This window comes from Lytechinus variegatus, chromosome 3, assembly GCF_018143015.1.
Source record: "Lytechinus variegatus isolate NC3 chromosome 3, Lvar_3.0, whole genome shotgun sequence".
In the NCBI taxonomy this organism is placed as follows: domain Eukaryota; kingdom Metazoa; phylum Echinodermata; class Echinoidea; order Temnopleuroida; family Toxopneustidae; genus Lytechinus; species Lytechinus variegatus.
In genome coordinates this window covers 9,230,559-9,374,737 of record NC_054742.1, presented here as the reverse complement: position 1 = coordinate 9,374,737, position 144,179 = coordinate 9,230,559, and the positions used below count along the sequence as shown (strand labels likewise).

Genomic DNA, 144,179 nt, shown 5'->3' with positions numbered 1-144,179 from the left:
CTTCTATTACCCCCATCCTCTCTCTTCTATTACCCCATCTTCTCTTCTATTACCCCATCCTCTCTCTTCTATTACCCCATCCTCTCTTCTATTACACCACCCTCTCTCTCTTCTATAACCCCATCCTCTCTCTCTTCTATTACCCCATCCTCTCTCTTCCATACCCCATCCTCTCTCTTCTATTACTGCATCCTTTCTCTTCTATAACCCCATCCTCTCTCTTCTATTACCCCATCCTCTCTCTTCTATTACCCTCATCCTCTCTCTTCTATTACCCCATCTTCTCTTCTATTACACCACCCTCTCTCTTTTATTACCCCATCCTTTCTCTCTTCTATTACCCCCATCCTCTCTCTTCTATTACCCCATCCTCTCTTCTATTAAACCATCCTCTATCTTCTGTTACACCATCATCTCTCTTCGATTACACCACCCTCTCTCTTCTATTACCCCATCCTCTCTCTTCCATTACCCCACCCTCTCTTTTCGATTACTCCATCCTCTCTCTTCTTTTACCCCATCCTCTCTTCTATTACCCCATCCTCTCTTCTATTACCCCATCCTCTCTCTTCTATTACCCCATCCTCTCTCTTCTATTATCCCCTTCCTCTCTCTTCTATTACCCCATCCTTTCTCTTCTATTACCCCTTCCTCTCTCTTCTATTACCCCATCCTTTCTCTTCTATTACCCCATCCTCTCTCTTCTATTGCCCCCATCCTCTCTCTTCTATTACCCCATCCTCTCTTCTATTACACCACTCTCTCTCTTCTATTACCCCATCCTCTCTCTTCTATTGCCCCCATCCTCTCTCTTCTATTACCCCATCCTCTCTTCTATTACACCACTCTCTCTCTTCTATTACCCCATCCTCTCTCTTCTATTGCCCCCACCCTCTCTCTTCTATTACCCCATCCTCTCTCTTCTATTACCCCATCCTCTCTCTATTACCCCATCCTCTCTCTTCTATTACCCCATCCTCTCTCTTCTATTACCCCATCCTCTCTCTTCTATTACCCCATCCTCTCTTTTCTATTACCCCATCATCTCTCTTCGATTACACCACCCTCTCTTCTATTACCTTATCCACTCTCTCATATTGCCCCATCCTCTCTTCTATAACCACTTTTGGTGGTTTAAAATATATTAGGCATTGTAATATGGTCGTGATTATTCTCTTTCATCAGCTACATCATCATCTTAACAAGACTCATCTTATTATTTGTTTCCACCCGTTTCATTATGCCATTCACATTATCCCCGGCATTATCCACCATCTATCTCCTTCACCACACCTTCCATCAGTTCTGTTAAACTCTGCTTTATTTCTGCAGCAGTTGTTCCATATAATAGTTTCCTTTCACTATTCACACTATTATTTAATATCATCTTTAAAAACCCCCACCCTTTTCCAGCCATTGACGACTTCTTCTATTTTGAAACATCCCATTCTATATCAAACTGCTACCCCCTTGTTCTACCACCCCTCACTTTGTGTCTGTCTGTCTCTCTCTCTACTTAAAAAGTTCATTATCATTTCTCTTGTAGGTAGAACAAAGATATAGTAAACCTGCACTACTCAAATATCAAAATCACTTTTTTTTCACCATGCACATTTCAAATCAGAAACATTACAAGATCTAATATCATTAATAACGAAGCCATATAAAGCTTTCGAATGATCAATATCAGAGATCCAATCAACTTTAATTTGATAAAATCATTACAACTATATTCATCCGATTATCTCTCCAAGAAAAAAGAGGGTTTTAATTGTAAGAAATAGTTTTAACCAAAGTGATATCATTATACAAATGTACTATAGAATAATAGAATGAAAGTCATGCATTCTTCAGTTTGCTAATCAGTGCTTTAAGACAGGTTCCCTGAATGAGCTGACTACATCCCCTCATTAACTACTATGTATCCTAAAACCAGAAATACATGCAAATCGGAAAACGCTGCTCTTCATTGGTCATGTCATGATACCTACATAGAAAGAAGGGTTCATGAAAATCATGAAATTCAACATGAAAAAATCTTACACTGGAAATTCAAATCATGCAAGCAAACCAACCAAACCAAGTATGCATCTGTGAAGAGATCTACACTTAAACAACAAATACGTAGGATTATTGGTATTGGTAGAGACGAAACAATATGATCCATACAATTTCACAATAGCTATCTATACAAAAAGGCCTACTCACAAAGGATATTCAAGCATAGCATAATAATAGTGAAAGCATTATTTATAAATACATGTACACAATGTTCATACTCTTTGAGACAAGACGAGGCTAAAGTGAAGATGATCACGTGATTATTAGTCTACATAAAACATTTTCTAAATTGTAACATATGACCTCATTCTCTTGATATTTAAACACACAAAGAACTATACAAAATATCTCTTATCTTCTTATCTATTTACAAATGTTTGTTAAATGATTCCAAAAAAAAAGGAAATGTAAATTTACACCTTGATATAAAGATAATAAAAGACAATTCATTAAGACATATATGTCAATGTCGTATCTTGGGGGCGAGTGGGCGATTTCCCCTGGTGCCATCAAAAAATAACAATAAATACTTGTAAGTTTAATTACTTAAACAAGCAAAAAACCACTTTATCCTAACACCAGAATTTAAGAGATATGATATCAGTGCTTGCCCTGACATTTTTTTTTCTCCAAGATACGCCACTGAGTAGAATGCTCAATGAAAGTATAAATACCAAGAATCATTTGTCCTAAACATCTATATCAAATGAAGAGTAACTATATAATGTATGTCTTCATGCAGTATATCTTCCATCAGATGTGCTATTACATATAATATCACATACTGTACATAACAGCCAGCAAGTTCACAGAACTTTATGATTCACCACATACATGTAAACACACATTTGACATTAAAGACAAACAAAACTTCCTACTACAAAATTAAACAATATTGCCCAATCTGACAAACATTCAAAGTTTTAGTTCACTATACAGCTTGTATATGCCTTTGTTTAAATTCAATTAGTAATAATGAGGAAAAGATATTTTTTTGTTGCATACGGACTCCAAAATTTGCTTTCATACATGTTACGTGTAATATGATTCTGCTTTTGGAAAAAATAGAAATCAATCTTTCTGTAATGCCTGGTCCGAGGAGGATGAGGAGATTTGACATTTCATTGTCAGCTGGTACATGTATGTACTACTAGTATTTGTTTAGAAAGAAAAATAATGAAACAATACTAAACCAAAGCAATGATCGTAATACTGGGAACGGCACACAAAATTATCAATAAATCACCTTTCCTTTAATTAGACTAACCTGTATACCTTGCAATAAATGGCATGGAACTATGTATTTTAAACAGAATTAATACCCATTTAAACTTATTATTTCTTCTGAATACATTGGACTACATCAAAATAACAATTCATGTGAAACAAACCTTTTTTTTTTAAAGGAAACCTATATGCATCAAGATAATTAATATGGTAGAAGTGGACAATTAATAAGATATTTTCTTTGTAACTTATATAATTACATTCATAAAATGTAAACAATATAGGTACATCAAAATAACTGAAATGGTGCTGAACAATTCTCATATATCAAGATACTGTAATTATGTGAATATGCATTAATCAGCAAGATTTTTAAAAGTGAACCAAGGCCTTTTAAAGATATATTTGAGTATTACCCAAGGAAACAGGAGAAGCTAAGTTAATTGGGTTGGGTAAAAGCAGTCATCAAAATTGTCATATCAGTCCATTTCGGTCAAAAATCAATTTTGAGATTTTTGCAGAAAGTCCTACTCTATTCATAACGTAATTTTTAGGCAGCAATTTATTTTATTTTCCAAGATATGAGAGGATTTCCAGGGTGATGCCAAACAAATATTCAATAAAATGCGCAAATACCATTGGAAACGTGTACTGTAACAGCGCGATACGACGTTTTGACTGACCATGATTTCAATGCGCGCGGTCAACCAAACCGTTGTACATGTACCAGCACTGGGCACTGCATAGACTTTGCATGTGAAAAGCAATACGTTTTCACCGATTGGGAGCATTGAAATCGCAGTCAGTCAAAACATTGTATCGCTCTTTCCCTATGGTGTTTTTGTACAGGGAAAATCTAAGTCACTCAAACCAAAATTAAAAGCATGTAGCTCTTAAATTTTCTGCTCTTTTGCAAAATTTTCTTGGATCCTTACTTTTGTGTGAAAATAAAGATACCAATGTCAAGCAATTTTCTTGGTCTTTCCAACCATGTATTTTTAGAGCAATGAATATGTTTTATGGCTGGGAAACTAGATGTAAAAATTATAGTAAACTTTGAAGTTGATTTTCTCTGAAATGGGCTTGCACCGTCGTATGTGTGATACAACAGTTTGGATGACCGCCGACGATATATCACTGGCAATAAATTGACAGGTCTTAAGTTGCACAACATCATGTTTAATAAGAAAACCTTTGTGGGACACCAATATTTGCTGAACTTATCATTGGAAGATATTTGCCTAGTTTCAAAGATACACTTTTTTTTGGTATGTCACAAAAATCCACCCAACTAGATAGACTTACCCAGCTACATAATATTTCCACCTTATATGTTTGTCATTTTGCCTCTGAAGAAGATTCTGCTAGGATCGAAAGCTTAGGCCCCTTTTGACTCTCTTACATAATATTTCCAAAGAAATTGGTCTGATCTATTTTAAAACTTCATCCCCTATGCAAATTTGCATTTTTTTTTCTTTAAAAAATGAACTACTTTGGTCAGATTGTCCTTTAAAGAAAAGTGGACAAGGTTAATGCTACAAAATAACAAGTGATTAAATGGCGAAAAAATGTGACAGAAAGTTTACAGGAAACCTATTTCTATTATTAACCTGGATTTCTTGCATAAATAATCTGAAAGTCAAATTAGGAAAGCAGTAGAAAAGGCTGTTGCAACTTTTATGAACTTTCCTTAATTCTATGAATAAAATGTAATTGAATTAACATTCCATATTGGTTATGTCAATTATATATTTACCGTAAAATAACTTGGGTATGGACTTTTAATTCTCAACAACAAACCACCACAAAATTTCATTAATTTCAAAGCAAACAATAAACAAAAACAGGGACAAGAACATCTCAAAAATATATTCAACCTAGAACTAAACAGTGAAAAATATAATAACTATGCTCTGCCAGTTTTGTTTTTTCTGTCTGTGAAAAAACTACGAAGAACAATAACTTGACCTATACCAATAATAAGAATTAAGATAAATTCTCCTAAAGACCAAAGATGGACTCTCTGATTAAGACGCTCTGCCTGAGCTCTCCCCTTTGCTTCTCGTAACCTGTAATGTGTCTGGAAGTTGACTACAGCTTTAAGAGCTTCATGGATTGTCACACAAGATGTCTCCAACTGAAAAAAGAACAAGAGGTACAGATTTTAACAAACTGTATGATCGACTTCTTCAGAATTTGAAGAAATGAATAATACATGTACATTTTGTATAATCTGGAATTAAATACTTCTTTGACTGTTAGGTGATTATTTGACTAATGGAGAGATATCTACATGAAGAAATATTTACATCATAACTACTACCACAAACCAAAAAATGAAATTGACAAATCATACAATCCAAATCTTACTAAACACAGCAATTCAAGCTTCATCCATTTTCACTGCTTGCCAGCCGTGTGTACTTCTTAATATAACTCGCATTATCGGACTTTAAATATTAGCGTTCTTGTTCTTTTCACCAGATTCAGGACTATGACATCAGGTTGTGTTAGGAGCGTTGTGATTCCATAGGTTTGCACACAGAAAAACTGGGTGATTTTTCTGCTTTCCAGATTATTTTTTTCTTCTTCTCTTCTACCACATAGAGATATCTTTTCCTGCAAGCATGAATTAAATAACTCTACAGATTTCCTGCTTAAGGAGCAAGTTTCCATTCTATATGCATTCAAATTGTGTGCAACAACTTTTCCTGTCATAGAATAATACTCAAAATTAGTCCGTACAAATATGTGTCTAACCATACTGTTCATCAACTCTTAAACTGGGAATCACTAAAATCAAGGCATACACATGTAAAACATACTCTTTCAAAGGTTTATAAGAGTTTGAATGGTCTTAGTGTGCTTTACTTACATAATATATTTTAGTTTTCATCTCATAAATATTCTCTCTGTTCTGATAAAAATCTGTCTCTGCCGAAACAACAAGACTAAATACTGCAGAAGAGTGTTTTCATACAGGGGTACGTCATATTTTAATGAATAGCCAAATGTTTTGTTTCTTTAGTACTTTTAATAACGCAGTTAATAACCACATCTTAAATTGGGCCCGACTGTACATTATTCTCAGTTGTTCAATCAATAGCTATATACACTGAAGTGTAGGGTGTGTTAATATAGGGGAGGGCATAGGCTGGGTGCTATGACAGATTAGTTTGATTTCTTATTGTTTTGGTATGTTATTATTATATTATGTATGAACCATATTTGTGTAATTTTCTTTTAATAATAATAATAATAATGTGACTTATAAAGTGCAAAATCCAAATTGTAGAGTGCTCAAGGAACACGAAGAGCTAAGAGTTAAATATAAAAAGTTTTTAGAAGATTATTGAAAGTCTTAACAGAGGTAACGTACATTTTTTAATGTCTTCAAGAAGGCTATTCCACAAAGTTGGACATGCAAAAGAAAATGATCTGTCCCCCCAAGTTTTTGGAACTTTTGGAATAACAAGGCAGCCAGAAGTGGATGAGAGCAAAGACCTACTTGGTCTGTAGAAATTGATAAATGAAAAGCTGTATTGTGGTGCTGATCCAAGAATACTATGAAAAGCAAGCAACAGAATCTTAATAATGATCAAATTTTTGATAGGGAGCCAGTGCAGCAAAGTCAACATACATGTATAGAGATATGAGAGCGTTTATTTGACTAAGTGATGATGCGAGCAGCTGCATTTCTGAAGCTTATATAAATGAGCCAGCAATAAATTGAACAAAAGGCCATTACAGAAATCAGAAATGCTATATGAGGATCCCTTGACCAGCAGTACCATGACTCATGCTGCTGAGTAGGACCATCCTCCTGTTGTTTCATTTATCAATTTACATGTATCATTTTATATCTATTGTTATTTGTTTTTAACGCCGGAAATAAATTCAATCAATCAATTAGAAGCTCAAAAAAGCCTTAAATCGTCAAAACGTGTTAAATTTGAGTTTTTCTTTTGATAATGGAAATGACTTACTTTTTTTAAATAAGAGTAGCGAAAAACTGCATTTGATTGTCTTTGGAACGCAGCCTGTTTTACTCACCTGTGTTAATGCTGTAGCATGAGCTCCAATATCTCTAATAAGAGGATCTTCATCTCCTGCCATGAAGTCAAAGTAGACAACCTTATGTGCAAATGTTGAGAACTCATTGCTGAAGCAGAATTCTATAGTCCCAGCTTGATCTGTAGTCCAAGTAAATGTGTCATATTGTTTTCTCTTCTCCTTGTAGACCACAGTGCCACTGGGAGATTTTACCAGAACATCCACATCATACTGTCCACCTGTTACAACCTAAACACACACAAATCACTTGTTAAACTATGTTAATCAACCTGAGTCTTTTATTAGTGCATGGAGCTATTACAGTATTAGTGCCTGGATAAACAATTGTATGTCAGTTTCAGCCCCCAAAAGCAACATATGAAGAGCTCACTTGCAAAAGGGGTTAGGTCCATTTTCCATCAAATTTGATATTTTTTTTTGTCTCAATGTAATTGTAAAGATTTTTTGTAGCTCTATATTAGATGATACCAAATAAAAGCTGAATTCCCATTAAAAAGAGAACTAAAATGGCAAAGAAAAATCAACTTTTTTCAAAAGGGGTTAGGTCCAATTCAGTTTGGTTGCAAAAGGGGTTAGGTCCACACAGAATTATATTGGAAAAAAATATTTCAAAAAATATGAAGACAGGTAGATTTCTTTTTTCATGGTAGGGTATCATGAAAATTTAGTTGCGCATAGGAATATGGCAATATGGGAGAATTAAACAAATGATTTTCTTGGATTGGACCTAACCCCTTTTGCAAACAAACTCTTCATATATGGCTATGTGTCTTAAACTCGCACCACAAAACGGTAGTTTTACTATTCTTTTTCAATTTTCAATCAGTTTAACATACGATATCTTGGTTGAATGGAGAGATATTGTCCTAAAATTGGTATCATTTCAAAGCTAAATATTTACTCTATCATGTCTGAAAAATTGAGCGCAATAGCACATACATGTAAATTAGCGACACCCCAATTGATAATAGAGCAACAAGTGGATTGCCTCTGGCCGTCTCACCTGCATCACGCGGTTCAATATAGCAGCAGTGCTGACTTTGAATACTAGTCTTGCACAAGATGTTCAGTGATACATGGTTACTCTTATATCCACTTTTTATGAACTAGACCAATAAACTTACAGAGATATGATGGTTATTCAACAAAAAACCCAACATGGCCAAAGTTCATTGACCTTACATGACCTTTGACCTTGATCATGTGACCTGAAACTCGAACAGGATGTTCAGTGATACTTGATTACTCTTATGTACAAGTTTCATGAATCAGATCCATAAACTTTCAAAGTTATGATGGTAATTCAACAGATACACCCAATTCGGCCAAAGTTCATTGACCTTTGACCTTGGTCATGTGACCTGAAACGCGCACAGGATGTTCAGTGATACTTGATTACTCTAATGTCCAAGTTTAATAAACTAGACCAATAAACTTTCAAAGTTATGATGGTATGTAATTCAACAGATACCCCTGATGCGGCCAAAGTTCATTGACCCAAAATGACCTTTGACCTTAATCACGAGACCTGAAACTTGCCCTTTAGTGATGCTTGATTACTATTATGTCCAAGTTTCATGAATCAGATCCATAAACTTTCAAAGTTATGATGGGAATTAAACAGATATCCCCATTTCGGCCAAAGTTCATTGACCCTAAATGACCTTTGACCTTGGTCATGTGACGTGAAACTCATGCAGGATGTTCAGTGATACTTGATAAACCTTATGTCCAAGTTTCATGAACTAGGTCCATATATTTTCTAAGTTATGATGACATTTCAAAAACTTAACCTCAGGTAAAGATTTCGATGTTGATTCCTCCAACATGGTCTAAGTTCATTGACCCTAAATGACCTTTGACCTTGGTCATGTGACATGAAACTCTAATAGGATGTTCAGCAATACTTGATTAACCTTATGGCCAAGTTTTATTAACTAGGTCCATATACTTTCTAAGTTATGACGTCATTTCAAAAACTTAACCTCAGGTTAAGATTTGATGTTGACGCCGCCGCCGCCGTCGGAAAAGCGGCGCCTATAGTCTCACTTTGCTTCGCAGGTGAGACAAAAGGGGGCGCGGGTAGTTGGGGGTGGGGTAGGTACACACAGAGTCTATGGAAACTCACATTTCATATTCTAAACATGAATTATTTTGGAATGTACACAGGGGGCTACTATGTAGATACCTCATTTTGCTCTCATTTGAGAGCTTGAAGTGAGTAGTTTAATCCAACAATCTTCGACAAAAGAACAATTAATTTGAACTAGCAATAATTAACCTAAAAAAACCTAAAATTCAACATAACACCAAACATTCTCACATAAGAAAAATTCATGACATGATTTTTTAGCTTAATGGAGACCTATGAATTATTATGAAATTGGTGTCCTTTGAAAGCTGATTATTTATAAGCTTTATATTGCGTCTGTGTGCCAACTGTTATGACAAACTGGAAAAGCCGAAGTTACAGGTTTTACCAAATTTTCCACAAAAATATGGTTACCATGTTTCCACCCACTCCAAATCATTAGGTGGCTTTGCTATGTCATAATGGACCTCCATGACAAATTTGAAGATGATCGGAGAAGAAACACAGCCAGTAGAGCACTCACAAGAAATCTCTATTTCCACAACAAGGCAAAAGCAATTTTGTGTCTCACCCACTTATGAAAATAACCAGAAATATCGTGATTTGCGAGGGCACGCAAGAGAATTATATCGAAACTTCATTGTGAAATGACTGGGATGGAATAACACTTGTCATAAGAGCCTTGCACATAAACTTGAATAATGACCTGAAAATGACCTTTGACCTTACCATGTGACTTCCGACTGCAGCATAACATGCAGGTCGCCTAAGTAAATCTACCATCCAAGTTTTGTTGAAGAGTGACTTGCGGTTGCAGAGTTAGGTGTCATAAGAGAGTCTTGCATGTAAACTTTAACGTTGACCTGAAAATGACCTTTGACCTTACCATGTGACCTCCGACTGCAGCAGAACATGCAGGTCCCCCAAGTCCATCTACCATCCAAGTTTGGTTGAAAAGCGACTTACGGTTGTGGAGTTACGTGTCATTACAGGTTTGTGACGGACGACATTCGGATCCCTAAGTCTCGCCTTCACCTCTGGTGGGCGAGACAAAAACACTTGCTACCATGGCAACAATGTCTACGCCCACACCCAAATCAAAAGGTGGCTTTGCTTTACCATAATGGACCTTCATGCCACATTTGAAGGTAGTCTTGGTATATAAGCCTAGGTTAGTTAAACTGAAGTTATTTGTGTTAACAAGGACTGCAGAAGGGTAAGATGAAAATATGTCACTGTGACATTGACCTTTGACCTTTTCACCAAAAAATCAATAGGCTTCCTGGGATTCATGTTCGATACATAAACAACAAATAATACGAGTCTAGGTTAAGTTAAACTGAAGTTATCGCGTTCACAAGGAAAAGTTAATAGACGGACGGACACTGAGCGTGATACCATAAGTCCCCTGAGACGGGCGTATAAAAACAATTGAATGATACAATTGTTCGTCAGGAATCATGTCTTTTAATTTAAGTCATAATAGTTGACCTACTTTATGGTGACCTCCCGAATGAAGAAATCTCCATCAAACTCACATGTTTATCATAAAAGAAAGTAGGCCCTTCCCCCCTTATGAATTTATTTTTTATATTTCTTTTTTTATATCAAAAGAAACTAAAAAATGAGATTAAATCTTTTAGTTTATTGTTCCAATGAAAATCTTTCCTAAATCAATGCTGGTACCCTGGTATTATGCATGCATCCCTCAAAATGCCACCCACAACCCTGCATATGAATGAATTATCCCGGATGATTAGAATTCAAAGTCCTAAGACGTAAACTACTCATTCATGAAGAATTCTTTGAGACTGACACACAGGTGCTGCATTTCACTTCTTGAAAAAATTCATCACTTGCCCGCACCATGTCCCCACCCCCACTTGTGGCACTGCCCACGATGATACACATATATTTTTTTAAAAATACATTTTGGTGAAAGTTTTATGAACTAGACCAATTTCAAAGTACATGTAATGATGGTAATTCAATGAATACCCCCAATTTGGCAAAAGTTCATTGACCCTAAATGACATTTGACCTAAATCATGTGACCTGAAACTTGCACCTGTTCAGTGATACTTGATTACTATTATGTTTAAGTTTCATGAATCAGATCCATAAACTTTCAAAGTTATGATGGTAATTCAACAGATACCACTAATTTGGCCAAAGTTCATTGACCCTAAATGACCTTTGAACTTGGTCATGTGACGTGAAAATCATGCAGGATGTTCAGTTATAATTTATTAAACTTATGTTCAAGTTTCATGAACTAGGTCCATATATTTTCTAAGTTATGATGACATTTCAAAAACTTAACCTTAGAGGTCAAGTCCACCTCAGAAAAATGTTGATTTGAATCAATAGAGAAAAATCATACAAGCACAATGCTGAAAACTTCATCAAAATCGGATGTAAAATAAGAAAGTTATGACATTTCAAAGTTTCGCTTATTTTTAACAAAATAGTTATATGAACGAGCCAGTTACATCCAAATGAGAGAGTCGATGATGTCACTCACTCACTATTTCTTTTGTTTTTTATTGTTTGAATTATATAATATTTCATTTTTTACAAATTTGACGATTAGGACCTCCTTGCCTTAAGCACACAATGTTCAAATAATGAAATTCCACGTGCTCAGAAAGAAATGAAACTTCATTTCACATGACAATTACGAGAAAATGAAAATATTTCATATAATAAAATACAAAAGAAATAGTGAGTGATGTCATCAGTTCCTCATTTGCATACCGACCGAGCTGCGCATATACCCGGGGTAACTGTTTTGTAAAATTAAGCGAAACTTCAAAATCTTATTTTACATCCGATTTTGATGAAATTTTCAGTGTTATGCTTATCGATTTTTTTTCTTTTTATTCAAATCAAGTTGTTGTAAGGGTGGACTTGTCCTTTAAGTTAAGATTTTGATGTTGATTCCCCCAACATGGTCTAAGTTTATTGACCCTAAATGACCTTTGACCTTGGTCATGTGACATGAAACTCAGGCAGGATATTCAGTAATACTTGATTAATCTTATGGCCAAGTTTCATACACTATGTCCACATACTTTCTAAGTTACAATGTACATGTATGCTGTCATTTCAAAAACTTAACCTTCGGTTAAGATTTGGTGTTGACGCCGCCGCAGTCGGAAAAGCGGCGCCTATAGTTTCACTCTGCTATGCAGGTGAGACAAAAACTATCTTATAACATGTAAATCGATGCAAAGCGTTACGCGAAGTCGGCAAAGTGTCCAATCTTTTACTGTAAAGACTTTGGTGGAAAGTTAATTGACAAACGAACGGCAGCACTTGCGGGGCTTTTTTTCTAGGTACGTAGAATTTTCTATATTTTTGGTTTTCATTTGTCATCGTTTTGAATATTTTCCAAAAAGTATTATCGTCAGCAAAAATAATAAAAAAGTATGTTTTTTAGGTTATTACATTTATTGGTGTCTCAATTTTATTAAAAAATCATTGGAATTGCCCATACAATGAATCATGAATCTAGTTTCAAAAATACTGACAAGCTGAATTAAGGTTGTGAACTGTATTAGCGCCACCAAAGACCATCCTTTTATTTCCGTGGAAGAGACGTGCGAAGCCACTTTCCAGGCAGAGGCAAGCAATTTGCTCTTTTTTGTGTCTTTTTTAAATTAAAAAATTATGTTAAAAATTGAAAATGGAATGCTTTTCACCAGAAAAAGCCCTGGTGAGTAACGGAATGGGTTTCGGCAAACATCATTCATGTTATGAAGCGATGTTAACGACAAATCTAAAATCCATCGCGTAAACACGTTGGTTGTGCGAGGTTCATGTAACGAACATTGCAATAGTGTGAGTGCATGTACCCTGGCTTTTTAATCTTAAAGGAGAATGAAACCTTTGGAACAAGTAGGCTTGTGTGGAAAGAGAAAAATCAAAGAATAATAACGAAGAAAGTTTGAGAAAAATCAGACATATAATGAGAAAGTTATGAGCATTTGAATATTGCAATCACTAACGCTATGGAGATCCTCCTATTGGCAATGCGACAAGGATATATGATGTCACATCACTCACATGTGAACTTTCCCTTTGATGGACTATGAAATACCCTCAAAATGTCGCTTTTTGCTTTTTCTTATGGTGAAATAATCAGGCGCGTAGCTAGGGGGGGCGGTGGGGGCAGTCGCCCCCCAAAAAAACATCCCCAAAAAGAAAAAAAAGAAGGGAAAAAAGAGAGGAGAAAAGCAAAAGGGAAGGGAGGAAAGGGAAGAAATACAGCTTTGTGTTTTTTTTTCTTTTCATTCTTCATTTTTTTTCTCAAAAAGAGAAACTCCTTCACTCTTGCTTTAAATTCATATAATTATGAATTTTGCTTCCGCGCTGTGCGCGGCTAAATGACAATATTGAAGTTCTCCATTGTTTCCCCCACCCTTTTTCTAACCCTGTTTTTGCACCTCAGCTATATGTGTTTCTTGGCAGTTTTAAAAGTTCAAATGTATACATTAGGGCATGGAATTAGAGTAAGGTTAGGCCGAAGTATATGAAGTTATCTTTTTTTCTAATTGATCGCCCAATTTCTGGTCGGGTTGGCTCTGAGCGGGTAAAATCTTTATATCAATTTCTGGCGTCACCTCCAAGGCAACTTCTCCCGCTTTTCAGCTCAATAATAAACCATGATTTTAGGACAAACAGGTTGCTAATTTAAAATAAAGAGGAAGGTATAAAATTTGTGTCGTATTAAATAAAAAAGTACAATATTTTATTATCAAATTCTATTAAACTTCATGTCATTTCCCTGGACATTCATCTCCTGTCCTGTTTTGCGCCCTCAGTTTGAAATTTTGAATGACACTTAAGTTTCTTTATTATTCAAAATGAAGCGCTTCAGGATAAGTAAAATGAGGCACTCTTTATTATATAACTTAAATGAATTACAGAAGTTTCAACTTTTGCGCACTATTTTCCTTGTAGTGAAGTTCAACAATCTTAGAAAATCTATTGAATTAGAGCCAATGGGGTATTAGAGATATGTGCATTTGATGAAACGTCCGCCCTTTAAAATTTCAGAGTTTCATTGCTCTGCGCGGGGAGGAATATCTTCCTCCTGGCATATACACTTCTCCTCTGTTTTGCGAGTTAAAGATATGCACTGTGTCGCTAAATTTTTTGTAATCAAATCTGATCTTTCCAAAGGAAGTATTTAATATATTTTAGATAAATTTTTCTCGGGACCCTTTTCATGGCAAAAAAATGATAAAATGCTTTAGCTTCCGAGCTTCGCGCGGGGTTATTATTATTTTAATTTCCTCCATTGTATTCCTTTTTTGTGCGTTCACAATCACTTTTGAAAACAAGGTTCAAAATCACAATATAGGCAACTTAATTGGAGCTAATATAGGTACTAGAGACAAGGGAGACGGCTCCTTTTCATTTTAATTTATGAAACACCAAAAGCTTCGCGCAGGAGGGGGAAACTCCCCCTCCCTGCACTCACCCCCTAGGGAGCGCGCTTCGCATGCTCTGTAAGTGTTGGCACGCTTTGCGTGCATTTACCGCCCCCTCCAACATGAAATCCTGGCTACGCAGTTTGATATTAACTCTTTATCCATGACTTATTCTTTAAAAATCTGTATTACATGTCCTCCTATAGAAAGAACACATGGTCTACTGATAGATGTGATAAAAGAGGCAATTTAACTAAAGTGAAATATGTACTAAAGTAATGGGGAGAGTTGTTCACAAGTGACATCACACATCTTTGTCGCATTACCAAATTGAGGATTTCCATAGCATTAGACAGTGATCACAATATTCAAATGCTTGTAACCATGGTAACTTTCTCATTATTTGTCTGATTTTTATCAAACTTTCATTGATCTGTTTCTTTGATTTTCCTGTTTTCACACAAGCTATCTTGTTTCAAAGGTTTCATTCTCCTTTAATGGATCTTACTCAAAACTCAAACTTTTTTTTCTTCATTTAGTCTTCAAATTTCAATAATCTTTTCTGCTTTACACAAAGAAATTTTTCGTCAGGGTGAACTTCCCACTCCCAGCATGCAATGCATGCATATTATGGAGGAGTGGAGGACACACATTAATTTTCAACACACTGCCATGCCACAGCCTAGAAATTTTTACTGGAGCTGTTACTTGTTTGTTGTTGTCTGTCGGGGCTGAACGAGTAAAGTTAGCTCTAGATCTAATGCAAATTTACACTACACTACAGGAAGAATACCGTACACACTCCAATCTCAGTACACGGGACTGAACTAAAAAGATTTCCTACTTTTTTAAAATATAAATCTATAGTATGAAGCGACAACTGGATTGCAAGAATATATAAAAATGATAATATAGCTTACGACAAGGAGAAAATTACCTGATATTCAAGAATGATTTTCACATCTTTTTCCACATCCTCATGAAAGCACTGGTTGGCGTTATCTGGCAACTCAAAAGTCAATTCAACAGCTTGCGAAACGGCAAGCAAACAAAACGTCACCAAAATACTAAGAAATAGTGTGATTTCACACATTTTCAAGCTATGATGTTATGTTGACGATAAAAGTTCAATACAAGAGTGGTTGAAATGAGAAAAATTTATTTCAAGTCCTGCTAAAATCATCTAATTCTCTCCCGAAGTAGCCTCATTTCTCTGCAAAAGCTCAACCTCTGTTCAGCGAAAACCACGTAGGCCTACGGTAAGTACCGGTACACCGTATGCATTTGGGCAACGTGGCACACGTACTACATTTGCACATATCACATGCACGGAAAGTAGCTTAGAGCTTCAGGTCAGAGTCAGAGACTCTTGTTATTACGCGATACTTTACTCTCATCTGCTTTAGTAGTAGTAAACGTGTCTTCTATCTCATATTGTAGCTGTTCTGTATGCATACCAACCCGGATATTTGTTCAGCCACATTTTCCCGTTCGACCGCTCGATTTTTTTTTTTTAATTATGTGTTTTATTGGTATTCAAAATCACATATAATCACAATATTTACAGGTAATGGGAAATGATTTGAAACAGTTCAAAAGCAGTAAAATCACAAAACAGAGATAAAATAAAAAATAAATGAAAAGAAAAAAAATTTAAAAAGGGTGACATAAATCAAAATAAAACATTGGACGATACAGGTTACTCTATACGGAATACACATCGCGTGTATTTTAGTTTTGTCAGACGTGTATCAGTCAGATATGATTATTTACGTCTGGGACCGACCTTTAACGTCACCATCCGAAAGACGTGACCAGGGGGGTGTTTCATCAATATTTTCGTCCGACAAGTTGTCAGATCTGACAACTTTCCTGGATTCTGATTGGTTGAGAAGCACTGTTACTACAGTAACTGTCGGATAAAACACTAGTTGTCGGATAAAACGTCTGACAAGTCCTTTCATGAAACGCTCCCCAGGGCTCGAACCTCTGCATCTTGTAACTTCCCCACAGCTTGGATTACAGGCGCACGCCACAACGCCCATCGAGATGAATTTACATGTATAATCATTTGTAGCATATTACTCTGTGCATCGACCGCTCGAAGATGATTTTTGTTTGTTTCTTTGAAGGCCGTAATCCTAGTCACTAAGCTTATATTATTATATAATAATCTCACAAGCCTTACCGTATTTAAATAGTGCGAGCGCGAAGGGCGAGCTTTATTTCAAGTATTTTGTCTAAAAATTTAAACATTCTGAGAAATGTTTGTGATCGATCCTAAACCAGATGAAATAATTCGTTTAAACTGATTTGAAAACAGACATCAAAGATAAAAGAGTTCTCTGGAACTACATCAAAATGAAGATAAGAAATTGTACACAGGTCTTTTCAAAGAACTTAGCTGTAGAAAGAAGAAAGAAAAGAGAAATTCTTGAAAAAAGAAGTCGAGGTTTTAGAACTTAGTCTTTTCGAATTAAGCAATGAAGAAAAATTGAAAAGAATGAAAAAGAAAAAAGAAGATCTAGCAGCTACTTTTAATTAATAAAGGAATAAAAATACGCCGATCCAGGGCAACTTGGTATGAAAGTGGAAAAGGGATACTAGATATTTTAGTCAACTGTTACATGCAAATAAGAAAAAAGTGTATTATAATGAAGACTTTGGTAAATTCGGATGGGAATATAATAGATAAAGAAACAGAAATTCTAAAGATGATTAAATCATTTTATTCAAAATTGTATTCCAAGGAGGTTTTAGAAGATAGTGTATCTGATATGGATTTAAAAAAAAAACTTACCGTCATTGTCAAATAACAAAACAAATTGTGAAGGAAAGGTTTAGGAAGGATGTTTTGCAGTCCTTAAAGGAATGAAACAAAATACATCACCAGGGAATGACGGACTGACCGTAGAGTTTTTTTTTTACTACATTCTGGACAGAAATAAAAGGGGCCTTTAACGAGGCTTTTGAAACAGGAGAACTAACTGCATCACAAAAACAAGCTGTGGTCATTCTGATTGCCAACGGATGGATAGGATCCCCATTTACGTAAGAATTACAGGCCAATATCTTTATTAAATATTGATTATAAAATATCTAAAGTCTTGGCAACAAGATTAAAAGATGTTTTAGAAGTCATTATTTCAGTAGATCAATAATTTTCATGAACGGGAAAACTATTGGAGAAGCAATCCGACTAATAGACGACGTAATATTCCATGCGACACTAATTGATTTACCAGGGTATATGATAGTTATTGACTTTCAAAAGGCTTTTTGATTCGGTGTCCCACGATTTTCTTAATAAAATATTATATATTTATAACTTCGGTCCACAGTTTTGCAGATGGGTGGAAATTTTGTACAAAAACTCATTAAGTTGTATTTTTAATGGAGGAATGTCAACGGGATATTGTGATGTACGTAGAGGTGTAAGGCAGGGGGTCCCCTCTCCCCATACCTGTTTATTATATGTTTAGAAATACTGACACATAATATAAGATACAATAGGGAGGTTAAAGGTATTTGGTTTGGAAAGGAGGAAATAACACAAATCATGTATACAGATGATATGACCCTTTTTGGTCAAGATGAAGATTCAATTAGAAAAGTCAAAGGTTTATTAGAGAATTTTGGAAATATTTCAGGATTTGGTGACAATAAGGATAAAACAAGTTCTCTTGATTGGGTCTTTACAAGGAAAATCTTATGAAATATACCCTTCGGACAGAGAGTGGATTTTGTTAAGATATTAGGGATGTTTTTTTTCTTCGAACAATGAAGCAAAAAAATTGAATTATAAAGAAATATTAAGTAAAAAAAAAAAACTTTTAGGTTGGTGGAAACAGAGGGATTTGACGTTAATGGTTGAAATACAGTTACTGAAGTTATTTATATATTAAAAATTCATATACACAGCATCCCTCATGCCAGTTCCAAAACGGGTTTATGAGGATTTTTGAGTTCCTGTGGGGTGGAAGAAATAAAATTATTAAAAATACCATGTATCTGGATTACCATTTGGGAGGTCTGAAATGATGAATTTTGTACTGTTAATAAAAGCACAGGGAGTTATGTGGGTAAAAAAACTTATGGCAAATAACGAAATGAAATGGAAATTTTATTTTAATCACGCTACATTGTAGGCGGAAGTTTCATTTTTTCTTGTGACTATTTACTCTGCCAAAATTCTATACAGATCTTTTGGAAGTGTGGTTAGAAACGAGGAATTTCCAGCAGAAATATGAACCTTACAAAGGAAATGAAATAATGTTTAATAATATATTCATACGAGTTAACGGAAAGTGTATATTTGACAGAAAGCTTTTTGACAAAAAAATATATAGATTGAACCATGTAGTGATAGTGATGGAAATTTAAGATCCCATGGATACTTTCAACGACGAGGATTAGAATCCAATGACGTCGAATTGATTGGCAAGATCCATGATACACTTCCGGTCAGCTGGAAGAGATAGATAGAAACACAATTCCTGATGATCCTGACATAACAATTTTTTATTAGGTAAAAATGTTGTAGCAATAAATAATATTTCATCAAAAAACTTTATACAACATTTCTTTACCAGAAAACAATTACACCTGGAGTATTCACAAGACTAAAGTGTAACTACCGTCTTTCAGATGAAGACATAGAAAATATTTTTAAAAGACCAAGGCAATGTACATTAAACAGCCGACTTAGAGAGTTCCAATTTAAATTTATACACGGAATCATTTATACAAATCATCATTTGCATTTATTTGGGAAAGTTGATTCTAATCTGTGTAGCTACTGTAAAAAGGAAGAAGAGACTTATCGTCATTTATTTTTTTCAATGCAAAAAAGCAAAATTAATATGGAGAGACTGCGAGAATATTTTTGACTTTGTTTCTTTCACCAATCTTACTTGGGAAGACATATTTTTGGGGATAGAATTAGCAAAAATCTTTCTTAATGCCTTCAGTTCGACTAGGTTGTATTAATGATTGGTTTTATGTATTTGGAAAATCTGTTATGTTATAAATATTTTGACATTAGAAAAGAATTGAGTACGTTGAGTGTTATTTGGTTATATTGTAACATTAAAGAAAAAAGAGAATATGTAAAGTGTTAACTATATGAGTTTACAATGTATTCATGTCTTAATTTGCAAAGATATATGGTATTTGATGTCTGTATTTTATTTGTATATGACATGTATGAATTGAAGTTGTTGACAATTAAAACTTCTTAATACAAAAAAATGTGTATCCAGCTTAATAATTACTGCGAGCGCACAGTGCAAGCAGACATTTTTGATATACGCTTTGATCTGATGAAAAAGGGATCTGTTAACGGCTGCTTGCAGTTATCTATGAATAACTTTTCAACAATCAAATAATGCGAGCGCGAAGCGTGAGCTGAAAATTTTGACATTTCTACCTGTAGGGTTGAAATTCTGAGCACTTTTTTGTAATCGTGATAAGGCTAAGGGCTAAGTATATAACTAAAGAATAATATGCGAGCGCGGAAGCACGAGCGTAAAAATTCGAGAAGTAATTTACACCTAAAAATGGGACACTATTCATGTTTTGTAAATCATGAACATGATTAGTAATTCTTCATTAATAATGCGAGCGCAAAGAGCGAGCAGAATTTTTTTTGATATGTTATGGATATTGATATAATAGAGAACAAGCTGCGTATCTGAATAACCATGCGCTATCTAGAATCTTGGCATTCTAAATACCTTTTATATCATGAAAATCAATAAAGCGAGCGCGAAGCACGAGCTTAAAATATTTGAAATTTCGATCTAAAAAGGGGTAAATTTATATTCTGTATTTCAAGCACTTTGTAGGAAAATTTTGAGGTGGATATGAATCACAGTTAAAAAGGGCTGATATGTTTCAATATCACTACTTCCAGTTTTGAAATAGGACCGGGGGGGTATTCTGAAAAGTCTCGTAAGTTTCCACTTAAATATCCTTTTAAGTTACCCATTTAATTGAGCGCTAATGTACCTCCAAATTCGTATTCTGAAAACTCTATTACCGCTCAATTAAGTCCCTTTAGGCCACTCCCTTACTGAGCCGAATTAGCCAATCAAATGCGCTCTTACAACATAAATTTTTCTCCTAGCGCGCAGTGTCTCTTCACTTTGGTGCCTTGCAGCGCAGCGCCCGGCTGCTGAGGTGCACTGCACCATAGACTGCACCACGATCTTTATACAAAGAATTTTTGCTGAAAAATAATGCTTAGCATATCTGCATCGGAGATTAGAGGTTCGTTATGTTGTTGAAATTAACTGTTGTCTTTTCCCTTTCTCTGTCATTTATTGTACCTTTGTGCTTTTCTCTTTTTTTCGAACGCGTTCTGATTTTCACAACCCCCTATCCATTGAATCCATTTCTTTTTTCTTTTTTTTACAATATTTTATTTGCCTCCGTATCGGGGCTATGATAGAGGGGGGGGGGGTCTTCTTTAGCTTAATTCCTACTTATTTTAAAAACTACATACATTTCATTTATATAAGAAATCTTCTCCAACAAAATTTGAATAAATATATTTTAAAAATCAAGCATAATTTAAAAAAAAAAAGCCGAAATTTTATTAAAATTTGATGTACAAACGTTATGACATAGGTTTTTATAGGTGGGGAAAACGATGGCATCACTCACTATTTTTTTCTTTTGTATTTTATTCTGTATTCGTTTAAATACTAAAGGGGTCTATGCTTATTTTTTCATTGTCAGAAACAATTAGGTTTAATTCACCCCTGCGCATTGCTGCATCTACCGTGATTTGGCAATTTCATTATTGTCAAAAAAAGTGTGCAAAAACAAAATAGTTTATGATGCTAATAATAAAAGAAAATATAGAAAGATAATAGTCATGTTTTCCCTACAAGTACACAAATATTTCTGTCTCCCTTTTCCCCCTTTTCTAATTTATTTATTACCAAATATAGTCCCTAGGCCCTATTCCTTATTTTACTTGTTTCTATACACCACCTTTTCTCCCTTTATTTTATTCCCTTTTTAGCTCTCTCCTTTATTCTCTACCTTCCTCCTACTAGTAAACCGATTTGATGATATTTATACGAAATGAAAGCCACATTTAGCAAGATATGATGAGACTTAATGGACCTCTTATCACCATTATCTTTCTCCACTGGAAAGTCCGCTAATTGAGCGCTATGAGACTTTTCAGAATACCAAAAGTCTCGTAACTACTCAATTAAGTCTTCGCGCGGACATAACGCGTACTATTGCAAGTGCGCGCAACGCAACCCTGCCAAATAAGGAAAGGGTCACTTATACCGTGTTTACACATGACTCGGCTCGAGTGTTGAATCCTCAAGCAGGGTCGAACGCTGCGAAGAGGGCATGCTGTGATCGCGTTTATACGTACATATAAAAAGGCGAGTTCAACACGGCTCGCGGATCTCGAACGGAAGAAGAATTATGACGTCGCAAATTAAAGGCGGGAAATTCACCGCCGGAATCGAATCTTGTCCGTGCGAACAACAACAATGCCAAAAGTGAAAGCGCGCGCAGTGACCTAGGTCAAGAGGGTTCGACACGGCTTTCTGTTTACACACGAAAAAATTGCCGAGTCTGACTCGGCTCGCGGGTTGAAACCTACGATTTTGGCGGATCAAAAAAGCCGTGTTCGACACGGCTCGCGGATCACAGTGATCGCGTTTACACAGCATAAAATTGCCGTGTTCGACACGGCTCGCGTGTCGAACCCCCGAGCCGTGTCCCTGTGTAAACACGGTATTAAGTGACTTTTCAGAATACCAAAATGCTAATTGAGCGCTAATTGACCGCTAATTGAGCTTTCATTATAAGAACATTATGTCATCATAATGAAAATGATGACTATCTTCCTATTTCTGTTCCTAAGGGCGAGATGGAACTTGTCGATAATCCATTCTGAAAAAAGGACAGTATAATTATTAAAGTAATATCTTTCCTATTAATCTAAGAAGCCTAATGAGAAATCTGTTATTATTATTGCTTGAAAACGACATTTAAAGCACTTTTGTAATTAATTGTGAATAAGATGCATTAATACATTTTAACAAATCAATGCGAGCGCAAATCGCAAGCCGTACTTAAAACTGTCATGAAATGGGGATTTTAAGAAGTTTGTTTTAGAATTAATATTGAGATTTAAAACCCCTCAAAAAAAGTTTGGAAATCTGTGTTTGGCCATTAATTTCTCCCAACTCCCAATTTTACACAATGCATATTTGATATCATTCAAAATACAATTTAATTCCCTTTAAGATGATACCATGCTTGTTATGATCATGCGATCACGAAAAGAGCAGGATTGAAAGTGTTGGATGAGGTCTGAATTGAAAAGCTGCAAAACGAGCGCTATAGTCAGGAAGGCTCAATACAAAACATGATTCTTTGCCTGTGTCAATAGATGGTATTAGAGATGAAAATCCATTCAAGTCAAGCCCTTACTTCTGTAGTGATGGTTCTGTGAGGTCCCGGGTGTGAGATAGCATGGTTTGAGTCGTAGTTTGAAATACCCATGCATGTTTTTTTATGTGTTTGCTTGTGCAGAGGTATGTTTGATTCCATATTAATGTTGTTGTTAATGTACAAACAATTAAAACAAAAGAATCTGCTAAGAAACTCACTCATCACCACGGAAAAAAGGGAACAGTGCCAATATTGTGTAATTTTGCAACATTTGGAATTTGACATTGCCCCACATTTAAAGGCACTGCACCTCCATGTGATCCATAATCATATCATGTAGGGTATCATTTTAGAGAAAATTAAATGATATATTCTTTGGTATTAATTACACATTGATATTTACTAAAGCCAATGAGGAATTATCGATCAAAATCAATAGAAACTGCACAGAAACTCATCACCACGGAAAAAAGAACAGTGACTTTCAATATTGTGTCGTTTTGCAACTTTTGATTTTTGACCTTGCCCCACATTTCAAGGTATATACTGCACCTCCATGTGAACCAAATTATATCATGCAGGGTATCATTTTAGAGAAAATTAAATGTTCTATTCATTGATCTTAATTACACATTGAAATTTAATAAAAATGAGGAGGGATTATCGATCAAAGTCAGATTTCCAAACTTTTTGAGGAGTTTATATACATAACTCGCCAATCAAAATGCGAGCGTGCAGCGCCAGCCGATACGTTTTGAAATCATGACACTCAGACCTGAATAGGGATATTTTGAGAACTTTATCGAATACAGGAAAATAATAGGTACCTAACAAATCAAATTTTGCGAGCGCTCAGCGCAAGCAGAATATTTTAATATTCAGACCATTAAACAGACAATTTTACAGAGCACTTAAAAAAAAATAATTTGTAAATCAAACAAAATAATTAAGGTTTGATTTCCGAGCTGTTATACGTTTGTATATTGACTTCAAAATTTGATTTTAAGTTTCATATTGAGCAAAATATATGTAAATCACCTAAAAGGCAATGCGAGTGCGAAGCGCGAGCGAAAATCAGATTTTCGACACGATACCAATTATAATTTCCTTTGTCGGGTGAAGGTGGGTTTTAAACAATGACAAGCCGCCAAGCCTCAGCTGGATCAAAGGTATTGACGAGCCTACAAAAAGGGAAAAAGGGAGAAAGAAGAAATGAAAAGAGGAAAAGAAGGAGAAAGACAAGAAAAAAAAGAAGAGGAAAATAAGAGGAGGAAGACGACTGAATAAAATAATGTGAGGGGAAGACTTGCAAAAAAAAACTTTCATGTTACTATATAAAATTTTTGCTTGCGCTTCGCGCCAGAATTGCCTGTTCGATGAGATTCATATCTTGCTCAATCGGCTAATCATGGAGCAAGTTTTGAAGTCAATATACAAAACATATTTTAGCTCGGACATCGAACTTTCATTATTTTTCCCCCATTTACAAATTAAGTGCCTGTAAAAAGTCCGTTTTATGGTCTACATATCCGTTGCTCACGCTGCGTGGTCACATTATTTGATTTGCCAAGTTCCTATTGTCTTCGTGTATTCCATAAAGTTCTATTAAACAAATGTATTCAAAATGCTCAGATTATAGGTTATACATTCTTTAATAAAAATGTACTTAAATCATCCAGTTTCACATCAGAATATCAATAATTGTCTGCTCACGCTTCACGATCGCATTATTAATGATACCCAATTAACTGACTATATCCTATTTGTGATTTACAAAATATGAATAGAGTGTCCCGCTTTTAGGTCTAAAATCTAAATATTCTTCCTCTGGCGCTTCGCACTCGCATCAATAATATTGTTTAGTTACATACCTATCCCATTTATTAATACAAAAAGTGCTTAGAATGACCTCTTTTTAGGTCGGAATGTCAAAAAAATTTGCTCGCGCTTCGCGCTCCCATTATTGAAATATATACCGTCTTCGTGAGTAACTGTAAGCAGTCCTTAACAGGTCCCTTTTCGATAATGCTAGAGCAGTTAATAAAAATTTCTGCTCGCCCTTGGCGTTCGAAGTAATCATCTAGTTACATACGAATCTTATTCAGGATCACACATAACATTGCCCAGAATATTAAATTTTCAGGACAAAATACATGAGAGTAAAAAAAAAAATGCTCGCGCTCCGCGCTCGCACTTTTTATAAGGCTTATGAGTCTATTTCGTGTTTATATTGTTTTATAAGAATAAAAATAAGAAGTGACTGATTGGGAAAATATAGGTGAAGATAATTTCGGGCCCCGTCCCCTATTGGCGAAAGTCGGATCTGCCCTTGTGACACATACACACACCGGAAAAAAATTGTGCCCCCAAGAAAGAGCAAAGACCCCCAGTGCCCCCCATGGAAAAAATCCTAGCTACGCCACTGTTCTCGGGGTAAGCAGAATGTTTTTTTTTTTTTTATAAAACTGGAAAATTAAAATAATAGGCTGGGAGATAGTTGAGGAACTTCAGATATTTAGAACTTCAGGGCCCAGAATTGACCTCCTGGCAGATCGAGTGTACCCTTTATTTATCATTAACTTCTGTGGAACTATTCTCATTCCATTAACGAACGATTTGCAACTATTTTAAAGATAAATTCACAGCATTGTCATGATTGTGAACTTTCATTTAAGTACTCTGCACCAACCCATTTGGAATAATACGAATATATATTTAAGCATATTTTTGTTTACCTTTGTTTTATTAGTAGGAATAAAAAAAAAGAGAAAATAGTAATTTATTTAATTGTTATTTGTTACGCAGATTTCATATTGTAACATCTTATATTTTTTTTATTAATATTGTTATTTTCCAAGTTTGCAAAATTTCTCCGAGATCATCCGCGGAGCTCATGTGCAGACCACCACTCCATGTACATCAGAGAGGTGATGTATGATTTTACGACAAATTCCAGAAAGATTCAAAAGATACGTTATGTATAAAATCGTTTCGCCTCCAGGTGGCGTGCTAGTCAAATATTGAAATGACCTCGTAATTTAAGCCTTTGACGTTTACTGAGCAGTTTTCAAAACCACTTGAGCAAACACTAGGTCAGTACTGAGAGGTTTACTCCTTGGACGTGTTTTACTCCCAACATTATGCCTGGCATTTCATCCACCTCTACCCTTTGCCTAAACCTTGTTTCACTGTATCACCTTTTAGGTCGGATTTGGCATTCTATCACAAAGAGGGGTTAAGAGAAATAATAGATTAGGACGGCGCTTGAGCAATGCCCCCCCCCAAAAAAAACAGATTTCACGGCAAAGAAAATAAACTTGAGAGAAAAGCAAAAGGGTGAAATAATATGGCACAAATTTCTTAATAGTATCATTGACCTATTACATCTATCACAAAACGGGTTTTGTGTATTACAAGGTCAAAGAAATTTTGATCGCTCTTTTCGATCACTCGCAGCTTTATCAAAAAATATAAATTTTGCCCCTACGCCTTTTCTTTCTTTCTTTTTTTTTTGGGGGGGCTCACTGAGCCTCTTTATTATCTTATCCAAATCCTCAAGACAGGCTAACTTGGGATGGCAGAACAACTTGAAACAGAAATGCCATATGCCTATTTTTAGTTTTGATATTTATTGGATGTTTCATCACAAACTACGCAGCTGCATGTGGAATATTCTTCATTTGCGATTATTGCTTACCAAAAATACACTTAATAGATCCGGTGTAACCATTACGGCAACCATTCTAAAAGAAAATCATAACGAGGAACCCAAGATGTTTATACGATTATAATTGTGTCTGAATGCTAAAATAGACTGCTGGAGTCTTTTTTAAGGCAGTTTGTAAATCACGTGCAAAAATGAAACCTCTTCAAGGATTTGTCCCTCATTATCTGCAGCAATTAGCAAAGACTGAACAAAGATCTCCCAAATGATTCACACTTAATCTGGAGAGAAGACGGAATATACACAAAACTTCAAAAATGTGAAATTTTTCTTAAAAATGTGCAGAAAAATAGATTTTAAAATTCTCACATCACATGTCTTTTTGTTACCAGCAAAAGATAATACTCGATTCAACGCTTTTAGTTTTTGTCAGTAAAAGAGTATGTGCCACAAGTGAAACATTATTATTTCGATAATTGAATGATAATTTGCGCCATTATGAACGAGATAAAGTCATGTCAAAAATGAAATTCGATTTATTTGTATTACCCGGAGAACTGTCACCTTGGACATTATTTTTTTTAGGACTAGTGGAGACATTTATCCAGCTGCATACATTCCTCAGGCCAGGTGCTGTAGAGCTTAAAGCTTGCACATTATTCTTTTTTCTTTCTTTTGCTTAACCCTTCTCTTTTCTGCTACACCGCACAGAGCTGACACAAATGAGATCCCTGCATTTTTAGGAAATTGTTCATAGTAATTTCATGCCCCCCCCCAAAAAAAAAGAAGAGAACGCAATTAAATTTATTACTGTTGCTTGGCGATAGGGACGGGCAGTGAAATTATTGGTAGAAATTGAGGTGTGAGTTGGAATGTGTGCAAGATTCCCTGGAAGATCATATTTCAACATTGGTTGGGTTATGTTCACCTGAGAGATGTTGCTAGTGTGTCTTGAATGTTGAGACCGGTGTGAAGAGGGGCTTTAAGAGATTCAGCACTATTAATTCCACACTGGCATATCCTTAACTCCCTCATGACTGACACACACGCCATGATTTAGCAACAGGGACCGGAATCACCAAGATATCACAGTTTTTGTCCCCCGCTGACAGGGGCGGATCCAGCTTCCGCCAATAGGGGGGTGGGGGGGGGGGGTTCTCCCATATTTCAGTCCCCAATCGGCCGCTCGAAGTTGATTTTTGTTTGTTTCTTTGAAGGGGTTGTTCCAGTGGCGTAATGAGCCAAAAATTTTGAGGGGCTCGATACGGCGTATCGAGTACATAATAACAAGTTACGAGCAAGCAAAAGTTTTAACATTTTTGTTACAAAAATCAAAGTTTGAGATAGATTTTGACATAACATTTGGAAGTTACTAGGCCTATACTTCACCCTTATCCCTTTCCGTTTCTCTTTTTTTTCTCGGTAATGAAAAAATGGGGGGGGGGGGCAAAACACCGATGTCCAAACAGTAATTTATTCTTATAAAACAATATGAAAGTGTAATAATCTCATAAGCTCTATTTAAACAGTGCGAGCGCGAAGCGCGAGCTAAAGATTTTGGGGATTTCATATATTTTGTCCTGAAAATTGAACATCCTGGGCAATGTTGATTTAAATCACTTCAATTGAAAAATGTTCAATGTACAACTCCAGGTTTGTTGTACTAGAAAAATAATTAAAATAAACTTGCAACTTTTTCCATTAACCCAAAGCTTTGCAAATCAATGCTTTAAACAATAAAAAAGCTCCAACTATGGCTCAAATGTATTTTTCTTTATGAAACACATGATTTTCAGTCCTTGGCTTGAAAATCAAGATTGTTTCTCTTTGGAGAATGTGAGTCTCTGAGTTGTAGAATTCTTCCAAAGAAACTGATCCTCAGTTTATATTAAAATAAGAACACTAACTTTGCAGTATTAGCTGTACCAAGGCAGTTCCTCAACTTGGACCAAACCAGTAAGTAGGAGGTAAATACCATACACGAGAGGATGTAGAAACAGCATCTTCGTCATGACTTACTTCTATTTTGACTGGATTTTGATTATGAAATAGAATAGAAGTTAATAATAATTTTAGTTGTGAAATGTATGATTTAAAAAAATGATTTCAATGTAAGGGCTATATTTTTGGTGTTTCCACTTTGTTTTAGAATGTATTGTTTAAAATCGCCAAATGTTTTGTTTAATCCGATTTAAATTTAAAAAAAGGTCTGATTTAAATCAAATAAGTCCGATTATTTTTTTAAATAAAAAATATCGTCAACCCAACTTGACTGAATCATATAGTATCAAACAATGCTTATGCATTCCACATGTTCCGGGAGGAATTAATTGTTGTTTCACTTGACAATGAGGAGAAAAATAGAATATTTCCTATTTCACATGATAAAAATTCTATATGTATCCATATTGAATAAACATTAAAAAGTTTAGAACCCAGTGAGCTATACCAATCACTAGGTTAGGCTTTGCATGATGGCATCGATGATGCGTGGCCTTCAGTCCATATACAAATTATATACGCGACGAAATTCATTGTGCTCGACAATGGTTTTTAAAAAGCTCTCTACATATTACAAGAATACTTGCCATCACTCGCGGATCCGGGGGGGGGGGGCAAAGCCGGCCCGTGCCACCCCCCCCCTTTGAGAGGCACAATTAAAATTTGTAATGTAAAAATGCCGTTAAAACAAAAGAGTGTTCCCCCTTTTGAAAGTGAAGAAACAACTGGAATTTGTTTAAGCAGTCACTATACAAGGGAGAGGGTTTGATATCATTTTTTTTATTATTAAGAATGAACCGTATATCAAAAACAATCATGACAGTGTTGGCGTTTTCGCGCCATTGAACACATAAGAGTCTTGAGTGGAAGGCGCTCTCGGTCTCGGAGGAGATAACGAATAAGTTGGGCTCAGGCACTCAGCTATTTCCAGTAACTCCCAATAGGATTCGTAATAAAAGCTTTTTAGCCAAAGCTAATGTATACTGTGGCGTGACACTAAGTGGGGAAAGTCAAGTCGTAGATAAACATACAAATGAAGTAGAATTAAGTAAGCAATTCCCTTTTTAGGTAAAAATTGTATTAGTGCAGTAATCCATTCAATCACATTCCGGAATAACAATGATGTGACGCTGTTTTGTACCATACTCTTCTGGTGAGAGAGAGAGTGGAAGAGAAAGAACGAATGAAAGAAAATGAGAGAGAGAGGGAGTGCATGTAGAGGGGGGGGGGGGGGAGAGAGGTGGGCAAGGGCGCCGGAAGCGCGGGGGGGGGGGCAGGGGGGCACTTGCCCCCCCAAAGAAAATTTTTGGGGGGCAAAACGAGATTTTGCCCCCCCAAATGTGCCCCCCTAAAAGTAGAAAAATGATATTATTTAAGGACAAAAGTAAACGATGAAGGCACTTTTCTACCTAAGAATTGTCATTTATTTTGTCAAAAATGAAAAAATTTCGCCCCTGACGGGGCAATTACACATCTTAGTAAGCCTTGCGTCTTTTGACGAACATGTCCCTCTGTGAAACATACCTTTGATAAGCCCCTTTTTCATCTTATTACAGTGTGATAACGTTTAACCTTTTAAGCACCCCATTCCACAGAGAACAAGACCGCTGAAAGACCTTTGAAAGACCATGAATTTTAGTTGATCTTTCAGAGGTCTCTCAATGAACCTACAATGGTCTTTGAGGTCTTACACGAGTCCTGACCAATCTTTCATTGGTCTTCTTGGTCTTCATGGGCTCCAAGACTTTTTGAAACGGTTGAAAACAGTCTTACAACGGTCTTACAGGAATATTGTCTTTCAGTGGTCTTTCAGCAGTCTTTCAGCGGTCTTTCGATGAACTTTTAAAGGTCTTCATAGTCTTTCATTGATCTTTCGGCAGTCTCTCAAGATTTTTGCGGAGATCATTGTAAGGCTCATGAGAGATTATTGAAAGATCATTGAAAGACCATTGAAAGTCCATGGAAAGAATTAAGAAAGATCGCTTATTGCATAAAATATCTCTGAAAGACCATTGAAAGATCTCGAGAGGACTAGTCTAAGTACGACAAGAAATATCCATCAGTCTTTCAGAGTTCTTTGAGGGGTCTTTCTGAGCCATTCCACAGAGATGACAAATTTCATTGATCTTGAAAACCGCTGTAAGACCTCACCAATTTTAAGTCTTTCAGTGGTTTTTCAATGGTCTCCGTTCTGTGGAATGGGGGCCTATTAATGAATACATTTCAGAGACCAATTTGCATACTGGCTGTGTCGGCTAACAAACGCGCGGTCGCCCAGAAACGCTCAGACCGGGGGACCGTTTCATCAACATTTTTGTCTGACAAGTTGTCAGATCTGACATCTTTTCGTGATTCTGATTGCCTGAGAGGCACTGTTACTATAGTAACTGTCGGATAAAACGGGACTTGTCAGATAAAACGTAAGACAAGTCCTTTCATGAAACGCTCCCCAGACCCGATATCACCAACGCGCGTGAACGCTAGTTACTCGAGCAACATATGGAATCTGGAAATAGCTGTAAAACCGAAAAGTTTAAAGAGTTATAGAGGATTGAGTAGTTACTTATTGGATAAATGAGAAGATGCTAGCTTGAGTCGGCGAATGGATTGCAGAGCAGGAGTACTCATCTATCAACTAATCAAGCCTCTTCTTCAACCTTTTCTGGTTTACTGTCTTTATCAGGACTACGCTCGTTTGAACAAAAAATTATACTCGACTATCAACAGTCTACTTCCTCCTATCAATTTCACTTCTTCCTTTATCCACTTTTTTCTAAAACTCCACATGGTGTACCGTCAACCACATCCGCTGTTGGAATGTAATTGTTTTCTTCTAAATAATGTTACATAATGTACATTATGAACTGCCGTAGTTTGTTAGTTCATGATTATTTACATATGAATATTTCCTGGAATTTGATATTCATCATTTCCTAGTTATGGTCACATTTCCCCCAGAAAATATGTAAAGCTGAGGTCAGAAATGATTTAAATAGAATGGGGATTTAAGCGCTTATCGACGTCTGCCACGTCAAAACAGTATGACATTTTGAATTTAAAAAGACATTCATTAGAATGTATTTTGTTTCTGTTGTTACGCTTCTTCTGCTTAATACACTCCTTGAAACTTATGATAATGGTGCTCTCTCGTGTCGTCCGTGTATGTAAATGTACATAAATAAATATTTCTGAAAGGATATTGCATGAAAAATGTAATTTCTGGTATTTTGAGTCAATATAAGCGTATTACGTAATTTAATTGATCAGACACGAAAACCACATTCCGAATTAAGCGATCGCTTTGCGCGTAGATTTCATAGGTTCTCATAAACTCTGAGTATAGTCTTTCGTAGTGAATTCTATGTTTAATTCTCAAGAAATTTATTTTTGAATTCTCTTAAGCCCCTTTTACACCTTCACGGAAGCGACACGGATCATCCCGGATTGTCAATCCGGGGTCATCCGTGTACAGTCCGGGACTACCGTGCACACTCCGGCTACTCATCCGGCGCCATCCTTGATGTACCGGCATGTCCGGGAGAAAAATTGAACATGTTCAATTTTTCATCCCGGAGTACACGGACTGATAATCATCCGTGTTCATCCTTGTAGCCTCCTTGTACATCCGTGTAGCTACCGAATGCATCCGGGAGGCTCCTTGTGAGAACCGGGTGATCCTTGTTGATACCGGCTTTATCCGGGGTCAAATGTTTGTATTGTTTGCGTACATGAACAATAGTCCGTATTCATAACCAAGCACGAGCATGCTCCAGATGCTGCAAAAAGGGACGAAACTTCATTCTAGCAAGATATATCCCAGTACAGAATGTGAGCAACCGTGAAGGTCCGTGTAAAGACCCAGTAACATCCGTGATCATCCGGGTATTCCGTGTTGGCTCCGGGAGCATATCAAACAGGATCCCTATTGCTACCTTGCCTATTCTTGTAGACTCCGTACTTTTCCGTACATATCCGTGTTAATAACCAGTTAACTCCGTACTTACTCCGGGAATGCTAGGAAAATACAAATTTGGCACCCCGGATCATCACGGACTGAGATCCGTGATGATCCGTGTTGCATCCGTGAAGGTGTAAAAGGGGCTTTAGAAACGTAACTTTTAAACTCCATTTTTACACAAAATCCTTACCGGGGGGGTCCCACGCCCTCTCCCCCTCGATCGCTTCGGTATCTCACGCTGTCAAAAATATTGTGCCCCCTTCGGGATTTTGCCCCCCCCCCCAAAACTGAAAGTGTTCCGGCGCGCCTGGAGGTGGGGGAGAGACTAACAGACAATTAGGGGGAGGGAGAAACGAATGAAGAAACAGCGTTTATGGATGCGTGTTTGTATGCGGTATGCGGGTGGGTGTGCGCATGGGTGTCTGTGTGTATATTTATAACAACTCACAATAATATCTGTTATCTGATTGGTCCAACGCGGATCCCAGGATATTCAGCGAATTGCAATATGGCATCCAAAACGCACTACCCTCTACTCTGACGTCATACCAAATGTACTATCCTGCACTCTGACGTCATACTAAATGCACTATGCAGGATATTGAGAGGTCTGGAATTATCTAGAATTTAAGTCAAATATAGATTTCGGGGCAGCTCAGTAACATGGGGGAGAGAGGGGTTGTATAAAACAAACGCATTCTTGTGCATTATTTGTTTTATACATTGTTGCAATGTTTGTTTTATTGTTTGTGCTCGACTCGACAAATGGATATACCGCACTTGGTCCTGCGATCCATTGGTTCTTCTCGCACATCGTTCATTATTTGGACCTGCAAGCACATACGTGCACTTATGTATACTATCCCGTGTGTGGAAAACGAGGTTGCACGCAAACTTTACATCCATTGCGAACGATCTCAAATAGCTCTTGTTTGTCCTCGGTTGTAAAGTAAAAATTCATAATGACCATCAGTGTACAAATTTAAAGGAGTACTCAAAGCTAAAAACAGGGGCGGCGTATTTTTTTTGAGGGGGGGGGGGCATCCGGGGCAAAGCAAAAAAGGGCACTGATATTGTACATGCCAAAAAGGCCATTTTGATGCTAGCGGATATCTTTTCGCCGTGAGATTATCATCTGTGTGCAGAAGTTGTGTGTTTTGTAGTAATTAAGTAAAGCAAAGTTTTCTTTTTAGTGATTTCTGATTGATAAGATACATATTTTGGTTTTATTTCTCGTGAGCGAGCGGTTTGGAAAAAATCAAATAAGCAATAAAACTCGCTTTTCGGTCGATGGACCTAATAACTGTTAAAATGGCATCCTTGCTGGAATCATGAGCTCAAACTTTGAGAAATTTCATGTAATAAGACATGAAAAGTAAACATTCCGAGTTTTGCAATCATAAAAAAATATGTGAATGTAACTTAAGGTCAAGTACACCCCAGAAAATCGTTGATTTGAATCGATAGAAAAAAATCAAACAATTAAGAATAACGCTGAAAATTTCATCAAAAATTTGATGTAATATAAGAAAGTTACGCTTATTTTTCACATAACAGTTATATATGCACTACTCAATGTTATGCGAATGAGAGAGTCGATGATGTCTCTCACTCACTATTTCTTTTGATTTTAGTGTTTGAAAGATAATATTTCAATTGTTACAGATATGACAATAAGGACCATCTTGACTTAATCATAAACTTTACAAATAACGGCAATCCCACATATTCAGGGAGGAATAAGATTTTGTTTCACATGACAATGAGGAAAAAAAATGAATTTTTCATATTTCATATAATAAATACAAAACGTAGTGAGTGAATGACGTCATCAGTCTGCTCATTTGCATATGGACCAGGAAGTGCAATTGTTTTGTGAAATTGATTAAAATTTTAAACTGGTATAACTTTCTTATTTTACATCCGATTTTGATGAAATTTTCAGCTAATGCTTGTTGAATTTTTTACCTTTTATTCAAATCAACTTTGTGTAGGGGTGGACATGTCCTTTAAGAATTAATGCGAGTGCGAAGCGCGAGCTGAAATTTTTAATATACTGACCAGAAAAGGAACATTTTAAAGACTTCATTCAGTGACTAATAAATCTGATAGGGGCTACATCTCACCAAAACTGTGTGATATTCCAAACTGAAAACTAAACATTCTAAGCATTTTTGTATGAACAACTTGAGTATCTTGCTAAACAATTATTGATGCGCGAAGCGCGAGACAGAAAATTATGATTTTCTCACCTGAAAACTGGATACTCTAAGCGCTGTAACCAGGAATAGAAATAGTACCTTGATAAACAATAATTGATAAACCCGAAAAAAGAAGAAACGCAAACTGATATATAATAAAATCTTAGTGACGAAAAAGACATAACCATGAACAAAAATTAGGGGGAGGGGCGTTGCTTTTGTGATACGATGCAATCTTCATAATAAATAAACACGCTACTTTCATCTGAAATGCACTATAGAGTGATCTCTTTGTCAGTAATTATACCATCCTTCATCAATATTGACATGATTGATGTATAGCACATTGGTACCCTCAACATTTTCTTTTAAAATCATATATTATTTATTCCTCATTTTATATATATATATATATATATATATATATATATAATATGTTGAAAAATAATGAATAACACGAAATCATTAACATAACTGAATCGGAATTCATATAAAGAAATCAAATGATTATTCCAAAAGCAAACATAAAGCTTAGCGATCGATCGAGGGGATAATATTTACGATTATTTTGACCATACACAAACATCAATGCTTTCAATCGTACAAATTAGCCCATTGATCATGTGCTTAATACCATAGTTAGAGGGCACGGATCTGAACAACAGAACTTGATCATGTAAGAAATATTGTTATGGAAATATCAACAACACTCGTGAACTTACACATAAAGACCTATACGAATAGTACCAGGTCTTTCACTATTAAAAAACGTATCTCATACCCCCCCCCGGTGTTTTTAGATGAAATCAAATTAAATTGTAGTTTTCTCTGGATTTTTTTACCTGTTACCATTACCTAGTTCTATCTTCCCCTATAACCGTCATATCATGCTGTGTAGGTTCAAGACTTTGTATTCTTTTAACAACATCTTTCACTGATTTGCTATATACAACTTTTTAATATTTGAAGAAATTGTTAAGGTCCTTACGTTCTTTCGAATTCATATTGTTAATTGAAATTGTCATTGAAAATTAGAATTGTTATCCTGGATGTGCAATCAATAATTTTCAAAGTATCATTACTTGAATTCAACCTTCCAAAACTTGAATAATTACATTAAACTCTTGATTAAAATATAGATCCTCTTTACCTACTTCATGTTTATTTCCATAGACAACATCCAAGTGATACTAACAATGAAACTTTAAGGTCAAGTCCACCTCAGAAAAATGTTGATTTAAATCGATAGAGAAAAATCAGACAAGCACAATTCTGAAAATTTCATTAAAATCGGATGTAAAATAAGAAAGTTATGACAGTTCAAAGTTTCGCTTATTTTTAACAAAAAGTTATGAACGAGCCAATTACATCCAAATGAGAGAGTCGATGATGTCACTCACTCACTATTTCTTTTGTTTTTTATTGTTTGAATTATACAATATTTCAATTTTACGAATTTGACGATGAGGACATCCTTGCCTGAAGCACAAAATGTTAAAACAATGGAATTCCACGTGTTCAGGGAGGAAGGAAACTTCATTTCACATGACAATGACGAGAAAATGAAAATATTTCATATTTCATATAATAAAATACAAAAGAAATAGTGAGTGAGTGATGCCATCAGTTCCTCATTTGCATAATTATGGCAACTATTTTATTTAAATGAAGCGAAACTTTTAAATGCCATAACTTTCTTATTTTACATACGATTTTGATGAAATTTTCAGTGTTATGCTTGTTGAATTTTTCTCTTTTTATTCAAATCGAGTTTTTGTTTGGATGGACTTGTCCTTTAATATAGTTTGAACATTTTTTTTTTTTGGGGGGGGAGTGCTCTCTCTAATGACAATGTTAACTCAACATCTTGTTCATATCGATATGTAACTTATGTTATATCTAGAAAATATGTTACACAGCCTCAACCCCTTCAAGAGTAAAGGTAGAGAATATGTCCGTGTACTTGTTTTTCTTATAAGTTTCAAATCGCCGCGGACCTTCCTGTTATAAATGGAAAGATAATGAACATCGTGTATTGTACGAATAAGGCGCCATTGTCCCAGAAATGAAGCCAATTTAAGTTAGAGTATCACTAACGAAAACAAGACCCTTATCCCATAATGAGCTTTCTTCGTATATCAGGTATGTTCACATTGCTTTCTCTCAGGGAATCTAAGCATATCATACCTTAGGAAAACCATCGAATAATCAGGAGATGAGAACATGAGATGTATATCAGTTGTTGTGTTTTATTCATTTTAGAGTGCGGAATAAAGGTAGTCAGTGAAAACGCATTTCATTCTCGGGGAAATTCACAAGTGAGCTCTCAACCATGTTAACCGATATGACAAAATATGACAAAAAAAACCTGTCAAAATTACACAAGAGCTGAAAGTTGATCGAGAAAAAAATACAGGGGTATTATGGGATGTGTGACAGAAAGACATAAGTGGGTAAAGCAAACTTTAGATAGATAGATAAGTAGATAGATAGATAGAAACAAATTCCCGTCAACAAAATTTTCGCCAAACAAAAAACATTAGAATGTCAAATATTTACAGATTTTTCAGTCAAACATAAAAGTACAATAATAAACATGATATTCTGTAAGAAAATCAGGGACCCAATTTACAAACTCAAAGTCTCATTCGGACGAAGAAACGTAACCACATATCCTCCTTTCTACAGCATCTGCATTAGTTACCGATCCAGTTTCAAATCCAATATAAATTTTGTTATCTATGGTATATCAATGTGTCTACTGTCTAGCCCCTTCATGCTTAAATGATTTAGTTACTGTTTATACCATAACGCGTCATCTCCGTTTACACAATAGAAAATTAGTTTATTGTTCCTCCAATCTCAGCAAAAGCATTATGTTGAACGTTCATTTGCTCATGCCGCCCAAGAATTATTGAACAAACTTTCAATTGGTACGGTAGGCAAATTTTAAACAGCCCCTAAAACTTATTTATTCAAAATGTACCTCAGTTCAACAAAGTGAATTAAAAAACGGTAAACATGTATTTTCTGGAATCATATTTTCTGAAGCGCATAGAGACATGGTTACATCATGCGCTGTATAAGAATTAACATTTTTTATTATGATTATCAATTTTATCATTATATGAAAAACTTTGAAGAGAATATATGTATCTCACTCAACAGTGGCGTAACTAAGGGGGGGGGGCCCGTGCCCCCCAATCGGCTGCCCCCCCCCAAAAAAAAAAAAAAAAAAAACGGGGAAAAGGAGAAAAACAGGGAAAAGGAAGAGAAACGTAGTGGGGAAAGAAGAAATTGTTGTTTATTAGTGTTATATTATGTTATATAACAATAAGTAGCATTTTTTCATAACTTTATGAAACATTATTTGCTTAATTGTGTCTTCATTGTTCCTGGTGCTCGCATAGACTGTTTAAAGAAATATATAAACCTGCTGTACTAAAGCCTCCCGTTTTCAAATCAATATACAACAAAATAATATATTTCCTCGCAATTAGAGTTATAATTGTTTTAATTAGTGATAAATTCTTCTTTTTCATGACTACTGAAAGTTATTGCCCTATTTAAGGTCTTAATATAAAACATTTACAGTCCGTGCTAACGTTCTCACTAGTGGAATGGTGAGATTTCTGCTCTTCATGAACTCCTAAAATCAGTCCTTAAAATGTCATTTTTTCTGCTCTCAATATCAAAAAATTTAAACTCGCGCTTCGCGCTCGCATCATTTGGTTAGTCAAATACGTAGGGTCTTAGAGAATTCCTACAAACAACCCTTAGAATGCCCCTCTTGAGGTCTATATTTCCTAAATTTTCAGCTCGCGCTTTTGCGCTTGCAGTATTTGATTAGTAAGATGCGTATGATAATCATGATTACATGACTACAAGAGGTGCTTCATGACTGTGTTTAGATGTAATTCTAACAAAATCAGCAAAGGATGGCACTAGCATTAGATGACTATGGTACAGATATTTATACTCTTAATGGATTCTAAAATATAATCCTTAAAATGTCCTTGTTTAGGGTCAGTATATACAAAAATTTCAGCTCGCGCTTCGCGCTCGCATTGTTTGGTTACCGAGACAGTTAAGCATCATGATTACAAAACAATTTGCTTATAATTTCCATAAGCAATAAGCAGCCCTCAATATCAAAAATTTTCAGCTCGCATTATTTAATCAGTGAGATACATATCCGTTTAATGGCACCGCATGTCCTTAAAATATCTCTATTAGGTCAGTATACCTGACAAATGAGCGCGCTTCGCGCGCTCCCTAAGTGACCCGAAATTTTTACTGGTGCCCCCCAATGCCGTGACCCACGGTACGCAACTGTCACTCAATAAAACATGCGAGCGCGAAGAACAGGCTGATCTTTTTTAAGACAGACATAAAACTGGAACTTTCTTAGCACTTTATTTAAAATCATAAACATCTGTATCTCACTGATCAAACGTGAGCGCGCATTGCGATCTTAATGGCCCGAATTCACAAAGGTGGACTAAAGTTATAATCGGGGTATAAAACGCGTCATTTGATGTCATTTTAATCCATGGACTAAAGTTAGTCCACCGTTTGTGAATAGCGCGGTGGACTAACTTTATACCCGGATGTTAGTTAACCCCCGACTAAATTTAACCCCGGTATAACTTTAGTCGACCTTTGTGAATACGGGCCAATGGGTTTAACTTATACTCACTGAAAATAGATAACACTGAACAGGCAATGCAAGCGCAAAACGCGAGCGGATTTTGTTTTTTTATAAATCAGTTTCTACCTCCTTCTTCTTTCAATTTTTCTTCTTCTAGAGTCTCTCCTTTAATTTTCTTATTCTCTATTTTTCCTTTCTCTAACTCATTTTTTGCGCCGCCATACGGGTGCCTTAGCCTTTTCGCTGTTTAATGTAAAACGCTGTTTAATGTAAATTTATTAACTTTAGGAGACGTTTAACGATCAAAATAAGATTTGAAATCTGAACTTTCAGTGTTGATGTTAATTTTTCAATAGATTAAACATGGTCGATTAAAATGTTGAATATTTCTTTAAACTATTAAAGAACTACTGAAAAGTTTACGTAATAACAACACTGTATTGAAATTTTAAACAGCGTTTCTACTTGACTGCTGCTGCTGATTATGATCGATGTTGATGATGGTAATTTGGTTATTTTTATTTTAGGATATTTTAGAATTTTTAGGAGAAAATCTCAGTGTTTGAGGTGCATGGGTGCATGTTTTAAATTATGTAAATTCTTCAAAACAATACGAACAAAATACAAGAAATATAACACTGCCAATAATATTCACCAGTTCCACCTGAAGTATTATGCACCTATGAGTCCCCCCCCCGTGAGTATTCTTTCCACCGTTCCACCGTGAAGAACATGAATATTCCTCTTACCTTTGCTGATGTGATTGTGACGTCACCGATTCGCCAGAGATGCTGCAGTCGAACGTTGGGATTATTGATGCAGTGCATGCCGAGTGGAATAAAGTGGACGGACTAGGCAGTCCGCGGGTCATTCATAGCTTCACTTGCTGGCTGATAACAGGTGTTATTCTTCCTTATACTGAAGAGAAGAAACTTATTCTTTTTCAGGATAAATAAAAATGGTGCATTTGGCCTGATCATCTCTGATTGAAGCTTTTACGCAAGAAATCAAGACTCGGATATTTTTCATCACAGAACCAGCTCAGCAATATTTGCGAACGGAAGATAAATCCTCAGTGCGACTCTGTTCCTTTTTTCATAAAAAATAATTTTCAAATGACAAGACAGGGAAAGCTTAACACAGGAACATATTACCATGAACGTGAGGTTTTAAAACTAGATATAAAACATTCTACAAAAATTGCAGTTGTATTGATTATTTAATGGTCCCGGGAAAGGAGTCTCAATCATTTTCTTCTCATCTAACTTTCATCTCGGTGAAAATGAGGTAGATGAAAATCTGTGGTGTGACTATCTTCACGACGTGGCGCCTTGTCTGTGTTTCATTTTCATCTTCTACGGAGTATTATTGATTGGGGTCAAGAGACGTATCTCAACAAAATAAGGTTCGTCAATGAATGCATACATCAGGCGGTGAAAGAACAAAGTGTTCTGATTTCTCACAAGGTACTCCAAATTGACATTTTCCACAGGCATTCCAGAGAGCCTTTATTTTACATTTTCGAATATCGAAAAAAAGCTGAGAGATGTAAACAACAAACTTGAGAAGTTGAGAATGCTGAGCGATCTCGTGACTATTCTCATATTGCTGTTTCGACACGTCATTCATACTGAACGTTTCTAAATTAATCGAGGTTTCTTTCAACTTCATTTTGCCACATTTACCTAAGGACGATAGTAAGTAAGATAACTAAATCTAAATAGTCAACCAGGTCCAAGTCTTTGTACGGTTGGGGTTATATTTGTGGATAATCTTTAAATATTGAATAAATGGCTTTATCGCGTGTTTACCATTAGTATAAGAATAATATCAACATGATCAAGAACGAGCTAGAGATCATTTTCTGAGTTGGGACGCGAGCCTCATTTTGTTCGGTTAAATCTTCCTGATGGACAACTTGATTTATTCCTGTAATCTGAACAGACTTGCTATCCTCTGATATCCGCCGCGAAATTCATTCCCGATTCTCTTGCAGAATGGACTTGATTAGAATCTGGATTAAATTCTTTCCGCAACGTATCACTGCTATCCCTCATCCCATTTTGTCGCAGATGGTAACTCGATACAGGTAAATGCACTCTCTCACCATAAATATAAATTGACAACAAAGCTCTATACTACTCGAAAATCACCTATTTTGATATAATAACATCGTATCATAATATCTCAGATACACGCGTGACACTCAACGCAGTGAGTTCGACTGACTGATAATTATCAGAAGATTACGAAATGGCGTCCAATGTTAGCGATTCGGATATGGGGTCATTCCCTTCTGTTTTATTAATTTTTGAACTATTGATAATGAGCATTATAAACCTAGCTGCAATCATTGCTAACACGCTTGTCTTAGTAATCTTGATTAAGACACCTGCTCTTCATACCCTCACACATCTCTTTGTAGGTAATCTATGTACATTGGATCTTCTTTGTTCGATTACTGTTATTCCATTCTCAATTGCATCCTATGCTATGGGAGAATGGCACCTTGGTCAGGTATACTGTGAAATCAACGGCTTCAGTAACACTTTCTTTGCCATTGCCTCCATACTGACTTTAAGTGTGATCAGTGTTGAGCGATATTACTCCATTGCCCACCCAATGTCCTATGCAACAAAGATGACAATGAATAAGACAATCCTACTGATTATTTATATCTGGGTACAGTCTGCTGTACTCTCCGTTCCGCCCTTGATTGGTCTTAACTCTTATAACTTCAACGCTAATAGAGGACATTGTACATTTGTGTGGGAGAAATCTGTAAGACATATTATTTACGTGGTAATGTTGGCATTATTATGTTTCATTATTCCTGGTTTAATAGTGATTGTAACTTACATCAATGTGTTTCAGATAGCCCGAGAAGCGGCACGACAGGTGTGCCCGGCACCATCAGTTGAGAACTATGGTTCGACAACCAGGAGAGATGTAGCCTCGGTTAGTCAAACAAGGGGAGGTGGTTCCAAATCAGATGACAAAGGGGATGTTACCCCTACGTCACCGGGGAAAAATTGCTTCTCAGTAAAGAGATTGAGAAGAAAATCAAAGCATTCAGAGTCGTCGCAAAGTGGAGATCTAAAAGCTGCAAAGACAATTCTCTTGATCGTCGGTGCATTCTTTTTACTCTGGACGCCATTCTTCGTTCTTCATATGTTTGGAGTAATTCATGGTGTCTTTCGTCACCAAGATTCTTGGGAGCGGATCACTACATGGTTTGCCTACTCTTCCTCTGTAGTCAATCCTTTTCTTTATGGCATGCTCAATCGCCACATCCGCGAAGAGCTATCTCGAATATGGGAGGTTTGTTCAAATTTCATACTGCGAAAGAAACCGCAGGATGAAGATGACTTCCCAGGTGGTGCTGAAGACTTCTTCCAATTCTTAGAACGTACCACCACCACAACAACAACTGGAAGCTCTCGTACCACTGGAGCAAAGATAGCAGAGCTAGAAGCACATAGGATTCCTGGACAGATCGATGAAATATCTGAAGGCTAGATAGATCAACGAATCTGCAATATAAAACTCTGACATTTTTGAAAATGTTCTGTGCATTACGAAATATTTATGTTTAACTTTCGCTTCATGTTTTTAAAATGCAAAAAAAATCAAATTGGTTTGTTTATTGTCTGTTTATTTCCAATAAGTTGTATATTATCTGACATGGTATGATCTTGCCTGTTTGACCACGGGACCCGTGACTACCCCAGCATTACACAACTGACTTGGAGTGTTACCATAGTAGCAACACAATACGAACCAATCTAAGTTGTATAAGGTGAACAGACTCTCGTATAAAATCAATCTAACAAGATCAAACATTTATCATAGGATACAAGCATAGCATGAGCCACAACTGACTCCATTTCAGTTGAAACTATCCAAATTTTTATCCGAATTCTGGTTACTTAATTCATTGTTTATCAGTTGTTTGTACCATATAGCCCAGTCACATAATTTTATTGTAATTTCGTTACTTTGAGTAGCACGTCAATTTTGACTGGAAAACTCAAATAAATATGAACATATTCGCCTTTATTCTCGGCATGGTCAACTCATATTGATGGGATTGTTTGAAGAACTTATTTCGGTGTTTAGTCTTCCGGTACTGATGCCATGTAGGTCGAAAAAATAAGTGCCAGTATCGAACCTAATTTCATTGTATACTTATGAGATTGGCTGATCAATTAAGGATGCAGCATATGTCTATTCGTTATTATTTAAATCCCACTATTTCTAGGTGTAGATATACAAGTGTGCAAGTTACTATACATTTTATACATTTTAAACAAGAGTTTAAAATCTTAAACAACAAAGTTTAAATTCAAATATTTGATAATGAATAATTTGAGCATGGTTGTTTAGGATTTAAAACACTTGTTTAAACAACTACTTTGCGATTCACATGGTAAACAGCGCGTATTAAATGATTTTAACAGTCTGGTATGCGAGCCTGAAGAAAAATGGTTCTGAAAATACTTCATGGTACAAAAATCTTGACAAAATAGATTTTATCAATTCACTTAAAAAATGAAAATGACTCAATGTCACATACGTGACTAAATGCTCATAACATTTTTTTTCTGTAAAACGTGCTTTTTCTTCGTGTAAACACTCGAATACATATTTATATTCGAATAAATTGGTGAATATTTGATATATACCGACAACATACTGTAATCACAAAGAGGAAGAGAAGATTGTTGTCATATCATTCACTTGATTAGCATAGTTGGTTTTCGTTCACGATGAAGACTGAAACCGAGTGGAAGCAATTTATTCTCTGGATGAAGGACAATAAACTTCTTGCATGATTTCATTCATCTCAAGATGTATGCTCTATTGATTCTGTTAGCATGATCAGTGAATAAAGAATATAACGAATTGAGTATTGGGAATGAGGAAAGGACAGCTGTATGCTTGAATAGATTCCATAAAATTGTCATATTAAGCAGGGCCCTGGGAGAACAGTTTTCGGAACAGAAATGGCTACCCTGGTAAAACATGATGTTATTATTAATATTATTATTATTTTTTATTATCGTTATTAATATCATTTATATTATTATTTATATTATTGTTATGTATACTGTCATTATTGTTGTTATTATCACATTCTATTTTAATTCATTATGGTATTCGTATATCATGCGAAACGTAATGCAGGACTCAGATTCTAAATGTGAAATCTAATCTTTGCAGATGGAAACTTTTGTTGATAATACTTTAGGCATCTGAATTGAAAAATTACAATTTGTCAACATTATATAACATTTATAGGAGATTCACCCCCTGTTAAAACGGGGAATATTGGGTAAATTAGAGACCTTGATTTTATGTGGAAAAGGGAACTCCTGAAGAACACGAAATTTCACGGAAACGCAATGTTCTAACAAAAACTAAAAATAAAACTTACGAAAAATACAGAAAAAACATGAATGATTATCAAAGAAAAATCTGGCATTAGTGCAAAATCAAACCTTTATGCAGATTTCAGCATGTGTTTGCCAATTTCCGGCATAACTATAACGATTTTCACAATCTATAATTTTCTATATTTTGATGTTTTGTAGTGACGGAATGTGATGTTAAAAAACCCGAAGAACACTTATTTAATAATGAGGAAACCGGGAAACTATATGTTATCTATGGAATGCCAATCACAAGAACTGTTTTCGTTGTGATTATTCATATGCATCACAGAGCAACGTTGGTCCATGATTGTGTCATCTGCTGAAAAAATAACCACAATATTGTAAGTTCTGTTTACATTTCATGTATTGTCACATTTGTTCGTATCATACAATGAAAGTGAAACAATAACTTGTACGTCATATGACCTTTAACCATTGTTTGCTCTAAGTCATATTGGATTGAATTGATGCATCTTTTATAAATTCTTGTTTATATAATTGATTTTTCAACTGCAGTCGCAGCAAAAGGCTTGAAGTCACCATGCCATCATTTAAAGAATTCAACAAAAATACGAAACAGAATGTGTACGGTATTATATTTTCTCATTTATGAGAAGAAAAATATGTTATGTCATCATCATAGTTATAGATTAACTGTGGATTTTTTTATATATATTAAAAATCTGCTCTGTGTTATCCCTTTCATAATGCAGAATATGAAATAAATTGTGATTTTATTCTTTATTTCAAGAGAGATATAAATACTTACATTATATACTTCAAACTCTTAAGTAGGTCACAGTATCATAAGATTGAATTCTACCGACCATATCATTCAATGTCCAATAATGATCAATGGCAATATGGTATTCATCAGTATGAAATGCAAGAATATTTGTTAGTATCTTAAAACTGCCTCAGGAATGGGAAAGAGAAGGAAGTTTTAACGATTGGGTTATTTTTATTCTGATCCACTCACTCGGCGACGCCATGTTCAGTCTCTCCAAATGGGACAGATCAAATTAATATTATTTTTCCTGCAGGCCGTGTTTTTTCTTTAGTTAAATAATCGCATGCTGGTTGTCCGGTACGCATCCTAATACAATCCCCGTAATATTTTGCTTAAATTTGTAATCCTTAAACAGATAATGGATACTAACTAAACTCTTCGTCTGTAATTGCTAGTGTATTACATAATTATGTGATGTAATATTGTGATTCCTCTGGCTTTACAAGCAAGAGTATAAAAAGATATCGTTAATCTTATCCTGGTGATTCTTAATTCTGATGATATAATTTTTGTATTTGTTATTTTTATAGCATGGTCTGGATCTTATTCAAATTCAGTGCAGTAAACGTTATTTGAAATACATGTATAAAACTCAATAACAGTCGCACCAGAGAAACCATGTCCAAACCCACCAATAATATACCATTGTTACAGCTTTAATATGTCATGGGTTGGTTTCATCGGTGTGATTATTACACCTGTCTCTTCGTGTTTATCCCAAGGGTTGTATACATACGATGATTGATAGTTCATTTACTATACTCATCAGACCAATATTTGTCCTATTCGTCATGTTCGTCACAGACCATCTTTGAAGATAATACGACGTAGCATGACTACATTAATAATCACACCTTAATTCGAATGAATCTTATTTGAAAATTTTCATTACTCAAACAAAACCCATTCTAAACGTAGTTCGAAAGGAGGATCACTTTCCAGGTATTATCTTTAAGGCGAAAGAGGTCACGATAATTTGTACACTGCAAAGACTCCGGTGTTGATTTAATACCAGCCCGGAATCTATATATGTCCACACCACAGAAGTATTGAAGCAAACCGATGCTGTTTTTATGCTATATAATTGGTGTTGTATAGACACTTATCTGGTGTTAGACCAAAACCAAACTGGTGTTGTTTAAAACTTCTCTGATGTGGACATATATAGATTCCGGGCTGGTGTTAAATTAACACCGTTGTTTTTGCAGTGTACGTAAATTGCCCTATCTTATGAAGTTTAAGGATTGCTCTCGTTACACGAAGTCGATTATAGATATTTTTCAACAATCTTGTTTAACTTTATTTGGATATTTTTGAAAATGGTATAATGAAGAATAAAATAGTTTTTGTCAAGGCTTGTACAAGCAAGCATACATGTATATATTGATTCAGTTCTCCTCGGTGAGCAATACGTGCTGTAGGGTGGAGTAATATTTGATATTTACTTTATCAGTCTTCGTTTGTATCATTGCTCTGAAAGAAGTGTGTTCTCAAAGAGTCAGCTAACTCATAATATTTTAAATTGATAATTAATGTTTGATGTTCCTTAAACAGACTGGTTTAGTTTTCATTATACAATAGTAAATTCATATCACCGAGTGTGTTTTCTTGTACCGTTGTAAAAATTCTCAATGTGTTTTATAGTATGTTATTAATCTTTTGCTAGATATTTAAAAAAATATCAATATATTTATATTTCATTTTATTATACTTCTCACAATTTTTAGAGGAAATTTTGTTAGATTACTTGAGTTCTTTGTGAATTCCTAAAAGTGTAGCCATTGTAACAATAATTAGCAGTGTGGCCAAACCCTGGAAACTGTTCTACCATATATTGTTTTACAATTCTGAGAAACGTATTCAAAGAACTCTTGTATTTATGCACTTTGCACACCATAACGAGTTGTCATGTAAACATGTAAACAACACCATGAAATCTTATGCGTGTACACGGCACAACTTGTCTAAGGTGTCAGAAACTTGATAAGAAAGCGATAAAATGTTGTCATATATACGATGGGGTTATATAGAGTGAAGTACACAGATTGAAGGATAATGTTTAGTCAAGTTGAAAACCATACCTAGCACAAAGCCTCTTTTTGAAATAAACGACGTTATTCTTCTGGTTCAATATAAATAGGAGGGGTGGATATAAAAGGTTGGGCTCCCTATGTACGATTACTTTTCTTGTATTTCATCCATCATATTTTGTTTAGTATATACCAAAGGAGTATATTTGTTCCCGCTGCCCCTGCTCTCTGTTTCATAGCTCTCAACGACGATCCTGATGACCCTGCTGTAGACTAGGCAATTGTTTGTATTCACAAAAATTAGAATGAGTTATTTTCCATATTTTTACTGAAGAAGAGATAATCTTAAGGTCGCACATAATTTCAATATCTGAAGGTAAAAAAATGTTTCACGAAGCATCATATTCTCTATTTCATAGTTGTAATTTATTCTTGATATGTACTAAATAAGTGTAAATAATTATTAAACATAATATAGTATATAATTATGTACAGTATATAAGATACTCACATTCGACTTGAAAGGTATTATTATGACTATATATTGTATAATAAAGTGTACATAAATAACGAAAGCTAAACTGAAAATAAATTTACTGCCATGGACAATACGACTTGCTTTTCTTATCAAAGTATGACTTCATTAACATGGTAAGTTAATGTGCAAAAGTTTGTATTAAGGCTTATTGGATGTATAATAACCAAACACACGGACGCCCTTTCTCTCACACAGACACACAAACCCTCATCAGGGCCTTGGGAACGATTTTTTTTTTACAGGGAGTGCTGATGTGAATTTGACAAGCGGAAAAAAGGGTTTGACTACAAAATGAAGCTCATTTTGGTCCACAGAAATTTTGACAAGCAAAAAAAAAAGTTTTCACTAGAAAATGAAGGTCATTTCGTTTAATTTCTCCATTTTGACACACCTCTCAGAATTCCACCCCAGCACCCCAGGGCCATGACCCTCACACGGTTGCACCCTCACATCCATGCTTAGCCCCCCCCCCCATACACACACCCTTCCTCAACTACACCATGTACACCTAGTCTGCTGTGCAAACCCTTCACGCCAGTTAAGGGTCTGAATTGCAGCCTACTCATGCCTTGTGCACTGAAGGCCCTCTCGTTCCTGAATTGAAACAGCAAGTTTTGTATGTACTAGTCTTTCCGATGAGACACACTTGTTGCTCAAAGTTTCAATCAGGGTCTGTGTCTGCAGACTAATGTACACCCGCTCAAACAACCTCTTGCCCCTTCATTTAGAGACGGATCCTGAAAATTTTAAATCTTTTAATAAGACAACGGAAAAGTTTTCACATATTTTTCGGTTGGCCACTGGCGTCAGTTAGAGGATGATGACATTTATTTTTAGCTTGTCCACAATAAAAACGAGAAAGTCGAAGATGTGGCTATTGTTCCCCCCTTTTTGCCCCCCCCCGCCCCGAACCCTTAATTGGTCAGTTCTGATTCCGCCGTTTATTCCATTCTATCCATCCATGGTTCTCAAAACCATGACCATAATTGCGTATACAAGATTACCTGTCTAACTAAAAGAAGAAGCAATGATCAGATGCAAAACAGATCTCTAGCAGCGACTCGTCATGAAGTGGGAAGTTACCCAAGTTGATGAGTGGTTGTATGGACTCCTTGGATTGATTCTGTACCCCAATTCAATACCGAGATTGGCCTTCTAGTATCCAAAAGGTTCGGTTCTGAACAGATTTTATCTTACCGCCCACGGTGGCCTATCTGAAAACGAGGGTTCAATAATTATGGTATCCACTTGGCCCTTGGAGAATAATCTGAATCGAAAACGGTGCTGAAATTGGAAAAATAAAAAGGATGGGGTATATTTGGGACGAAATTAGAGAACATGTTTTTTAAACTGGAATGTTTTATTTTTGCGAAGCGTTTTATTCCTTTCCTGTAAATGGTTACTGTTTTTTAATGAAAATGTGAAACGATAATATGATTTGCACTCCTCACACTTGGCCCAAATACCAAAGTTGCACCCTACATGCAACATTGGTATTACTTTTTGGGGGTGTATTCTTGCACTATAAGTAAAACAGTTGCAAAACTTAGTCACAATTTTGTTCCTGTTGTTATTTTTGCGTTCATGAGGTGTAACTCTAATAGCTAACCGCACGATTAAATGTGCACTTCTTCTACTGTTGCATTTTGAGGGTGCAAAGTTGACCCTTTTTCATTTTCTATATCTATAGTGATATGAAAAAAACCCCACATAAATACCATCATTATCATCAGCTGTATATCTTTTCTTATTTTGTCATCGGAATGCACACCAAACCATTAATAGCTGTCATGAAAACACAATCATCACCACTTTCACCACTGCAATAATCATCAAAATTTGAACTTTTTTTCACCACCATCTACACAATGCATCACAGTCATCATGAACAGTCGGGTGAACATACATCTATAATAGTTTCCCTACTGGAATAGTAGTGTGTGACATAGTGGGGTTCATATTGTGGAACACAATGTTAAATCACCTTCACACTGTCAGATTTCAGCATTTCAATAGTATGAACAATTATGTGAACACGCTGTGAACAGTCACACTGTCGAGGTGTCCACAGTGTCAAAATATCTTCGCACTGTTGATTTTGAGCATTTTAACAGTGTGGATTATATCATCACTATGTGACACACTGTGTGACGTTATGTGACACACTGTGTGACATTATGTGACACACTGTGTGGCACTATGTGACACACTTTGTGACATTATGTGACACACTGCATGACATTATGTGACACACTGTGTGACACTATGTGATACACTGTGTGACACTATGTGATACACTGCGTGACACTATGTGATACACTGCGTGACATTATGTGACACACTGCGTGACACTATGTGACATACTGTGTGACACTATGTGACACACTGTGTGACACTATGTGACACACTGCGTGACATTATGTCACACACTGTGTGACACTATGTGATACACTGTGTGACACTATGTGATACACTGTGAGACACTGTGTGACACTATGTGACACACTGCGGAACATTATGTGACACACTGCATGACACTATGTGACATACTGTGTGACACTATGTGACACACTGTGTGACACTATGTAACACACTGTTTGTCACTGTGTTCTTTCCAGCAGGAATCAGGTCAAATACCCCTATCATTACGTTGGTCTCCATCATAGGCCCCTCATACACATGCGTCGGATTTGAAGCAGACGCCGGCTTCAAAGCTCTCCTCGTGTCTGCAAATTGAAGCCGCCTCGAGATCATTGTGTGTCTACACTTAAGCCGGCTTCACGTCGGCTATTCGCGTGACACTAGTCACCTGACTTTAAAACATTTTTTTTTAATTGTTCTTTGTTCGGTTCGTTAGCTATAACTAGTACAGTGGTCAAGCCGGCCTGAATCCACTTGGGGTGAAACACATACCAATAACCGAAGGACTGAAGCCGACATGAAGCCGCCTACAAAACACATCCAGGAATTGGACTCGGTCCACTTTTGAATGTGTATCACCATCCATAGTCAAGTCAACATGCACATTATCATTGGGTAGTGATACACATATATCACCCCCCTGTAAAAGCCGTACTTACACCAGCTCTCTGACTGATACTGCATGGATGTAGTTTGAAGTCGGCTTCAGTCCTGTCAGAGAGCAGATGTTGTTTGAAGGTTTGCATGGTGGCATGTACAATTGCTGATGTGGTTTACGGTACACCATGTGGAGTGTTATAGAAGCAGTGGATAGAAGAAGAGAAGGAAGTGGATAGGCGAGAAAGTGGAGATTTGAGAATAGAGTATTCTTTCTTGAGAATAGTCCTGAAAAGGACTGTAAACCAGAAGGGATGTTGAGTGAGAACAGCTTGAGTAGTAGAGCTGATGAGGAGATGCTGGCTTGCGTCGGCGAGTAGAGATGATGAGTAGTAGAGAGACTCGACGTTTCGGACAGGTTGACTGTCCGTCTTCAGTCTCCTGAAGACGGACAGTCAACCTGTCCGAAACGTCGAGTCTCTCTACTACTCATCATCTCTACTCGCCGACGCAAGCCAGCATCTCCTCATCAGCTCTACTACTCAAGCTGTTCTCACTCAACATCCCTTCTGGTTTACAGTCCTTTTCAGGACTATTCTCAAGAAAGAATACTCTATTCTCAAATCTCCACTTTCTCGCCTATCCACTTCCTTCTCTTCTTCTATCCACTGCTTCTATAACACTCCACATGGTGTACCGTAAACCACATCAGCAATTGTCAGAGAGCAGTTGTACAATATCACTTGAAAAAATGAAAAGAAATAGACATTCTCGTGTTGTGGATAACAACCAGTTTTATTATGAAGATTATATCATCTCATAATTCTTTCATACATGTTACATTATCCTGATGGATGTAACTCGCCAATCGCAAGCAAACCATCGCAAAGCCAATGTCTTCCACAACTTATAATAAGGAATCTCATCTACCAAAAGAGTTACTATGGTTATATGATTGTATGAAAGGGTACACAATAATACTCTCCAATCAACAACTGACGGTCTGCAGACACAAATAAATATATTGTAGCGAGAAAGAAATCGATACAAATCATCGATACAAATCACTTATTTTCACGGGTATGATATATTTTAGTTAACCAATTGACGTATACGCAAGACAATACTCAGATATATATTTACATCATACATGCATAAATATAAAAACACAGTTTGATTATTTCAACCAACAAAATTGAAACAGCAAAAATTCACTAATATAGACGACATTGTAAAATGATTTATTTTTCAATACGATGATAAGTAACGAAATCACTTCAAATCAAAGAAAAATACATCGAGCAGTTTTCATTAAAAAGTGGTACAATAAATGGGAGTGTGGATGTTTAGAGTTTTGGTGCAGGCTATCAATTAGTATAAAAGAATGTGTTCATGAAACTCTCATACAAAATAATGATACAACAAGCTTGAATAAGATATTCATTATCATAAACATAAAATATCTACTCGAAATGTAATACAAACCAAATGAATCAATTTTTACTGTTCCTCAACCCGAATAAAGGGAGAACGCCATTGGAAAATAATAAGGACTTAATATCTAAACGTTTCACTGTAGTCGTACGGTACGTTTTCTTCATTTCAAGTATTCCCATCACATATATTTACAATCTCTACACTCAAATACAGATAAGCCTCTTTCAAATCGATAGTCACAAAAATACACGGGTGATACATTATACATAGGTCGTTTCAATCTGTACTATTTCACATACATGTCGATATGTACAAAAGGTTCTCATGAACCAATGCTAGACTCCATTTTTAAAATCCCTAATACCGTCTCATTATACGAGTCACATAGAAAATTGTGAGGGGTGTATGTATATACGAATTACATTTCTACAAGAAATATACAAAAGTAGGAAAACGGACGGGTCGGACCTTTTCACAACGTTACGTAATGTAGTATATTCAATTTCATACAAAATACATTAATGTACAGTATTCACTGGTCTATCATTTTATGTTACAACTTTGCATCTAAAATGTTATTGCGTTTAAATATTTGAATCACTACATATCGATAAATGCAATCTAATTACCTGTATACTCTTTCATAAAAAAAAGATAAAGCACAAATCAAATCAACTAATAAGGGCGGTATTTCAAACACTATTAACAAACTACATGTAATCTAACATAAAATTTTACATAAAACGGTAAAACTTAAATCAGTCATAAACTAAAGTCGATTCGATGAATTTGCATAAAATGATTACATACAGATTTTCTTAATGTCACTTATTATAAAAAAAATCCTTTCTTTCATTTAGTGAATTTGAAATCAGGAAAATTAATATCAATGATGTTCATTCATTACGTATTGTAATTTAACTGACTCCAACATTTTCCTGCATCTACATGGTGAAGTGATGCAGTGATAGATAGTATAGAGGTCAAATATGGTACAATGAAAAATAAAGGAAAACATTTATAAGAACGTGAGATGTATATACAAAACTGAATATATTGTCATAATAAAATCACAATGTTCTGATGATAAGAATAAATAATTGAAGGTATATATTTATTTGTTGATTAAAAATCACGTTTTTGTTGTCCACACGGGTTACAGAGCGCTCTTTATTCTTAAAGAGTGTTATCATACAATCTGAATTACTTCTTTGATATTAATAACCAGCTTGTATACTATCTAAAAATGAACAACCCTAGTTTAACCGCTTATGTCGATAAAAAGTCCACATGCTTACTATACAAGATGAGGATTCATTAAATGGCTATTTCTGTCCTGCAGTGCGTTAAACATTTCAGGGATAATATTTCATCGAAAAAATTCGGGTGTAATGAATAAGGGACACGTTTCCGTAATCAAATTCTTTGCAAGAGAAACAAAAAATACTTTTTCTATTTTGTTTCTAAAAGGTGGTTCTTTTTTTCTTTTGTTTTTTTGAAATCCTCGAATTCATGATTTTCTTCATCGTCTGATCATTCAATGCGTAAGAGGGTAATGACCGTCGTTGCCAAGCGATGGTGAAAACGGAGTGTTTACTGAGCGTTAAAATAAGAAATATTGATACAACACATGGTTGTTGGGGATTATCTCACGACTAGAAAGATGTTATTTTGCTAATGGCATACATTTTAATGCATTACTCTCCACGCATTATTGCAAGGCATAAATCCAGAATAAAGAAGGTGAAACTGACTAAATATTCCATTGTCCATAATCAATGATAATATAAAAAAGGGGCAAACTTCTCGATATATGCACGTTACTGTAAGACTTAAAAAAAGAAGCAAATGTATTTATATTGAACAAAATGTGACATGACGTCAATCTTAATGGATCCCTTTGGCGACTCTGTTTCCATACATTTCAATTATTCATCTTGTATTGTTTTTACTTTATTGGTGGTCTTTGTCACTCTTCATCTTCACTTTTAAACAAAACTTATCCTCTCTCTCTCTGTACTTATCATCTGTCTGTCTTTCTATTTCTTTGCTTTCTTTCACCTCTTCTCCATCTTGTCATTAATTTTGTCTCTTTATCCTCATCTCAACAGACCACACGCGCTCTCATTCCATACTTTCATCTATTTTGTTATAGCTCACGCAGAAGCCCAACCACTTTCTATGCAGTTTCAAACTGCATAGAAACTATGACTATGACTGATTAATCTACACGTAAAATGTTTTGAAGGTAATTGGTGATATAATAGCTTGGCGTTTACCAGCAAAAATGCTGTCCTGCCGAGTTCCTACGGGAGTTACCACAAACAGAAACAGAAACACATACATGGCCATGCAATGATTAAAAAAAATCATTCCAAAGGGTATGTTGGTTCAGTGGTTAGAGAGATTTCATCATGAATGAATGTTAGGGGTTCTATTACCAACTAAGTCATACCAAAGACTTATACAAATGGAACTTACTGCCTACTAGAGATCTGCTTGGCATGCAAAATAGAAAGGAGTAATGATAACATATTTTACAGAGCCCACTGGACATGCTGATTGATACAGCTAAGATGAAATGGCTACACTGGTTAAATAAGATTTGCTATTATCATTATTATTGTACTTAATTTGTTAACATTTCTGTCCTTGTTATCAATTCAATCATTTCTGGTCCATTATGTAATAAGACTAGACTATACTGATGTAACCAATCGTTGCCGATTGCATAATCAACTCAAATGAAACAAACTGCCGATACTCCTCCTTAAATATTTAGTAAGCCAAACATACAATCTTCTCTATCAATCAAAGCCTTTGTTTATTAAACAATAGAAAATCTTTTTATAGCAACGAGACAGTATGTCGTTTTGTCCTTCAACCCAAAATAGTGTGGTTCTCGGACCATAATGGCAATTTATTAGACATTGTCTTGCTATATTGCGCGATGTCGATATCATAATCTTGTCACAGCGTCAAACTAGTGATACTAGGTCTACACAATGGCAATGAATTGCCTGTTAAATTTGCTTTGTTTCTTTTAATCTATGATAATTAACACCTCAAAGCCCCATTGATTAATATGAAAAAGAGAAGTAGAGGATTGATGTGGATAATCTTGATTTATATTGTTTACAATTGGTTGTACTCGGGGGAAAAAGTCGCAATGCAGTAAATTTTAATTTGTCAATATTATGTCTGTTTTTCTTTCTTTCTACCTCTTTCATTTCCCTTGATTTTTATCTTTATCTGCAGCTTTTGTGTGAGTATCAAACCATTTCTCTCTCTCCTTGTTTCATTTATCCCCTGTATTGATCTTACGGTATATATTTATTGTCTCAATCCTTCATATTTTGTCATATATAAGACAATTACACGAATAATTTTTGTCAAAGGTTAAGGAAAATGAAATAATGTGATCAATACAAATTAATATCAGTCCACATCATTCCTGTTTATCGTGAATAAAAAGGCCCTTAGATTATCTTGTCCCCTCAGGCTTTTTACAAAGGGTATTTCCAATTCAGGACCCACATCACATACTGTCTTCTCCTAAAGAACATCATTAAAGTGTCAAAAACAGGATCACCATATTTGCGTGATTTGATAGTCCTTCTGTTTTCGATTCAGCATAAAGTCCAAAAACGCATGGCCGTACATATTTGACCTCCATTTCTTTTGTTGAATTTCAAAGGAGAAATTTTTATCAAGAACAAGGTAAATGTCACGAATGACCCTATTTTGTGTTTTACATTAGCACTTTCATGTATTGTTTTATCTTTGTAAAACCCTTTTTAGATTATGCATTTTCCTCTTTTTGAAGGAAAGAAAAATATCTGTTATAAGCCCACTTTCTCAGTTCGGCCAATCTGTTTTCACTATTAACATCGTCCATATTCATCCCTATCAAACAACCGTCTTTCAAACCAAACAGATCTCTTCTTCTCTCTCTCACTTACTGTACAACAAACTGATTAATAGGTGAAACATCACTTTATCTAGTTTGAAACGAATAAAAGTACGATTATAAATGAACAAATTTTTATATCCCCCCAAAAGTCATCATCTCTACATGCATTGGCTATGTGAATAGAAATTGTTCTATATTTTCATCTGAAAACGAGCTATTGTGAAGAGTAAAGATGGTGACACTTGTCTGGTAGTCCACTTGACCTTTAGATAGGTCTGTTCATGAGTGTGTAGGACACTTTATCACCCTCACAAGGAGGTAGATCAATATGCTTGTTGAAGATACCGTCTGGATAGTTACCATTCCTCCATTTTTACACTTTTATTCTTTCTCTTTCCATCACTTGTCTCGAATTAGTATCCTTCCACAGGATTCTTTAATATCTAAAACATCTTTGAAATTAATATATCCCACTGTAAAGTTAATGGGAATGCCTGCTTACATTCATCTCGAAAACTCCGCCACACAAATCTTTAGAAAAATCTTCCTATTTTAATATATATTTTACACCCCAAACGAATGAATATATTCACATTTAAAATGTTTGGAAACATACTGTCTACTGTGCTGGGTAATGTATATTGGTAAATATAATATATATATATTCTGGGCAATCATTATTATCCAATTTTGAGCACAGTTATTATCCAATTATTATTTACTACCCAAATTGGACAGGTTTTAACCAATAGTTGTGTGGACAGTATGTTACCCAGTGATGGTTAAAAATGAGGCCTTTTTCCCAACCTTTCTAAGAGTGTAAAATAAATGAATAAATTTACTAAATTATAAAATGCTATGTGTTTTTTTTTCATTGCAACTTTCCTGCAATTCCCATTGTTTGGTGACTGTGATGATTTGTAATGTAAAGCTACTTGCATGATTCATGCGCATAAGCCACGGCTCTGACGTCAGAAATCAATTAAACAACTTTGGCAACTTTCTCATTAATATTTTTTTTTTAAAGTAAATTGTAGCTATCCTTCCTTTTTGAAAATTTTGGTGAGGCCGAAAATAATATCTCTGCCGTGAGCGAAGCCTGGTCCCCAGCGTAGAACGCCTGTGCCTTTAACATTAGACCAGAGGCTGGTGGTTAGAAAAAACCTCGTCTAATTGACCAACAAATAAACAGAAATTTAACCTCACTAATTATTTCTTTTGTTTAAATGAATTTGGAACAATTAAAATCCACCATGCCTCAGGTGGATCCAAGCGTTTGCTTCGATACTAACATGTTTTAGAGCAAAATAATACAATTGTAAGAAATCATAAGTACCACAGCTTTGACATTTTTAATATAGACATGTTCAATAAGTTGTGATATAATCATGTACATGATATTTCTTACTTTAAAGAATCAAAGAACGACGGTTGATTAGTTATTTGAATTGTTCTATCAACGTCATAGTTTACCACAATGATCTAACGTAGATGTGAAGCTATCTGATACACCACTTGACATGACTGAGGATAATATGCAAGATTTATTTCGCGCCGAAGGCCAGTCATCCAAATTTTGAAGTACCATCGAGCGCTGAGTTCTTGCTACCGTTCCATTCTCATGTGATATATATTGATATTTTTTTGCTTTTATTTGTCTCGATTTTGGCCCTATCCTTCTCCTTCGTCCATTCGTTCCCTATTGTTTACTACCCCCCCCCCCCCCCTCTGTCTGTGTTTTTGAATCTCTCATGTCCTTACTTTCATCCCCTCCAGTCTTGCTATCTCCATTTCTATCATTAATTTATCTATAATCAATTCTTTCTTCAAGCCTTATAAGTTTGTAATTGTGTGCTCAAAAGTTATTGTGTGAATTACTCTCTTTTTCCCTAATGCATGTCGAATTTTAGAACCTCCTCTCGAAAAATCCTCAAACGAAAAACTCACTCCAGCTTTGTCATTCCCTCGTACACAAAAACACACACACCCTCACTCGTTCAGGAATAAGCATGTATCTTCTTCCTTTATCTTTATCTATTTATTTTATCTATCTCTTCTTTTTTTTATTTCTCTATCTGTATTCTCATATCCCAGTGCTCACTTCGTGCGTAGGCTGCAAGCAGGCTGGAACACGACCAGTGACGTCAAAGTGAAGTCTTGTTTAAAGGTTCCATCATTTAATAGATCTTTGGTAAATCATGAAGAACAATCTCCATGTATGCCACTATACTGATTGAATTTGTTTAGAAAATAGATTTAAAAAAACCTTTTCCTGAAAGTTTCTTGGAAGTTGGACTTCATCAAATCTATCATAAACTGAAGACAAGACCGACTCACGTCATTCCGATGGTATTAAGGGTTGATCTAGAGAAAAAGCCAATGGATTACTTCTCAAAGAAACCAAAGTAGGCCTACACAAGATATATTTTTTTCAGTTGTGGCTAGCAGTGACTATCAGCTTCCCTTTTTCTATCTTTTGTTTAGTCATAATTTTGCCCAAAACCATCCTTACTAATATTACATGTTTCATGGTTATACCCGTTTTGTTGGATTATTTGTAGCCAGTGCCTCGTTATTACAAGCACATTCTCTGTTATTATTTTGAGCTACTAGTTGAGTTGGTTCACTCTACTGGGTATAAAACACACTAAGAATAGTACTTCATTTAAATTAAATCGGGAAGAATAAGAACTGCGAGCTCCTCGGTGAAGACACTTATTCCCTGACTGCTGCACTCTGAGGAAATGAGGGTGGTTTCGATCCGACAAAGAGACGACTTAAAATAGCAGCAAAATAAAGAGCTGGAGACTGTGATGCAGTGGACATTTAAAAAGCCAAATCAGTATGCGCGATCACGTCAGTAAGATACCTTGACATAGCTGCGTTCATGTAGTCTCTTGAAAACGTGTTTTTTTTTTGGGGGGGGATAATCATGAAACTCGAGAAAACATCTCTGTTCGATAGACGCAATGAATGCGCGCTTCAATGTAATTTCGTAAATAATGAAAAATTTCGTTTAAAAATGATAACTGTCAATGGATCTTTATTCGAAACACGAATTCATAAAGAACATAATTTTACATAGTATCACACTGTCTCTGCTTAAAAACAACCAGTGAATTATGTGAAAATGATATTAACACTGCTAAAATGCTCAAATAGTATTTTGAAGGTGATTTCACATTGTTGTAGACACTGTGAGACATTTCTCTTTCCACAGGGATGATAAGACGATTAAAGAGAAGTACGATATTAATTGTTTTCATTTTAGTTGGTTTATATCATAAAACAACATGATCAGAATTGTGCATTATGGGTTAATATTCCGGGGACTATTAGTTAAGGACATTAGTTGATTTTTTTAAAAATAGGTTGTGACACAAAAAGCGTGGCAATATGACTTTATAGGTGAACTTGGTGACAATTCCAATAACCTTGGAGCCCGGTCGGAATTTGATCACACTATGTATATACTGCATATAAAAATTAATACTTTCAGGTAAACAAAACTGGGTCAATCCATACGGTCTTAGAAGGAATAACAACACCGAATTTATATATAAATTATTAATTTAAAAATATGTAAAAATAATTTATTGGAACTATCAGCTGCGAGAAGTGTTAGTGACGACAAAACAGCCTTTTCTTTGACGCAGGAAAACGATACAAATATAGCCTGTAAAGGCTTTACAATCCATGCAACGTGGGAGAATAAAGGTGCCCTTTATGGATTATTATCAATAATTAAAAACCTTCCTACACAAAATAAACTTTATCTCTGGAAGAAAAGTTCCCGATCGTTACATTACCTTTTCTCACGCCATGTCGGTTCTATAACGCTCATAGTAGCCTCTTTCAGCAAGTTAGAGGCACCGACAGGACTACTTTTTGGTGCTTTGTCGCCTAGAGCGCAATAATCACCGCAACTATCATGGTCAGAGAGATAAATACCTCTTCGGTTTGTTATGATGGAAAAGGAAAAGCCACATCTTTTAGAAAAATCCCATATGAGCCCGTGTGTGGGTGGAGATGATGTGCGCTATGGGATGTGTGAGGGTATGTTAATATGGGAAGGAGGGGTGTAATTATTACGTGATCCATACTCCCCTCTGTCAGTGTGTGTGGGCTTGTGTGTGCGTGCGTGGGGGTCTGCATGTGTGTGTCTCTTTCTTTCTAATTCCCCCTCTATCTCCCCCTCTCTCTCTCTCTCGTGTCCTTCCCTCTTTAAACCCCCTCTATACCTGTCTGTCTCTCTACCCCCTATATCTCTGTTTGCATCTCTCCCCTTAATTTCTCTCTCTATCTCCCTTCCCAATTTAGTGACCAGAGTTCAGATCTTACTATTAACATTGTTCTTTTCTTCGGCGGAATATGAGAACGACAAACCTGGAGCGACTGACAGGCTTTGCAGGTGCAGTAAGCCTTAGAAAAAACGATAAAAATCAAACTAATACCAAAAACAGGTAATAACTGTCAAATTTAGCACGAAATGCTTTGTAGTCTTTGGGCATCAATAGGTATTTTGAGTACTTACAAAAATTCATTATTCAATTATTTCGAAGCAAATAAAAATTCCCCAAGGACTTTCTGAGAACACCCGTAACACTCGCTAAACAGACTACTGATATTACGTAGTTATCAATGTAAAAAAAATACATCTAGATGAATATTGTTTTGAGCCTCGACAGCAACTTGTAAGTTGTAAAAAGCGTAATTATAATTTGGCTTTGTCTAAAATTATCGACAATAATTTTCCTGCTTTATGTTTAATTAAATATCTGACAACTAAGACTTCTCCTTTTTGTCTTCATAGATTATTTTCTTATACAGTTATAGAAAGATCAAAGAAGTCGTAGTCAACACTGATTTCACGAGAAAGTCTTAAAAACAAAATTAACTGTTATTTTATCATCGTAGATCAGATCTAATACATTAACTGAACTTTGTGAAATCATGAAATCTAGATAAGCTGAAAACGGGATCACATTGTAGATCGGCTACACAGATAAGCACTTGTGGGGCAATATATTATCATTGCTCGGAAAGATACCCGACATTTGATTCAAACTCCCATGCTTATTTGGATAATTTCCCAGCATGAATCGTTTGGGACATATTATTCTGGATTCTGTACAAATCAATTTTCAAATTGTCATAACTGGCATTTAACTTTAAAAATAGTAATTCATGGGTCAGACGTCCTAATCATACCTACATAATCAGAATATTACAATTTCTTCACCTTTTCCGACATTTTGTTTTTACTCAAAAACAACGGTCAAAAGCATTTACTCACTTTTTATAGTCAACCTAGAAACAAATAAAACGAGAAGGGAAAATATAACTTTTGCGCACTTATAACATGAGTATATTATGGTTGTTCATAGATTGAAAGGAGGTCAAAAGTGTCTTTTAGTATTGATACTTATAAATATTTGAAATGTGTAAACATAAATTACAAAGATATTTTCTTTCCTTGATTTTTGTTGCATTGTATCCCATCGAATCAAGCACGAACCGCTATACTACTCTCAACTTAAGAATCATTTCATTTATTACAGTACTAGCCCAACTAAAGCAAAACTCAACATTATCACATACAGAAAACTCTTTCTTTTAAACCTTGGGAATCTGTTTTAACGGCATGTTGTTGTTATCACGGTCAGAACAATGTAGTCAAATTCTTCTGTCTTTAGATTATTTCTCCTCCTATTCCCATGATAACACGTTCTTCATACCCCTCAGCCCATTGTCAGCATTCTTTCATGTTACTGATCTTGGAGAGTTTTTTTAACAGTTAACTGCCTCTTCTAGAATAGAAAACTATCGAATACAACAACCTGTAGTTTTTTTTACATCATTTATACAATAAGATAATTTGAAGATACATCAATGTTTTATCTTACACAAACCGCCTTCACGTTGACCACTGATGATGTATAACTGTAGTCCCACCTGTTTAAACCTGAGTAGGTCTACCTTCTCCAGCGATAGCATTAGCATAAGAAGGAGGAGGATAAGACTGGTAAGGGTACTGGTGCTGAGGTACAGCTATGCCCCTCTCATAATCCCGCTCCGTCCAACGAGGGGCGATGCACTTCTGAAAACGCTGCAAATGAAAGGAATAAAAACGATTTAAAACTGTAATAAAAATATTTTGAATTTGATGGCCGTATTTTCTATTTTATTCATGACGATCAAAAGGAGAATATTTGAAGTTTCACAGACTCTCTTGTAGGTTATTCGTTTATCAAATGATATTTTTATAGCATTTCTGTCAAGGAAAAAAATCTGCTTTAATTATTATCACGAGTAGCCTTTTCCAGACAAGCTCTTTTCCTATAACCTTTATTAAGGTTTTTCATATAATCGTATTATGACATGCAAATTTAATCATGGTAAATGTATTGTATGAAATGATTGTTGACTGAGTGGAAAGATGAAATAATACTTAAGGATACGATCAGTCGATAGTTTGCCCACCGAAGAGATGTACATAAAAAGAGCAAAATCAATCCGTGTTCGGGAAATGCACTTAACATGCGAACAAAAATTTTCTCGTATCAAATTGAAATCGAATTTCAAGTTTTTTCTGACTACATGATTTCTGATTTCCTTGACGATGGCTTGCTGCTTTCGTCTGATGCTAGTGTAATCCATCATACATGCCAATGTGTTAACAATCAGTATGCACCGATACACAAAATGGAAAGACAGATAAGTAATATGTTAGCTTAGCCCGTTGCGTACGCGGCTAAATATCTTTAATATTGATTTATGAGTGAAGATGGGCCCATGGGGCCTTGTGATGGTGCATGAATATAAATCAAACATTTGTGGGATTGTACCGTATTAATTCCACAAGAATGCGTTGCCAATATTCTAGCTTAGCGATTGAATTTCATCATCCATAATCCATTTTCCACTGCAAGCTATCGAGGGATGAATCTCTTTATTAAGACATCTTAAGTTCCATCATGGTCGTATTGTGATTGTATATCACAACAACTCTTAAGGTTATATCTTCGACGCGGGTTGTCATGAAAATGAGAGAACATTTCAAGAGTGATGTGTTCCATGCATGGGGCTAGTACCTCCAGGTTTATGTTTTTATGCTTCAAAAAATAAATATTTACGTTCAATATACTAAGACAATGTACAAGCATAAACCAATGGTTTATATTTTTCTTATGAGTCTAAATCCTTAAGCTACTCAGAGAACACATTGAGTATATGGACATTGTCAACAACTTAATGAACGTCACAGTATTTTCGTACGCCGGCTCAGGTGGATCTCTGATGATTTTGTTTTTAATTTTGATCGAATTTTTTCCATTTTAAGTATCATCCATAATTCATAATATATATATATATATATATATATATATATATATATATATATTAATGTTCATTATTATCGTGTTCCCTTTCAGTAATTGTTCCTTAGAGACATGTGCAAGGTTTTCTCTTCTCCTAGTCTCCCATCAGTCTGTAAAAACATAAACATTTTGGGTGGAATCATTATGATAGCCAGGGTTTAGCAAAACCTGGGTTAACATTTTTATGGAGTAACAGTAACTGTTGTCGACTTTTTCACTAATTAAAAATTATTCTTATCATGCTGCAATAAGTTGATAAAACTATTTGAGTCTGGAAATGTGAAGAATATAAAAATAGTAAAATATAATGAATTTTAATAATTTCTACGAATATGGAAGAAGTATTATGAAACAAGTGTGGTTTAATATTATAATTGAATGCGATTGAGGTATAGTTATCAGAATACCATGCAATTATTGTCTTAATTTTATACGATACGTGCGTATAATATTATTATTTTACGCTTCACTTTCCTTCCGATAATATACATTAACGCTTTACGCGTTAATATATTCATTCTGTAACTTTTTATCGCATATCAAAATCATCAGATTTAGAATATATAATATTCAAAACGTGATATTTAAGCAGTATGTGCTAATAGAGAAAAGGGAATGTTGAAATGATTATGCATTCCTATTTGTAGAAAGTGGTCTTGTTTATACATCTCCTCTTCTACTTCAGAAGACACTCAGCATCCCCCTTGGGATTTCCTTGTCAATGATGTGTCTCTGTTTGGTGACTTTGCTCAATACAATAATAATGTAACTCTATGTTTGGTTTCCACACTTTCACTTTCCCTTCAAATGAATCCCCTTATTTCATCTTGTGTGAATAGTGTTTTATGATTTCCTCATTAGTCATAATTTTATAATTTATATGTATTCCAGTATTCTAAGCTTCTTTTCAAGAAACAGTTTCCATGGCAACAGTGACGATATTTCCCTTTGGAGGATTTTAATGAAATAACCGACGAACATCAAATTTTCATTCGTGTAAACCCGATGTGAACCTCCGCCCTTCTATCATTAACGCAAACAATACTATATAATAAATGAAAAATATTTTTATAGGTTTATTTTTTTCAGAATAAAACAAGAGTAAAGGGGAAATATCGAGTTTGCACGTCGATTGCTTTCAATTTACCATACCGGAGTCACACAGTGTAGTTACAAAGTAGATTATTTGAAAACATCGTTCAAACTGAACTGCTCAAATTCAACAGTGTAAAGATATTTTCACACTGTAGACACCTCGACAGTGTAACTGTTCACAGCGTGTTCATAATGGTCGACTTCGTAAATATGTGATTCACACTGTGCTCAAAGTGTGATGGTGACTTCACACTGTGTTCCACACAGTGAACACATTGTGGGATACTTTGTTCTCTCCAGTGGGGAAAACATGACCCCTTATTTTTTCATACCTGGAAAAGTATTTTCCCCAAATTCCTGAATGATATTATTTTCAAATAACATTTTAGCTCATTCAATTCTACCCTCATTTCCCGTTTCATTTTCCTCGGTTCTTTTTCTTTCCCACCATTTTGCCAACTCTTAATTTATACTTCCTTTCTCATTCATTTATTAGTATTTCGGAATGATTGATTCTTTTTCACATGTTCTTTTTTTCTTTCCTTTTTCCTCTTTCTTTCCGTCTTACCTTTCTGCTCTTTCTTTCTTTCCTTCCCTTTTTCCTCCTTTCCTCTTCCCCCTTTTCTTTTTTGCTTCCCTTTTTTCTTTCTTTCTTTCTTTATTTCTTCCTCCCTTTTCATGTCTTCCCATTTTTTTCGGCAAAATCCACCAGGGGAGGCAAACTGCCCCCGTCTGCATATTACGCCACTGGTATGACTTCAATCTGTGCTGTTAGGGGTTTGTTTTAGTGGTGCTAATTTTAGAACACATATCGTACAGCTGAGTAGTTCATTTTATATACCTTACTGAAGAAAAACTTTTAACCTATTTACATTGTGATACCTGCATGGGTCGACACTCTGAAGGCGACAAAGGCTGCTGGGTCTAATGAATAATTGATGATACATCTATCATGAACGTGTCCTGATGGAGTATAAGCATTCCATCATTATCCCTCTACTGATAAGCTAACCTGTGAATATGATGGTGGAACCTACAGCGTTTCCTCATCAAACATACTTCGATGGATAAGACAAAATGAGCGTGCCTAATATGTTTTTTGGGGGCAAGGTTCGGGTGGGTGAATACATGCAGTATATTAGAGTAATCATTGTTCACAAAAAGACACACGTATGATAACAAACACGGAGGGATTACCTTCATGAGTAGACCATGTCATTTTTTTTTAAATATATTATTTTTGTTCCGACATGATTCAGCTGATAATGAGTATAACGAGTGTACCACACACAATGTTCATATCTTACCTAGATAACAGTAATCCATTGCAAAATGGCAATGACCAATCAAAATTATTTTTTATATCAATATGTTCTTCAGCATAATCACTATTAATCAATCAAAATTAATGTTCTTTTACATTGACCTCACTTTACGTGGCTCTGATCCATCCATAATTATTATAGTCAACACCGTACAGATCCTCCTGTCATTTAGATCCACAATAATCATAATTTCATTCTAAACAGGATTATTTTCCTGACTGTTTTGATATCCTTCTAGAGTGAACTGTGCATCTCTTTAAATACTTTCACTTCCAAAATGGGTATAATCCATTTTTATAACATGTATAAGGAGAGTGGGTCCTGGTCAAGATTAGCTCTTTTTATTCATAGTGTTTTTACTGAAAAAGCTGATTAATGGTTATAGTTCTCGGGTAACATCTATACAATAATAATAAAGTTAAATCTGATTAGATATTTTCAAGAGTGTAAATTAAAAATAAAAACAGGACTGTCATTATTACTGCATCCACTTCATCTAATCGCATATAGGCTTCCATATCCTCACGTGTATCCATCTTTCTTAAATCACTACAGACCGAGTCTCGAACAGAATTACTTCAGATTTATCTATCTAGTCAAATCTACTTCTCCTCTATCTATCTATCTATATATAAAACTAATTAATATAAAGTTCCGACCTCGATCTTTGACTAGAAGGGTCTAGTGGACTAGTTAAGAGGGATATCTCCTTACTCTCACGCATGCATAGAGGGTATTTATTTGGTTTAATGACCCCGTTACACGTCAGATGATATCCAAGGCAAGTGGTGGTCAGATCGAAATCCTTCTGTCAGTGAGGCCAACATTCTGTTCAACACCAATATCTCATTTAGAGAGCGTATATTGAATTCAGATTACCTTGGAAAGGAAAAAGATTATTGTTCATACGTTTTGAGCATAATCATGAAAATTATTACGATCATTACCAAATTAAATAATGATGAATAAAATTATGTATTCGAAATCGCTGTAATTTTCATTCAACAAAAGTACTTTCAATTTACGAGTCAATGAACTTCGTTCTCTTGACCTTCCTAAATTATGTATGCACTGGGATGATTGTTTCTTCTATTTCAAGAAGTTCCGCTAATTTATCCTAACAATTCCTACATTTGTCAATCAATTTCAATTCGCCTTACTCCACAGTGATAGCTAACTAACTGTATGAATAAGATTTCTCAATTTCAATCTTCTTTTTGTTGGTTTATTCTGAGCATTATTTTTTTTTCTTTAAGACCTCCAAACATGTCTTTCTTTCCAATTCCCCGAATTACTCATCACTGCACAGCAAAAACTGTGGTGTTAACCGATGTACATAGAGGACCACATCAGTTATTTTACACCGGTGTTAAATTGGTGGTGTTAGTTTTACACCTATAGGTGTTATTACAACACCTTTGGTTGTTACATTTACTACACTCTTTGGTGTTATGTTCAATCTTTAGGGTGTAATTTTAACACCTCAGGGTGTGGTACTGTATTAACACCAATTGGTGTCAGTTTTAACACCACAGTTTTTACAGTGTGTAAACCAAAATAGTCACTGAACTTCGTGCTAATGACCCCATAAGTAGAAGTTGTTGTTTGAGCTTCTCTTTCAAATTAAATTCTTTTTCCCTCCCATTCACCATATTTTAATTGTTCCTCTAAGTACATTTTACTATTTCATTAGAACTTTCTTTACCTTTAATTACCCACTATTAAAATGTTACCAGTTCTTTACTGTGTAGTATCAGCTTCTTTAATGTTACGTAATTTCATGCCTCTAAATTCTGGTTTAACTACTTGTAATTTATTTGGTCGAGAGTTATTTCACCTCTATATCATTTAATTGATTTAGTCCAAGTTTTCCTGCTCGTGTCGATTCTTGATGATGATTTGAAATAAAAATTTCAATTTGAAACTCGTGAATTATGGCTCTACTCGGAGTTTTCTTTCTGTCAAAAGAACGCGTTCCCTTTAATGTATGGGGCCCAGTCCTTTTTCTTGTAGAGTCTTCATCGATGCTTTGGGGTCAACGTATCTTTAAAATACACGTATCATGACTTCAATGGCGACAATCATCTCTCCATATACGTATCGTCATCGAGTACGTTTCAATGACATACAATCCATACGATGAAAAGATCGTACTCCTCGATATTATATTTCCTTAATTACACCCAGCTCTGTAGAACAGGATTGCAATGTGAAGGTCATTTCCCCAATGTACGAGGTATTTAGTGACTACTTATGCTAAATTATGTACTACCAAAATTGAGAAGGAGCTTTTCAAAAGAAATTGTTTCACAGAAGACCGATGCTGCTTCTCTCACAAAATTGAAAAGACCGAAGCAAATAGTAATGAAGTCGTTTCCTGTGGTAGAATTTAAAGAACATATACCGCTTTTTATGTTCATCATTTTCTGTTCGAATAATTAAAATGTTATGTCAAATAATAAATATTATTCAACATAAAATCAAACAGTGACATGATTACATTTTGTAATAAGTTAGAAAAGACAAAAAAAAGAAAATGCTCGTGTTTTGTACCTCTTACCTATACATCCACGTAGCTCCTTCAAATTGTATTCATTTGGTACATGAATATTTGGGCTATTTTTATCTGATAAATGCGTTCACAAAATGAGATCCTTTCAATTTCATTCTAAATTGGATTTTGATAAACAGAGAGTTATGGAATTTTAAGTTGAATACATTGATCAATTTAAAGTAATGGGACAGGGATATTGGCACCAAATATTCTTGATTGTTAACCGCAGATTGATGAACTATATATAGCCGTCTATTACATCAAAAGTTTGTTTGCTCTTTGTCATGTATGTCAGTTGGCTTATCTATCTTAAATACTAGCTTTGATATTTATGAGTACCATGACTATCTTTATCTTAATAGACATTTATAGTTGATATCATATCTGTATATCATATTTATGTCATCTATTTTCATTTGACTTTATTTGTATGATACACTGTTTACTTGCACATATGAGTAAAACTTAATATTTGAAAGATGCATTAATAATTGACCAGCAAAAGCAAATTAGATGGAAACAGAATTAGAAGAAGGAAGGAAAGATAGATCACATGATTTTCAAATAAGTTTACAGGTATTAGTGCAAATGTGTATATACAAAATATTTCGTAATAGATGTTACGTACAAGATTTACATGCAGTTACGGTCGTGGTCAAAGTCGAAAAGAAGCAAAAAAAAAACCGCTCACTGAAAAGACGTACGTCAAAAAATCGTGGATAACTCAATATGTCAGGTCCGAAGCAAAATAAATGAAGTCATATAAAGTGGTTGGTATTTTATTTCATGACTGAAACTAACTAGTATTATTCTATTAATAATCCCTTGCTCCTAGACCCTTCTCATAACAAGGGCCGAGGACAGAGGCGTCGATCCTGGGAGGGGGGGGGGAATATTGTTTTGCTCCCCAATAATTCCGCAAAAATAAACTAAGATTGTAATGTTACACAAAAATCAGCAAGCGAGGTTGAGATGCACAACTCGTTCTTTATTTAAAATCGTGCTAAAAAATCCGCTTTTCCGATTGGAATATAAAATTTTTCAGCTCGCGCTTTGCGATTGCATCATTTCTGTATAGCAAAAACACATACTTTTTTAGGTGAATAGAATGTCCCGTTTTCAGTTCTTAACCTGAAAAGAATTCCCGCTTCGATTTGCAAAAATGATTTGTTGGACATATATCTTGTTCTTTATTAAAAGCGTCCATTATAGACTCGTTTTTTTCAGATCGAAATATCAACATTTTCAGCTCGCATCCATTTTTCTTTTAGATACCCATCTTAAATATTGGTACCAAAAATGTTTAGAATATCAAGCTTTCAGGTCACAATTCAAAGATATTTCAGCTCGCTCTCGACACTCGCATTATCTGTGTAGTGAGACATGTATCCTCATGGGTCACTATATATAAACAATCATAAACAGGTACCTTTTTCCTGTTTTCAGGTCAGTATACTAAAAATTTTCAGCTCGCGCTTCGCGCTCGCATTAATCTGTTGAGGAGATATGTGTCTCTTTCTCATGAGTCTCATATATATTATATATATTTTAGATCAATAGTATGGAGACTTAACTTTACTCACACTTAACTTTACTGTCAACAATACACTATACTTACGGACTCAACGATCCTGGTGAAGGGCATGTGCCTAAAGGTTGATAAAGACGGGTATTGACCTTGCCACGGCCAGCTCCATACTATTGATCTCAAATATAATCATGAAGGAGACCCATACACGTACATCGCCAAGATTGATCACATTTATATATATATATATATATATATATATATATATATATATAATATATATATATATATATATATCGTGGGTGAGTTTGTTTTGTGTGATCGAGCGCCTTAGGAACGTTGATTCATTATTTTGCCCGCCCCCCCCCCCCCCATCTGAAAAAAGGGATCGACGCCCCTGGCCGAGGAATGATTTTAAAGGACAAGTCCACCCCAAACAAAATTTGATTTGAGTAAAAAGAGAAAAATCCAATTAACACTGAAAATTTCATCAAAATCGGATGTAAAATAAGAAAGTTATGACATTTTGAAATTTCACTAAATTTTACCAAAAAAAAGTTGTATGCACATTCTGGTCGGTATGCAAATGAGGAGACTGATGACGTCATGCCATAATTCGTCCCTGAACATGTGGAATTAGCATTGTTTAATAGTACAAGTTGGTCCTTACAAATCTGTATAAACTGAAATATTGTTTAAATAAAAAACAACGAAAGAAATAGTGAGTGAGGGACAGCATCGACCGTCTCATTTGCGTGTAGTTGTACATATCAACATTTCGTGAAAAATAAGTGAAACCTTAAAATATCATAACGTTCTCATTTTACATCCGATTTTGAAATTTTCAGCGTGAAACTAGCTTGATTTTTCTCTATTTATTCAAATCAACATTTTTCTGGGGTGATCTTTACCTTTAAAGGGGATCTGAACATTTTCACATTTTTGTGATACGATTACGGTTTTGCATCATAGTGAGATATCGCATTACATCTCATAGGGCAGAAATGTTCATTATTAACTCTGTCTAGATCTATATCTATTATTTCAGAATAATCAATCAAGCAATATAAGACACTTAATCACTCTTGCAAGATGTGAAGTGTTAATGAGATTGACACAATCAATGATTGGTTCACACGAAGAAATCAAATTAGAAATATTGAAGAAACGTTTGGTTTCTTATTCAATATTTCTTTATTCTTTGATATCATCACAATACACAAAGACACAATCCAATCACCTTCCCTTGAGTATGCTAGAGTTGTTACCATGACAACAAACAAGACGTTAAATAAAACTCACACGCTATGGCATAATGAGTCAACTCATTATTTTTTTCTCCTTCATTTTCTTTTCTCTTCAACTACTCAAAATTACACCATCCAAAAGTCGTATTCAGAAGTAATCACACATGTCGACGGTAAATCATAAATAGATCTCGGTCATAAACATGATATTGAGCACTACAAGGGGGGGGGGGCAGACTGTCCCCCTGACGAGTCACAACCCATGCAAGGGACGTATCCCCCCCCCCCCCCCGACGAGTCAAAACTGATCCCTGGCCTTTGAACTTGAAGACATTTTTTTTTTGCTTGTCATTTTTTTGGCGGACGAATCCCCCCCCCCTGTGGAAAATCCTAGGTAGGTATGCTATACAGGAACGGAATAAATTAATTATTTGTCAAAACACAAGAAGTTCGCCACGACGTGTTCAGACTCCGCCAGGCAACAAAGACATCAATACAATCTCGGCTGTTTGTCTTTGAATAGGATATGGCTTTGATGTCTGAATGATGGATTTCATATTATTTTATTCATGCCCTTTATGATCTTGATAAGACTAAATGAATAAGAAATGAAATGAATAATAAACCAGTCCCAGGGTAGTTCGTTGCAATCAGAGGCACTTTTCATCGTGTTCATGATATCTACTCCGATATATGCAAAATCAGGACTGGGATATTCGACTGTATTGAGGACTGGAGGGGGGGGGGCATGATGGCCCCCTCCCCCTTCTGATCTCGGCCGCCGTTCGCGTGATCGCACCGAAATTTGGCACACACTTTCTTTTCCACAAAAACTGCAAGCCAGTACAAAAAAAGAACAACTGAATGATCAGTTTTTATTTATTATGAATAAAATATGCAAATTTATTCTTGAAAAACATTATTTGCATATTTAACAACCAATTTCACTTCATTTTTTTTTTTTTTCAGATGTCATCTTTTTAATCTAATTTTAAGGTTTCCACAAAGAAAAATTACGAAAGCGATTTTTCCTTATGTATTTCTTTGTTTTTTTAATTTATCTAATGTATTTCTATGCTTTTTCTTCTTTCGTTTTTCATTGCTTTCTTTCAATGAAATTATTACAGACCACTTAAAAACTAAATAAAACCCTAAATTAATTAGAATGAAAAATAATTACCCTTTCTATGAATTTTATCTGCCATAGACTTTGCACACAAAGTATAAAAATGTGCCATTTTCGGCATGACATTGTCTCATAAAAAGTCACGTGGCGTTGCAATTCTATACCCGTATGTCGCAAATTTGGTCGCAAAAATTGCGTGAGACTCAATAGAAAAAAAAGTCATAAATTTTGCGGCGTTGTATTTTTTAGTTTTGGAAATATCGCGCGAAGCATCGAGGGGGCATCATGCTACCCCCCCCCCCCACACCGTCCTTTTAGAGTTAAGCACGAGGCAAACAAGAACTTCATGGAAGTCTTCCCCGAAATGAGGTACACAATACGGACAAAATAAAAAAATTTCATACCAACTTTAACAAATTATCAATATTCCACACAAATGTATATATATATATACATTTGTGTGTGTGTGCAGGTTCATAGGTTTGAACATTCACTTTAGTAGAATTACAAAGCTGAAATTCATACTCATCGATTTCTTTACAAAACATCAAATGATTGAAATAAGCAGAAATAGTAAAGAATGAATATAAAGAGCATGATCAGAAATAATGTTGATTGATGTGTCCTAATTATAATCCAAAGAAACAAATATTACTCATATTTATTGAATTATTAAATCACTGAATTGTATATAAAAGGATTATACCCTACAGGGAATACCAAACTGAGAAATATATAAAAAAAATAATATAACTTTGGTAATCTCTATAATGCCATATGGGTTGATAAACAAAGAGCCTTACATGTAATTCAACGCACTGGATCTTAGCATATTTTACTGATTCATATCATTCGCCCTTGTCCTATACATCGTCACTATATTAAATATTCATTTGTTTGATGAGCGGAATGAAGTAGTCTCATTAGCAATGAATGATTTGACCTTTGGAAATTATCTGAACCTAACAGTCGTCAAACAATATAAGTAACTACAGAAGAAGCAGACTATGCACGTATCCCGCTTTAAGAATCTTTACATAATTATAATAAAGAATGAACATCGATAATCATATTGGACAAATCATTTGATTTGTATAGATGCTCCTGATGTTTACAAATGCAAGTATGTCAATAGAAGAAGACAATCAAAAGATAAAGGAAATACTTGAGGAATTTCTTGTTTTGTTTCTATGCGAATTACACGTTAGTCCATGCACTAGATGATATCATTAAATATTATCATGCACTATAGTAAGCTACAATTTGGATTCGTTATGAAATATTGAATTTTTGCTGGGGGAATTTTTAATACATTTAAGACATTTCTAGTTATCAATGGATGAATTAATGATAATATCCTTATTATTTTTCGTATATCATATTCTTGAAATGTGTGTTCCAGATTACTTTTGAATCGGGACTATAGCACTAATTTATACAGAGTTTATGGCATGGAGGTCATTACCGAGATGAGTATAGAAAAGGGGGTTAAAACGAATGTTTACTGGGAATTTGTATCAGCCTCATTACAAATCGAGTACTCGCCTATTTTATATAGGTCATTACGAGATTATAAGCATTAGTTTGATTATTTTGACAGCTTTAACTTATCTTATTTTTTTATGTCAAAAAGATATTTTTCAGTAAATTTTCAAAAGATTATGAAATGCAGTTGAGAAGAATATCGGTTTAGACATTACTATTCAACCCTGCAAATGATGAAAAAAAGTAGAGTGATTAGATTTTTAATGGATCCAACCGTTAAACATGTTTTACATCATAAGGGAATTCAGCATAAGGCCGATAGTTTCCACGGCAAAAAAAACTGAACGAAATATCCCATATTACCACTCAATATGAATATCATATAGGAAAAACAGAATGAAATACCAATTTTCTGCTTAGTTATTATAACGTATACAAATCAATCAATATTTGCAGGTAGAAATATCGAATGCCAATAGTGCATACTTTTATCAAGGTATAGGACGTAGACATTGCGTAGGTGCATTTCCCTATTCTTAAGGTGAGAGGGATTCATCTATATTTAGTTCTTGATTCTTTCTTTTGAGATATATAGCTACATGTAGTTCGGTTCAAGGGTTTTACTTACAGTCAATTTTTTATAGGCTCGCTCATCCAGCATCTGTCAGAAACGACTTATAAGATTGTGTATGGTATAGTAGCAGTTCAGTTTGGAACAAGGTGACACCCAAATATTCTGTCTATCAAAGGTAGAATCTTTGACCTGAATTAATCTAACATTATATATATATATATTTATATATCTCTTTCTAACAGCAATAAGTTGTGTTTTATATAAAAAAAAATAGAGACTTAGATTCTGTCATTTTATTAGTTAATGAATCAGCAATGATGTTCGAACATTAAAGAGTTTATGGTATGATCATTTGAGCACTTGTGTTAGAAGACAAAGAATCATTATCAGGAACTTCCAATGCATAACCCTTAGACCCTAAAAAAAAACCGGTGGGAAGAAAAGTTACGAATTACTTTAAGCACGAGTGGTGACACTTTCTAGAACTATGTGATACATCCCTATGTAGCTGACTTAGCGCCTAAGAACATGTTCCTTTCGTGTTTAAAGCCATGTTTAACTTTATGAAACGCTCACCAGGTCGCCAGGGTTAATACTGAATCAGAATACACCCATGGAGTATCATGAAGTCTGCATTAACACATACTTAATGGAAGTAGATTTAAGATTGTACTCACTTCTCTGAGTGATCCTTCGGTGACGATGAATAAATAGACCATGTAAACTGGGATACACATCATTGAGCTTAGAGCTACTAACCAACCAATCACCTCACCCCATACAGGATATGTGTAGTCTTCATACTCAACCCTTTTGTATTTTACCAAGCTGAAGAGAAATACACCCTGCAAAGAAAAGAATGAGATATCGTGGATATTATACTGACATTCAACCCAAATAATTAGTTGCTTTTAGAGGGAAAAGAAAAATCAAACAAAGTGAAAATATGAAAAATATCGGAGTAAAATCGGACAATCAATAAAAATGAATTTATAAAAGGTGTAAAAAAAATATTGGTAATCACTATGGAGATTATGGTTGCTGTCAGAGTCATGTAAGATAAGGACTATACTTCCAAATACTCCAATACATAAGATGGTTAAAAAGGCCTTTTTAACTTCAAATTATATTCTACTTTCAGGAGGACATTAAACAATATGCTACATGTGTTATATTTGATTACTGCATCAGGGGAATAGAAGATAACCAAAAATCCAATACATGGCCAATGGGAAAGTTTTCCCTGCCACTTTTTCATAATTTACTTATCCAGTCGCCAATTTGAATTTTATCTTAAGAATTTCTATGTTTAAACAGCTATAAGCTTCTTATTGCACGTCCGGTTTCTTTCAGATTTTACCATTGTTTTTATTTTTCTCTTCTCCCACACAACATTTTATATTACCGAGGCTGGATTATCATTTAACAAATTATATGTCTGAGCTTATTTATGTCATCTTAATGTGACTGTAAAGCCTTTGATTGTTTTGCTAGGTTGGAACACTGAAAAGTGACAAGTGAAAAATGAAAAAAAAAAGATCTACATCGTAGAAGAGGAGCTGGTCTTACAGGGCGGGTGAGGATGAGAGGGGGGGGGGGTGATACTTGAAAGCGTCTCATCAATATTTTGTCGTCTGACAAGTCACATCTGACAATTTTCTTGATTTCAATAAGCTCATATTAACATTTTGTCTAACTGTTACTATGGTAACTAACAGTCGGAAAACACCGACAAGTTTCCTTCTACATTGATAAAACGCAAACTTTACAAATTACAGACGTCACAAGGAAATTAGTGAAATACTCTTAAATGAAAAAACTGAGACTGCAGCTCATAGGTAAAAACTAATAAATACATGTATTCCCGAAATATTTTGCTAATTCCTATTTTACACATTGGTTAGTGTGCTTCCTTATTCATCTATGTTGATCTAAACGCGACTGGAGGTTGCATGACGAATAACAAATCTTCTTATCCCACACACGTAGGTATGAGGACACAGTCCCAGATTGGTGTTTGTAGAAGTGATAGAAGAACCCTAGTGGATTCGATCTACGTCAATTTGTGGTAAGGGTGATTGGAGGCTACCTGAACAACACTCAATGCATACGCAGTCATTTATAAGGTTGATTGTGTTATGCTAATCAACAGTGAATTGTTACAACATGGTGTATGCAGCAACTTTTCTTTAAAATGTGGCAAAAGAGCGATAATACTTGCCTTTTTTTAATCAAAATGTATTTTGTGGTAGGTTTAAATAAAATATCGTGTTAAATCTTTCTTTTACTTTATTTTCAATAGTTACCTTTTCGTTCTCTTTTTTGTGGAACTTTTCTTAGGGGACAGATGCACTTTACACCAGAGCTATTCAGTAGAATACACAAATTTAGTAAAGGAAACGAAAACGGAGAGTGGAATAGGGGTACTGAATAAAGCTGGATAAAACCAAGCTCAGAAGACCGTAAAACTTACAAAAAATAATCATTTAAAAAATGGCAAGAGGAATAAAAACAGTCATAAAACGGATCCGTCAAAATTACACATTAAGTTACATGCAAGATTGTTAAATTCAGAAGGTAAAAAAAAATTCATAACTGATTACAGCGAAATAAATTGCGGCATGTTTGCTAAAAAATAAATAATAATAGTACTTTCCTACGGATCATTTTGCTAAAGATATGTGAAATGGCTCGATTTGAAACTGGTTGATAAGTACTGTTTAATATCAATAATTGTTTATTTCCTAACTTTTAAAGGTTTGTTTATTGGGAAATTTTCAATCCACTTTTTTATTCTTCTCTTGCACCTTCAGCCATAACAATTTACGTCATTAATAGCTACGTTCATTGCACTCCTAACAAAAATTTATTTGAATGGAAACTAGAGCAAAAATAGCTCTTGAATTTCACAAAATCGGTTGTTTAAATGTTTCGCGTATGATGTAACTTACCCCCAGCCTCCTATAGCGTTATTAATTTTCATGAGTTAAAAAAATATATTTGTTATCGCATCATAGATAAAGGGAGTCAATGATGTCACATATACACTTTATTTGGCCAATTTCATGGGGTGAAATATCAAATATTTGAACATTTCCTCCTCTAATCGCAATGACGTAAACCTTGGATAGATTTCCTATGCATTATTTTGTAATCATTACTGAAAATATTTTTTATCATAGTGCAGAGCTTCATTAACGATGTCAAATCAAAGAAATGTTTATAATTATCATCGGCTCTCTCATGTGAACATATCAATTTTCTGATAATCAAAAATTAAATTGCAACAATTTTTTACATGCAGCATTTTGTTTGTCTTTTCTCAACTCGAGTCATTATTGACATGATTGAAGGGACATTGCTGCCTTACATACCACACAGATTAAAGGTGTAAAGATAGTCCAACAAAGTTTCCACCACATCATAGGCCGATATCCAAGCATCTGTTCAATGTTCTTATAGAATCTATTCACACCTGTTTGGAAGAAGAAAAAAAGAAAAGATCTTCAGGAAGGAAAGAATATTAAATTCGAATTGAAGTAGGGAGGTTCTCAAAAAATAATATCATCTGTCATTGCCAGTTTAAGACATCCCTAACTTCTAAATAATTACTACAGTGACCTTTTGACGCCAAAATCTCATGAGATCACGACCGTATACTCCGTCAAAAAGGAAACATGAAAAGGTGTCGATTGTTCATATAAGAAATGCACAAAAACGTATTCGTAAAGATAAGAGGGAAGTAATGTAACTCAAGTTGGGTAAAATTATATAGCAAATAATTTTACCCGTGTATCAAATGTCCATAGGTACGGTACTCGAAAGAGTAATTTCAATTTTATATTGCCAAAACGTGAAGGACATATAGGGAACACTTTTTATTTTAATGGCATCTAATCTTGGAATGCTCTTCCCAATAAAGTAAAAGCAGTTAAAATATTTCCTCAGTTTAAGAGTGCAATAAAGAAGCACCTAAAACTGGAAGCTACTCGGGAGCAATATTACCATTAAAAATCACACATTTTGTACTGTTGGTTTCTACTATTTTAGATAATGTATACATTAGGGCATGTTAAAATATAATCTTGTTTCACATATCAGGAGGATTGTTGTTTGCTTCAGATGTTTGCATATTATTTGACTGATGGATATGTATGTATTTTATTATTTTTTTACCATATTCCAGTTTTGTTACAATATGTTAATGTTTTATACTAACTATAGGACCCCACTGGAAATAAGCCTTTCGGCTTTCATGGGCTATCCTGTCAAGGTATTCTTCAATTTCATTGTAAGCTCTTGTGATATTCTTGACGAATAAAATCAATCAATCAATCAATCAAGTTGAGATTCCGACACTATCGATCAGGGCCATACATTCTTTTTACTGGGAGTGCTGATGTAAATTTGACAAGCAAAAAAAGGGTCTCAGATCCGACTGTAGGTCATTTTGTCCCAACAAATGGAGAATAATAAACCCACAACTTGGGCAATGTTGGGGGTGGTTCAGCTTTATGCTATCGAGTAATGAACACTTCATGAGGATAAAACCCGAATGTTGGAAAGAAGGAGTATATTTAATTTTCAAACTTACCATAAAACCAACTGACTCCTATAGTCTGGAAAAATGTCAAGAAGAGGAGGCTGATACCACTGGATGAATACGTATTCAGAAGCTCAAACACATAGATACCACCCTGAGAAAAAACAAAAATTCTTTATCAAATGAGTCTTTCATAACTTTGCTTTTCACCATCTTTTATCAGCATGCTATATAAACACGATACAACGATTTTCATATTGTTTATTCATAACCAGGCAGGTCGGACTTGGAGTTACTCTTCCTTTTATTCTTGTACAATTTTCTACAATATACATTTTCGTTCAACTTAGATTCTCGCGGCATCATTTTAAACATATTATAGTTCCAATATGATTGCACTTTTAGCGTTTTTCAACTTTCTTTGGCTCCTGTCAGGTAATGCCTTGAGAAGATCAAAGTCATATAAAAGGAATAAGTGAAATAATTCAGCAGTTTGTGTCGTAATTACATGTATAAACCATGAGGGATTCACCCTCATTAGCAGGTCCCTCGGAGAGGACCTTAAGCCGTCGGTTCTTTGGTTGCTTGCTTACACGCATTCATGCGTTCTTAACAATCAGGTAAAAAATCACCACCACCATTTACCAATTAATTGAATAAATAAATAGATAAATGAATGATAAATAGATAATGAATACTAGAAAGATAGAGAGAGGGAAAGCAAGAAAGAGAATTAGAAGAATAGAGAATGGAAATATATGTGGATAGAGAACGAGACAGCAAGGAACATAGAGAGAGAGAGATACAGGGAGATAAATAGAGAAAGAAATGAAGGAAGAAAGGAAAAAAAATAAACGAATCGAATGAAAGAAAAGGAAAAGAAAGAAAAGAAAAGAAAGAGAATCAAGTAAATAAATTAATAAATAACTAATAAAACGAAAGAGACAGAGAGAAAGCAAGTAAGAGAATTCAAAGGATAGATAATGAAAAGATGTGTACCTGTGTAATACATCCGATTCCAATGAGATAAGATCCTAAACAGACGACTGCTATGAAGATTTCTTTATACTTCCGAAGATATCGAGGCCATTCATCAATGCATGCTGTGAAGAAACCTTCCATAGTACAGAACTGTATCAAGAAAAGATTGCAATCATTGATTATATGCTTGGATTACTTATCGTTATTGCAAGGCATTAGTCGATATTTATCAAAGAAAAAAAAAGGAAATTATTTTATCCTAATGAAAGTACATGTAAATGCATTGAGGGCGTTGTTTGTAGTCAGTGGTTACGACTCTCGTCTTTCAATCAGAGGGACGTGGCTTCGCATCTCAGCCATGGCGTGTTTTCCTTCAGCAAGAAGTTTGCCCACATTGTACTGCACTCGACCCAGGGGCCATTTCATAAAGCTGTTCATAAGTTAAGAGCGACTTTAAGAAAGACTGGTGATCTTTTCTTACGCGCTAAACCAATGCCAATGAATATACCGTTTACCATTTACTTACGAACAGCTTTATGAAACACCCACCAGGTAAGGTGAATGGGTACCCGGTAGGATTTATTCCTTGAATGCTTTAGCGCCTATATGGCGGCTTAGGTATACAGCTGTGGTAATAATGATATCAAGTATCAAGCGCAGTATGAGTATAGTAACTACGTTGGACCGTAATTATTAGAATCATTATTATGTATAGAATAGAAACAGTATGGTATGACTAATAGTCTTTTCTTTTATCTGATGGAGTTCATTTAATATTATGCAATTAACACCTGATCAAAAATATATTAAAGGAATGATACCATAAAGTTATTCGACGGACGGTAAATCAGTCAAATATCTAATGAAATATGGCTAATCGCCACTCAAATCAACAGAAGAAGAAAAAGAAGTGCTGAAGAGAAAGTCACATATCAAGAAAATTAACTTTCTCCCTTTATATACCGTCAGGCACAGGTGCACTATCGACAGATCGGCACACCAAGTAAGAAAACTATTTTGCCAAAATGAGCAGTTACCAAATGAGCCGTAACAACCCTCCGCCATATGACACTAACTTTATCGGTTTCCAAGTTGTGTTTACTTACTCATGCTCATGCGTGTATGCAAAATACGAGTTGTACCGAATGAAAGAAGAGTCTCTAAGCCTTACAAAGATATGTCATTAATCAAAATTTTAGTAAAATATAAATAAATCTTTGATGACCTTTTTTCCGGGGGGGGGGGGCATTGTGACATGTATATACTCTCCGAACATGCCGAATGTCAATTGAGTTAGCATTTTTTTTTTATTCAGAATCCAATAAAATTTAAATCATTGGGATGCTGAACATTTCATAAGCATTTTCTCAAACATAGTGCAATGAGGATATGATATCAAAGATAAGATAGATAACTAATTAAAAATTCTATCATAACTAGTCTTTATTATCGACAATAATACATTATTAATTCAAGGTATTTTCAAATTCGCCAACGAAGTTTTATATATAAATTTATATACCAATTAGATCCAAAAAATAGGTTGGTGTTTGACAACTAAACTGCATGCCAAATGATGGCGCTATATTTTCCACATGAATACAACCATTAAGCGAAGAAATAGTATACACGGTATATGGCAAATGATATTAATCTTGTTCAGAAGACATCTTCGATTTATATACTAGGTGTTCTATTATTGGCTTAATTGAACATCAATGCTGCTCGGATCGGAAGAATATTACTTGCTATAATTCAGCAAGTCTAAATTTCTAATTAAGCCGTCGGTTGCCATAGTTACCTGTGAATCAAGACCAACCATGAAGATCATAGAGAAGAACATAACTGCCCAAACTGATGGGAACGGGAGCTGAGCAATGGCTGCTGGATAGGCCAAGAATGTAAGACCAGGTCCTAATACATATAAATAAATAATTACTTACAAAATTAGTATGCTTTGCTAATACATTTCTTAACAGAGAATAGCACTTTGATTGTGATCAAGCCTGACTTAATTTTTAATATTGAATTGCTGCTATCAGTTTCTTACCAGCAAGAATTTCTAACGAAAGTATATTCAATAGGAAAAAAATGGATTTGAACTAGTACTAGAGTATCAATATATTCTTGGTCATATATCACCCCATTTTAGGTAAAAATTAGTTTTTCTTGTTATTGACATAATCAAGAAGCAAACGGAAAATGAATATCGTGACCAAGATACCGGTTAGCGATAATCGCCTAATATCAGATTCACTTTATCTATTTCAGATTAGTCCAATGTCGTATGTTTTTTTAAGGGTTTGAACTGTCAAAATTTGGTTCTGGTTGACGAAAGTTTCGACCATGGATGTAGAATATCTCGACATTATTTTACTCTTTCAAATATCTGACGACGTGCAAGCAAGTAAGCACTCTCCACCCAGGTTATCATTCTCACAAATAGAATAATAAGGGGGGGGGGTAGTCATACAAACCCAAAACACTCTGTACGGGATTGTATTAATAGATTCACTACTATTTGAAGTTCAAGTCGACATAATATTCATATTTATCATCTTACCACTTGTTGCTACATCGGCTACGTCTTTATTTTGTACATGGGCGAGATGTCCCAACGTGGAGAAAACAACAAAGCCTGCAAAGAAGCTGGTACCACTGTTAACACACGCAACCACCATTGAATCTCTGTTGTTGTTTTTTTTAAGTTAAGATTGAAATAAGGAGAAAAAGATGTAACACATTATCTTTCACTTATTATTGACTATTTCGTAGTGTTTGCAAAGTGTACGCACATTCACTTGCTTATTACTTCCGTGTAGGTACACCCTAATACTATTATGTGTATCTATAAGCAATGATTACATCCTAACGAATTGCATTTTGCGCTTCCGAGTAATTCGACAACGGTATTTTACAAAGCACAATAAACAATATACTAATCATAATAAAGGTGGATATGTTCATAATTTTGAAGACACGATTATAGCTATAAATATATTAACAAAAACTATTGTTTTTGTAAAATAAAATGCAAATATGAACCGTTCACTCTCTTCAATGACAACCATTATTTGCGCATCAACAGCACAAGGAAGGTTATCTCCTTTCACCATTTAGTAGTGTTTTTTATCATGAAAATAGTAACTTGGTATGATTGTGTAAGAGTAACTAAACGCTAACATAAAACAGAAATGAAAGCAAGGTATGATTTGTCTTAAAATACGAGATGGTTAGTGAAGGATTTAGAGATAAATTTTGGTCAGGGATCCTAATAATACAAATGGACGAGAACGGAGGAAGGCAGATGACCTCGTCAACTGCTTTTGCTTTTCCCTATACCCCCCCTCCCACATTTGCATAATTCCCAACGTTAAGGCAGCAAAAGCGAATGACCGCCGCGTCTCCTGCAACCCACTCTTTGTGAAACAGAGGTAGTTTAAACAGCAGATGATGTTTTTGGAAAGCAAAATGAGCAAACGTAAACTCAATATGATTTCAAACTTTGACTTTTGAATCTACGTTCTTTATTCAAAGCATCCAATATACAACTCATACTTCTTCATGTTTAAGTGGAGGTCAAAATGGGATTTATTTCAATGCATCATAATTCTGTAGTACTTTTTAAAAGTAACAAGTGGAATGCCTCTGGCCGTCTCACCTGCATCACGCGGTTCAATATAGCAGCAGTGCTGACTTTGAATACTACTCTAACTCGCACAAGATGTTCAGTGATACATGGTTATTCTTATGTCCACTTTTTATGAACTAGACCAATAAACTTACAGAGATATGATGGTTATTCAACAAAAAACCCCAACATGGCCAAAGTTCATTGACCTTACATGACCTTTGACCTTGATCATGTGACCTGAAACTCGAACAGAATGTTCAGTGATACTTGATTACTCTTATGTACAAGTTTCATGAATCAGATCCATAAACTTTCAAAGTTATGATGGTAATTCAACAGATACACCCAAGTCGGCCAAAGTTCATTGACCTTTGACCTTGGTCATGTGACCTGAAACGCGCACAGGATGTTTAGTGATACTTGATTACTCTAATGTCCAAGTTTAATGAACTAGACCAATAAACTTTCAAAGTTATGATGGTAATTCAACAGATACCCCCGATTCGGCCAAAGTTCATTGACCCTAAATGACCTTTGACCTTAATCATGAGACCTGAAACTTGCACAAAATTTTCAGTGATGCTTGATTACTATTATGTCCAAGTTTCATGAATCAGATCCATAAACTTTCAAAGTTATGATGGGAATTCAACAGATATCCCCAATTCGGCCAAAGTTCATTGACCCTAAATGACCTTTGACCTTGGTCATGTGACATGAAACTCATGCAGGATGTTCAGTGATACTTGATTAACCTTATGTCCAAGTTTCATGAACTAGGTCCATATATTTTCTAAGTTATGATGACATTTCAAAAACTTAACCTCAGGTTAAGATTTTGATGTTGATTCCTCCAACATGGTCTAAGTTCATTGACCCTAAATGACCTTTGACCTTGGTCATGTGACATGAATCTTTAATAGGATGTTCAGTAATACTTGATTAACCTTATGGCCAAGTTTTATTAACTAGGTCCATATACTTTCTAAGTTATGACATCATTTCAAAAACTTAACCTCAGGTTAAGATTTGATGTTGACGCCGCCGCCGCCGTCGGAAAAGCGGCGCCTATAGTCTCACTTTGCTTTGCAGGTGAGACAAAAATGAGCACTTGCACATTGTCAAGTTTAAAATCTATCATATGCATTATCATGTGTTAATTATCTCTTTATTGACTCAATGGTTATCTTCCCAAATATGTCCACTAATGTACTGAAATAATTTTCTATAAAAAGTGCCTTCAGTCAATAGCCCCTGTTTTCGCATCGTAAGATTTTTCCGTTGTGTAAACGCGCGGAACTTCTGAAACTGCGATTTTTTTTTTTTTTTGGGGGGGGTTAACTTTACTGATATCGTGCAGCTGAAACACGATCGGTAATGCTATTGTATTCGAGGTATTCCTCGTATAAATATCTACTTCTCACGTCATATATGAAAGCACGATGGAATCCATACTTCACATTATGTCTGGCAATAATAGGTCAAGCGTTAAGGTTGTTTATTAACAACATTTTATTAATGAAGATGAGAAAGAAAAAATGAAAGGGGGGTGGTCGTGATGAGATTAAAAGCCCCGTTTGTGCTCGGTCCATCTGTATTAGGATCCATGATTATAAATTACGATACAAGGGTGCTCTCTAGCACACCCTTTATGGAGGCACCCCGCAACGCCCCCGTCCCTACCCATGCGCCGCCCGCCTAGCGTTGTTACCTGTAGACATTATTGCTGAATTTGTTGTAGCTCCCTAGGGCAATTAGACTTCCAATACCAGTTCCATAAGAAAAGAAAATTTGAGTTGCTGCATCGATCCAAACCTAAGTGAGAAACAAAAACTAAAGAGTAAAATCAATTCTCCAATTTTCTCTTGCGCTTTGAAATTGATGTTCAATTTGTTAAATGATCTCTTTGGCACTGTCGTAAAAATTTACTATTAACAATTGCAGCTAAATAAGTCTGGTTGGTTTTGTCCAGAAAGAATCACAAACATACCCAATATAAAATAACTTCGTTTGGACCCTAACCATGCTCTTGTAAAAAATAGAAAATGATGATTTATTGTTCTTGTTATTTGTCTACAAATAATTTTTTAAATGGAACACCTAAATTTCTTGGAATTATTTAACAATGCGTGTAATCAAATACTTCTTCTATTTATTTGAAACATAAAGATGAAAATTGATTTTTTTTTAAAGTAAATTGAAAAGGCTAACACAAAATTCGACAAAAACAAAACGATGTTTTATTATTCACCCCTGAATCTGTGAGCCTTGAGAAATCTGGTTTGATGTAGTAAACGATGCCCTCTCTGGCGCCCTCTAACGTCACTCCTCGGAAAAACAGGACAATCAGCATGAGATAAGGATAAAGAGCAGTGAAGTAAACTACCTGTAAGAAATTCATTATGTTAGAAAACACAAAGTCATGATTTAGCTCACGAAAATCAGACGAGGATTCGCTTGAAAAATTGCCTTTTTTTTTCATTATTATAAGGATCACACAGTGACTGTAAATTCGTCGATAAATTCAGCCATTGTGGACAACATAAAAGACCCCATTGGAAATAAGCCATGTCGGCTTTCACGGGCTATCCTGTCGAGGTATATTGGTACTTTATACTAATACCTGTTATATTATTACCTGACAAATAAATCAATTAATTAGTTTCAATTAATCAAAACACAAAAAAATAGAGGAAAAGGTTAGCAAATATTGAGCCCCATAATGCCTTGTACACATGTATATAAAACAAGGAAATCGTATATGCACCAATAATTCTCATATTCGGTATACCTCTGTATGGAAAGAGAACAATAATTATCAATAACAAAGAGGAACTGACTTAAGCGTTCTCTTTTAATATCATAAATGGACCATTATATTATTAAATATAACAAAAAGTTTCACATGTGTGTTTGATCAATCATGACTTAAAAAGTGATAAACTTCCTAATGAAAAAAAGATATTCACAATCTTAAGCATTACATCCAACCAATTTTTTTTTTTTTACTTCTCAAGACAGTAACATGTTGGTGACATTAACCGCTGCGTATCGACAATGAGGCAATGTCAAGGTCTAATTGAGCGTTACATTTTACAAGATTTCTCTCTATTCAAATCCATCTGAATTGGACAGCAGACTGTTGATTAATACATGATGAAATGAGATATTTAATGAAGATAATCGTTCATGACGTTCATGTTAAGAGATAGAATAGGTTTATTTTTAAATTGTTAGTGAAAATGAAAGTAAACATATGAGTTCAATAATTATTGTAGGATGCACGATGAAACATTTTTCAATTATTTTGGCTCGTTGAGCCGGGACAAGGGAACGATTTTTTATAAAAGGGGGGGGGGGGTTAAAAATAACGTAAAAAGAATTAGGGATGTACAAATGTGGGCATTACAGCATCAAAATAATTTCCAGAGGAGCACAAGAAAAATGTTTGGGGTGCTTTAGCACTACATCTCCAATAGATACATCACTCTGTCATACCATTATTTACCGAACAAAATCACACCTAATATATACATAAAATAAAAACTTAGGATATACTTACGTCAACTTGCACTTTATTTTTTTCATATACTAATATTTGCCTCATCAAAATATTTTTTAAATATTATGTTAATACAGTTCTGAATTTATGTCATATTCAGAAAAATCTAAACCACGAGATAGCATATCCCCTCCTTCCTCCTTCTCGTTATTTTTACTATGAATTATATGAATCAACTCGACTCGTTATTGTTTTAGGTTTGTTTATGTAAATAACCGTACTGTATTTATTATTTTCATGTTGCCATGTATCATGTTCGTCTATAACAGGTAACCTGTACATGATTGTTGTAACCATTTTCCCTTTTTTATCAATACAAGGTGGTTTATTAAAAAAGTGTTATCATGTTAAAACTATTTCAGTATAACTTATATTTTTTCCAAAGGATATGCTCCATAAGAACACACCATTGTTTTCTTTTCTCTCTCTTCCACCCCCTATTTTTTGTCTTCTCTCTCACTCTCTTCATCGTCCTTGACTTTATAGTGTTTGCAATGTGTACATGCTATAGAGTGTACATCACTCTATCTTAGCATACTTTCCTTTATTTTCATTAAGTAATTTTGATCTCCTGAAATCTGTCAACACTTTGCCCACTATATACTGTATAACCCGATTTTTTTTATAAAATTATTATTATGAAGCCCTTGGAAGTTGGAACATAATTATAAAACATGAATGACATGCAAAGTAAGTTCAAAGTACTTGAATTCTTCGAATGCAATCGGAGAAAAAGCATGAATTGTTTTATATTTCATGAAATAACAACATATGTGGTAGCACAAGTATCATGTTCTCCATGAAAAGAAAACATTCTGAACCTGTGGGCATGTTGGGAGTTTTCAAAACCAGACGAACTGGGTGGTAATCTTTAGTTGTCATCTCAACATACATGATTTAGATATCATCGACGGTATAAGGTGTCCCAAGAAAAGAAGACGAAATTCGTCTCATCTCTGAGACGAAGTTTATAGATGGAGGTCTCCACATGTATAGGCCTATAGTAGGCAACAGTCCTGCCGTATTTCTTCGCTACATTTACGTCTATTAAAGTTTGTGAATGTATGTATGTAATATGCGTTGCACAGAAAAAAAATAAGGAAACACTGGCGTACAGATGGGAGGACGGAGGGCTGATGGGAAGGAGAACATGAAAGAAAAAGAGAGTGAAACATGATATTACTTGTTGAACACTATTTCAAACGAAATCTTATCTCACTCGCGCATTGTAAGCAATTTCACAACATACGCCACGTTGTGCCCCTTCAACATTTTTTATTCATACGTCATTGGAAAGAAATAGGGAAACAAAGTATCACTGCCATCTATGAAGGAGAAACGTCGAATGATACATTTTCATAACCATAAGTATCATGGCGCAAACATTGCGCCTTTCCTGGTAAAAAAGTGGACAATCATTCGTAACTAAATTCGTAACTTAAAAAAGATAAATGAAATCATTTTTTTTTTAAGAAAATGAGTATTTAAAAATCTTTTTTTTTTCACTAAACAGGATGTATTGGTCACGAATGGGCGTGTGATGTACCTGTCAACTTAACTCAGCATGATGTGTCTCAGAACTTCTTATCACACAGCATGTTTAGGTTCAAAAGATCACGATTTACAGATCAAAATTGTGATGAAATTACCGGTTCCTAGATTTAGTAACATTTATCTCATTATCTGTGTTGTTTTGGCCCAATTGTTCATGTTTTCTTTACGTCCGGTTAATCATAGCACGTAGGACATGCTTCATAATGTACCCCCAATGTGAATTGGGTAGTAGAGTACAGTTGTTTGAGGGGTTTTGAATGTTGGAACTAGTAGGATGGTGGGGAAAACAGATGTCGAAAATTACCGAAGCCGTTTTGCTGAAAATGGGTTTAAAGAATGTAGATAACAGAACCGAACCATAAGGTTTGTCGAAACGGGCTCAAATAATGTAATAACACCATAACAAAGGCATGCAGTTTAACGACTTCCGTTTATTTTGACGGAGGTTTGTCACTCATCTCGAATCTTCTGATATTGTTTCCATGGTAACGTTCGCATATCTGCAATTCACGATACCACTTAGTTTAGAGAAAGTTGACAACCCATTTCCAGGTGCTGTAACACTCATACATTATGAAAACACAAAATCGGGATCAGTTATCTTGAGCTGCTAAAACAAAAGTACATCCTCTTTTTCTTTTGGGGGCGGGGGCAGGGGGTCATAGAGAATGTTTGTTGTGTAAAGAGTATAATGGGCCCGTTTCATAAATTATTACAACAAAGATACGGGAAACATTCAATTTGATTGGCTGAAACTGTGCATAAAGTCCAAGGTATACAGGGAATCAACAGGATGAGTAAAGTGACCTTGGTGACCTTGGACTTGGTCAGCGCACAGGGGCCACGGAATGTGGGGTGGGGGTTGAACATGCAAAAAAAAACACGATATTATACCAGAAAAGGGATTGGTGAAGCTCATGGCACATACCTCACTTCATTTATTTTGTCCTTTATAAATAATTTTGACAGGCTGTCACTTTTTTCTAATTATCCTTTTTTTTGTAGAATTGATAAATGCTCTACAGTTTTATCGATCTTTTTTGTAGATTATACAAAATGACAAATGACTTGCGCCAAAACGAATGGGCACAATGAAAGCGAGTGTGATATAAATAAATGCTCTTTGCAAATTTGTATAATTGTATTCGGCTTATTTGTCATATCCGTCCAACGATTTCAATATTTTGTTTTGTTTTATGTACAAATGAGGATTAGTATGGTTTAATGACTATATTGTTTAAAGTGAGAACTTGTTCGGAATTCTTAATCAAGAAATCATAGTTATGTGCAAATCATTCAGTCATGAAGAAGAGTACCAAATTCATTAAACTGGAATAAGAGGAGGCAATATTCCTATGGGAGCATTATAATCAAGGCTGAATAAGAAAATATATATTTCATGAGATGTTACAAAAATATACTTTATCATCAATAGATTATGATTAAGATGCTCAATACAATATTGCTTCCATTGTGCGTAGTGTGTCAGAAGAATTAATTACATTAATTACTGTCCTTGTATAAACAATGTCATATTCCGTGATAGTTATAACAAGGTGATACAATTAATTATGGGAAATTATATTGCTTATGCGGCAAATTCTTATGCAATAGCAAAGCAATTTTCCTCTTGACGACTGATTCTGTCCTAAATCAACAAGGTCGTTTGTAAGTTATCATACATCCATTTGCTGGATTATGAAAAGTATATTAATACAAATATTTCATACATTTTCGATTGTATTCTGTTTCATATTGATCGATTTAAAAAATTCCTTATACCTTTTTTATAACACTCCTCATGGTTGAAGAACACAGCAAATGCAGCAATTTTACTTCCAGTCAATTATGTTGAAATTATATGTGAATCTTTTTACCTCCATGGTTATATCATGATTGTACTATTCTATTTGTTTTTTTTTTCTTTGGGCGAGGGAGATTGATCTGTAATTATAATGAAGATCGTGCTGTTTGTACAGGATAACATATAAGGGCTTGAGGTTTCATGAGAGTCACTGTATGGAAAATAAAGAAGATAAGTCTAAAGAATGAAAGAATATTCACTATAGGAGTTATTGGTCATTGGGAAGATTTTGGCATGAAATACAATAATGCATCGCACCCAAATACTTTCCGTACTAATAAACTGTGTTTTATACAAACAGAAATTTATTATTCTGCGCTTGAACATTTAATGAGGACGCATATCAAAATATTGTTAACTTTTGTGTTATGTAAATTAGACTGTTCTAATAACCATTTTTGTATTAACCACACTTAACCACATTGTTTACTGATCCCACCCGTCTCCAAGTGTGGTTGTTAGTATAGCACCCCATCAAGTTCAATGATGTACCCCTCTGATTTCATTTATTGAAACGATTACAGAAAGATTTCGGGTTTGAAAGTGATACTTAGTCTGGTAAAGAAGAAAGAGGTCAAACAGAGCTGACATCTGTGTGTCAGGTAACAAAAGAGAATTCCAACAGCTCCCACGAGAGCAGTGGAACTGAATCAACGTTTCATTATTCAGTTTCTATCCAAAAAAGAGTGAAATCGGATACAATTTTTTTTCGTTATTGGAGTAACCTATTGGTACGAGCATAATATATTTGCGTAAATACTACCCTAATAATGATAAAGACATTATGTTATCACCTCAAAAAAGGTAAATAGATCAACAAATAGTTAAATAGATGATTAAGCAAATACATGAATTAATGATAAATACATATATATAAAAACAAATAAATAAATAAATGAATGAATGAATGAATGAATGAATAAATAAATAAAATAAAATAAATAAATAAATAAATAATTAATGATAATAAAGATAATGATCATAGTTTTAGATGGATTTTTAATATCCTTTTACCTTTCCAGTCCACTTGACCCCTTTCCAGATGCAGAAGTAACAGATAATCCAAGCAGCTAGAAGAGTTAGAGCAAGCTGCCAACGAACCTTTCCAGCTTGATGGATACCATCACTCTCTTCTAAAACATAGTACCTGTAAACAGAGCATCCAACATGTATCTTGTTTTTACTATATCATGTAACGATGATCACAATATTGTTTAAAGTTACCACCCCTCCCCCTACATAACATTTTATCTCACAAAATAATGTGCACGCAAAAAAATGTACCGTCACAGAACCAAATCCTTTATAAAAAAACAATAAAGAATGTGATAGTTTTCGAACATTAACGCGTTCTCCCTCCTCTTCCATTAGCCTGTGGAAAGAGTCATACGTTCGTCACGGGTCACCACTGCAAGGAGGTTAATTGTGCTGAAAATCTACAATAATCTTACGATTAGGAGTACAGACATGCGACCTCATAATTCGTACGATCCCTGTGCGATTTTGTACGATTCATAGAGGCTGAGGAAATCACAAGGCTTAAAGATTCCTGTTCGATCTCGGCTCTACCTCTATTATGCCTTCTTAGGCCCGCATATTGCACAATAAAAGTGGATAATGTGAAAGTAGCCATCTACTATAGATGCACCTAAACACTAAAAAGGATATCGTATGACGTCCGCTGTCAAATGAAGCGGAAACTTCAGTGGTGTCATTTTGACATCTGGAAATAATCACACCTAATCTTCTTTGCAATTTTGGTGAAAAAAGTATTGACGCCTCCCCCCCCCCAGTATTTGATTTGTTCAATTTTAATTTCTTTTAAATATATATATATATAAAGGAACATCCATAATAAAAAGGAATTTTAAATAGAGAAAATGAAATTAGAACAAACTCTAATTATGTATCGAAAGGATGAAATATACTTGTGCTATTTTAAAGTTGTGTATATTTTGTTGTCATTAAAATATGGAGCGCATGCACAACACGGGTGGTATGCAAAAGGGATGTCATCACGCAGTCACAAACTGTTTATATATGATATAATTAATATATGACATATCATATTTTTTTCCATTATGTGATGGAAGAGCAAGGATTAAACAATGAAGACTTAACAATTTTTTAAACATGAAATATTCATAAATCATAGGCTACTGTAATCAAACAAGAAATAATTAGTTGGCCTAATTGTATGATGTCATCGAAATAGTGAGTGCGGACCATTACTTCATAGTTTATGTGAAATGTTAATAAAACTTTCATTGTTATGCTCTTTTCATTTTTATTAACAATCATATCAACTATTTTGTCGGAGATGATTAATCCTTACTTCCAGAATTCGGTTGTAGGATCTGTGCTGTAGTTATCGGCCAGTGATTGGTTTGTAGTGCAGTTGATGGTATTGAAGTCATTGTCACAATGTGACCACGGTAACGTAGATGTGAATGAGTTCCCCAAGTAGAGCAAAGCCCATGCGATCACTACGATGTACCATACGTTTAGCCAAAATGACATCACCACAGCTGCATAACCGACACCTGAAAATATCAATTAAAATCACAACAACACGTTTTAATCCATCATAATAATCACACAATGGTCTTATGCAAAATAAAGCATGTGCTCCCATTTTCCCCCAAATATTTAATTGGTGTTTAAGAGATGTTAAAGATGCTGGATAGGAATTACATATTTTTACGAACATTTAAATAAATTAGATAAGATAAAGCCTCGTCCAACAAAAACAAAACAACAGAAAACATCTAAAAATATATAACTGATGATGGGTGATGGGGGGGGGGTAGATGGAAAGTCAACATTTAAACATGAGCATCGTTAATGATTGTTCAGGAATCCACGCGAATCACATCATATTGTATCCGCTCTCGATCGATAGTCTTTATGGAAGATCTCGCGGGAAACGGTTACTATGGTTACTAATCTTCGAAAGTCACTAGAATGTCCAGGAACGTGAAACATCGAGATGATAAAAATGCACAGATAGGGGTAAGTGACCTTTGGTATCGTGCCTTTTTGTTTAACCCTCATGGCAGAGCCTCTCTTCTATATCTTCTATATGCATTCTTTTTTTTAGTCCACAGTGTTTTCCTATTCACACCGGTGATGGAGAAATAAGTCCTTATATCAGTCACTTCAATAGGCATGATAGGAAAGAAGATTTATATCGTTATCCACCTTTATGTAATAGTTGCTGACTAATTTTTTTTATTTTAATATTTATTTGGTCCAGATATCATTATTCTACTTATAACACCATCACCTCCTTTCATTCCCCCTTCCCCTCATTAATTCTTATTCTTCTAATTCTAATTCTGCACCCTCTCCTTTTCTTCATCTCTTGAATCAACACTCTTCCATTTCTCATTGCCAACCATTTGTCCTTTCTTCGTTTCTCTATTTTCTACTAAATTTATTTCAGTCCATGGCCAATTTGACAATTACATTTGATGTTCAGTGCAGGTGAGTATGATTTGGCTGCTTATCTGTATGGTGGAATAGAACAGATAAATGTAATTTGTCATTTTGATCACCTCTTCGGTGTGATCGCCGGGTATTTCAGAGATTACGCTCGGTGACGCCATGGAATAAGATAGATATTGGATATGCCCCGTTTTTCATAGTTATCATGATTACAATCCTTATTCTTGTACAAGACACACATTCAATTAGAGGTGTTAATCAAAATACCACATGCTTGAAATATTCATGCTATATTGATTCAGAAAACTTTGGTAGAAAAAATATGGTCGACTAGAAAGTGCGTAAATCTTTCAGACAAGATCATCTAGACCGAATAAGTTTCACGGAGAGATGAAATATCTAAATACGGTCTATGTCACAATTTTTCGTTCTAATATATATTCTTCATAAATGATATTATAAAGTTCACTCCATTGAGGCTATTATTCACGAAACCAGAGTATTAATAAAACAGAATTCCAATCTGTGTAGTTTGAATGGAACTGGTTCCTAATACACAGTGTTCCTCGCTGCAAAGGTGCAATTCTTAATTTAATAATATATTAACATCTTCACATAATAACAAAAATATAAACGAATACATGACAATTCAAGAGATATAAAGACTGATAATTTACAGTAAGTTGGGTAAAATACAGCGGCCAACTATTACATGTATAAGCATAAAATTGCTTGGATCTCCCAAAGCTACCAGGACCAGAATGTAGGACCTGTATAAACCTGTATTTGTAGCTTGTGGATCAGTTTTTAGTACCCCAAAAATTGATAATTTGAAGTTGTTGTCTTTTCCTTTGAAATTATTCAACATTTGGAATTGACACTGCCTTTGAGCATTTGTTCGTTTTTCCATCTACATTGTCTACACTCTTTCCCTATTCTCTTTTTATTGCGAAAGCCATATTGATTTTAGTCCATAGTTATCTTAGTGTCATTTTATGTCAGAAAGGATGGCATCTTTGAAACAGATCGAATGTGGATCCATTGTAGATGTATGGATGATAGTAGGGAAAAGGATCATTAATATATTCAAGAATCGAGTTGTAATGTGATAGATATTGACCATTTCTACTCTAGACCTAATACTATGCTTAACGTCATCGCTCCCTAACTAACAATGCTGTAACTTTTATTTATTTTTCAAGGTGTTTTTCGTACTTTTAAAAATACTTTCCAACAATGTAAGAAGGGGCGGTCACTTGAAAATCCGTTTCGGTAAACGTTATTTAAAAATCGCCATATCCCATTGAAAGATTACAGGTCATGTTTGATTGTAGTGACGGGAAATTTTAAAAGACAATTTCTCCAAAATTGTCCTATGTTGTTATAGCGATGGGTAAACGGAAACATATTCTTCATTCATTAACATATCAAGGGCTGTCTTAAAACGTTAATTTGTGACCATCATTGCAACCATCTTATTCACTCTGAAAATACCACTTAAATATGGTCCATTTGATGTTTTTTATAGGTTATGTTTTCAATATCCCGATGTCGAATTTTAGATATGTATTTTCTTGTTTAGAATTTGTTAATGAAAATGTTGCAAGAACCGGCATGAAATGAAATTAAATATTTGACAGAATATTGTCAAAATATCAAATGATGTCAACATGAAAAAAATCGTCCTGATTGACCTTGTCGTCATAATGGCTTTAAATTTGGCACTGGAACTAAAACAGGAAAACATCTATTTGTAACATGTGTAATGTGAGCAAATCCGCTCTTGTAATTGAAAGGATATGCCATTATTGATTCATATCAAAATGCTCTTTACGCTTTGTAACTGATGTATCATTATGAAAGAAAAGCTTTATCAGAATGAGGTTTTATGAATACCATACCTCTTTTGTGAGAAGTCAACAATTATGCATATTCTTCTAGTCCGACACCTATGTAAATATACATTTATGCGTAATACGCTTTCACCTCCGCTCTTGAGTGCAAACTAGTGGTCTTGTATGAGACTCAAGCCTCAAGCTTATGTTTCGAGACCTTTTACGTAACATTAACTAATAATACCGTATCACTGTCATCTTTTTTTATGTGATTGTGAATGATGTGAACACGCATGAAACAACAAATATTTAGTCCTAATATAGTTTCACGATTTAGGTAGATGATACATCGTCGAGTTGAATATCTAGATATCAGGACAACCTCTATAACAGTAATGATTAATAAGAAGACCCGTGGTGTAGTGGTTCTGACTCTCGCCTTGTAAACAGAGGGTCGTGTGTTCGAATCCAACTGCGGTCTAGCGTCCTTGGCCACTCTATGTGCTAAATAGGTATCCGGTAATATGCGAAAGTAATTGTTGTTTGAATTTGCCAGCGCCGTTATGAGGTTGCGATGAATGCTGAAAATTTTTCCCAGGGAGTGGAAATTTGTGCACTTTTCTTGCGGGATTGAAATCTCATGCAACACACTTACCCACACACCTGACGCACTCTCGTAATATGACAGTTATTTACTCGCACATCTTCAATCGCCAAAGTGGGGACGTGTGTATGAGGTCTAATGCATTCGAAATTTTTAATTTAATCCAATAAAGGTTTATTTTCAAACATAACTTCATGCTGCATAGTCATGAAAGTTCGCCGGGGACGCTTCATATATCCCTTCACACACACATCTTGAGTTTAATTGGCCGAACGGAATCCTTTTGCAACAAGATGAGGAATTGATATGCATGGCTATCTGGACTAGAGACGTCCCCAGTTGATGGGTAAATATAAGTAAATGTCCCCAGAAGTAGTTTATTGCAAACTCACTCAAGCCCACACGCACGAACCTTCTCTATATTTTCCTCTCCCCCTCTTCCACACAAACACACACACACCCACAAATTCACTCTACTCCAAACCCGAGGACGAATTACTTTTTTTTTCAACCGTGTCCTCCTTCCCTCCGAAGGCTTTGTATGGTAACAATGCACAAGACAGTCGGTACTTTGTCAAGTCTAAGGTCGGCTCATCGTCTGCTGTGAAAACGTCAGCTATGCAGATAAGATTTTTTTTAATGATTGATCATAATATCTAGCCAAATGCAGCAAAACTCCTAACGAAATCAAGAGTGTAATGAGGAAGATTTATGCTCCACCTTGACTTGCTAGTGGCAATTTATTTAATTTCCTAATGGTATTCTCTGAATCCTTACTGATCATTGTTTCCAAAGAGTTTTCAGTTGATGTGATTGAAAGGGGCCAGAATATCCCCATCTGACCTGCTATCCATCTTCAGTGATTTCACAAAACCATCACGAAAGGGCGTATCTACTCGGTATCTGCTTATGTACGACTACAAATCAATATATTTTTTTTCCTCACAGCATGCACCCCAGATAAAATAAAAATGAGTAAATAAAATGATGAAAAATGCAAATTATAATACTAATTATAATAATTATGATGATGATGATACTATTACTACTACTACTACTACTTCTACTACTACTACTACTACTAATAATAATAATAACAATAATAATGATAATAATAATAATGCAATAAGATAACAATCATAGTAACAATAATAATAATGATTGATGATAATATTAATGACAATGACAATAATCGTAATGAGGACAATGATAACAGTAATAAAAAAATACTACTAATAATGATATTGATATCTGTCAGCAATATCATTTGCAGGAGGAGGGGGTTATACCCCTCATCCAACCATTGACACTCCCCCTACCCATCTCGCATCTCACACCTGTAAATGTGCAATGAGTTAGGATATTGGATCTACGATGGATCCACATTTGCATCTGTTTCAAAGATGTCATCCTATCTGACATAAAATGACATTATGATAACTATGGTCTAAAATCAATATGGCTTTTGGAATAAAAAGAGAATAGGAAGAGAGTGTGGACAATGTACACAACAAAAAAATTAAGTCCCCCTAAATCGAATTGCTGCAACTTTTGAACGGAATAATTTTGAAATATGATATTTCGTGGGTGGTGTTTACAGTCATCAAGCAACCACTGGTGAAAAAAATGAGATTGATCGGTTGAGTCATGTATGAGTAATCAAAGATTGAATTAAATATGACTATTCTTTTTAATCACAAGAGTCGTTTTTCAGATTGTGTAAATACAAAGGTGGGCAAAGGGTGTTTTAGGTGAATTTTACGGTGTTAATGCTATTTTACTATTCATCATTTAGCCATCTTGCATCTTGTTAAGACTACACCATCATACAACCCTATCTTCTTGAAGGAATCGGGGGGGGGGGGGTTCATCAATATTTTCGTCCGACAAGTTGTCAGCTCTGACAACTTTCCTTGATTCTGTTTGGGGGGAAATATTGGGGGGGGCAAACATATCGTTTTGCCCCCCCCCCCAATATTCCCCCCCTCCCCCAGGATCGACGCCTCTCGTAGTAGTAGTAGCAGTAGTAGTAGCAGCAGTAGAAGTAGTAGAAGTAGTAGTTGCCGTAGTAGTAGTAGTAATGGTAGTAGTAGTATAGTAATAGTAGTAGTAGGAGTAGTAGTAGAAACGCGATTAGTATTATTATAGCAATAAAAAAGATATTAGTAAGTCTTTCAAATACAATTTTATTTTCACCGTATTCACCGTATACATACTGTCAAAGTATAATAAGTCTTGAAAATGAAAAAAGAAAATAACATCAGCATCTTGTAATTTGATTCATTGTTCATTTAGTGGACCCCCCCATTCCCATTCATACTGAATTCTATATTGTCTTTTTTACGAAGTAATAAGAATGTTCATCTGCAAAATTATATCTGATTTATATTATTTTACATTATGTTTTCGATGGAAATGGACTAAAGAATTGAATTGAATTGAATCTTGCCTGACATTTTCTCCTTCTTTTTTTTCCAGAGCAAAAAGTAATCTTGAGTGTAACATGGGTCACATCTCAAGGGTACCCTCTATACGCAGTTTTACTTGATTTTAATTCGTACCGTAAGACGTACGTGGGAATTGACAGATTGAACCCATGACCATCTGTTTTAGAGTCTGGGGACTAATCCACTGGGCCACAACGCTCACATGATTTTTTTAATGTTTAGGTTGTATTGCATTTTGGAACATGGCAAACCGAGATGACTTCATTTCAGTACATATGGTTCATAATTACTTTTCATAAATTAATCAACGGAGATGGGGTTTCCCGAGTTGATGTTCAACGGAGCATGACATAGCTGGTAGGGTTCTTTTTCATTTCTAAATGTCAATTTCATGGATATGTCACCTAATCATTCAACTATGGAATATGTCTTGCTGAGTTTAAACGCCAGACATGTGTCATGATGCAGACCCGTTTCTTCTGATTGGGGCTACTATATCCCTAGATTGCATGATAATCTCTCTCCTTTTTAATGTTAAATGCAATTATTACATGAGAAATCATAGAAATGACTGTGTGTTTGAGCACTACAAGAGCACTTCTCATGACTTGTAGTTTCTTTCTTTTTTTTTATTTTGAATCTTCATAGGCCAATAAGTTCATCCAGCAATCCGGTGATTCACTTTCAGTAGTTCGGTCGAAAAGACTTTTACAAGTTTGAATAAGTAATAAAGGTAAATTGAACAACATAACATGATATGAAGAGACGGATAATATCGAAAGAGAGTATAGAGAAGAACGATCTAAGAGATGCAGAATAGTGAAAATGAGATGGGTGAGGTTTGGATCTATGAGGAGATGACAGACCGAGTAGATTATACAAACCTTTGGACAGATGTGTTACGTTGTGGGTCACAACCAAAGACCATACACACCATGCATCACCCAGGAAAATATGTCAAATCTTACATTCCAGGAGGTATTATCTATATCTATCATTATTCAATAATTGGGACATTATCCTCGTGTTTAAAAAGTGGGGAAAACATCCAGCATGCAACCTGCATGTACTAAAAGTCAATCCTTATCGTAACCAATAACATATCTTAAACTGTGCTGAATTGTAATTGCTCATCAAGATCTTGTATTTTCGTTTGTGATTGAACTTTTGCAATAATGATTAAAATAATGAAAAAATATCTACTTCCATGTGGTAAGAACAATTGTAACCATACATGAGGCCACTGGCGGATCCAAGGGGATGGGGGGTAATGTAAAAAATGTAGTTAAAACAAAATTGCCTCTTCCCCTTTTGGAAGTGAAGACCTTTTACTTTTTTGCTTGTCAAACTTTCCATAGACGAAATGTCCTTATTTTAGGGTTGAAAACTTTTTTCGCTTGTCAAAATTTTTTTCTCGGGAAAATGTATCCCCTTTTGGAAAATCCCCTGCACGTCGTTCATCATGTTGCTTTCCTGAACCCATTATCATAAATTACAGTACTACCATTCATTTGCTACTTTAGGTCCCTTACCATGCTTACGGAATTATGCTGAAAATTGCCCCAATCATGAGTATTTTGTAAACTAAGATAGGTACTGTACTTCAAAGAAATAGACAAATACCATCTCAGATAATGTCGAACATTACTTTTTTATTATCTTCCAAAATTTTGAACTTGTGACAACATGACTGAATTATGCCGCGCATTGACAGTAATCATGGTAATAGATCACAATCTGTTACGTGATATATTTTAAAGTACTAATGTAATTCCTTCATTTACTGTAAACTAACATAGTATGATATAAGACCCTACAAATTAACATGAAATGTCAGGCTATGTCATGTAAACAACATTGATGAGCTTGTCTCCAGGTGGTCTAAATTTATAAAATACAAGCCAAGTGATGATAGAATTAGATTTTAAAATATTCAATCTATTTGGTCTCCTTCAAATCAATGTTGGCATGAAAGGATTGGCAATTTGACATCGCAAAACCCTGGCCAAAAGGAGAAAAGGATAGGGAGAAAAAGACTGAGGTAGAAAAAAAAAGAGAAAAAGGGTAAGAACCAAAAGGGAAGAGAAGGGGAAATCGAAAGATAGAAGAAGACATCTACCCCATGCTGTTCTCAAGTTCACATAATTAATGACCTTGATCCCTTTGCAAAAATCATAGTGTTAACATGCGACTCATAAAATCCAACGTAAACCTGGCTTCTAATTCAAGATCAAGTTACGTTTGATTTCAATTCTTTCTCCAATGGGTCTTTAGATCTCAGTAAGACTTCTACAATCATGGTATGGATGGTATGGAATGAAATAGGGGGAACATTTTTAGAGGAAAGTCACGGTTCTGCGTTTGTGACTCGAGGAGTGTAGACTGCCTCGTACATAGTATATACCTGTTATGGTAAATGTGTGATTCTGTTAAAGATATATCAAATTTACTAAAACTTTGCTTCTCAGATAGAACGATAACGCACGTTTTCATCGATACACACATTGATGGAACATCTTTGGACAGGAGGCTTTTGCTATCCCCCTCCCAAAAAAAATAATTATTTAAATAAATAATAAAAAAAACCTCGGTCGCAAAGCTCCCTCAATGGTATGCAGGTCTATTCTTAAGCATTTTACATATCAAAGAAAAAAATATTCTTATGGCAATTATTACAATCAAAACTTTTAGCAACTTTGATTGTAATTTATAACTACAGACCAATATAATTTGATTGACAGAGAAAGGGGAAACAAAATCAAATGAAAATGGTTCTCAATAAACATGATAAACGATAATTGTGGCATTTTTAGCAACATTACCTATGAGATGATTTACCTTTGAAAAGAGGGCATATTTTCCATACCCCTAGACCACCAAGACTGAGTAACTGACCCAATGATGTCTCGAAGAGAAACACAGGTATCCCAGCAACAATCAAAGTCAACAGATAGGGCAGCAAAAACGCACCTGCAAGAAATAAAAATATATATATTTTGTTAAGAATCATTATGACTAATTACATGATTGCAATTAAAGGGATGATTGAGAATATGGATACACTTTACGAAGTTCTTGATAGGAAATATGTTTCCAAAACTGAAATAAACACTTGGAATAGCTTCTCCAGCTGGAACCAGGTATTGAACAAAGTATTAATGTTTACGAATAATCTAAGATGAAATTAAATGTACATGAAAAGAAAGATTTATATTTTATGGTTTGATATCAATGTCATTCTCAGTTTAGAATACATTTAAATTCGAATGCGGTAAATATTCTCCATAACGCATTGATATGTTTTAAGTAGTTTTTCTAGTTAATAAAGGCTTGAATTTGAGAAAATGACCATTCGGCCTTCGTTCCTGACCGTCTGACAGTCAACATGAGAATTACCGTGAGAAAAAAAGATACTCAGCTATATCCTGTTATTCGAATATTTCATTTCGGATTTTATTCTTTTTTATACAATGAAAGCTTATACCGTCCAAATCATGGAATAGGAGAAATGCAAAACCTTAATATGATTCGTCTGTCAATGCCTGGGCTAGAAAGATGGTCCATCAAATTGGAAGATTTGTTAAATTGGATTACGGTAAACATTGATTGACTGATGATGGATGAAGGAGGAGGATAGAGAGAGTGAGTTTAGGAACTGAATCGAGATGGGTTATGGATGTAACAGAATACGGTGATTGATATCTGTAACTTATTTCTAACTTGCACATTGCCCTTTAGTTCGGTTGTTGTTGTTTGCTCTTTTTTTTAAATTTTCATGTCGGCATGAACACCGTTGACGTAGATGCTGAGAGTGATTGCGTTGGTCAGAAAACCCTATGTGTTATTGATTGTATCCGACCGAGAAAAAAAAATTGGCAAAAATGGGTCAAATTACTGGTTAGAATATATGGTACCGTACCGAAATGATGGATGATTTTGACGCATATTGCGATACATATTCACTTACGAGTTTGTTATTTCATCAATCTTGAAGTGCGAAATAGTCCTTTGTGCACTCTAAAAACAGGAATAAATATTTACCTAATATTGGGTAGAAAGGGAACATGCATGTATGCTGAGTTATCCCCCCCATTGGGCAAAGTGCATGTTTGAAGAGTTAATTTAAACGCAACATTGCGTAAAATTTACAAAATATGTTGTACCTCTTTACCCAACAAGCAGGCATGTTCCCATTTTACCCAATATTGGGTAAACTTTTTTTGTTAGAATGTGTGATATAAATTCAATTTCATTTGATAGATTCAGTTCTTACATAGTGGTCATTCTACTTTAGATCAGACATTTAACCTTGGTGAATATTCTTTAGCTATCGGTTGTGATATCATGAACTGTAACTTTTTTTCGGTTTACGATCAGCAGGCCTGCTGTGTTCAGATAACAAGCCTCGACCCATAGTCTCGACCAATTGCGAGACCGTTTTATTTTTAATCCTTCGAAATACATGACCTTAGCGTCGACCGAAAGGCCCGCCGAAAGGAACAAATTTAACAAAACAAAAGCCACCTCTAGGGAGGGTTCGACCTCTATAACGTTTTAAGCAAAGGTTCAATTACATTTGCGATTGCTTTGAACGTCGTGTATCGTCTTAAATACGTTCAATCAATTATCTTAAAGTTACGATGGTCATTTCATACTTTGGAAAGTCAGAAAGCATCCAAGAAGAAATCTGACTTGGATTGCCATGAATTGTGTAACGTTAAAATCAAATAAGAATTTACACGACATTTTTTCATGACTTCGGTCTTAATTAGTTTATCTTTGAAAAAAAACATTACATCATTAAGTCTAACTTAAAACGAGTAAGGAAAAGCTTACATACATCGACCATTGGCGAAATGAAGGAATAAAGTGGTATTATGGTCTTTAATAAATGACTCAAAATATTCTTAAAAATACTTATGTTGTCTATACAAAAGTATCGTACCAGTGTTTTTCTTTAAATTCAAAAGGTTCCCTCGACCACCAAGATTGTCGATTTTCTCTTCCCATAATTCACTGTTTCTTTCATTTGGAGGATTACTATTTTGTACCTTTCAATTTGACTGGAAACATTAATTTTGCAGCAAATTATGGATCTATTATATGGTTGAAAAAAGGATATGATAGTAAAAAATACATGTAAATTCAGTTCAGCTCAATTCACTTTATTGTCTATTTAGATATGATCATAATAATTATGTACATCGTGAATTCAATTATAATGTATGAAATTTTAGAAGTCCTTAAACTGTGATCATTGATAACCCCTAATATGAATGACTTTGATAGCAATAACCAGTAACTCCTCCATATTTGCTGTCATTTGCTATGAAGAATAGGTAATATCTCGTTTTTTTTTTCATTATTCAAACAATGTCTTTGTAGTAGTCATAATATACGCGAGTGGTTTAGTAAAAAAAAAAGAAGTAAAAACACAATTTGCTTTTCTATTTCCAAGCCATTTTCGTTGTAGAAGTTACATTCATTTTGCTCATGATTTTCACAAAACAAAACGTGTAACGACCATAGATTTCATATGTAATATTAAGCGGAAGATGATAATGATAAATTAAATTTAGGAGAAAGACGTATTGCTCCTTTAATCAAATACATCGTACAAGATAGATCCCAATCAATCACCAATTGACATTGACGTATTATGTTTTGTAAAGTAATACGAGGTTTCAAATATATGTTAGGAATAATTCATGTAATTTATGGTATTTCTCGACAATCAATATTACATACAACACCACACAGCTCATGTTTACTTACGTCGAGGAGCATCAATTATAAATACTCTTTTGTCGATTTACAGTAGTATACAATATGTCCCATCTTTTCAATCTCCAAGTTCATGATTGTTTGACTGAACATTTCTCAAGCCTTATTATGGTAAATTCGATTGATTTTTTCAAGAGATTAGGAAAGTAGGATTTATCTCGCTAATATGATTTTTTTTCTGAATTCCGACAAGGTGTGTGACATGTGCTGTATTATAATATGTGTGAAACACCGTTTTTTGTGGGGGGGGGGTTACGTGTACGTATGCTTTTTAGTAGAACGGATGTGTCGTTTCATCAGCAGACCATCTTAATGAAATTGTAAAAGTCATGATTACCGATAGCAAAATAGCAAATGAATTTGCATCAAAATGGACATAGTCACGGACAGTTGAACAAGAAGCCAATACAGGTAACGCAGATATATGTAAAAGTTCTTGCCATTCCTGGGGAGTGTTTCATCAACATTTTCATCTGACAAGTTGTCAGATCTGACATCTTTCTCTGATGTTGATTGGCTGAGAGGTACTGTTACTATGGTAACTGTCGGATAAAATGGGACTTGTCGGATAAAACGTCCGACAAGTCCTTTCATGAAACGCCCCCCTGGTTATTTTTAACACAAATTCCGTGTTGAAATGTTGTTAGTGACATACGAGTGGCAAAAAATTAATTTTTTAGTTGAAAAATATGATTTTTCAAAGAAAATAGTAGGATTTGTGATTCAGTTAGGTTGACGGATCTCTAAAAAGTTGCGTACTTTTGGAATCACGTAACCTGACTTCGTAAGTTTGCTATCAATGTGATGATAATAACATAGGGTATTTGTATAGCGTACCTTGATATGTGGTCAAGGCGGTCGACGAGATTGACCCGGCTTAGCTTGGCTACCGATCCGGTGCTCATAGCTTTTTGAAGAATAACTTCTTGCCGGTGCCCATTTATCTCACCTGGGTTGAGTGCAGCACATTTGTAGATCGAATTCTTACTGAATGATATTAAGCCATGGCTACGATTCGAAACCACGACTCTCTGTTTCAAAGTCCGGAGACTAATCCACAGTATTACCACGCTCCACAAGACATGCGCAAGACTTGCGTGGATCCATGGATTGCTTTCACATTGATATATATCCATGTTACATCCATGCAATTTTTACAGGTACATTATGCAAGATAAGTTAATGGGCCATAAGCGGGTATTATGTTGATTTTTTTTTTACAGTATTTAAAGTATTTAAAGAGACTTTCCATTTAGTCATGGGCGGAAATCCCAGGGGGGGGGGGCAGGGGGGACGTGTCCCCCCTACTCAAAATAGTAGGGGGGACACGATATCAAATGTCCCCCTACTATTTTGGGTCTTTGGTGATGCTAAGAAATATATAACTCAAAATGGGAATAAAACGTGCGTTTTGGGACGAGATGACCCTTTTTTTTTTTTTTGCTTGTCAAATTTGCCAGATCCTTGTCCCCCCTACCTTTTGGGAGATATTTCCGCCCCTGCATTTAGTCAAAGGTGTTCTTTAAGAACAAAATCTATTTTGTTATACTATTCAATCAATGTACCAATCCAATAAGGAATTTAAATCATATATTGCCAAAATGATTTCGTCATGGGACAGGTGTTAAATTTGGGGCAAAAATCACAAAACGCTTGGTGAAACATTGGCAATCTTTCAAAAATCAATGAGTCAGTATGGTGGATAGTCAAGATGATCAGAGAGAATAAGACTGTTTTCTCGAACTATTGAGCAAAGAAATATTCATCCAATCAAAGAGGAGACCATTGCTAGGACAGGGTTTCCATCGCACACCTCGTTATCATCAACCTTACTATCTCGACCAATCTCAAACTGACAGGACAAGTCGCTCAGAGCATAATTATCCACGGGAATCTAATTGTTTCTAACTAATGTGTTTGCTTTCACATTCCCAGGTACCTCCCACCTTTCACTATCCCGTTTTAATACGTATTACTAGTATCCAGCAAACCCAACTGCTACTTGATGATATCATGGAGCAGTCTTATCATTGTACATGATGTAGTTCTTCTTGTTACAGATCTTCATGGAAATACAAGATATTAATATAAATTTATTTAAAAATTCGACTGTGCTGCAGAACAACCTGCTAATTACATCTTTTCCAGGATTCAGGACACATGTAAGAAACCTTTCAAAATAATATATTTTCATTTAAGTTTCATTGATATGGACAGGATGAAAAGACTGATAATCACAAGAAGATACAATATGTATCTTTATGCATCTAAAACCTTAGGATCTCATCACCTGAGTTCTCTCTTCAATTCAGGTTCCTTGTCATAATCAATCACGTGATATATAGTTGTTGTCATCACATCTGAGATTGATGGAAATTACGTTGGTAAACATAATGAAGTCATCAACCGCGTCATTCATCACTGTCCATACCCAAACCTAAATAACGGCAAGACCTCTTGGTTTAAAAAGGAGATTATCCAAGTTTAAAAAGGAGATTATCCTTCGAATGAAGATGGTAAAAGAAAATATCTTAATATATATAGTGAATAGGAGTTTGTAAAAAAAATCTTGCTATATCATAGAGATAAAAATATATGTCCCATGGCCATGTTCTGATACTTAAATGAATGAATAAACAGCAAGATGAGAGACAACTCAGAGCAAAATGTCAAATCTACTAAAGGACAAGTTTACCCTGACGATAAGTTGGTTTGTATAAAGGAACAAAAATAGGGAGTGATATTCATGAAGGCTTGATGAAAATCCATCAGAGATTAAGAATTATGATTTTTTTTAAATTGAGTCTCAATAAAATGTGAGCAACTCCCCCACATACATAACATATATAATGTAATACAAATTCCATATATCATCCATTTTCAATGGAACATTTTGAATTAAACTTTCTTTTTCTCACAGGGGTATAAAATGATGTGTCTGATTATATATCCCTAGCACAAATAGATTCACTTTCATTTTTTTATATTCATATTACATGACATATAGGCCTAGAGGAGCTGAACAATTAAAACAAGTGGAATGCCTCTGGCCGTCTCACCTGCATCACGCACTTCAATATAGCAGCAGTGCTGACTTTGAAAACTACTCTAACTCGCACAAGATGTTCAGTGATACATAGTTACTATTATGTCCACTTTTTATGAACTAGACCAATAAACTTACAGAGATATGATGGTTATTCAACAAAAAACCCCAACATGGCCAAAGTTCATTGACCTTACATGACCTTTGACCTTGATTATGTGACCTGAAACTCGCACAGGATGTTCAGTGATACTTGATTACTCTTATGTCCAAGTTTCATGAATCAGATCCATAAACTTTCAAAGTTATGATGGTAATTCAACAGATACACCCAATTCGGCCAATGTTCATTGACCTTTGACCTTGGTCATGTGACCTGAAATGCGGACAGAATGTTCAGTGATACTTGATTACTCTAATGTCCAAGTTTCATGAATCAGATCCATAAACTTTCAAAGTTATGATGGTAATTCAACAGATACCCCCAATTCGGCCAAAGTTCATTGACCCTAAATGACTTTTGACCTTGGTCATGTGAAATAAAACTCATGCAGGATGTTTAGTGATACTTGATTAACCTTATGTCCAAGTTTCATGAACTAGGTCCATATACTTTCTAAGTTATGACATCATTTCAAAAACTTAACCTCAGGTTAAGATTTTGATGTTGATTCCTCCAACATGGTCTAAGTTCATTGACCCTAAATGACCTTTGACCTTGGTCATGTGACATGAAACTCTAATAGGATGTTCAGTAATACTTGATTAACCTTATGGCCAAGTTTCATGAACTAGGTCCATATACTTTCTAAGTTATGATGTCATTTCAAAAACTTAACCTCAGGTTAAGATTTGATGTTGACGCCGCCGCCACCGCCGCCGTCGCCGGCGCCGTCGGAAAAGCGGCGCCTATAGTCTCACTCTGCTATGCAGGTGAGACAAAAATCATAATACCGTTATAATATTTTGACCTTTTTTTGGGGGGGGGGCTTTTATCGAAACCCACCTATCTTCAGGGTAAACTTTCTTTCTTTCTATTGGATTGTTTTATGGAAAGATCTGAAAAAAACCCAGAATAGTCCCCATGCACAATAACACACACACTCTCACACAACGTCATTGGGGTCCCTATTCGTTTCGTCACCCATGAAATATCTGAGGATCATAGGGTGGTGAAACAAATACGTCGAACTTCGACCGATGCCGGCGTCAGTGGCGGCTCAACTGACACCCGCTCGGACTTACATTGGGATTTGGTTAGAAGGCGCCTCCACGCCGGCTTCAGTCCTGCACCCCTTAGTCGACGCAGGCCGGCTTGACCGCTGAACTAGAAATAGCGAATGATAAAAAATGTTGACAAGTCAGGCTACTGAATAGGTGACGTGAAAACAGGTTATGATTGTGTATCAGGGAGATGACGATCTCGATGCGTTCTCGATCGTTCCACTTTAGGCGTATTGCAGGCGTGAAGGTGGCTTCAAAGTCGGCGTCAGAGGCGGCCTCAATCCGACGCATGCGTTTCAAGATAAAGAAACAAACAAGTAGAAAGATTTTAATTGTTTATGGTTGTTGTTTGACACGTCTAAAGGGGGGATAGCGATTTAATGTGACCTCTATACTTTTTAATTGCTTTAGAGCCTTGCTGTTATTTTCGCGGGGGGGGGGTATTTTTGCGAATTTAACAACACGCTAAAATATTTAAAAATTTGGTAATTGGTGCCAAAGTCCCCAAAAAAGTCCCCAAAAGAAAAGCTTTGCTAGAGATTACGATAAGTAGGATGTGCGTGTGCGCTTATACGATGTAGTAACTGAGGGACCCGGATGAGTCAAAGAGTGACGAATTGGCATTTCACATTAAAAGATACTATACAGGGATCAGATAGAGAACGGAGGATAACTGATAGAATAGGGAAAAAAAGGGTCTGGTACCAAAGATGGGAAAGAGATGGAGAGAGAGAGAATAAACAGATAATAGTGAGGATTGAGAATATCTAAATGAGAGAGGCGGAGAGATAGTTTGGGTGGTTGTTTAATCAGCTTCTGCTAGCCAAACTCGATTTCGATCGTTGAAGGTTTAATCAGGCTTCGCTCGATGTACCGCAAATCGGTTTGTTCTGAGCGATTAGCGACATTATTATATTCTATCTTGCATTCTGCACGGCATGTAGTTTCTCTGTTCTTCCTCTGCAAAAAGTCAGACAGATTTCTCTCCTTTCCATCTTAATTTTAATCTCGGCACATTCAATACGCATTAGATTAATATTACACCCTTTTCATTGCTATATAGGAGTTGAAGATGAAATAATTATCGTGAAAATTTCAAGTGATTCATTCTCCATTATATAAATAAGAATACATAATTAAATCATGATTTAAGGACGAGTAATCGAATAGCGATAAAGCCTACTTGGACATACTAGTACCAAAGTCAAATTAGAGATTCAGCAAAACTGTTATTTATGCAGTTGTCTATTGTAAACTGCTGTAAACCATACACGAGTTAGAAGTACGTGTGGTCCGTGTAAAAATTGCCATTAGTTGCATGTATACCGCTAGTTATCAAACTACATTACTGTGGCATCTATGATGATGAGTATAAAATTAAATGATGTAGTCGTTAAGTTTGTGCGTGTGTGTGCTTGTGCTTTGGCTCTGTGGGTGAGGGTATTTACATGTGTGTGATAAGTACTACAGTGTGTAAAACTGTTAATTAGCCTAAAATATTGATAACACTCAACTATCAATAATTCTTGACCAGTGGCGTAACAGGCGAACTTGCCGGATTTCACCGGGCAAATTAAAAAAACAGGAAAAAGAGAAAAGGGAGGGAGAAAGAAAGAAAGAAAGGAAAGGGGAAAGGGGGAATGAAAAAATGGAAAGGGAAAAGGCAATAGTGAAAAGAAAACTAAGAAAAAAGCATGTAAAAATGGAAAGCAGGAAAAGGAACGAAAGCAGAACATGACTTGTGAGAAAGAACAAACCATTCCGAAATAGCCCTACTAATAAATTAGCATGATTAAGAAAGTGAAATGAATTAAAAGGTGACAAAGTAGCAAACAAAAGCGGCAAGTGAAAGTAGAATGGAATGAACCAAAAGCTAAATTTGAAAACAAAGAAAAGGGACAAGAAAAAAAGAACTCAAAAAACATGACCGGACTGTCGAGGATTGAAAATAAAGAACGGGAAGAAAGATGAACTGCATACAAAATTGTGTAATAAGCTTGCTGAATGTCATGCAATAATCTCCACAGGCTACCAGGGGGGGAAGCTTTGCCCCAGGCCCCACTCAGTAGGGGCTTCATCTGTAACCTTCAAAGGGCTCTATAACTCCCCCCCCTTATGGACCCTTCCTACATTAAAGGGGAAGTTCACCCTGAAGAAAACTTTGTTGCAAAAATAGCAAAAAAAATAGTAAAAAATATTGGTGAAGGTTTGAGGAAAATCCGTTAAAGAGTAAGAAAGTTATTAGAGTTCAAAGTTTTGGATTTGTGACGTCATAAACGAGCAGCTGCCCCATGTGTTATGTAATATAAAATGCATGAATTTCAAATTTTGCATGGTTCCTGATGACTTAATTTTGTTTTCTATTCATGATCAGGTGTGAAATAATTTGTCTATTGATATACAAAAGGTACAGTGAAAACCATTTTCAATTTTCTGAGAAAATGACATTTTATTGATTTTTTACCATTCGCTATGTAGGAATGCTGCTCGCATATGACGTCACAAATCAAATAATTGAAATTCTAATAACTTTTTAATTATTTGATGAATTTTTCTCAAACATTCCGCAATATTTTTTATTATTTTTTCTGCTATTTTTACAATAAAGTTTTTGTCAGGGTGAACTTCCCCTTTAAGCTTTACGCTCAATCACTGGAGTATAGGGGGGGTAATGAAATGAATGGAAAACAATGAAATATGTTATTTGCTGAATATAGTGGAAAAATCTGTCACGTAATTTTAATTTCATTTCAAAAGGCCAATTTTTTTCGGGCTCGCTTCGCTCGCTGGCAACTTTTTACAAATTTTCCCACATTGCTAAGTTGTGTTCCCTCAAAATGTTTGGTTAATTACGCAACTGCGTTGAATTAATGTGTTGTGTAAAAACTCCATACTGTACATACCCACCAGGTTTAAAATGGCTTTGATAGCAAGAGGTAGCCGCCCTGGACCCATCCAATCAAGAATTAAACAAAGAACAAAAAAGAAAAAGTGTAGGATGTGACTTTTTTTACTAAAAGTGTCAAGAAAGTAAAAGTTAGATTCTCATGAAAAGGTGTTATGCAGATTTTTGGCACATGCGCCATACTGTGCCCCTCTTTTTCGCGCACAGTCCTGTTCCACAGTGGCGTCCAGACAAAAAAAAGGAAAGGAAAGAGAGAAAGGTGACATATGACATTATTTTCTGAATATGTCAAAATCTATCACAAAATTGTTATTTTTTTGCTCGCTTGCTTCGCTCGCTCGCAACTTTTTTTTGGAAAGATGAACTCTGGAATTCTGTCTGATACGCCATATCTGGCCCCTAAAAAAATGGCCTCATTACACAAATGCCTCTTCATTATACATTATGACAGGAATAAAAAAAAATACGATAGGGGGCGTTTAAAAGCATTCCAAGTGTTTCGGCAGGAATATGATGAACCCTGGTATGATCATATACTGTGCGGATTTCGTCTACATCCATGTCAACATGTAGCGGTGAACATCCCGATAAAAATATCTAGAGCAGGTTAACGAAATAGGCGAAATAATAGGCGAGATCAACGAACATCTAAGAGCACCAAAGCGCCTGATAAAAATGAAGAAAAAAGTACACCATGTATACATTGGGTAATTGTTTTTAATGTATTACTGTTACTGTGATGTGAATGTATTTCATATGACGCGATTTGAAGTTAGGAGACAGGATACATCATTATGTGAGTAGATGGGGGTCAGTGATTAATCCTTTGGTCTTGTTCCCATTACCAGTAACACTACGCAGGAGCATCCTCGTCAACATGTGTGAAGGGATGTGTGCACATTAGATATTGTGTATTGCCTATACTATAGTATACCACATTCTGGAAGTTGCTAATGGATACCAGCAAACAGAATCAAAACATAGTTTGTACGCAAACGGGTCAGTAAGGACGAACCTTTTCACACAGACCCAGATTTCGATAATGAATCTGGATGTGCTTCGTACTGTGTGACAGATTATCTGATTAACCCAGAGCGAGGGTATGTTTGAGTCGTCATGAGCTTTCCTATGTCATCCTTTACCACGAAGATACCGTATCCCTCAACATTCTCCCAGATAGATCGCAACCCCGTTCTTAAATAGAAACACATGGGTGACTGTTCGACTCACGGTGGCCCCGCTGCTATCATCTGCGTTGCTATAGTAACTGACTGACTAAAACAATAATAGACAAGTTTCAACATAATGCTGACTTTTATGTAAACTAACAAGATCCAATGCATATGCCAAATGTCTTTTTGTATCACAAATATAAAAAAAATTCAAGGAGGAAAAACAAGTTTTTAATCAATTATTGATGTATAGGATAGTAGCTTCTCTAATCTTCTAATATTATGAACGAAACTGACTTGAATATTCGAAGTAGGTAGGCGTTACATACATCCACACAAGGCAAAAGCCAGACTGTGCCTCGCCCACCAGTGACTAACCATGTTTGATTTCATGAGAACGTCTTGCAGGTAAACTTTAATGTCTGACTTCAAATGACCTTAAATTTAATGTTACATCAAATGCATGGCAGCATTACAAACATGTCCCTTTAGTTCCTCTTCAACCCAACTTCAGTTGAAAAACGATTGAGAGTCTTACCAGTAAACGCTATAATTTGAATGACCTTTGACACCACCATGTGACCTCCGAAAGCACCACAACATGATGGTACCCCCTGATAAATCTACCACCCAAGTTTAGTTGCGATTGGACCAGCAGTTGCCATAAGACTTCGACGGACGGATGCCATTGGATCCCTAAGTATCGCCTTGACCTCCGGCGGGCAAGACAAAAATGTATGCCTTTATGAACTTACGGGATGAACTTATTACTCGGGCCTTTGTACTTTCGGCCAAAAAGTCAGTAAAGTGTTAGGTAACATATTATATCACGAGGTATTAAGCGCGACACACTTACAAATAGAACTTATATCAAATCAAGGAATTTGCATTTCACATGTATTTTTCTTTTGAGAAGAGAATACGAGAGAGGATTCCGAAAGCAAACCACAAGTCTTACAACGAGCACGGCGCTTGCATGTTAATTCGATGTTGGCCCTTCAGTGAACCATCTTGAGTGGTTCAAGAGCTACTGTAGTTGGTTTCAGAGTATGCCTCGTTTCTACTATACTTGTACTCTTTCAAGGAAATCGCCGGATTCTTGGTAGAAGGTCTTATCCCACGTGAGAAATCTGAATTGAATTCGACTGACAGAACCTGGCTGAGACATCAAACGGAAACACTTTATCCAATTAATCGGAGGAGAAAATCGAAGAAACATGGCAAGAGATGGATCCGTGGGCGGAAGTGGCGAGGGACATCATACTGGGGTACAGAATCTCCCCTCCAGAGTATAGAGTCGTCAGGCAGTATTGTGGTGGAGAAATGTTAAGACAACATTCCGCCGTTGGGCCACCAGTGTACATCTCTTTGCATTGGTCACGGGATGGTGTTGATGGTATATTGAATTGATTATTCTCTCAAGGGTAAATCAAATTGATCTGAAATCTAGGTAAGTACAGTCCGACGTGAGTTTGATCATACCTTCGTAGAGCTGCATCTAAAAAGCAGATGAAACGATAAAAGGCCACCAATAACGTTTTTGTTTCTGGATGATGAGCATGGAGTCAAATCACAGTGTTGAGTTATTGGTACAGATATTTTCAGACCAAGCATACCTTACATAAAACCCTCTTAACATCTCTATCAGATCACCACATTTCGGCGCTACTGAACGCAACAGACAATACTAGACCTCATTTGAAAGCAAGATGTAACCAATGGTTATACATTAGTCCATGATTAAACCCAAATGCCTAACATGCAGATCGGCCTATTAATCACCTTTCCCTTTCTCATATTTTCCTTTATCAATTCACGAACAGATAACTTTCGACCAGAACCTTGCAATAATAATATTGAAAAATCAAGAATGATTACACAAAGCTATCAGTCAAAAGAAATTTAATTTCATAATCAAGTCTTTACAGCTCTATACGAGATGATGTTAAGCTACAGTAGACTCTAAAGCTTATTTAACTCCCCAGGATGTAGATGGGTGTGCTTGAGATTTGTTCACATGAAGATGACCCCAAGTCTAAATCAATTTTCGCGTGCTACATCAAGCCAACCATGTCGATACTCAATTCACATTATTTCAATTGCACATTCTATCCAACTTTCAATTGTTTTGTGGAAGCAAGGCAAAAACACTGCCATGTCGGCAGTGAGAAATTATACTCTCCGAATTGTGAATGGTTGGTACAGTTAATGGTTCGTGACGAGTGCAATTCGTCTGACCCCAGACTTTCTATCAATGGTCAAGGTTGTACTGGGGTACCAATCCTTCAGCAACCTAACTATTATAATGATTCCCAGATATACCAAGATGCAATAGCTTCATGTTATCTTGAACCTAGTGTATCTACGATTGCACAGAAATAATGCATTGTAAACAGAAAACAGAGAAATACTAGTATCTAAAGTATCTCAGGGTATCTTATCAGTCCTCGCAATTTTAGAAGACTTCCATTTATCTAATTGCCTTCCGAAGTAGTTATTCCCCAATCACCTTCATAATGTGAAGTAAAGTAAAAAAATTGTAAATATATTATAGGATTCATTTTCATTTTACGTAATTATTCGTATTATTTTTAGAACAGCTTTGATTGGTTTGACATAAGGATAAGATAGTTTTAATGCAAAAAAAATGTTTTATGAATGTCCTCCATAGACTTACTGATTCAAGTCATCGAAATGGAATTTGATCATAAGCTTCTCTCTTATTGTCATCTTAATGTTACTTCATTTATATTTGAACAGAATGTTTTTTTCTCAATTTTGAATAGTTGTCATGGTTGTGAAAACATACAAATGCAACCATGAAAACTGATTTTTAATTTGGAGGATATAAAAAGGTAGGCCTAACTTTTGATATATATACTGTCAATATCGATACAATGGGATGGTGTTATCTACTGTAGATTGGAAACAACATAAAAAAATAACAGTGCCCGTATTAAGGAATTACTGCATGGTAAGTGCCGTAATAATGACCATCTTTTCTCTTGGTTTCTACCACTTGTCCTGGGAATAAAAGCACAGTGGTTTGATTTGCAAATCCGAAATTCGACTCCTTCCGACCGACATTCGTTGGTTCTGGTAGTTTACTCAACTGTCTCTGCCTAGACCTGTTCGATAATATTTGTAGATAAAACATAAGGAGCGAGATCTAATGGACTCCTGTCATGATGAATGATGAATGGTGCTCTCACTTGACTATGTCTTGTTGTCCATTTTCTTTTGAAAAAGGGAAAAGTGGAAATATGATTATGTTCATATAAAGTGCAAACCTTCCGACTGTTTGGCTCCACTATGCTAAGGACAGACACTCTCAAAAAGGAAATAAATCACAAAAATATTACTATTTACTTCTTACTTCTTTTGAAATATTTTTCAACCTAGAAATGCCACGCAACTCCTTTGTTATATGTAGTGGATAAGTTTATGGAGACGATACGTAATTTCCGTGGGCCTTTCCCCCTGAAATCGTAACTGGAAGTAAATGAAGCTAGTAATTAAAGATAATGTATTAAGTACCATCTCATGTCTTCAGACTCCTCCTTGCAGCTCGTATGCTTATACTCTTTGCAAGTCGATTTTCTGTGTCTTTACACAATCAAAGAGAATCACAAATGATTCCATATTTTGAAACATATGAAATCGATATGGTTTCACTATTTAGGAAATTCACGTTAACATCGATGGTTGATTAATTATCTCGCTCAGTAAAGTCAGCTTGTACTACTGTGGTTTCAGATAAGCATCTCGAATTGTGTCAAGTGCAATATACCTACATCGTCCTCAACCTGAAACTATCAATATTCATTACTATAGAAAAGATGCTGAAGAAATATTTTTTTAGGTCTTTGCACCTGTCAGAACAAAACCTGGTAATCTTCGATTCGATTTACAGGGTATATTGATACATACATTGCCAGCCCACTTTACGGTTGTACTTCAGCAAAGAAACTTCTCGTGAAGGCTGACCGCCAATATCGAATATGAGGGACCTTGAGAGCTCTCAAGACTTGCGTTTGAGACTTAAAAATATTGAAGAGAATTTAGTGGTAGAATATTTTAATGGCAGCTGGTGAATATACATTATAGTTAAAAGTACGTCAATATTGCTGATACCACCTTCCTACCACAAATAGCATTTACATCACCAATATAATGACGGGGAGATGGACAAAGACCCTAGATCCAGGATTACACCCTAAATCATCGACATCATACAAGTCAGTATCGTAGCTAAAGGGGGTTACGGGGGCACGTGCCTACCCCATCAGCTGGCAAAAAAAAACCTGGGGGACAGGAGAAAGAGAGAGAGAAAGAAAGAGAAACGAAATGGGGGAAGAAGAAATTATTGGATATTGTATTACATTATGTTACATTATATTATTATATTACATAATATTTTTTTTCATAAGTTTTTAAAACACAATTTGCTTAGGGTATATGTGTTCACCATTCCCGGTGCTCGTATTGTCTGTTTAATGAGATATATAATCCTGTTGTAGGAAAACACCTCGTTTTCATGTAAATATATACCAAATATATTTACTCGCAGTTCGCGATATTGTTTTACGTATTGACATTCTTTTTCATGACTCAAAGTGATTGCCCCTTTTAAGGTCTGAATACAAAACATTTCCAGTATGTGCTTACGTTCGCATTAGTGGGTTGGTCTGCTCTTCATGAATTCCTAAAACAGTCTTTTAAACGCCCCTGTTTCGGGTCAATATATACACAAATTTAATCTCGCTTGTCTGTTTAGTAAAACAGGTACTTATAATGATGACAAAGGTTTCCTTATAATGTCCCTTTTTGGTCTAAACATAAACAATTTTCAGCTCGCGCTCGCATTATTTGATCAGTCAGATATATATCCGTTTAATGGCACAGTCCTTAAAATGTGTGTATTAGGTCAGCATACATGGTAATTGAGCGCGCTTCGCGCGCCACCTAAGTGACTCGAATTTTGTCCTAATGCACCCCCCATGCCGTGACCCACGGTATGTTTATGATACAAGTAAAATCTATTTGAAAACACGGAAGTGAAAAGGAATACGTACTGTGAATATTTCAAAATAGGACAGATCTATTCTTTCTTATTTATAGATTCAGCGTAAATTTGACGCACAAATCAACTCCCTTCAGTATTTTAGTGATGTAATTTTGTTCGTTCAGGTCTTAAAAAGAAGATGCGCGATTTGATTAAAAAAGCATTCCGTGATCAATGAGCCTTTGCTCCGTATATTGAAAACCGAAACTGGATGTTTAAATATTTATAAAAACATTTTAAAAACACAAAGTTAAAAAATGTAAAAGTCTAAGGAAATTGCAAAATGAAATTGTGAATGGTCAATGGGACTCGAATTGCAAAATTCCTTTTTCAATTGACATTACATACAAATATGAAGTGGTTCCAAATAAAAGTTCCAAAAATTCCTTAGAATAGTATGATTATATGCAAGACGCAGTGTATAAGTTTATACTTTGTAGCCGACACAACATGTTTCTTTCAATAACATTAATGAAAATATTTTACATATATATTGCTTTACCATAAAGTTATTCAAAACGAAAATATCTATTCAGTATCTCAATGATATTGTTGAAAGTAATCTTGAAATGTTGTAAATTACAACAAAATATTAATTTGGTGTTTCCATTGTTGAAAATAATATTGAAATGTAATCAGTGATAGCAAAATATTTATTTGACGTTTCAAGTATATTGATGAAAATAATCATGAAATGTAGTCAAAAATGAAATATTGTGGTTGTGATTTTGCCTTAAAATGTGCTCTCTAAATGCGAAAGAGCTAATATGGTCCCTAACCATACTCGTCTTAGACTGAGACGAACTCTCTCATTTTCGAATGATTTGCTTCTTTCTAGAGTGGATTTTACCTCTTTTTTATCTAAAGTGTGTCTTAAAAGATGCCTAGTTTACTCCAGAAGGAGTTATAATGCACTGTATAACCATGGTAAGGATTTGGTTAACAAGTTGTTGTTTTAAAAAATAATCAAACCAGTTTATTAGTGTTTGTTAAGGCACCAAATATAGAATTCGACTTATATCATGTAAATTTATTTCGTCATATTAATATAATAATGTTATAAAGTCGACATCACAAGATAAAATAACCCATTTTCTCGTCTTACTTAGTATCAAACCAGCGGGATTTGAATATTCTTCCTAAGTGCAGCAACTATATTCGCTGCTTCTCTTTATTGATTATTTTAAATTATACTCTGAGTTCCCCTGCCTAACAAAAGCCCAACGAAAAGAGGTTTGATAATTAAAATGGTAGGGTAGCTGAAGCAATCTATGATGACATGAGAACCGGTTGCGTATACACAACTATCACTAGGTGATGTGATGGGAGACATATCTTTCGGAATAATGTCCATTTCTGTGTAGATAATTGCACGGTTCATTGTCAAAAGGGATTTAAGGTGTGGTTAATTCTTCGATGTACTCTCTCATGACACCCTATATTGTTCGTGAGGTTTGATGGATGGAAGGGGAACAAAAGAATAATTTTAGTTAACATTAAAATATGAATAAGAGCCTTGCTACACACGGAACAGGTTTATGCCTTTAATAAGCATGGTCATTGCACTTTCTGGAGCGATGTATAAAGAGAATGCAAACCCTCAACAGTGCGATTTAAGAGAAATCGACAGGAGATTATTTTGAATGATGAAAACCAATTTTGACTAATGCCCCTCTTTGATTTATCTTTTTATTAGAGTGAGCACTTGTTGAATGCATGCGTTAAATATAAATTTACACGGGTGCATTGTAGTAAGTCTATTTATGCATCATTTCTTCCTGGAAGAATCCTCCTCGATCGATTTATGCTAGTGATAATTTATTCTCATATTATGCCATAAAATTGTATTAGGAATTCACTGAAAGTAAAATCAGTGAGAACTGCTGCGCAGAAACACGCAATTTAGATGTTGAAGGGAAACAAAGCCCAGCGCTTCGCCCGCAGAGCTTTCTTTCGAAGACATAGGAGTCAGTCAACAATATTTACAAATTATAGAATTAAAATAGAAAATAAGCATCTAATATATTGTGTGACACCTCATGGATATAATACAGTGCTTCTATTAAATCTCATCGTGTCGAATTGACATTAAAATCAATGGTTTATTTTCGATGGAATGTGATAATTGTTTATATCAATAAATCGGTATTACATGTATTGGGACGAGTGTGATAAAGAAAGTTATGGTTAAAATAGTTACCACATATTTTTTAAAAATTCTATTTCGTCGTATTTTGATTGTCTTTTTATTAGCAAGATTCTGTTAAGGGGGTCTCAAAAAAAACGAAACGAAGATGAGCCTTGAAATGTATATGCAATACTTTGGTTACCATTAATGGGATACGAAGCACCAATTTTAGCCTATATATTTCACGAATATTTTAACCAGGATCAGCGTATTTTCTGATTCAGTGTTGAACTAATTTCGGCCAAGGCAATGTAGCATATATGATAATACTGTATGGAACTATTTCATGTTATTACGCATGCACTGCAACGAACGCCATGAGCAAGGTCACTTGGAAAGTATTTACAAATACAGTTTTTCATTGTGTCTCTTGATTGAATTTCAGACGGAAATTTGCATATATTACAGCATAATATTGACCTTTCTTACTTAAGCGTGTTGAACGCAAATCTTATACAAAAATCGAAATGAGATATACATTATAATACTGTTATACAAATTTGACGACAAGGTCGAAATGTATAGATTAGGAACTGATAAAAATGCTGTGATCGGGTATTTTCACATCATTTCATGAAAGAACCAATTAAAACAAAGCAGGAATCACTTTATACAAATAACGAGCAGAACTGAGTGAGTGAGGAGGAAAGAAATTATAGAAAATGGGTGAAATGAAGAGAAAGGTTGAAATATATCATTTTCTGATTATTTTGCCAAAATCTATCTCAAATTCGATTTTTATTTTAAACGGTCGAAATTTTTGCTCGCTCGTAACTTTTTATAAACTTTGCCCCATACGGCATTGTGTGCCCCATGGCAACTGTTCATTATGCCACTGTAACCTGGTATCATATCTTGTATGAAGATATTGATACTGTGTGCCTCAAACCAATGAGAGTATTGGTAGTAAAACCGAATGTTACTTCAGATCATTATTATTAAGGTTTCAGTTCACATTTACACAAACTGATACTGAAACTGACGCCTATGGCGTACAATATCTCTATCTTCCGCAGACAACTACCGTCAAACTTGATAGTAAAAATGCTCAAAATATCAAATGCGGCTTCGTGGGTAGCATTTTTACTGAGTGGATTTCAATTGAGTAAACAACTTTAGCTCTAAATTGATTTAAACACTGATGTTGTTAGTCCACAAGATTTTACTGAGACGATGCGATCTTATTTTTTCCAATCCTTTCGAGAAGTTTATGTCAAAGGTTCAGAAAGTCATGGTCTTTTAGTTTTTAACACAGCGGTAAAAATTCCGCCAAAAGTGTGGACCGCAGAATTTCGTGTCATATGATTTACCGAGCCACATTATTCTGCAAATCACTTCCCAAACACAATTACTTTTCATGTGTTTTACTAGATGTCACAATGTACAGTGGGCAAACATACAGACTTATAACTTGTTCGCCCAGGATGTATTGACAATAGAGAAGCTTCCACGTCTGTAGATCGCTCGGCTATTCAGCTGTACAAATCACATCAGAACTGGTTAAATACAGGAAGGTGTTGAATTACGCGCCTACCATTAACAGAGCCCCGTCCTTGATAATCTCCTGCAGGAATTTTCACACAATACCAGAATTCTGCACCGAATAGTGAGTGCTTTAGAGTTGAACTCCCCATTACTGTATCAGTCACGACTGTATCAATATTTAAAGTATGCCTGCTATTTTTGTAACTTTAGAAGTAGCCACGAGAGGTAATTACATGCAACCTCTGACAGATTTCCTGTATGTCCCCTCTCTTTTGGGCCACTAAATAAAATAATATTCAGTTAAAACCACCCTCGATTCTTTCAATATCCTACATCAGTTTGTAAAATATCTAATCAAATATCGCATTTTTTCGTTTATTCGCCAATACATACGCCTATACATGTTTTTATAGTTTACCAATTGGTGGGGATTTTAAAGTTACTCTAAGGACACGTTTATAAACACATGCTTTTCATTCACTTGCTATTCCGTAGAAGCTTTAATTATTCACATTTTAATGGTTTATTTTCCACTTATTCATATAGTGAGTCATTCCATTCAAAAGATGGTTGAATTCTCTGTCTAAGATCAAAAGTCATAGGTAATTATTTTACTACTAACGTATCAGTTATATATCTGTATCATAAAAAACGACTACTAAATACACAAACTTTACATATTTCTTAAAATCCCCCTCATGACACATAATTGTTGAAAATGGACTGTGATGAAAAGTCAAGAACATGAAACAATTAGGAAACGTCAGTCTGGTTTGTCAGCCTTCTAACTAAAGATTGTAGACCTAGTGTCACAAGATGTCAAATTATACTCTGAACCTGGCCCTGTAATTGGGTTAGAACTGCTATATTCACACGTTGTTGTGAACTGTGATTTGTGAAATTATAAAGCGAACACTCTATCTCCCGCCAAAACATAGAAACCTAGCTTAGAGACCAGAATTGAACTTCGATCTTCACACTTGTTGGGTGTTACAAAGAAAAGACGGGACAGGATGGAGGGTTGTGTGGTAGCGCATGAGAGTTGCCCCGTGGGATGGTAGACATGATTCAGTTACCATCTGCTTCATACAAAATAAGGCTGCCTCAACAGTAAGGTATTATAAACTTTCTCCTATCTGTTTTCGCAAATTTGTAAACGGGAACTCATACTGAATTTGACAATTAAAGCAACTCAATAACAATGTAAATATGATACACGTATCACCACAGCCTAAAATAAAACCTGTACCTACTGACCTATTAAAGGACCACTCCATTCAAACTTTAATTTGGTGCATAGTAGTCCTAAATACAGCTCATATTATGTGGCTACCTGAATATCCAAATATGTTTGACAGATGTTTGAATAAATACAAGAAAGATTTTTGTCAATGTACTAAGCTCCATCCAGATCTAATTTTGGCAGTGACATCAAAATCCAATAGTTAACAATGAGCTACCAAAGGGGCAAAGGAAATGTCAGAGTTGACCTTCTGTTGAAAGTCTTAACGTAAATGCTACAAAGGCAGACAAGCTGCAACATTACCAGCAAAGAGAGGCAATATATTTAAATCTCAATTCACGCTCGATATAAAATAAAAGTGGAATTGATCCAGAAATAATGGGAAATAAAACCAAGACCGATAATTGCAATGCCCATTGTCCTTGGGTCCATAGGTAATTCTACAACCTTTAGTGATATCAGTAGTTGGTAATAATACTTAAAAGAAGTTTTACTATACGGACGTTCATGTGATGCATTCACCACTGAACCCATCTTTGCGAGAATTTGCTTGAAGAGAGTTTGCTTTGTGATTTTCAACATTTGTCAGAATGTCATTTAATCTTTATTCCCTCTTTATTAAATCGAAGAATGTCAGCATGCACATACTCCCTAGGGTGGGAGTGTGAGAGGTTCCTGAAATGGATCCGTTCTCAGTAACAGACTGGATCCATCAAAGTGATTAGCTCCTATCCCTAATAATTATATACTTTCAGAAAATTGTAGATAAAAAAATATAGAGCAATGATCTGAGGAACCCATAAGCATTGGCTATATAATTTTTTTTTAGGTGAAAGGTATGAGTAAAGACCTTGGAAGTACACCGTACATCATCCATACATCTCGGCGCCATGGTGTTAAAAAACACCTGTACAGATGCAGAGGATTAAGTAAACTCCGACTGTTGATTCGTCGGGGGCAAATCGTTAAATGATTGGGTCCCATCCGAGACACATTCCACGGATCAATGACAGATAGAAGATATGGATAAAAAGGACCATCTCTGGCAAAGGTCACCTTTTCCCGAGTTCCCTGCATTAGTCCCATAAAGACGTTCTATATTTCAAACATCCATGTCATTTGAAGGATCAATAATAGCTGAATGACGAATAATACATTTTTTTTTTTATTTCATGTTGTTTACCATTATTTTAAAAAAGAAATGTTGGGGGAACAACAAGGAGGAAGGGGGATGCATCCACCCGAGCGTATTAGGCGGGGTAGTTTCGTTTACAATCACCCCCACCCCCCCCCCCCCCTCGGTAGAAAATATAATCATATTCTATATAATAATATGATGGAAACTTATTCTCATCATTTATTAATCATTATTATTATTAGAATAAATCAAGAAAAAATTGAATGATTCGATTTTTTGTCCAGTGGGGACTTTGCTTGGTTTTCGTTCACTTTGGGGGCACTTTTTGGTGGAATGTGGGAGAAAAATAAAACAAATGAACGGGAAAAGGTTGAAATATGATATGAAATATGATATAGAGTTAAGAAAGTTAAGGTTGACTGCCTGAATGTAATAATAAGAAAGTATTTATTAACTATCATTTTTAAACTGTAAACTCATTTAGCACCTGGTCTTATATGCTCCAGGTTATGTACAAAAACTAGTTCATACTGGTTAAGAAATATCGAAAGAACATTAGTTTTAGATAAACCAAATATCAACATTTTGAAAGTAAGCACTCATTATAACGCATCGCAGATTTTCAATAAACTTCCTCAACTGATTCGGGATGAAGTAAATCTGTCTTCTTTTATCAGAGGCATAACGTATTTCCCATGGTGTTTTTCAGCACATAGAGATGCTGTATTTGTTTGGTGTGTATGTATTACGTAGGGTGTGTGTATGTATTATGTGCGTGTAATGAATTATTATCATTAATGCTATTATTCAAAGTGTATAGATTTGTTTGTTGTTTTTATATATTTTGTAACTTTTATTTTAACGGACTTGCTGAAAAACAGCCTTGTCGGTTGAGAGCAAGTTTTTTAACCGCATTGAAATGAAAAAAAATCAATGCAACCTAATAGTTCATATAATATTGAAAGATTTGCAGAAAAAATATAACGTATTATTGTTGCACCCCGATATATTTTTACATTAATCTTCTATGTACAATGAAAGAAAAACCTACACTGAGATATACACCCACACACACACCCTCTCGTAATCAACACATAAACTTACATAAAAAATAAATATGTTCATGAACATTTAATTTTGACAGGGTACCAAATAAATATCTGCAAATCAGATTAACTCAAGAGAAGGGGAAACTGAAAAGAACTTATAATTCAGAATCATCAACGTTCACTCAATCATAAACACTCACACCACACTAAAAACACGCACACCCACCCTTCCGAACACACACATATATGTATATATTAACATATACGCCTCTTGAAAACATACCATCACATACAGGTCTTTATATGACGTCGAGTTTTATACTAGTTTCCATTAGATACTAGTTATTCTGCGAAATAATGTATTTAAAGGGGAAGTTCACACTGACAAAAAGTTTATTGTAAAAATAGCAGATAAAATAATAATAAAAATATTGCCGAAGGTTTGAGAAAAATTCATCAAATAATTAAAAAGTTATTAGAATTTTGATTATTTGATTTGTGACGTCATATGCGAGCAGCATTCCTACATATCGAATGGTTAAAAAATCAATGAAATGTCATTTTCTCAGAAAACTGAAAATGGTTTTCACTGTACCTGTCGACAGGCTGTCGTATATCAATAGACAAATCATTTCACACCCGATCATGAAAAGAAAAAAAAATTAAGTCATCAGAAACCATACAATATTTGAAATTCATGCATTTTATATTACATAACACATATGACGTCACAAATCCAAAACTTTTAACTCTAATAACTTTCTTACTATTTAACGAATTTTCCTCAAACCTTCACCAATATTTTTTACTATTTTTTCTGCTATATTTACAGCAAAGTTTTCCTCAGGATGAACTTCCCCTTTAAACGAAAATTTACGTTTCTTTGGTACTAAGCTGGTATTCGTTATTATGCCTAGTAGTTATCCAAATAATTACAAAAAAAAATACTCACAGTAACAATTACTACAATATCAAATTGGGTGGTATTTTCAGGACCAAGCAAATACCCACAACATTATATGGGGAACGGTGAAGCCCTTTACTCATAACGTTTTTATAAGAGCAAATATATATATATATATATATATATATATATATATATATATATATATACATATACATATATATATATAAATTAGCTTTGGCAACTCTTGTATTTAAATATATTGTGAAAGAAATGAATGAAGAGAACAATGGTAGGCGAAGCTTAAAGCAAATTGGTAGTGTAGAAATCTGTTCACCTGACGGTCAATCGGATCGGGGTCACCCTAGCCACAAACCCGTCTCCGTGGTCTATTGGTTAAGGTACCGGCGTTCAAAGCTTGGGGCCCAGGTTCGATTCCCGGCAGAGGCATTTTTCGGCATCACCATTTTTTTTCGAAAGGTAGATAACTCTGGGGTTTAAGTTACGCCTACCATTCTTCTCTTCATTCATTTATTTCACAATATATATACAGTTGAGGCCAAAAGTTTACATACACCCATTGAATTCAGTGAAAGTTGTTTGCTTGCCAAACATCGTTAAATTAACTACATCTTCAGAAATATAAATACTACCATGCCGAATTTGGTATCAAATGAAAGAGTGTATTAAGCTATTTCACATGATTGGGATGCTGTTGGGATTAAAGTATATTTCAGGTGAAATTTTCTTTAATGGAAAAAATTAATATCTATGCCAAACATATTCTATTGTTTCTTATAATATTTTCAAACATTGTTTCATATAAATATAAAACTTCATATCTATGATTAACATTACATTTTCTAACATGACATGTCACCACTGAACAAAAAATTTAAATCTGAAATGTTTGTGTTGAGAAGTAACTAGCACAAATATGAAAAGTTATTGTCAAGTTTTTATTTTTATTTTGTCTAAAATATGAAGATTCAGAGAAAAAATGACACCTAAACATTTTTCAGCTCCTGATGACAAAGCAATGCCATAAAGGGGCACGACATACTTATTTGTTTGATATCAAATTTTTCATGATAGCACAAATATTTCATAAGATACAGTAAATTTTATGATGTCTAGCAAGTGTCAGCTTTTTAAAAATTTCCTGGTGTATGTTAACTTCTGGCCTCAACTGTTTGTATACATACATACATATATATATATATATATATATATATATATATATATATATATATATATATACATATATATATATATATATATATATATATATATAATTTAGTGAATATATCGTGAGAGTAAAAACCCATAAGATGGGGTAAAGGTAATACGAATTTATGTAAAAGGTAGATCGTATAGGAAAGACAACGAGAGACAAGTGTTATCGTCGTTGTCTGATGGCTCTGACTCTCGTCTTTGAAACTAAAGGGTCATGTATTCGGATCCCATGCAACCATTTCATAATATCATTCAGCAACAAATACATCCATATTATGCTGCACTCTACCCGAGATTGTTGAATGGGTACATATATGGCATATTCGCTCGCTATCAGATAGACGGAGCTACATAATTATTGAAGTAAAACTGTTTCTCACAAGAACATTTAGACATGGGTAATGAGTATTATTTTATTTAGACTTGTAGATATCTATCAATCTGCCATGGTATACTTTAAATCAGTGTACAAGTAAATGTTTAACTTGAATTGAATGAACAGCAATGATATAGTAAATAACTTATTTGAGTATAACAACAAAAGCAATAATGAAATTCTGATGACATACCAATTTGAAAAGATTCCTGAAATAATGAAATTATCAAGCAATCATGAATTCTTTGGTGGTGTCTATTACAACCTTGATGTTCAGAATCTTCTTCGGTTGTGCATCATTCGAAGAATTTTAATATCAGTCTCTATGGATACGAGTGGGGGAAAGAGGAGGAATTTGAAAGGCACTGGATCAAGCAACCAAAGAATAGCTAATCGAATGATACCCAAATTCAATTTTCCGCGAATTACTTCTACATTTTCTCGCACACATGGCTCTAATTGTATTAAACGTTTGCTTCCATAAACACAGAAGCTATCGCCGAGTAATTTAAACATCATTACTCGAGATGAAGAACCGTTTCTAAGTAAACACTGCCGCAGAGGAAAATATGGATGTATAATAACCGTCGCCGTTATATTGATAGTCAAAATTACGTTGTTTATACAACAAATAACAGTTTAGGGTAGAAGGTGTACACTGCTCTGATGCTCTGATCTGGTGCAAAGCCCATGTACATGTGAATGCTATGAACTATATCAACGTGCAGATCCTCGTTTTTTGGTATAGTAATAGGTTTAAACATAAAACACATATTTAGTACATTCAAGATATAAAGCATACGAGTTTGATTGTCATCGAAAAACAAACTTAATTCATTATGAAGGCCTTAACGAAACAGCTTAAAAGGTGAATCATACAAATCAGTCTCACAAACTTATTCCCTAATAAAGAGGGACATCAAATCGCATACATCGCCACTCCCAAATAATAGGGTAAATTACTTCCTCTCTAATACACAGATTAAACAAGCATTTGTTTTGAAACGAAAACATAAAACTTTTGTGTAGTTAAATGTTTTAATACAAATTCCTTAGAAATAGCGATGACAAGCCAAAAAGGCAAATGACATTAAGTCAATATCATAAATAATGATCATGATTATAGATAAGCTATCGGTATAGCATATGGTTACACTTCGTAATTCCGAAACACGTAAATTGCCTATACCTCGATGTTCGTTAATCCGAAAATGTAAAAGGGTTCGTTGATCCGAACATTTGTGGCGTTATTCCGAAGGTTCGATTATCCGAAAACAAAATAAGGTTCGATGTTCCGAAGGTTCGTTAATCCAAAAACGAAATAAGGTTCGTTGTTCCGAAGCTTCGCAAGTCCGAAAACGAAATAAGGTTCGTTAATCATTTCGTTTTCGGACTAACGAACCTTCAGAATTACGAACCTCATTTCGTTTTCAGATTAACGAACCAAGGTTCAAGGTTTTATTCATATCAAACATACCACATTTACAACAATATCAACAACTCAGTACAAACAATAATATTATACAAGACAAACAATTATATTATACAATACAAATTACTATATAGGTAAGCATAAATATCGTAAAATATGAAAAGTGTACTTAATATAACAATAGAAAAAAGTACTATAATGCTTTCTTGTAAGTGGATGTAATACAGTGCGTCCCAGAAAAAACGAAAACGAGATTTAGCGATCATTTATCATAACTTAATCATAAACAGAATAGACAAATGACCTACCAATTTAAAGCTTAGAATCTCCTCTTTCATCTGATATTACTTAGGTTATTTCTTATTCACGTATGAGTGAGCAAAAACTCATTTGTCGGGGGGGGTATCTGGGTTTCAAAAAGAAAACCACATTTCCGAAAAGTTCAATATCTGCTCTTTAATTTGGTACCTTACAGAAAATGGTCAAGAAATAAAAAAGTTCTGGTCATTTGAAATAAGGCTTGTATTTCCATAATTTCATGAGATAACCGTGTTTTCACAGAGCTTTCGTATGGTGAACAAAAGATTTAATGCATGGCTGATCGTCAACAAAACGGAGTGTCGAATGAGTTTGAAAGTCAGCCGGGAGAACCTCTTCATTTTATGAAATTATTGAAATTCAAGCCTTATTTAAAATGACCAGAACTTTTTTATTTCTTGACCATTTTCTGTAATTTAGGTATCAAATTAAAGAGCAGATATTGAACTTTTAAAAAATGTGGTTTTCTTTCTGAAACCCAGATACCCCCCCCCCGCCAAATGAGTTTATGATATCCTTTCTTCAAATTGTCTTTGCTCACTCATGCGTGAATGAGAAATAATCTAAGTAATATCAGATGAAAGAGGAGATTCTAAGCTTTAAATTGCTAGGTAATTTGTCTATTTTATTTATGATTAAGTAATAATAAATGATCGCTAAATCTCGGTTTCGTTTTTTCTGGGACGCACTGTATAATGACAAAGAAAGAAAATGTGAGGTGTGGATATGAGGAGCAAAGGTAAAAGCAGAGCTTGTTGGGTAAAGGCTCCAAGGAATATGCAATGAGAGTCCCATAAAAATATCAATACAAGAAAAAAAAGAGGAATAAATAAAAGGGCAAACGAAAAGTAAACAAAAACGGGGGATACACAGAAACATAAATGATGAGTAGGAAGAAATAAGTGTAAAAAGCAACAAATTTAATTAGAGCTTGTAGGAGAATGGAAATAATCATTGCTAAGAGTGGGAAATGCGGGAAAATCTATGGCATCAGGGCGCAATGAGAGGAAGGGACATCTTCCAAGGATTAAGACAACCCATGCGCAACGATTATAAAGGAGCAATGAGAAAATAAGACATAAAAATTAATTATCAACCAGTAGAGTGAATGGAATGAGGCTATAACTGATAAAAGGATACACAACTGTGTTCGTACTAAGTCTAGTCCTTGAGGAGATGGTGTTTCAGCTTTCGTCGAAAGACATATATTGAGGGTGAATGTAATAGTTCATTATGGAGGGCATTCCAAAATTTTGGACCTTTAAAAGTGATTTTCCTTTTGGCAAACGAAGTTCTTATACGAGGAAGATGAAACAGATTACTTTGCCGAGTAGGATATCCATGGACACTGCTATTTTTTTGAAAAAAAGGGAGGCAATAACAAAAGGTATATCATTGGCATTTAACTGATACATAAAGATTCCTAAGTTTTAGGTATAAAGATTCCTAAGTTATAGTAATAAAGATTAACAATACGAAGGAGTTTATTTTTTAAAAATAATGCATATGTATGAGATAGGTAACAAAAAATAGTTAATATTTCTAATTGCACGTTTCTGGAGTAATAAAATCCTATCAAGCAGGAATTTTGCACTGTTGCCCCAGGCTAAAATACCATAGTTGAGGTAGGATGATATGAGAGTGAAGTATAATGATAGTAGAATATGGTGAGGAAATTCATGTTTAAGTTTGTTTAAAACTCCCGAGTTTCGAGACAATAATTTACATAAGTAGTTCACATAAGTCTTCCACGATAAATTAGAATCTATATATATGCCAAGGAATTTTGTTGACTCAACTAGGTCTAGAGGAGTATCATGTATAAATAAATTACCAGGAAGGGTTGAGAGTGAATTGCTGAAGAGCATGTAATGAGTTTTATTAACATTTAGAGATAATTTATTGGCATTTATCCAACTTTGAACCATTTTTAGCTCTTTATTAACAGTATCGAGGAGAGTTTGGGTGTTGTGATGGGAGTAGAATATGTTGGAGTCATCCGCAAAACGGATGAATGACATGATTTCAGAACTATATTGGAAGTCGTTTATATAAAGAGCAAAGGCCCCAGCAGCGTTCCCTGTGGAACGCCACAGGATATTTCTCTGGGGTAGGAGTCCTGGCCATTAATACTCACAAATCGGCTGCGGTCCGTTAGGTAACTACTGAACCACTCCAAGGCCTTCAGAATTACGAACCTCACTTCGTTTTCGGACTAACTAACCTTTGAAAATTACGAACCTCATTTCGTTTTCGGACTAATGAACCTTCAGAATTACGAACCTTCGGAAATACGAAACTTCGGAATAACGAAGCTTCGGAATTGGAAATGTATGCGTAGAATATTACCATCGTTCAATTTTATTCTTTCTTTCAAACGTTTTTTTAAATGATCGCGATTTCCCATTATCCCCCCCCCCCCCCCCACCTCTCTCTCTCTCTCATTTGTAAAGTCTTAAATAAGGTAAGGCAGTACAATCGTGACTGGGGAGTTTTCTATTGGATTTCAGGATGAAATATAGAAAGTATGTCTTGTTAATCGGTCCCAAGAAACAGAGATCACCAGACTTGGTAAAGTAAAACATGAATAATCATTTATGATTGATCTCTTACTACTGGGCACATCAGGCCTAAGCGTAAAACACACACCCACATTTGCACAAACGCACACGTCTAAATTGACACAATGAACTATGTTACGCAAGTCATCCATCACTTGTCACTTTGTACAAATTTTAGTTCACTCAACCTCCTAAGAGAGTGCAGTTACCAGGCAAAAAGAGGATTGTCATCTCCGTATCTTCTTCATCCCTTACCTTGGTTATCTTTTTCATCTCTCTTCTTCCTTTACTTCCTTCCAATCAAACACATCACAATCAGACACTTTTTTTGGTTGCGGCAATGCTCATCTTACATCGTGAAGCGATAATTTTGTAAGATAGAAGATTACATGGTCTTATGTTATAATTTAGACTAATTGAGTAGAAATCCGTACGTTATTTTCAAAACACATGTGAGTGGATGGAAAACATGATATCTACTGTAAGGGTATTCAAGCTATTGTACAGATTTTTAAAAGATGAGCATTTTATTACCATAATCATTGTGATAATGATGATGATGATTGTTGACTATTATTATCATCATTATTATTATTGTTATTATTATTATCATTATTATTATCACTATTATTAGGGTCCTTATTTTTATTAAATGAAAATAGTTGTAGTTTAAAACATAGTTCACTTTTTAACTTTATTACATTTGTATTTTATTGCTGCTTAAGATTCATATGTTTTGTAATTAAGTAATTATATGTTATGTATCATATTGTTAACGTTAAACGTTTTATTAAGGAGTCCACTCTTCAAACAATGGACTCATGAATAAAATAGCGTATCTTACCATGGTAACAGGCTTCATTTTGGCGCACTGTGACGAAATTGCGCATCAGAATTTAACATTTTTTTATACACGCGCCAGATACGCGCTATATTACCCAGTAGTTGTGTGTCCGGACGATCAATTTTAGAAAGTCATTTGGGAAAATTTACAAGCAAAGTTCCATCAATTTTTAGTGCAAAATGTTAGGGAATATTATAGAGAACAAAATAGAAGATGATTAAAACTATTGAATTCATATTTTTAGTGTAATCCAAACACAAAAAAAGAAGACTTCAAAAATATAAAGTGTCCGGACACCAGACCCCCCATCCTACAGGAAATCTGCATAAACCATGGACTCAACCGTGGGTTTTCAAAACCACCTTTGTGAATTCGGGCCACAATGTATGCAAATCTGAGTCGATGATATAACACACTCGCTATTGCTTTTGTGCTTCTCAATATTTCAATATTTTCAGATTGCACAATAGGGAAACTCTTCACTTAATACAATAATACAAACATGGCAAATCGACATGTTCGGGTAGTAATGAAACCTTACCATTACAATAAAGAAAATTTGAAATATTTCATAAATCGTTAGATAATGATTTGATTTAAAAAAAAATAACGTTGTGTCAATTTATATTTGTTAGGGTGGATTTGGCCTTTAAGTACATGATCATGATGCTCGTTAGGGGAAGGTTAATTTTATAGAAAATGAAATGCCATAAGATTCTATGTCTTCAAAATTAATATATTCATTGATTTATTAAATCTGTTTCACACACTATACATGACTAGTATACATGATTAGGGATGACATCCCCAATAGGAGAGGCACCTACCCAACATCATCTGGAGACCCCAATTTCACTTGGGTCAAACTTAATATCATCTGTAAATACGTTCTACTCGTTTACTTTCATCCCATGTGTGACACACTTTTGTTTCCTCCCCTTTGGCTGGTATAGAGATGTGGTCGTAATGATGGAATTGTTGCATAGATGGAGAGTCGATAGAGAACTTCAACAGATTTTCTGGAGGACCTTGGAAAAGTTTGCTCTCTCATGTATTTTGCACTTGAACATTGAAATAACATTCATTCTTCTCACATTATTCGAATATGATTAATGGCAATTAATTTATCTTGAGGTAAGTTAGACAACTATGATTAATGTCCTAGAGCGCATAATTTATCTTAAATGTTAATTTTTATCACTCTTTAATCTGAAAAACCAGTATACTACCTGGAGGAGGGAGTTACTTGACAATGATTGAATTGGATAGCTTAGTGATGTGTTCTTTCACAAAAGTAAACTATTTGAAAATTCTTTTTTATGAACTATCTAATATCATCATTATTATTATTTTTATCATTTTTTCCATTATTTTCAACTTACCACTTTGAGAATATTTGTATGACACTGTTTTCATTTCATTCTTTCCATAGAAATACACTGGATACCAAAACAGAAGGCAATGCAAACATTGTCTGTAATCAGGGCCTCTAGATACCCTCTCTGGTCATATTACATCTAGAATGAGGTGATTTAAGCTGTGTCCTCTTTCACTCAAATCTTTCATTTTCATTTAAATTGGAAGGAAGCAGTGAAATTATTCTTTCCAGCAGCATCTATTTTTTTCTTATTTTTGCCAGGTATGAGGTACGGAGACGCACAGTGTTTTCTGTATAGGGAAACAACATCACTCCCATATGATTACGGTCCGAAATTACCTTCCTATTTTTCACTGCCAATACATCAATTAGATCTGCAAATATAAGAAGGAGCCTGCTAAATCGAATAAATAACCTCATCACGTGGCTTTTCCAAAAACAGATTTTAGGCTTTGTCTTTTATCACTGTCATAGGTCGTTGGGTGTTTCTGGCAATATACCAAGGACGACAAAGTTCGCTGACTTGCCAATATAAAACATGTTTGTATTGTAAAATGTGATATAATCTTCTTCTTTCGGTAAGAATATAATATAATATAATGTAATAACATGATAATCCACATGAATACCATATAAAAGTGAAAAAGAACTATGAAAAGGGACAACGTGTGTGGTATGAAGTAAATTACCATGTACTTCTTTTTAAAAAATTGTATTTTAAGCCATGATAGCTCTACCAAAGCTTCTGATACATATAATATGATGAATGATATATGTAATATATATGGATAATATATATATATATATATATATATATATATATATATATATATATATATATATATATATATATATATGAATAACAATAATAATTATATATAATATATTATAATATAATATATATCAATGATATGTGATGCTTACAATATTATCCCAAGACATTTCTTATTTGTTTGTCATAAACATGCTCTTATTGAGACAAAATATGTTAAACAGAAAAAGAAAAATAAACCCTGGATAACACGATATATTAAGCGTTCAATATCGACAAAACACAAACTTTTTTCTCAAGTTATAAAATCAAATTATAATAAAGCAATATTGACTGGCCTCGGGGCGATACGACATATATCGCCCAAACTAGATTTATATCGCCTGAGTCGTAGACGAGGGTGATATCAATTTAGTGAGGGCGATATCCTTTCGCCCCAAGGCCAGTCAATATTGCTATTATTAACCAAATCAGACATCTAGAGCCAAAATTGTTAAAATTTAGATATTTCAAATTTTTAGAATGAGAATCTCCTTTCTCATGTTGAGCAGACTAGGCCTCTGAACTTTACCATTGTGACGTAATTGAAATGACGCGTTCCTGGCCTAGGGACGCAGTATCCAATGACAATGACAATGACAATGACAATGACAATGATTTATTTACCCATGTCACCCTAATTCGGGTATTGGGGATATTATCATATAGAACATAACATATTCAAAATCATTTCAATTATATTTACAAAGTATTTACAAATATATACAATCACATGTTACAGAGTAATTTAATAAATACTACATGAAATTACTTTAGAGACGTAAAAGTAAAAGGAATGATGTGTCTCTAAATCAATTGGTGAGAGAAGGAGGAGAGACAAAATAGGAAAAGAAGGAAAAACAAAAGGGGAAGAGAGAGAGAAAAAAGAAAAGAACAAAAAGACAAATGATTGTAATAACAATAATTTTTAAAAGAAACAGTACTAACAATGATAATAAATAAATACGAATGAATGCGTGTTATATAGAATTGAAAAAGTTGGAACTGCAATGCAAAGGCACCGATATGTGTATTTAACGTGGTTATATATATAATTATATTGGACTTTGGCATAAAAATTGATAAAAATTTATTTTAAGAAATTAGAGAGAATTAAAATTTAATTTATCCTTTACCTAATTATTGTTTATTTACATATATACATGAACGTGTTTTCAAATAGAAAATGTTAACATAAATATTTTATTTGTTTATTTATTAAACTTATCCATTATAATGCTACAAAATTTTGATAAATTTATTAATGTTGACATTTTGGAAGAATTGAAAAGCTTAAACATTTTCAATGCATTTGGACGCAGTATCCAGCTTGTCTCAACTTGATTACCATTATGACGTATAGCACTGCGCGGTTAAAAGACGCGTACAAAAGCACGTAGAATACCCTGATGTTAGCGCACCTTTTATTGCCCGCTACATTTCCACGCATTTTCTCATTGACTCTCCTGAGCGGGCAATGAATTGGGCCCGTGGATAAACAATTGGAATGTTATTGACCGGCCATTTGATCCCAGTCTTAAGCAGGCAACAATGTTTCAAAGTTGCCCTGCTCAGATGTCTGATACGGTTAATAATAAAGATTGTTTGAATAAATATTTTTTTTTACATACAGAAATCAGTTAACAACCGTCTTAAGGCAGTAAGGAAAGCAAAGCAAATGCATCATGAACATAAGTTTGAAGCAGACGTAAAATATTAAAAGAAAACTTGGAGTCATATCAATGAACTTTTTAATGAAAATAGTAGCTCGAATCTGAATTCAAAAATAAATTAGTTGTTAACCAAGAAAATGAACCTTCCGAAATTACTTCATCTGTTAATATAGCAAATTCACTCAACAATTATTTCTCTACTTTTGGGAAAATCTAGCTGAGAAAATTGAGGAGTCAATTACCGAGAGTTCATGGGTCCATACATTAGTCAAACATTTTTCTTTTTGCCAATAAAAAGTTCAGAAGTTAAAGAAATGTTACACACTCTTGATTAATCTAAAGCAAGTGGTTTTGATGACATATCAGTTCGACTCTTGATATATGCTGTGAATTGTATTTGCAAACCCCTTTTTCGCCTAATAATTCAATCTATCATTTACCACAGGAATTTTTCAAGATAAATTAAAAGTCGCAGGAGTTATACCAGTTTTCCAAAAGGGAGATAAAGACTGGAAATTATAGACCAATATCGATTTTACCCGCGATTAGCAAAATATTTGAAAAACTAATGAATGCACGATCGATGAAATTCATAGAAAAGAATGAAATATTGTATAAACACCAATATGGTTTTAGAAATGGATACAGTACGAAACTTTCACTGATAAATATGATTAATCAAATTACAAGATAAACTGATGAAAGAAAGGTGACAGTAGGAATATTAATCGATTTTGCAAAAGCTTTTGATACGATTAATCATTCTATTCTCATTAAGAAACTAGAACACTATGGCATTCGCGTTAAGGCAGTAGAATGGTTTAATGATTATTTAAAAAACAGAAAGCAATTTGTTAATTATGATGGTGTAAATTCCGAATACAGGTATATTTCATGCGGTATTCCGCAAGGATCAGTTTTGGGTCCAACTTTGTTCTTGTTGTATATAAACGATCTGGCAAACTCATCAAATTATTTCAGTTTCCGTCTTTTTGCGGATGACTCAAATTTATTTCATACTTTCAATTGTGATGAACAACATATTGATTTATCAGAAATTAGTCTCAATTTAAACAATATAATAGCATGGTGCAATGCCAACAAATTGACAATCAATGTTACGAAAACTAAATATATGTTGTTTAAAAATAGACAAAAAAATAAAAAGTTAAAAAACATTATTTCTTGGTATATGTATCGACAAAAACCTTAAATGGAAGAAACAGGTTGACATTGTATGCAATGTGCTTAGCAAAACAATTTGAATATTTTATAGATTGAGGAATTATGTAACAAAGAGAATCTTAGTTATGTTATACTCATTTATTTTACCACGTATGGTCTGGAAGTTTTGGGTGGGACGTGCAAAACAACCCTGAACCCTATATTATTACTTCAAAGAAGAATAGCTAGAATAATGGCGTTCAACCATCATACTTATCACTCTGCTCCTTCATTTTATGATCTAAATATTCTCGATATTTTCAAACAATACCAATATTTGATAGGAGTATTTATGCACGATTTAATTAAGTAATTATTGATTATTTTTCATTTATAGACCATACTTACAATACAAGAAATTGGGAAAAGCGAAATGTTAATCTTGACAAAAAATAATACCAATTTGGGAAAACAATAAATTTCATTTTCTGGTCCTACTTTATGGAATCATCTGCAAAGTAATATTAGAAACACCCCCATCGCAAGATATTTAGCAAATCGTTAAAATTAATGCTCCTGGAAGAATTTAATTAATTTGGTATGGTAAATACTGCCTGAAAACAGATAATTCTATATAAAGATTATGTGAATAACTAAGATATTTTTTTCTTGTAAATAGTGTAAATATGTTTACTAAAAATGATCTCAATTTTCTGCAACAGTAATAAGTAGAATTAGTACTGGATTTGATGAACAATATTGAAGATTTAGTTCAAATTATTGTTTAAACTATGATAATGACATTATTTGGTGCTAACCTCGATTGGCATCTTGCTATTATGTTAGCTCCAATTACCAAATGTTTTGTTTATATGTGATGTAGGGGATGTACTATTCCTTGTAATTGTACCCGCCAGTGACATTTGGTAATAAATTCAGTTCAATTTTGGTTCTGACGCTGTCAATCTGTTTGAACATATACAGACTTCAGCTTTAAGCCACAACTCTACAACTAAGCCTATATCATGTTCGTTCGATTAAAGTGCCTCGAATTCTGTATCATGGGAATAAGTAATGATGATTAAGTCTGGTGATGTTTGTGCTAATGTTGTAAGTGATCCCTCCAATCACGTACGATAAGCATCATGCAAAAGTCTGCAACAGGTGACTGTTTTCTCACATCAAAGTTTGAAAAACAGGTTTCACTATGATTATATCCATACAACCAGACATCAAAATCTATAAATTCTGGCGTCTGTCAATTTGACAGATTTCTCATCAATTGTTATCGATCGATGATATGGAAAATAAGCGAGGTCGATTCTATTTTACTTGTAAAAATATTCAGCTTTTACAGCCATTTTTCATAGTACAATACAGCCACTTTGAATTTAATAGAGCAGTTAAAAGTTGTTAAGAACGGAGTGCAATTACTCTATTGTAAGAAAAAATAAACGTAATGCTTCAGTCACTAACGTAAATCGGACCAATTACTCTTAACGTTCATGAATAGGCCCGTCACAAAAATACGACATCCTTTGAAATTGGTCCATTATTTCAAAAGATTAAGTATTCTTTCAAACGATTTACTCTCGAGACGTTAAATCTATTTTCCCATGCGTCTGCCTTAAAAGTTTCAAGTCATTTTTTTAATCTAAAAAACAGTATGCCCTCTCAACATACCGGGTGGTCTTTCCATATAAACTAAACGAATTAGAAAAGGAAAGTATTTTCTTTCGTGATATTTCTTTAAGGCATGAAATATCAAGTTCCCAAATTTCTTATTGAAAAAAAAAAATATATCACCAGGATATACAAGCGATATATTTCTCTTTTTTCATATTAAAATATATTTGTGAATAAAGAGTCTACATATGCATATATATTTGAAAAAAAAAAAGAGTCTACATATGCATTCAGTTATCTTATCCCATTTATTGTAAATATAAAAACGGGAACGTGGCTATGTTTGCCAGGGTGAGATCTGCGGCCTGTTTCGTATCGTGTCTGAAAACAAAAAGAAGAAAGTATCTCGAAAGTGAGTAATAAAACCCTCCAATGCAGAAATGAATTAGTAGATACGTATGTTGATGTATATAAGTGTTATACATGGATACAAACTTGCTATAAGTGGAGCACTGGGCTAGTATACGCGCGCATCAGGGCCTTTTTTGGGGACGATTTGGGGTTGCTGATGTAAATTTGAAAAGCAAAAAAAATAATAACGGTTTTCACTACAAAAAGGAGACCATATTGGTCCCGAAACAAATGAAAAGCGAAAAAAGGTTTTCACTACAAAATGAAGGTCATTTTGATTACATCTTTTCATTTTAAACATCTTTCAAAATACCTGGGGGTGCTGCCTATGGAGAATAATACACGCAGCACCCCTAAGGACATTTTGGGGGTGCTTGAGCAGCCCCAGCACCCCCCGCTTCCCTGAGCCATGGCGCGAACGCTAGATCGTGTTCAGTGTAGAAATTTTGAAAGATTAATTATTAATTCAAATGATGAAATGATTAACTATAGTATGTGGTGAAACTCATCTCAAGTTTTGATGTCAGTATCAACAAAGATTTGAGGGTTCCAGCCTGTAATACTTGACCATGGTCAAGAAGCAACCCTTTCACAAAGCAGAAAATCCTGTCTTATCGACGTGTGATTTAAGCACTTGTTGTTTGGCTTACAAGAAGTTGACGCACATGACCTCTTCACATGATTCCTTACTGCCTCAAGTGACATCACTTTACTTTATGTGACGAGTACAATTCAAGACAATTTAAAGGAACTATTAACCTTTCAAATAGCAATAAAAATTCAGTTGCCATATACATTTTACCTTTAATGCTTTAAAGAATGAAATATTTTTTTCAACAATGATAATTGTTTCATCTGATAAGCATTGTATTCTACGGTGAACATGGTTTATTACAATTTTATGATTCTGTTTTGTTGATTTGTTGACGCGCTTGGATGTAAATGTTTACATTTTTGCGCATATTTCAATGTTTTTACCAAAATCTGTCTCTGTAAGCTGTAAATCAAAGCAATAGAACGACAACCACCTCTGTTCATAGTGTTTAGAGCCAACAACGTATAAATTGACTATTCCCATTACTTGACTGTTTCAAAGTGGTCTCAAAGAGATGCCTGAAACCATTTATTCAATAAATGATGCTCTTAGGACGTCATTGGAATGAATAAAAATATCAGGAAAAGGCATGCAAAAGACATCTGGAAGTGTTTGAAAAATGCATCTTATTGTACAGTGTGTATATCGTCACAAATCACAAAGGATTGATTTCATGTATACTTGTATGAAACCTGGCCGAATTAACGCATATTAATTCTAATATATTATGAACACGATGAAGGTGTTTTCATACCCCTTAACTTCATGTTTTCTTTTTCTTGTCTTTATTATGTCTTATATTACGTTGATTGTAATACAAGGAGTACTCATCATACCAGTAAAACCAATCATGGATTAAGCCGGAACGGTGTCACGATCGGTTCTTGAGAAACAATGATTGTCAAAACGTAGGCCTATGAGCTAGCACTGTGCGCTCGCATTTTGATTGGTGAGTTATGTATACCTCTATATTTATTCTGGAACAAACTACGCATTATTGAATTTCATGATATAAAATGAAATGCATTCAGAATGCCCAGATTCCGTCTAACTCGCACGCATGTTTATTGAGATACGCAGTTGATCTTTATTTAAAGCACGCTAAAATTATCAAGGTTCAGATCAAAATATCAAAAGTTTTCTGCTCGCACTTTGCGCTCGCATTATTAATGTAGGAATATACCAAATTACCCATTCTTTTTCATGATTACAAAGCACGATTAGAATGTCAATTCTTTAGGTCAGAATGTCAAAATTTATTTTCAGCTCGTGCTTCGCGCTCGCACTATTTAATCGTTGAAATATGTATCGTCGTAATGGCTAACTGCAAAACGTCTTTAACAGGTCCCTTTTCGATTAGGCCAGAACGCGTATTCAAAGTTATCTAGTTACATCCGCATCTTGTAACTTCAGGTTCACAAACGTTGCCCGGAGAGATCAATTTTCAGGACAAAATAAATGAAATAAAAAATAGCTCGCGCTTCGCGCGCGTACTATTAAAAAAGGGCTATGAGATTATTACATAAAGCTAAGAAGTGATTGTTAGGAAAACCCCTCCAAAGAAACAAACAAAAATCAACTTTTAGCGGCCGATCGGGGAAAATACGGGTGAAAAAAAAAGCGCGCCCCCCCAATCCGCCCCTGACAACACACTGTTTAATACTCAGAAAATCAGAGGCGTGCACTAAGCTGAGATTGTTTTTTTATAATTCAACTGCTAGTTTTGTTCAAGAGGGTCGGCGCTTAAAGGCTGCCTGTAGCATGACGGTTAGATAATGCAAGTTATATTCTTTCCTAGTGACATGCAGTCGATGGAAAGTTCGTCCAGACATCAAGGTGGTCTGCTCGAGTGAAAGTGATGAAGGATTTGACAAGAATCATTAATTTAAAGGTAAATGAAATTAATTGCAGCATACTCTGATTTCATGAAAAGGTCTGTAAAATCAATGTTAACTGTCAGTCTGTCACTATATGGGCATCATAGATCTCGATCTGGTACAGTTACATTACCTGAACTTTGTGACATCATGAAATCTAATCTAAAAAGCTACCACACTAAAGTTCACCGCCAAGAAAAGTACAAGAGGAACAGTGTACTAGTAATATTGGTTTGAAAAGGACCCGATATCGTGCTGAAATTTCATGCATATATTGCAAATTTCTAAGCAATTAGACAAAGTCTTCCAAAAAAAAAATAACCGATACTTTTATTTATACTGTACATACACTGACACTTGGGTGATCATTTTGATTGAATTCTGTACGAACTAATTTCAAAATATCTAATGCCAACAGAGGACGTCCCTAGTTCAGATAACCATGTCAATCAATTTATCATACATTTAGACGGGTGAATATACGACCAATAATGCCCTTACCCGGAACATATTGCAACAAATGGTTGATCAACTGGCAGTATTTGACCTCAGGAATAACATACTAAAATGCTATTAAAACCCGCACTATTAATTTTTAAGATAGCGTCCAAGATGTCCGTCATCAATAAAAATGGAACTCATTCATTTCCACCATATAATCCAATTCCGGTTCATATTCCATGGTCCATTTGGTAAAATATTGTTTTTGGATACAAGTTAGTGTGACGTAAGCACTCCAGGGTACCTGGAAAATCTAATATGGCTGTCGTAGTCTAAAAAAAAATCATATTTTATATATTACTTACTTAAGTGGCTTTAGTTTGGTTTCTATTCAATGGTTTAAAGGGTGAAGTCATACATTAAAACAAGTAACAAGGACATCCAGTAGTCTGTTGGGTCCAAAAATCCAAGACAGTTTCCAAACGTGGAGT

General features: G+C 35.0%; 4 protein-coding genes across 4 annotated transcripts in view; 1 reads left to right on the top strand and 3 right to left on the bottom strand.

Annotated features, from left to right (window-relative positions):
• Window positions 1-804, bottom strand: part of LOC121411957 — a 2,550-nt gene extending 1,746 nt beyond the window's left edge. Inside the window, 1 exon segment of the mRNA XM_041604868.1 lies at window positions 668-804. Coding sequence (XP_041460802.1) covers window positions 668-804 — 137 coding nt within the window.
• An 882-nt stretch (window positions 805-1,686) lies between these two features.
• LOC121410170 (transmembrane emp24 domain-containing protein 3-like) lies at window positions 1,687-16,343 on the bottom strand. Its single transcript, XM_041602074.1, has 3 exons — window positions 15,830-16,343; window positions 7,342-7,590; window positions 1,687-5,425 (listed from the first exon to the last, which is right to left on the bottom strand). Exons 1-3 carry the CDS (start codon window positions 15,983-15,985, stop codon window positions 5,195-5,197), a joined length of 636 nt encoding a protein of 211 aa, XP_041458008.1. The 5' UTR covers window positions 15,986-16,343; the 3' UTR covers window positions 1,687-5,194.
• Window positions 16,344-40,638: 24,295 nt separating this feature from the next.
• Window positions 40,639-44,834, top strand: LOC121410169 (probable G-protein coupled receptor). The gene has a single exon (XM_041602073.1). It carries the CDS (start codon window positions 42,051-42,053, stop codon window positions 43,314-43,316), a length of 1,266 nt encoding a protein of 421 aa, XP_041458007.1. The 5' UTR covers window positions 40,639-42,050; the 3' UTR covers window positions 43,317-44,834.
• A 7,548-nt stretch (window positions 44,835-52,382) lies between these two features.
• Window positions 52,383-102,787, bottom strand: LOC121410168 (sodium- and chloride-dependent GABA transporter 1-like). The gene is made up of 12 exons (XM_041602072.1): window positions 102,581-102,787; window positions 93,745-93,952; window positions 92,424-92,556; window positions 86,681-86,815; window positions 86,141-86,244; window positions 83,359-83,483; window positions 82,597-82,709; window positions 80,814-80,945; window positions 79,866-79,968; window positions 78,646-78,746; window positions 75,949-76,116; window positions 52,383-63,067 (listed from the first exon to the last, which is right to left on the bottom strand). The coding sequence occupies exons 1-12, from the start codon at window positions 102,750-102,752 to the stop codon at window positions 62,918-62,920; spliced, it is 1,644 nt and encodes a 547-aa protein (XP_041458006.1). The 5' UTR covers window positions 102,753-102,787; the 3' UTR covers window positions 52,383-62,917.
• Window positions 102,788-144,179: the final 41,392 nt, after the last annotated feature.

Coding starts and splice junctions, on each gene's coding strand:
- LOC121410170 (XM_041602074.1), bottom strand. CDS start 15,985: ATGTGTGAAATCACACTATTTCTTAGTATTTTGGTGACGTTTTGTTTG. Junction 7,591..15,829: donor AAATCATTCTTGAATATCAG/GTAATTTTCTCC, acceptor GTGTGTGTTTAG/GTTGTAACAGGTGGACAGTA. Junction 5,426..7,341: donor ATGCTACAGCATTAACACAG/GTGAGTAAAACA, acceptor TTCTTTTTTCAG/TTGGAGACATCTTGTGTGAC.
- LOC121410169 (XM_041602073.1), top strand. CDS start 42,051: ATGGCGTCCAATGTTAGCGATTCGGATATGGGGTCATTCCCTTCTGTT.
- LOC121410168 (XM_041602072.1), bottom strand. CDS start 102,752: ATGATTCTTAACAAAATATATATATTTTTATTTCTTGCAGGTGCGTTT. Junction 92,557..93,744: donor CCTACAACCGAATTCTGGAA/GTAAGGATTAAT, acceptor CTCTGTTTACAG/GTACTATGTTTTAGAAGAGA. Junction 83,484..86,140: donor TTCAGCAATAATGTCTACAG/GTAACAACGCTA, acceptor AAACAACAACAG/AGATTCAATGGTGGTTGCGT.